Below are 144,179 nucleotides of genomic sequence, written 5' to 3'. Positions count from 1 at the left end.
ATAAAAAAATGTAAATTCTTTACTGACAGTCTACACACATAATCCACATCCTCACTTTGCAGCACCTTCTCTAACTCTTGCAGTCTGACTTTTGTCTCCATTGCTACATGAAATCTATGTTTTCCATGACCAGACTTTTTTCTAATTAACAAATCAAATATTTTCCCTTTAATCATCCTTCAACTTGATTTATTTATATGAATTACAAATATTTACAGTCCCTTGCTTGTTAATCTTAGAGCTAGAGTAATGGTGTGTTTTCAAATTGTGGCTGTGCCCACCTACTTGCTATGTGAGCTCGACCAAGTTACATAATTGCGCTCTGCCAAAGTGTGTGTGTGAGTTTTAAATTGAGAATAATAACAATAATAATAACAACAGATATTTATTCAGTGCTTATTATTTCCAGGCCTTGAGCTAAGCCTTAAATGCATTAACTCTTTTAATCTCTATAGCTCTACAAAATACACAATAGTCCTATTCAAACTTTGTTGATTAGAACAATTACCATTAAAGAAATTAGATCTCTTACTCACACCACACAGAGAATAAGTGGCACAGCCAGAACTTCAACCCGGGGTGTACGACACCTAAGCCCTTGCTCTCAATATATGCACTCATAGAGTTAATTCTTGGAATAATGAGACCATGTCTAAAACACCAGTTACTGTGGTTATTATTTAGTAGATGGTATTGCTACTGCTGCTAGCACTACCATTGCTGTGGCTATCATTATGATCGTCTGTAAAGAAAAGTGAAGGAAACAGAAAAAGACAGGAAAACCCACTAACTCCTGCACAAGTACCCTAGTTTCAAACTTAGTATTCATGTACTAAAGCACCAAAGACAATGACTATGAAGAACATTTCTATTTGCCTCTAAAAGGTAGAGTGTGATTTAGAATTTTTTGGCATAGATTAAATTTCAAGCACCACATATGGGTGAAAACACCCAAGATCCTAAAGTCCTCATGGAGATGAGTCCTGAGGATACTGATCAGTTAGCACTGCTTCTAAGGACCCTCCCCTGACATCCAAAGAACAGAATGAGCCCTAGCTCTGAGTTGCATTCCCCTCCCCAGACTCAGGACTGCAGCTGTGTTGGCAAACTCTTAACAAGTGCCTGCAGGAGTGGGAGAGCTCAGCTCTCCTCAGAGTCCAGCATATTTAAATGTTGTTTTTTATACTTTTTGGTTTTGTTAAATGTCTGCTTATGTTTCTTATAGAAATAGAAAAGAATAATAAAGATTCTTTTTATGAACCTGATACTAATTCAGTAAGGCCTCTTGAACCTGAAAACAGTATTTAAATGGAAATATTCATTTTTTGTATGCATCCTCTTACTACATTAATCTTAACTAAGCTAGGGTCTGCCCTAATAAACTTCTAAAATAGCCACTGATTTGATTAACAGATAATTACAATTACGACTCAAGTCACAAAGAATCTTTTGTCTTAGATTTTAACAAATAGTAAATACTTTGGAAAAAGTCATCTAGACCATGTAAAAGGACACAAATAACTCTGTGTACACATGTGCCTTGTTTCTCCTACTTCCTATACTTAGTTTGTCTTCAAACAATATTCATAATTATTTTTAAACCTCTACAATAAGTGTCTTTCCCATTCTAACTGTCCCATTTTTTTTTGTTTTCCACAATGTAGATGGTATCCATCATTCTTCAGGAAATCTGCCTGCCTGAGTCTAGGCCAAAAAATATATTGCTTTTTGCCTTACTATGTTCACCTAAAAAAAGTGGACAACATTCTCCCTTATAGGGATGCCATAATTATCAAATAAGATAACATGTAAAAGGCTCTGGTACTGTCCCTTTTACTTAGTGGCAAGTCTATAAATACATGTTCTCTTATTCTCTTACACGTGATATTTTTGAACACTTCTTATCGGTGCACAACACTTCAGAGTTTACAAATAATTGTATTCATATGATTTAATTTAATTTTGTACAACACTGGAAGCCAAGTGATATTATTTCCATTTTCAAAATTTAAAATTGCAGTAAGAGAATACCCAGTATCACACATGAAAGAGCTAAAATTCCCCTTACTCTTTTGATCCCAAATTATGCAACACCATTGTCCCTGCTCAACTGTACACATTTATATTCTTAATATTAAGACTTAGTCATTTTTCTGATTCTTCTTTTATTTAATAAGGTATTATCCCCAGGTGTTCTCTTATTATTTAATGAGAATAGTTTATCTCTTCCCTATTAAGCTGATAGAAGTCATTTCTAACTTCTGAGCTACAATGTTAAATTAAATCAATTTAATAAGCTTTAGTTTAGAAAGCATAAAACTAATGGCCTATTTCTGTTTAAAAGAGTTATTTAAAATGGAATTAATAATATTCTCTGTCTTGAGCAGTAATATGTCAAATGCAGGGCTAAAGAGCAGGACATTGAACAGTTCCTACAGATGCCATTCTTCCTTTACTGGGCAAAAAACAGCTTGGCACAGCAATAGGAAAGTATACTGTGAGAGCAGGGAAATCTTCTTTTGCCCAATTCAGATCACACGGAAATGTGAAAAAATTATAAACCTTTATTCATTATATTCATAATTGAGCTTTTACAGAATAGACTCTTCCTCTCTCAACCTGGTGGACCTTAACTCTCTGAAGTAATCTTGGTTCGAACAAATATCTGGATGATCTTCCTTCGTATCTCCTTGGTCTTCACAGTATAGACTATGGGGTTCAGCACAGGGGGTATAAGAAGGTAGGCATTAGCCATGAGGACATGAGTCAGTGGTGAAAGGTGCTTTCCAAAACGATGGATGACAGACACCCCGATGAGTGGCACATAGAAGATGAGTACAGCACAGATGTGTGAAACACAGGTGTTGAGTGCCTTCAGCCGGCCCTCCCTTGAGGCCATGGCCATTACTGTTCGGAGTATGAAGACATAGGAGAGGAGGATGCAGAGGGAGTCAGAGCCCTTGGTGAAGATTACAGCAATGAGGCCATAGAGACTGTTAACACGGGTACTGGCACAGGCAAGGCGCATCACATCTTGGTGGAGGCAGAAGGAGTGGGACAGGACATTGGATCGGTAGAAGGGGAGCCGTTTGATGAGAAAAGGCACAGGGAAGACCACACAGACTGCCCTTGTCAAGATGACTGCCCCTGTTCTGAAGACTACACCATTGGTTAAAATGGTGCTATACCTGAGGGGGGTCCAGATTGCCACCACCCGATCAAAGGCCATGGCCACCAGCACGCCAGACTCAATGGCCGAAAAGGTGTGGATGAAGTACATCTGAACAAGGCAGGCATCAAAGGCAATGGATTTGTAGTTAAACCAGAATATGCCTAGCATAGAGGGCAAAGTACAGAGGGCAAGTCCCATGTCTGCCAGAGCCAGCATACACAGAAAGTAGTACATGGGGATATGCAGGGACGATTCAGACTTGATGGTAGAGATGATGACACTATTCCCAAAGAGGGCAATAACATAGATAGCACCCAGTGGGAATGCCATCCAGTAGTACATTTGTTCAAGCCCTGGAATCCCAGTTAAGACAAAGTAAAGGTGTTGGAAGTGGGAGTAGTTATTATTTGCCATGATGTCTGTATGAGATAGGCATGAGGAAAGAGCTTGATCTTGATGGATGGCTTCCTGAAAATACAGTCACAGAGATTAACAAGATATTAGGATCTAACTTCCTTGGGAGTAGAACCATTATATTTTCACATGGGTGGGGGAGGGTGTAAGAGAAGACTAAGTCCCTGAAATTACTACTCCAAAGTGTTTTCTGTTGAGAAAGCTTCTACTGGCCAAGGGAAAAAGATCCACCCACGTTCAAATAAGTCATATTAAATTTAAAGCACACACTGTAGTGTTAGGTAAAAATTCTGCCTCTCTTGACCTTTCCTTCCTTTTTTTAATCAAGAACTATTAAACTATTGAATCAGAGGCTGAGGACAGAATAACTAAGACAAAATCAATATAAAATATTAATTATATGTTTTCCTGAAACGATGTCATTCCCACCCACCACTCTCCTTATGCCTAGAACTCCTGTGAACACAATGAATCATGTATGTAAGGCAGGGATGGAAATGCCCAGGGCACATGCCTGTGCTTCCATTAAAGCTTGACCCCCTTTCATTTACCCTGAGCCTGGATATGGCCTCAGAGTCATTCTCAACCCAAGAACTTCAGACAGCAAGTTCTAGTTAAATGAAGTAAAATGTATTTGTCAACTTTACTCTAGTGAAGTCTTAGTAGAAAGGGAGCAAATTATACTTAGGAAAACAATAACAGCAATTCTTTTTATAGGTTAACTTTACCTGAATTTGTTGTTGTTGTTGTTGTTGTTACGATCAGGATGGTCTGGCAGTTCTATTGCTAAGGCACAGTGACCATTCATAATGGCATGTTATACTCTGATTGAGAGTCAGTATAGAGGCATTAGTAGGGATCTGGAAGACATGCTCATGTCACCAGAATCACTAAATATATTTGCTCCAAAAGGCCCCCTAATGGGGCCAGTCAACTTTAAATATGAATGCCAGTCAGAGATAGAGTTGACTCTCTTTGAGAAGTGTTTGGCTTTCAGAAACACATCAGTTGCCTTCAACAATTGATTAGAATCAAGTTGACTAAGAAACAATGTGGTGTTAAGAATGTGGACTATAGATCCACATATCTTGTGATCAGATTCTAGTTCATCCTGTTCCTCAGTAGAGCCCTATACATGGAATATGTGGACAACAATAATACCTCGCAGAGGCCATGTGAGGATGCAAAAGCCTTAGAAAATAAAATAGGTGCTTTTTACTATGATTATTTGGAATAAAAAGTTTCCTTCATATGTGCTCACTGCTACTGTTGGGGGTTTTGTTTCTTTCTTTCTTATATTTTGTTTTGTTTGTCTGTTTTGAATTTTTTGGTCAGAGTTCTTTGCAATTGGTAGAAGTGAAAACTGATAGATTCTATTCTAGCAAGAATAATAAAGTTGAATTCTGTGGCTCTTTTAACTATTTAATAATCTATCTTCTGTTCTACCAATATTGAGTGTCTCAACCCCAGGTTATGTTTGCACTTCTGGATGACCCCTGCCCATGATGCATCAAAAAAACATATTATGACTGTTTTTGAAATTTTCCAAAAAGTGCTTTTTGAAAGATTTCTGATTCAGATTTCACCAGTCTTAACCATTTTTCAGTCTAAGTATATTTTTCCTTTTTCTGTAAAATATGCATTTATTTCCATTGCTCTTAGGAAAGACAGTGAGGTGTTAGTACGAATATCTGGACTATTAAATTGTCAGCATACATTTTCTGTTCTTCCACTAAACTGTTGCTTTAGTTTTTGTGTATTTTGGTAGTTTTTGAGAGAAAAGAATATTTACATTTTTCTAATAATTGTAGGAAAGAGCAGAAACAAGAGAAAAGTTTAAGAGGTAAACAAATAAGAGAGGAAAGGAGAAAATAGGATGAGGGGAAGGAAGGAGAGAAAAGGAATAAAATAAGAAAAACAGAAATCCAACAGATAGCAGGAGTAAAAATTGATTTCACAGTTTACTAATAAAGACATTGAAGCCTAGGTAAAGAGAATAACTTTCCCTGAGTCAAACACCTCGTTAGTAGCAAAACAGATGAGAAGATGGGAGGGAGGGGTACATGTGAGGCAGAGCCTTGTTGAGAAAAATTAAATTAAGTGCAATGGGGCTTGAGGATTCAGTTAGAGAAAACCAAGTCAAAACTGCATCTCTGAGCAAGTTTCTGACTCCTTGATATAGGTCTTTACATTATGTTCTTTATTTATGTTACTCAGGATCTAGAAAACAGGTAGAGTTCAAGTCTGTCCCCTGAAGAGTAAGTTCTTAGATCCTGAGTTCTCCCATTGAAAGTTTCATGTAGCACAGATCATCTGCTGTTCATATTGCCACATTTATGAACAAAAATAGACCGTGTGTTTTTTATCTGTTCTCTAGGCTACCACAAGCTACATGACTTTATTTTAGATCTTAGGTTGAAGAAGAAGGTAAACAATAACATAAAATTACAAATTTCCTTACTGCATAAATAGCAACAAACAAATAAGCACAATTTCATTTGCTGTAAGTACTAGAGAAACTTTCAGGTTTCCAGGCATTTGAGGGTACTCACGGATGGTAGAAAAAGGGACTGGCCTTAAAAGAAGTTTACTGATTAGTGTTTTATTATACCAAGATGTATATATAATAGGCAGGGAGGACTTCAGGAAACAGGAAAAAAGAAACCCTCCTGATTTGGAGATTAATTGTACTCACTCCTCACCTGATGGCAGAGGCAGTTTCCTTCCTTACCAGAAAATTCTTAAACTCCAATCATTCTAGGGTTCTAGACAAAAGGAATTTTTAAAAGTCCAATGTCTAACCAATATAGAAACACTCATTCAGTATTCTATAGATGAAATTTACCTTCTGCCTACGTTAGTTAGTTCAAGTGACTGGGAGTTCCTTACTTTCTAAAACAATGCTTTCACTATAGAAAATCAGATATCTATCCATCACTATGAAAAAGATGACCTATTCATCACGAGGTTGAAAAAGCTGTCTTCACATCTGCCCCTTAAAGCAGGTGTGAATGAGCAAGAAGGCAAGGACACAAGGACATGGAGTGTTTGGACTAGAGAATGAAGGTGAAAGGAGGGATAAGGGGACACGGAAAGAAGTGGTTGGGGTGCAACTGCAAATTTCAGTGATGATATCTTACAGTATTCTGTTGATAAACCAACTTTAACCTCTGATTTTGCCCTAAAGCTTACCTGGTTGCTAAGAGTGTCCCCAGATGGGAGAGGATTCTTAAGCAATTTGAGGCTCTCTTGGCAAAACCATTGCCACCACCTATGTGAGAAGTTTTATTTCCTGAGCTGCTCCAAAACCCCTCCCCATACCATGCCGTGGAGAGTTTCACAGATCTACCCAAACAAGGGTATTCCCTGAGGCTCCAAGATTGAGGAGGAATCTCTCCAGGGCTGTAAAATCACCTCCTAGATTCTCGTGTCTACGAAATGAGATAGTATTGAGACAGCTACAAAAAACAGGAGGGGTGTGTGTGTGTGTCTGGGTGTCTGGGGGAGTTCCAAAAACTGCTTAGTGCTCAATCACAGTGTCTCAGGGCCATCTTAGCCACTTCACTATTTCCATGCCCTAAAATAAATAATAGTTGCCTTTATTTGTCCCAAAACACAGCAAAACAAATGAACAAAAATACCCCAAGGAAAAGTGACTATTATTTCCCATTCCATTTTCCTATGAATTCAAAAGTTAAAATGACTCCCTAATGAATATTTTTTCCTGATGTCTCTCCTGCATTTTTCAGTTTTCATTATTAACCTGATCAGTACTATCATGCTTGATGCAAAAGAAAAGCAGGTGGCCCTGAGTAAGTCATTAATCAGTACCGCAACCAGTCAAGAGACAATGAATATGCCAGAACACCCAATCATTTTCAGGTACTATCACTATCCCTACCTGCCCTCTGAATAACAAAATATCAACAGCAGCCCTAATAATAACAATAACAATATCTAATGTTAAGTCTGAGTTCTATCAGTTCTGTAATTTATCACATTTGCTTCATCATTTCATCACATAATCCTCATAAATAATCATTACTCCAGTCCTCCTGTGGAGTGCATAAGCTGAATATTACTCTCACTGACACTGGGCCTAGATTCTTGATGTAATTGTAAGAATTTGGTTATAGAAATTATATTCAGCATAGAAATAACAAGATAGGGGATTCTCACTGTTTCAGGTGTGTTTTGGACTTCCTGGATACTGAAGGTTACCATGACCAGGTAAAGAAAAAATGCTCATATAAACTGAGGCTCATATACTAAACTCTCTTACTCACCATTTAGCTATGTAATAGTCCTAGAGTAATTTAATATTAATGTACATTACTCTTTCAAAACCATAGACTCTCAAAGTACTTAGTTTTTAAATTTAAATAAAAATTATCTCTACCTCATATGTAAAATCATTCTTTTAATTCTGTTTGAAGTAATTAAAATGTGAAATTGCTTTACTTGCTATATTTTAACCTCTAAATTTCACTGCTCATTATATGTGTCATCTTATGATGCTTAACTCATACTGTTACTCATATTTGTCTTCTGTGTTGACAAATAAGGTTTGGAGTAACTGAATCACTGTAAGTTTATTCCAATTTCTCAGCCAACATTGTTTTTTGTTTCTGTTCTTATTTTTTCCTTTTACAGGTTGATCATTTGTATCTCATTCAGACTCTGATTTCTTTTAACTTTCTGTCATATACTACCAGCACAAATATAGGACTAAACAAATGTTACAATCTCTCTTTTATTATGTTAACATCTTCAAAGTTGAAAATGAATACAGACTGATTATGCAATGGATCAGATTGCATGATCCTGTATATTTAGAGAATCTATCTTTAGTTAATTATTCGAATTCTTCTTGATAGGATATTAATCTCATTTCTATCAAAAACAATTTTGGTGGGGAGGGTCTGGGTGGAGGTGGAAAAGGGTATAAGAGGGATAAATGGTAATAGAAAAAATACAGTAAAATTTTTTACAAAAGCAATGTCAAATATTCACCACATTTATAACCCCCCCATTCAATCTTACTCCCATCATGTTTTACAGTGAATCTTTCCCTTACTCATTCAGAAAATTGTGATACTTTGATCCAATCTTTCTCAATATCCACCTCTCCCAGTTCCTTCTTGAAATACATTGACACCCACTTTTACCTTCCCAGAATTAAGTAAATTGCTTCTTCTCAGGTTCAATAGTAACCCCACTCCATTCCTCATGTCTTTGACTCCATCTTCTACTTAGTCAGTTGCTTTTCTCCTTCACCTTCTTCCTTGGCAATTGAATTTACATATATTCAAGAATTTGTTCACATTATAAATATGGAGATTACACACACACACACATATATTTATTCAACTACATATATAAGCAAATCTATATCTCTGATACTGACTCTTGTGTTAAGTTTCAGATATATATGCATACACACACACACATGCATACATATACATATCCTGGTGGCCGTCATCATCTTTACCTCAGTATCACATATATTTATCAAAATCAACAAATCCATAACTTTAAAAACAATGTTTATACAAGTTTCTGCTTTCTCTTCTATACCTTTTTGTATATGTCAGTTGGTAATTCAATCAATCTAGTCATGTAAAATAGGAAAATAAATATATCATCAAATAAATAATAAGTCCTAATAATTTACCCCTTAAATATTTCTCATACTGTCTTTTTCTTTCTGTTTCTAACAATGCTATACAAATTCAGACCTTCTATTTCTCCTATGTGGACTTTTTCAATAATATCCTCCTTATTCACATAAAATAAATTTCTTTGCTTATGCTTGTTTCTTCCTATTTCTTCTTTCTCTTGTCAATTTCTTTAGAAAATATTACTCTAATAACATTTGAAGCTAGCCAAATTTGAATTTGATAGATGTCATATTATATCTAGTTAAATAATTTCATTGCCACCTAAATTTGATTTTGTATGAAAGCCTCATTAAAGAACATAATCATGACAAGTTGAAAACATAGTTGCAAATAATTTGTAAGACTGTGCAATATAACTTGTCTATCTTTAAGCAGTTTTTGTAAAATCAAGATAAATTTTAGCATTAATGAAAGAGCATATTTTCCCTCAAAACATATTCTTTCATATGTATTCGTTCTTAATATATTTCTGCGGCATTTGAAAAACTGGATTACTAGAACTTGTCACAGATGCTTCAATCCAAATGGCAGGAATAAAGGAAAGAAGGGGAAAAAAAGGAAAGGAGCAGGAAACAAGTAAGGAATATATAATGAGAAAATGGAAGAGAGAGGAAAAATGTAAAAAAAAAAAGATGGATGAGCTTGAAAGGTAAATTTTTTTTATTTTTTTATTTTATTTTAATCATTGCTCAAGTACAGTTTTCTCCCTTTTACTCCCATTCCAGCCCACCCACCCAACCCTCCCCACTGTCCTCCCATTACCACCCTCCCCCTAGCTTTTGTCTATGTGTCCTTTAAATTTGTTCCTGTGAACCCTTCCCATTCTCTCCTGAAATTCCCTCTTATCTCTCCTCTGAAAGGTAAATTTTTAAATTAAATTGGCAAATGCTCTCGTGAGAGTTTATTTTTTTAATGCTTTTTAAATTTATATCCACTGAAATTCACTTTTTGTAGAACAATTCCATGAGTTTAAAATGCAGAGTCAAATACCCACCACTCTAATCCAGATATGGAAGAGTTCCATCAATCCCAAAACATTCCCTCATGCTCCCCTTTTACAGTCACCCTTTCCACCCACCACAAGCCCTTTGCAGCTGCTGACCTATTGTCTGACCTTAGAACTTTAGTTCATTATACGAATGTAATCTTTCAACCCTGACTTCTTCCACTTAATGCATTTGAGATTTATCCATGCTATTGTTAAACAGTATATTGTATGGATAACCATTATATGGATATAAATGGTATTCCATTTATTAATTTGGCTGTTGAAGGAACTTCAGTTATAAAGCTGCTGTAAGCATTATGTAGAGGTTTGTATATGTATATAAGTTTTTATTTGTCATGAATAATACCTAAAAGTGGAATGCCCAGTCATATGCTAAGCTGTTTAACTCTATAAGAAAATATCAAATTGTTTTTCAGGATGGTTATGCCATTGCATGGATATCTCTTTGCATTGTACAGGAGTCCTAGGGGCTTTGCATTCCAAACAGCACCTTCAATGATCTCCCCCTATCCCCACCTTTTTTTGTTTGTTGTTTTTCTAATATATAGTGACATCTCATCATGGTCATTTTAATTCATATTTCTTCCTTAAGATTTTATTTTATTTTTAGAGAGAGGGGAAGGGAGGGAGAAAGAGAGGGAGAGAAAAATCAATGTGTGGTTGCCTTTCATATGCCCCCCACCAGGGACCTGGCCAGGCCCACAACCCAGGCATGTGTCCTGACTGGGGATCAAACTGTCAACCCTTCAGTTCACAGGCCAACACTCAATCCACTGAGCCACACCAGCCAGGGTTAATTCATATTTCTTTAATGACTAATAATGTGGAGCCTCTTTTTTGTGTGTTTATTTGCCATATATTTTCTTTGGTGAACTGTCTAAATATTTTTCCCATTGTTTTTATTGGGTTCTTTAATGTATATTTTGCATAAAAAGCATTTGTTTTTTAGGTGATTTGTGAATTTTGACTCCTAGCCTGGGACTTACTTTTTCATTAAGCATTTTTGTAAAACTTGTATTAAATATAATGTAATTTTTTCTGCTGTTTTAAGTTATGCTTTCAATTGTTTCAGAAACAAGAGAGTGAGATCCAATTGCTTTGGCAATGCCATCTTTCCTGTTTGTTTCCATTTCCACCAACTTCTTCCTTCCTCTTCTGTGGCTGTTCTTCCTCTCTCATTGCTGTCTCTGAGGACTTCAACACAGCACACTTCCTAATTTGGTGATGATGCTTAAGGAGCAAAAACTCTGAGCAAGTTCCCAGCAATGGCCATTGTAATTTTTCTTTCCTTTCTTTTTGAGTTTGGCCTTTGTTACTTTTCTTGATGGCCTTTCATTCCAGGCATACATGAGATACAAGTTTTATTTGTTATCAGCCTCTGAATGTTTCAACCATTTTATCCTGCATGTGAGCATTTGAAAGCAAGCTGTGTCACCATGACATCTGTTTAGATTCAACCTTCCCTTTCTGACCCTGTGAGAGGGCCATTGGTCCTGATGTCAGTGGGACATCACTTGCTCTGCTGCTCAATACCTCCCAGAGAAAAAGGAACCAGAGTGACCTACATGGAAGGTAGAAGTGTACTTTATGTTTTTTCTTCTGCATTTTCATCTGGTAATATTTAACTACCTTGCCAAATTTCATTATTGAATTGTACTTTGCTATTAGTAAAGGAGATATTTTGCAGTTAAAAGGAACATAAATTCCCAAAAGCTATTTGATCTTATATGAATACTTCTTTGTTATTACATTGGATTGATTTGATTTTGTTTAAAATGTTTGAATAGTAAATTTTTGATATGTACTACTATGTCTTTCTAGCAATGATTTATTAGCTCCATTGCATAATCAGGTCTACATGTTAAAATAGAGTGAAAAATAAAATATTAAATTTGTAAATAATTATTAATATCTTTAGTCTTCGTCTCATTACACTGAGCAATTAAAAGTAATAATTCTATGTATGAATATACTATACTATGTTTTTTCTTCCCTTAATTCTAACACCACTGTGTATGTATCAATGAAACAAGAATAGAGCTTTGTGTCTTTTGCAATGCATCACATGCTCTTCTTTATGTGTAGTTTGCTTTTTTTAATTTTGTTTAATTTTTTATTGTTTTTCAAATACAGTTATCACCATTTTCCCCTACCACTCCCCACTCCAGCCATTCCCCACTTCCCACCCTCAATCCTACCCCTCTTTGGTTTTGTCCATGTGTCCTTTATACATGTTCCTGAAAACCTCTCCCTTTTCCCCCCATGATTCCCTTCCTCCTCCCCTCTGGTTACTGTCAGTTTGTTCATAATTTCACTGTCTCTGGTTATATTTTGCTTGTTTGTTTATTTTGTGACTAGGTTCCACTTATAGGTGAGATCATATGGTATTTGTCTTTCATATCCTGGCTTATTTCACTTAGCATAATGCTCTCCAGTTCCATCCATGTTGTTGCAAAGGGTAGGAGTTCCTTCTTTTTTCTCTGCTGCATAGTATTCTATTGTGTAAATATACCACAATTTTTTGATCCATTCATTTATTGATGGGCACTTAGGTTGCTTCTAGCACTTGACTATTGTAAATTGTGCTGCTGTGAACATTGGAGTGCATAGGTTCTTTTGAAGTGATGTAGTTCGCTTTTAATTTTACAGATATGGACATTTTTTTAAAAACTATATTTTACTTGATTAAAACAAAATAACCTTGAGCTGGACTTTGTTTTCAAAAGCTGTTTATATAACTATGAATTACAAAACCTTTCATCTATCAAATTGTTTATTAAGACTTTTTAAAAATACATGTATACATAGAAAAAACTGATCAAGAATAACTACTTATCTCCTTAAAGGTGAAAACTTCATCTTTGAGTCTTTATATGAAATATGTCATAAATTTTTTCTTGAATTAGTGGATGAAGTCCAAATATCCATTTTAATATTATTTGGATAATATCAAGTATCATCAGAGAGAATTTGTAAGTTTACAACTGGGAACAGAAAGAGGAAGTAGTTTATTATATTTTTAATAAGAGAGCATCACTAAAACACAGTTTGTACTTGTCAAAAAATAAGAATGATACCCTTTTAAAACTGTAAGATTCATTTACATGACGTCTCTAAGCAGTGAAATTCATGGAAACAGGAATATAACAGTGGTTATTGGGGGCTGCGGGGAGAAGAAAAGGGGGCGTTGTCACTGAACAGGTGCAGACTTTCAGATCGGCAGGATGAGATGTTTCTAGCGATCTTTTCCACAGCACTGTGAGCATACTTAACACTACTGGACTGTACACTTAATAATGATTAACATGATAATTGTATGTGTTTTTCATAATAAAAACACTATGCAAAATTTGGAAAAGAAACAAAGCAAATATTAAAATAACTACAAGTAAAGTTAAATGTGTTATGGGCTGTAGTGACCAAGGTGAGGTACTTAAAATTAAGAGGGTCATTGTTAGTTGGTAGAGAGCAAGAAAGACTGAGGAAACTTAATGAATAAAGAGAGATTTAAACTAGGTCTTAGGGAATCATTAGGGTTTTATCTTGTGGAGCTATTAGGGAGACTATTCCAGACAGAGGGCAGAGGATGTGGTAAAAGCAAGTCGGTGAAAAGGTTCCAGGCCTTTTCATCAGACAATATAGTAGCCCCAGAGGATGAGGGGAGGAGAGTGGTAAGAGTGGAAAATATTAGAAATGGAGTATTACCTACCTTGAATGCCTTAAGAATTTGAATTTTATCCAAGGGACAGAGAATAAACAAGGGAAAAATTCTGTGGAAGAAAATGACATGATCAGTTACACTCTTTAGAAGGGGCAGGGACAATGGACAACAGGAGACAAAAGGAAAGTCAGCATTAATGAGAGTTGGACAACAGGGCAGAACAAACTACAATATGAATAACATCACAGACACTCAGCAAAATTTGGTAAATATTCAGGCAACAGGAATACAATTTTGTAATTTCTCTCCTGAGCAAATAAAAGACTTTTAACCACCTGGAAGTATATGCAAATGCAGGAACACAGTTGTTTTGAGAAGCATAATGAGTCACTTTTCCTCTTACCTGCTTTGAAATATTCCCTCAAAACATCTTTCTAATTCCATTTTTGCCTGTTGAAGTCCATTCTTGCTCTACATGGTGGGTAAAAGTAGCTTTTTAAAATCACCAATCACATTTTTATACTTCTCTGCTTTTAAAATATTCTAGGGTCTTTCTTTGTACTTAGAATAAAAAAATCCTAACCATAACTGGTTTGACAATATAAGGTATAAACCTGTAAGTATCCCCGATCTCTTATTATTTCAGTCTCTTCCTCCTTCTTTCTACTCCAAGTGCATTGACCACATTTCCATTCCTCAGCAATGCCTCAGTTGGACTTACCTTACCACCCAAAACTTGCCTGGACCATATTTCAACCATATTGCCACATGGCTAGTCATTCTTAGTATTTAGGTCTCAGTTTAAACATCACCTTCAGAAATGTCAACTTTTCTATAGCATTTAGTCAGTCTCCACTTATCCCATGACCCTTCTCTGTTTGTCTCATAGAATGTATATAGAGCCATCTGGAATTGTCACAATTGTTTACTCATGTATTGCCCATCACCCCCTACTGGAAGGTAAGATCCATAAAGAAGGGATCTTACCTCCCTTGTTTACTACTGTAGCCTATAATAATACCTGGAATGTATCAGGTGCTCAAAAATTATCCAATGGGAGAAAGTCACTTTAGGCAACAAAGAGGGGCGCGTGCAGTAAATAATAGGAGTTAGGCATTGTCCTGGACACTTCACTAACATTACATGCCAACTCTTTTTACTGATGAGGAAATGAAGCTTAGAGATGAGAAGTAGCTTGGTTAGAAAGTAGCAAAGTGAAAATCTACACCTTGATTATCTGAAAGCCATTGCACCATACTGTGAGCTCCTGAAATGTAACATCAAATGACACACATGTTGATCTGAGAAAAGGAAGAACCCAGGGATGGTTTATTCTGTCCCTTCTTCCAACTAATTAGGCCAAATTCATTTATCACATTAATAATGGCTATCTTGAACATCGAAGAGAGGAGATAGATAGTGGGCCCTTTCTATAGTTTAGACATCAGAGGAAAGACAGTCCTGGATCCTAGGTTGATGAAGATATAGGGAGGGATACAATGAACAGGGAGCCTGACACAGCATCTGGATATGGGGTTATAGGTGTTTTGAGGAGCCAAACTAATTTAGTCAATGGTATCAGCTCCATTGACCATGGTGTTAAACTTGAGCAAAAGAATTTGAGGGTGGCTCCCAGGTCCAATAGATCACACCTGTTGGAGTTATCTGAAAGGAAATGAGAGGAGAAATCAAGACACCTGAGTCTAGGAGAAATTTAGCTGTATCCTGGGCACAGAGAGATTAATGCACCGTCTCCTGAAAAGGAGCACAAGTGACAGGGATGAGCCAGGATAAGCCCATGAGCTGGGATCTGGTTACCCAGGTTTGTTGCAGGGATTACAGCAACAAAAGGACCCTTGAAAGGTGTCAAGGAGGGGAGGAGCTGTGGATGGCCTGGCACACAATGAGTGCCCAGGTTAATTAAGTCCAGCATATGAAGGAAAAGCCACAGACTGGTGTGGGGAGTGGGGCTAATGATACTTGATCCATCAGAAAACATGGCACCTATAAATAACAAGAAATGTTATGAAGAATAAGAAAGTGCAAAGTACAGGGAAGATAAAGAAAAACAGTGAGCCAAAATAACAGGAAAGCAAGGGGTTCCAGTCAAGCTCACTGTTGTGTTTCAGACAGATTTGATTTTATTACAGCAGTGTACAAGTACCAGGGATGGGGATCAAACCCTAGCAGGAGAAGAGGTCATTTTATACCCCAGGTAGGTTTTGAATTAATTCAGGCCTTAGCCTGGGGATGCAAAGCAAAGTGACTAAGTGGTCTCTACAGAGATGGAATCTGTGACCTTAGCTATTAGCACCATGTGGTACTCCACTGTGTTAATGACAATTAGTGAAAACAAAAACAAGCAACAAAACCAGAAGGTGTCCCTGTGGATTGAGCTTGGGGCACCGTTTGGGACTCATGATCTGCTCTCTGAAAAAAAAAGGCTAGGGGAAGGCTGCAGTAATTGCCAAAGGGCAGACAGGCCCAGGCAAGAGAGGAAGACCCTCAGGACCTATGGGGCCTGCAAACTCAAGATTAGAGTGGAGTGGAAGGGGACCTGCTTCAAGAACTAAGAGAGCAGAGCTGGATGCTGGGGATAGAAGGATGCATCCATTCCTGCTGCAGTCCAAAGGTTATCGTGGTGCTTCCTCTGGGCAGAATAGCAGGCCCTTAACTAACCACAGCATTCTCACTGAGGCTCCCTCCCCATGGAGCTCTGGCAACAAGAGGCTGGACACCTGTGCCTGTGCTCACCTTTCCTGTATCCCACACCCCACCCACTCCCCCCAGATGGGATACAACAAGGGTAGTATAAAGAATACACCTGAGACAGTCTGCTGAAACACCCAAGTGTGTGAGGGTCACAAGAAGAACAGAATGTGGTGAGTGAACTGCACAAAGGGAGAAGCAGCGGTGGGAAAGGGCACTCAGACTCCAGGTGAGAAGGATAAAAATCACGGGGAGCCAGTAGTGTATGGGAAGAGGAAACAAGACACGGGAAAGAACAGGGAGAAATTAGTGTAGAAGTTATTTCTGAGCTTGGAAGGACAGAGAGGAAATTGGGCAAATAATTTGATCATTCTTAGAAAGTTACTGTATTAAAAAAAAAAAGGGTGGGAAAGTAGACTGGGCTGAGGAATTGGGATGGAGCAGTTGGAGAGACCAGAAATTCACAGTGCCCTTTGCAGAAGGCAAGGAGCTCTGGGGCTCAGAAACTGGGCAGTTAAGAAACATCTTTGTATAAGCAGACTCCTTCCCCACCCCCCCCCCGAAAAGCTAAGTCAACTAACAAACAAATCAGACTCATAGATGCAGAAAACTGATAGTTGGCAGAGGGTTGAGTGGGGTGGGGTGTGGTCAAAAAGGTAAAGAAGATTAAAAGGTACAAACACATAAATAAGTCACATAAGTCACAGGGCAGGGATGTAAAGCACAGCATAGGGATTGCAGTCAGTAATATCATAATGACTTTGTACAGTGACAGATGGTTCCTAGGCTTCTCATGGTGGTCACTTCATAAGGCATATAAATGTCAAATCATTAGGTTATACACATGAAACTAATATAACATTCTGTCAACTATACTTTAATGAAAAGGAGCTTTACATTCCAGAATGAAAGTTTAAAAAAATAAGTGGATTCTTTAAAATAGCTCATGAAATTCAACAAACTTATTTCATGTATAGTGAAAAGATGTTGTTGTTACAGGAATAAAAATATAAAATATAATGTCTGTCTTCAAATAGCTCATAGACTAGTAGAAAGGCATGGGAAGAGGTATAAATGTGCAAGTTTATGCTAGAGCAATGAATAGAGGTAGGAGAAAAGGAGTGATCATTTGGAAGGAGTGATACATTAGAAGGCCTATAGGAGCTGGCAACATCTGAGGTGTGGTAAAGATAAATTTTTTCCTGAAAGGGAAAACAGAGAGAAGACAGAGACAACTTCAGGCACAAAGGCAAGGATTGTGACCAAGCCTGCAGTATTGGAAATTGAGCCTCAGCATTTGAAGGTCAAATATATGATAGCAGAAGAAGATTTGACTTTGGGTGATGAACACAATGCAACTGCAGATGATGTGTTATAAAACTGTATACTTGAAATCTATATAATTTTATCAACCAGTGTCACCCCAATAATTTGAATTAAAAAATATGCATTAGAAAGTCACATGGGACAGACTTTGCTAACAAATATATCACTAAGGAATGTGTTAAAATTGTATAATGCAGTTCTAAGTTTACTGGAGACCAAGATAGCAGAACTTGGGGAACCTTGAAAACTCAGTGGTGGGATCTTCTATACCCTATGTACAGACTGGCTTTCTGCTTACTCTAGCCCACATATCATCTGCTGGGGCCTTTGTCCCCAGGTTTTTCAAGCAAGGCTAAATCCCATAGGCATCCCCAGTATACTCCCAGCATAAGAAATAATTTGAACACAGGGAGCAAGAAAACTGATCATTAGCTTATATTCCAACTACCCAAAGCTTTGAGACTAAGAATAGGGGAGGTTATTTTCTAAATTTGGATGCTGTGACTTACCTAATCATTTCTCTTCCCTAGGTTGTTTTATTTCTCCACCCGACATACTCTGCTCTTTTTTAATGCTCCTTGAATAAATAGGCCTCTTACCACAACCATTTTTCTAATGTACCAGATTTGATCTTGTATTTTGTTAGGTGGTTATATCTGTGGGTCACACCACCTGTTTCCAGCAGATTACTTGTTGCTTGCACTGAAGGCATCTCTTTTAGTACAGTCAGGATCAGTGTGGAAACAAATGAGGGTCTCTCACAATGTGCAATGGCAATCACTGTCTTGGAGATAAGTTGACTGTTTTGACCATTTCTTCCTACTTTGGTTTATCTTCTATTGCTCAGTTCCTTGGAGGTTGATGTTGTAAGTTCTCTCACATTGGCTGCTTTTTGAAGCCCTTTTAATTCTGCAACATTCATCTGCCACCCAAGACCTAGTTTGACACACTTTTCTATGCTGGTTTAGTAAGTATCAAGGAAGATTATGGTGAGGGTCCAAACAGCCAGGCTAAATCTAGACTCAAATGTAAGGTGAGTAAATTTATTCATAACACTCTGCCATCTCTATGTGTATGCAAGATACCTCCATTACAGATCACCCCTATAATCAAATATCCTATATTTCCATCATTTTAGTAACCTTTGCCATTTGTCTCTCAGATGGCAGGGAACTAATGTAGCAATGAATGAAACTTTTCTCCTCTCCTACAAAATATTATTCAGTATGTATAAATGTATTTTGTTCAGAATGTCCTAACTTTGCTTTTGTCATGCAATGAAATCTATAGAAAGCAAGATTTCAGTTAGAGAAAAAGGAAGCTTACTTATCTTTGTAGAAACTTACCAGGTATTTGAAGAAAAACAAAAGTGGCCTGAGTGATGTGAGATGAGATTGTAAGATGTATATTTAAGGTCCCCTGCATTTCTGACATACATAGGTGTATGCACATGTACTGACCATTGAAGGGATGTTTGTGAACATTTGATGAATATTAGTGTGTATGTGAGGGGACAAGAGTTATTCATTGGATGCATATGTGCATTTCAGAACAATTATTGAGAATCTTTTTTAAAATAATTTTATTTTAATTATTGTTCAAGTACAATTTTCTACTTTTTCTATCTTTTACTCCCATTCCAGGCCACCCACCCAGCCCTCCCCTCCTCCCTCCCATTTCCACCCACCCCTTGTTTTTGTCCATGTGTCCTTTATACTTGTTCCTGTAAACCCTTCCCCTTTTCCCCTGAAATTCCCTTAAAATTCCCTCCCCTCTCCCCTCTGAACACTGTCAGCTTGTTCTCTATTTCAGTGTTTTGGTTATATTTTGCTTGTTTGTTTGTTTTGTTTCCTAGGTTCCTGTTAAAGATGAGGTCATATGGTATTTGTCTTTTAACTTGGCTTATTTTGCTTAGCATAATGCTTTCCAGTTCTGTCCATGCTGTCGCAAAAGGTACAACCACTATGGAAAACAGTATAGAATTTCCTCAGAAAACTGAAAATAGATCTGCCTTTTGACTCAACAATTCCACTGCTAGAATTATATCCTAAGAACCTTGAAACACCAATCCAAAAGAACCTATGCACCCCAATGTTCACAGCAGCACAATTTACAATAGCCAAGTGTTGGAAGCAACCTAGGTGCCCATCAGTAAATGAATGGATCAAAATTATTGAATCTTTAGATTTACATGACTGTCATTGTGTGAGGTGGCAAAGATTAGTTAACAGCACTTGCCTTTCATGATTTGTGGAGATAAGTGTATGGTACATATAGTAACAATGTATGTGCATGTGCGGGTGCTTTTGTTTCCATGCGCTTCTGCATGTGAGTACATGCATGCATGTCAGTACATATTCAGAGGTGCTTCTGTCTTATGGAATGAGCATTTGTGTATTCCTGTATCCTTGAATGCATGTATGAGCATGAATTTCATTTTTGTTTGAATACCTATTAGTCTGATATGCATCTGCCTCAAAAATATTTTTGTCCATGAATATAATCCTTTTTACACAAGTGTGAATGCTTCTGTGTATCAATATAGATTAGTGTGTGTTTGTGTGAGTGTATGTATGTGTATGTGTATATATGTATATATATATATACACACTATATATATATATATATAATGTGTGGACATGCACCTTGATTACAAAATATAAGTATCTTTCTATGTGTAAATAGTGTAAATGGCAGAAAATATAAGTACTTTTTGGTATGCCAGTTAGGTATATATGAGAAGGCTTTTGAAATTCTGGGAAGGATTGAACCTGTTATATGGGAAGGTTCCTGTGTGGTGGCTTAAATATCCCCACAAAAGCCTCACAGTCTTTGTACAACAGACACTTACCCCAAACTTCTTTCTGCTTTGCCTTCTATCAAGCATACGTCCCACCTGACTTGTTTTTAATGAGCAGGAATGTTCTGTGAAATGTATGGTATACATGAGAAACCTCCGTTCTCCGGACTGTAAGCCCAGGCACTCAAAATCAGCTCCATCCCGGGGACACTTCAGGCAGGGAAGCAGTGACTCCAAGAGCCAGAGGAGGACTAAAAATAAGTTGGAGAAAAAGGACTCCACTGAAGGAAAGAATAACATTTTGGAGAAACTCATATGAGGTGTGCATGACAGGAAATGGGAAGCTTTCTGAAAAAGGTGATAGTTATGGAATAATAAAATTAAGTGGGCATTTCAGAAAGAGGGAGAAAATTTAGAGAAAGAGTTGCAAAAGCACAAAATAGAAGTGTAAAAGGCTTATGAAGCACATTTATTTCAAATTTTATATAAACCAGGAACTGGATCTGCAACAATAAATAAAATAAAGAAACATCTCTTGAGGAGGTTAACAGTTCATTGAGGAGGAAACAAAGAAAGAAATATTGATAATCAGGAATGACAGGGACTGTATCAGAGAATGTGCCCTCATGTGACAAGAGCAGGTGGACAGTCCATTCCAGGGCCTGTTGGAGGAGAGGTGGTCACGGGGGTTCAGGGAAGGGAGGAATAGCGTCCAAGTGGGAACTTCACAGTATATGAGGTGTGATGATACAGAGAGGGAGAAGGAAATTCCACTTATAATATGTGTTTTTTTGAAGGTATAAAAAGCAATGACACATCTGAGGAGTCACACTAGTTCTGGAAGGCTAAGATGCATGCACAAATAGACAGGAAATGGGTTTAAGAAGTAAGGTTGCCTGGGGCCAGATGGTGCAGGGGTTCTATGACAAATAAAGGTGCAGCGTTTATTTTTAAAGCAGTGGAAAATCAGATGGCATTATGGAAAGATGCCACAGTCACATTATCAGATTGAAAATTAGAAATAACACCATGGAACTTATATGGAGGAAGGATTGGAAGGCTGAACCAGCAGCAGGGAATCCAATCAGGATCATGCAAACAAAGGCCACAGAAAAAAAACAAAGCACAGTAAATAAGGAAAGAATTGGACACTGAAGAAAAATTTGAGATGAGACAGTGAAGTTGACTGAATAATTGACAGTTACTCATTTGCTGCAAGAATATATCTTTCCAAGAAAAAAAATGTAGTATTATAGTTAATGCCAAAGTCATCTTTGGCTCCTATCCTCAATTCAGTATTATCCTTAATTCAGTAACTATCCTCAAGTCATCTTTGGCTCTATCCTTAAATCAGTATTTTCCCCCAGACTTTACTACTTTAATCAAATCAATTAATGCAAATCTTTCCAGGACTGTTTCTAGACATGTACAAATATAGTTATCTGGAAGACAGATGCTTTAGAGCCTTTTAAGACCATTTATTATGGGGTAGGGCTGGAATGGGAGTAAAAGGCAGAAAACTGTACTTGAACAACAATTAAAATAATAAAAAAGAAAAGATAAAAAATAAAACATATTATGCCACAATGCATAAATCACTATGCATCTTTTTTAAACTTATTCTTAGCTGTTGAAACTATTAATATACATCATGACCATCTCTCTGATACTTAGTCATCTGATTAATATGTGAATTATGAGGAATCTACTTTTTCCTATGACTGACAAAAATATTTAATGCTTCTTTTTGCATAGAAGAGTCCTTTCTTTCTCTGATAGATATATCAAGAACTAAAATTGGCAGATCAAGTAAAGGTCTTATTTTAATGAGATGTACCAAATTGCTCCCAAAGCACTACACACTTTATAATAGTGACAGTCTTGATTAAAAGTAGCATTTATAGTATCTCTTCCCAACTGTAATTTTATTAATTTCATGATATAATCCCCTACAATGGGTAGGAAATGATTTATTATTTTGAAATACATATGCATTCTTTAGCATCTGCTGAGATGGATTTTTTACACATTTGTTTGGCACTTGTGGCTTATTCCTTATGTAATCACTGTTCATATTTTGTCAGATTTATATTAGATTGGTTCATCTTTTTCTTTTTATTTCTAGTTATTTAAATATTCCAAATTTAAATTTTTCTCAGTAACAAAAGTTGGAAAATATTTGCTTCCTTCTGGTAACTCTGTCCATTCCTTCCCTTATTTTTTAATCTACATATGTTATCATTGCTATATGATAGTATTTTTGCTGTGAACTTTTTTATATTTGTAACAATATTGAACATAGCTCTACCTCCTGAAACAAATTTTGAACTTACTAACTACAAGCACAATGTTTTACAAAAGATCTCTAGAACCTATTCATTTATATAACAAACTTTATACTCATTAAAGAGTAATTCCCTGTTTTTCCTTCCCCACACCCCGGCAACCACCATTCCTCTCTCTGTTTCTATAAGTTGATTATTTATGTACCTCATATAAGTGAAATAGTGCAGTATTTGTCTTTCTGTGACTAGCTTACTTTACTTAGCATACTGGCCTCCAGGTCAATCATGTTGTAGCATTTGGCAAGATTACCTTTATTTTTAAGGCTGAATAACCATTCGTTGTATATATATTTACCATATTCTCTTATTCATTCATCCATTGATAGAAATTTAGTTGTTTCTATATTGTGACTATTGTGAAAAATGCTTGCAATATACATAGGAGTGAAAGATATTTTTTGAAATCTTGACTTCAATTACAGTATTTTATGTATATACCCAGAAGTAGGATTGCTAGATTCATATAATTCTATTTTTTAATTTTGGAAGAACCATCATACTGTTACCCCCAATGGCTGCACCATTTCACACATTCCCAAAAGTATAGGAGAGGTTTTGTTTGAAAGGGGCTTTTAAAAATAATAGCCATTCTAAACAGACATGAGGTGATACCTAATGATTTTGATTTGCATTTCCTTGATCATTTGTGATGTTGAGCATCTTTTTATGTACCCGTTGGACATTTATATATCTTCCTTGGGAAATGTATATTCAGTTTCGTTTCTTTTTAAAATTGAGCTATTTGGTCTCTTTGCCATTGAATTATAAGAGATCCTTCTATATTTTGGATATTAATCCCCTATCAGTTGTAGTTCACAAATTTTTCTCCTATTCTTAGTTTTCCTTTTACTCTATTTATTTTTTCTTTCCCATGCAGAAGTTTTATGATTAATATATTTCTATTTGTTAATATTGCTTTTGTTACTTTGTTTTGATGTCAAAAAAGAAATCATTGCCAATTCCAGTGTCATGAAGCTTCCCCCTGTATTTTATCCTATAGCTTCAGGTCTTGTATAAATATTTAATTCATGTTAAGTTGAATTTTGTGTATGGTATAATATTTATAATTTAATATTTTACATTAGGATATCTAGTTTTCCCAATTCCACTTGTTAAAGAGACTTTCCTTTTCCCCTTGTATATTCTTGGCTCTCTTGTTGATGATCAGTTGACCATATATGACTGAGGATTTTTATTCTATTTCATTAGTCTATGTTGTTTTTGTACCATGTCTTGACTGGTGTTGTTTTATAGTAAGCCTTGAAGTTGAGTAGTATAATTTCTCAACTTTGTTTTACCTTTTCCAAAATAATTTGGCTCTTCTACTTCCATAGAATTTCTGTATAAATTTTAGGATAATCTTATCCTACAAAAGGCCTCTGGTCCTTTGTTAGAGATAATGTTGAAACTATAGATAAATTTGGAGATGATAGATATTTAAATATTTTATATTTATATATTTATATATACTATATATATATACACACATATATATAGACTATGTCAATCTTCCAATCTATAAATGTGGAATATCTCTCCATTTACTTAGATTTTTTAATTTTTTCTCAGCATTGTTTTACATTTTTTATCTATAAATAGAATATTTTCTGTTAAATTTATTTTTTATTTGTATTTGTATTTGTTTATCACTTTTTATTATTGTTGCTCAGTTACAGTTGTCCCACCTTTTTCTCCATTGTTCTCCCCTGCTTCGCTCCCCCGACCCCAGCTCGCACAGTCAATCCCCACCCCATTGTCCATGCCCATGGGTCCTCTATTCATGTTCCTTGACTTGCCTCTTCCCCTTTTTTTCCCCGTTATCCCCCTACATGTCCCCTCTTATCACTGCCAATTTGTTCTTTATTTCCATGTTCCTGGTTCTATTTTGCTCATTTGTTTGTCTCATTGATTAGGTTCCAATCATAGGTGAGATTATATGGTATCTGTCTTTCACCACCTAGCTTATTTCACTTAGCATAATGATTTCCATTTCCATCCATGTTGTCATGAAAGGTAGGAGTCCCTTCTTTCTTTTCTGCTGTATAGATTCTATTGTGTAAATGTACCCACAGTTTTTTGATCCATTCATTTATCGATGGGCACTTAGGTTGCTTCCGTCACTTGCTATTGTAAATTGTGCTGCTATGAACATTGGGGAGCATAGGTTCTTTGAATTGGTGTTTTAGTAGTTTTAAAAATTTTGATGTTATTGTGATTAAGTAGTTTCTTAATTTTGTTTTCAGATTTTTTACTGCTATTATGTAGACATACAATTGAAGTTTATACTTTAACTTTGTATCCAGTGGTCTCATGAAACCTGTTGATTAATTTTAGTCATTCTTGAATGTATCCTTAATTTTTTACAAATAGCTTCATGTCATCTATGAATAAAGATCATTTTATGACTTTTTAACTAAACTGGACATTTTAATGTTTTTCTAATGCATTTTCTAGAATCTACAGTGCAATGTTGAATAGAATTGGCAAAAACAGATAGTTTTTCTCATTCTAAATCTCAATCAAGTATGATGTTAGGTTTACTCATAGATAACATTTATCAGGTTGTGGAATTTCTATTGATGCTTTGTGGAAAGTTTTTATCATGAGGGTTTTATTTTTGGAAATTGGTAAGTACTACTAACTTAGGGAACCAAGACATTTTCCCCACTTTGGTCAGTTTTGTAATTTTCCCACCACTGTCCCCTAACAGAGAAAGCTGAAAGAGGTTTTAAGATACATCTGTTAAGATTTAGGGGAGATTATTTTATCTAAAATACATGGAATATCTATGTACTGATTTCCATGGTGAGATGAATACAGAATAATCTGGGGTATATATTCATGATTCATCAATTTATAGAGTTTAGTTAAAGTCACAAAAGTAGATAAGACCACTAAAGAAAAAGGAGAGAGCCAGGTAAAGATCTCTCAAAAATATCAATGTATGAATTGGATCAGACACAGGAAAATGAATTAAGATAGAAAAATTCTGAGAGGTGGGATTAAAGAAAAATGCAAAGTAGATTCATAAGAGCAAAAGCTCACTGAGAATAAGTCAGCTTAGGAAAGGAGTACTTCTTGATTTAGTAATTAAATGGTAATTTTGGACTTAATAAGAACTATAAAGTGAACTGAAATGTGAGTTTGTTAAGGCAGCACAGAGTCAGATGGCCTGGGGTTGGGAGAAGTAGAAAAAGTATTCATAGGAGCATAACCCTCTCCCAAAGGTTTGCTATTTGGGGAGGAAAATAAGTTAGTAAAAAAGCAACAAGACAGGAAGGGTTAAATGAAAATGTTTGAAAACATTAAAAAAAAACAACTTACAGAGATAAACAGAATTTTGAGGGCAGCTACAGGGAAAAAAACCTCTAAGGCAAATGATACTATGGCCTAGATACTAGATAATGTATTGTGGGGGAAGAAAATGTATATGTGTATGGAGGTGGGGACAGAGGTAGAAAAAGGCAGGCTCTTTAGAAAGCATCCATGCAATATGTCATAGAATTAAATAAATCTTTCTAATCAGTTTTCAGGTTCCAGGATTTAAAGTGGGATCCTGAACTATGTCAACATTCCTCACCCAGGCAGCCCCCAATAGCAGTACTTCAATGGCCCCAACCTTCCTGCTAGTGGGCATGCCAGGCCTATCAGTGGTACCTTCCTGGTGGACAATACCCCTCATCACCGTTTACCTTCTTTCTGTTCTGGGAAACGGTACTATTCTCTGGATCATTGCCATGGAGCCCACCTTGCACTACCCAATGGTACTTCCTTCTTCCCTCTGTCCTGCTTGGTGTGTCTGATGTTGGTGTGGCCACAGCCTTGATGCCCACCCTGCTGGGTCTTGCCCTTGCTAACGCTCATGTTGTCCCTGCCTCAGCCTGCCTCCTGCAGATGTTCTTTGTCCATGTCTTCTCCATCATGGAATCCTCTGTCTTGCTCACCATGGCCTTAGATAGGGGCACTGGCCATCTATCTACCTCCCTCCTCCACTACCCAACACTTCTCACCAATGATGTCATTAGAAAAATCAGCCTTGCCATTGTTTTCAGATGTCTGGGTCTCCATTTGCCCCTGCCATTCCTCCTGGCCTACATGCCCTACTGCCACCCACAGGTCCTGACCCATTCTTATTGCTTGCACCCAGATATGGCCCGACTGGGCCTGCCCAGGAGCATGGGTGCAGTCTACAGCTCTTCGTGGTCCTATCAGCCATGGGATTGGTCCATTGCTTATTTTCTTCTCCTAACTGGCCTAATTGGCAGGGTATTGCAAGGTTTGGGATCCAATGAGAATCGCTGGAAGGCTGGCCAACCTGTGCTGCCCACCTCTGTGCTGTGCTCCTCTTCTATGTTCCCATGATCCTCCTGGCACTCATTGACCGTCTTAGGGTGCCATTCCCTCGACCTGCCCATACTCTGCTCTCCTATGTCCACTTCCTGCTTCCTCCATTGATAAACCCTATTCTCTATAGTGTCAAGATGAAGGAGATTAGAGAGAGAATATTCAAAAGGTTACAGCCCAGGAAGATAGGTTGCACTCAGTGAAGAGGATGGCCCACCACATTTGACAACTCAAGGCTACCTGATCCAAAGGTTTGCATGACTGAGAACTCAGTTCACCCATGCAATTAAATGGTCTTTCTACTGAGCATAATGCACATGCACAATGGATGGTAGTATGCCTGTTCCTAGACATGTGCCTGTGTATATTGATGAAAGCTTATGAATCTCAGAGAATGGCAGTGGCCCACCCACTGTTACACTACAGATCAATGGCACTGAAAGAGCCAGAATCTAGGTCTTGTCACAACCATCCAGTATGTCTTTTTTGTTAATTTCCACACTACATCCAATATCCAAATAGCTGATGAAATTGGAGAGTTAAGCATTACACAGAAAAGAAAAGAAGATAGAACCATTCTACTCAACTGCATAGAGGACCTTCAACTAGTGTGTGGAACCTTTATGAAAAGTAGAGGTTCTACCTTATCCATAACAATCGGATGAAGGAGGAGGACACAAGTAAATATCTCATTTAGGCTTTTCATACCAAGAGATATACTATATAACTCTGGTTAAACCAGGAAAAAGGAAGAGGTAAACTTTTTATCAGCCTTTACTTAGTTCAAAATGTTAATATAGCCCTGGCCAGGTAGCTTAGTTGGTTGAGAGTCATCCCCTACACCAAAAAGTTTCAGGTTTGGTATCCAGTTAAGACACATACCCAGGTTGCAGGTTCAATCACTGGTCAGGGTGCATACAGGAGGCAACTGGTTGATGTTTCTCTCTCACATCAATGTATCTCTCTCTCTCTCCCCTTTCCTTCACTGTCTAAAATCAATAAACATGTCCTCTGGTCTGGATTAAAACAATGTTAGTATAATTGTTGAAGGTATATGCATATTTATAATTAAAATTTCAAATAATTCAGAAATAATACAAAAAGTAAATTTTACTTTAAGTATGGCATCCAATGTAATAATTACCTTTTTAGGTGAACACTAATAAAAGTTGTTTGTTTTTACTTTTTTTATTGTTCAGTTATAGTTGTCCTACCTTTTTGCCCGTTGCTCTCCCCTTCCCTATCCCCTCACCCTGTTCTCACAGTCAATCCCCACCCCATTGTCCATGCCCATGAATCCTCTATTGATATTCCTTGACTTGTCCCTTCCCCTTCTTTTCTCCTGTTATTTCCCTCTCTCCTCCTCACTGGTCACTGTCAGTTTGTTCTTTATTTCCATGTCTCTGGTTCTATTTTGCTCATTTGTTTGTTTTGTTATTAGGTTCCACTTATAGGTGAGATCATATGGTATTTGTCTTTTGTCACCTGGTTTATTTCACATAGCATGACAAAAATTTCATATAAATGGAATCTTACACATAGTAGATAAAATTGTTGGTCTTAATTTTTAGCAGTAGTATTATATATCCATATCCACACCCACATTATGGGGTCAGAGTGGGCAGATTGTACTCACTTTCATATTCACTTTGAGCTTGGAGACATGACTTGCTCTGGTGAACATAGTCCATATGACTTGTTTTGGTCACTAGGATGTTAATGGCTGTGTTAAGAGCAGAGGCCCAAGCAGTGTTTCTCCCTTTGCTGTGAGTAATGTTTAGCTAAGGTAGGTACTGCCCCTTCTGCCTGGTCCTAAAATGAGCTACATGGCACAAACCAATAGCCTGAAGTGAATTTTAGCTAACTGACTGGATATCTGAAACAGAGCCATCACCTCAAAACGGCCTAGATCAAGAGGATTTCTGTCAACCTGATGGTCAGCAAGAATTACAATAAATTCTGTAGCTCTAAGCAACTAAGATTGGAGGTTATATGCAGAAAAAACAAACTAACAGTATAATTACAGTTTTATTCTATAAATATGGTTAATTTCCTAATGATCTTTTCTTTATGTTCTTACAATTATTAATATACACATTAGGGGCTTGCTTTGTTTTTAGCACAAAAGTTGAGTAACATTCTACATGCTTTTCTATATCTTGTTTTTCTTGTGGTAGAAATCCCTCAAAGTAAATAAGCATGGATTCATTCAAAGACTACCTAATGTCCATGATATGGATGGACTGCAATGAACTCAGCTGTTTCCTAGAAATGGGTATTGGAGTAGTCTTCAGTATTATGCCACTCTAAATACTGTAATAGACATATTGATACAGCTGTCCATGTTTACTTATGATTTTATTCCTATAAGACTGATCTCTGTGTCATCACTGCTTTTTTCAAAGAGCTGTTCATTTTTTATTTCAATATGTATTGGTAGATTCCTTTCCCCAAAGGCTATAGTAGTTTATATGTCTACCCTTTGTAGGAGTGTGCTTTTTTCTTGCATATCCACCAAAATTCACTATTATTACTATTCTTAAATTTTTATCAATTTTATAATTATCACATTTACCTTTATGTTGAATTCTCCCAATAGTAAGAATGAATGTCCTTCTTGTGTCTATTGATTTTTTGTCACCTCTATGAATATCTTCTTCAAATAACCTTCATTCATTTTTCTATTGTTATTGTTTATGTTTCAAATATATCTTTGTAAGAGATGCTAGTTTTATGCCCTTACCAATATAGTGCTTGTTTTTGACCTTTTTTTAAGCAACTAAGTTTCAAATAAATATAGTTTTATGTAATCACTCCCACTTTTATTTTACTTTATAGTTTTGTTTTATATGTTGCTTTAAAAGTGTATCTTTGACTCCTTTGCTTTACATGGTCTCTTATACTTTTTTCTAGAGTTATAATAGTTTTAATTTTAAGTTTTTCTGTATCAGAAATCTAAACTTATATTTATCAAAGTCAATGTGTACTTGTGATAAAAATAATCTATTAAATGCATTCTCTTTTTCTCACTGAAATAAAATACTATGTCTGAAGGTCATCTTTTAAAATAATATTATATATAAAATATATGTTTGTGTGTGTTGCTTTACAGATCTTTTAATGACTTTGGTATATATGTGTCATATACATAGTCATACTACTGATCTATTCGAGTAGCTTCATAGTGTGATTTTGTCAATATGTGGTATAGTTACCCCCCTCTCACAAAACAAACAAGAGCTTTGGAATTCTAAGACAAGCTACATTGTTTTTATAGACTGAATATAAGAGAATTAACATTTAATAATAAGTTTTTACATCTTATAATATCTAATAAATGTTTCACTTAGTAACATCTTTTGTACATTTTTAAATAAAATTATGTTTTAATTAACATTATGTCCATGTAGTTTTTAAGTGTATGATTTTGTTACTATTATAACTAAAATACTTCCCCATTTCTATTTCTACATGCATTGTTTGCTAGAGAAAAATTTTTATTGATATATACTTTATCAATTATCATATGCATTATAGTAGGGTTTTTTCTTTTGGATTTTATTTTTATACAGCACATTTAAGTAAAACTACATGATTGGTAACTTTTCTCCAATATTAATGTATATTATTTCAATTTATTTTATTGAATTCACTAGGTCTCCAACCCATGAAAAAATTAAGAGTAAAAGTGAATATTCAAATCTTGTTTCTCACTTTAACAGAAATGCAATTAGTGTTTCACATGTTAGAACAATGGTTGGCTCCTAGATCTTTGGGTAAATTTTATAACATTGAAATAGTTCATTTATATTTCATTTTAACTTTTAAATAAGTGTACTTAATGACTCCTGCCAAATGTTTTTCAGCATCCACTAACATAATTATAATTGCCTGCTTAAAAAGTGTTAAAAATTTTTCTGATATTGAAACAGCATTGTTCTCTTGTGTTTATAAAAGAACTCATATTAAATGAAAAGTAGCAAATTGAGTTCACTTAGTCACAAAACAAGAACACACAATATGTAAGTATGCATTCCAGGAATGCAGAAATAGTTATTTCCTTATAATCAAGTTTCTCTGCAAGGCATATTATATATTCTCATATTAAACTAATTAAATAAGTTAGTTTCTCTATTTCAAAGAGGAGATTACTGACACAAGAATTAAAGAATACCTCAAGTTTATAAAATTAGATCTGTAGCATTTATTTTAAGATTCGCCTTAATCCCAAACAAATCTTTAAAAATCGTTGAACAGAGAAACAGCCTGGTCTTAAGGCAATTTTTTTAATCAGTGATAAGGTCTCTGAGGAACCCTGCTTTCCCAAAGTCTACCCTTTCCTTCTGCCTGATGCGCCCACCTCCAGCTTCCCATGTACTTATTGAGAGTACAATGATGTGGACAGAGTTTAGTGTCCCTCAGGACAGGGTTTGAATTCTCAGTCTATCACTTCCTGCATTATTTGGCATAAATTGTTCCCATATTTGTAAAACAGGTATAGTGAGAATTATATGAATCAAGTCCCTGTATCACAGCATTGATTTGGAATTAAAAATAAAATTAAAATAACTATATTTAAACTTTGTATGCATATTAAATGTCAATTAAAACTTTACAGCAGGAAGATTTTTTAAACTTCTACCATTTCATTTTATGGGCAGAAAACTGCAACTAGGGACCTGATAAGCATTTTGAATGGACCTTTGTAAATCAGTAGTAGATGAACTAAACCTGGCCCTGCTGGCTGCCTTTATACACTTATCTAAGTCACTAAGTAGGGGGAGCAAAGCACTCCCTTTCACTGAACACATCCACATCCATCCTGTCAAAGCCTCTGTGTTTGGTTGGCTGCTATTATCACTGCTGGCCCAGCAAAGTGACAACTGTTTCAACGTTTTCACTGTTTCTTCTCTCTCTCTCCCTCTCTGCTCTCTCACTCTCTCTCTCTCTCCTCATCTCTCCTCCTCCCTCCTCTCTCTCTCTCTCTCTCTCCTCGGTCCTCCTCTCTCTCCTCTCTCTCTCTCTCCCTCTCTCTCTCTCTCGTCTCTCTCTCTCCTCTCTCTCTCTCTCTCGCATTGCTCCACATCCACCTGACTGAGAGACTTGAGGAAAAACATTCTTTCTCCTCTAACAGCATACAGTGGGTACAAGTATTAGCAAGAACATTTCCAATTGTAAATAAAATGCAAGTGATAGGGGGAAGTTGAATGAAACTGCAGACCATAAATATTCTGCAAAATCCATTTCTCCAGTTGGTCCTATTGCTAAAGAAAACCCTCTGTGTGTGTGTGTATGTATGTGTGTGTGAGAGAGAGACAGAGATAAATACATAGATGATTGATAGATAGATGACAGATAGATAGATAGATGACTGATGATAGATAGATAGATAGATAGATAAGAGATTTACATGTTCCTAACAGGGATCATAAATTCAAGCACCTAGAGGAACCAGGTGATAAGAGAAATGACTTGAAGTACACACTCAGACTGAGTTATGAGGACTTAAGGAGGTAGCTATTTCTCAGTGGGTTCTGAGTGAGCGTAGGCTTAGTATTGCCATATTTTCCCACATTTAAGATAATTCACAAATCTATATTTTATATGAAGTCATCTAACCACTATTTTATCCAGACAATCCTGTCTGAAGACCAGATATTTGTATTTTGTACCCTTTATTTTTCAACTAATATTAACTCATGCAATGAAGAAGAAGGAAGTTTTCTTACATTTCAAAGTATATATGAAATATAATACACAATACATAGAAAGTAAATTTTCCAAAACCACACAGCCAGGACACGGCAGAGCTGAGATCAGAAGACTTGTTTCCTGGCTGGATTCCTAGCTGGTCTACTCGTCTTGCCTCCTCCCCTGCAAGAAAAGCTAAGTTATCACAGCAGGTAGTTTAAAGGGCATGTACTCCCTGATTTACTCTATTTCTATGGGTAGCCTTCTAAATCCGCATAGTTCACTGTTTAGCAGTAATCCTGGATGCTGACCTAAACAAGGATGGCATAGTTCTAGTGACTTTCTCATTAGAAAGTTCATGGAACACATCAGTCTGGCTCTGCTGAAGTGCCAGGAAGTAACAGGTAGGACCAGGAGATTTCAAGTATTAAAGTTGCTTGACTGTCAAGTATGCATGACACATAAGCATGAGCATATGTGTCAGAGAGACAGTTTGTGGCTAAAAAAAACTGAAATATTTGATTTCTGGCCATTTACAAAAAAAAGTTTGTTGACTCCTGGAGTAGAAAATTATGCATACAAGTGCACATACACACACAATTAGGGTAGAATGAGTAGGGTGGGAATGGAGTATAAGTAAAACAGAATTTCAAATTTAAGAGTAATGTTTTAATTTTTCATTAACTAGAAATAATACTACATAAAACAAATACATAAATGTTTAAATTTATCCATCAGAGTCATGAAAATAGGTGTTACTCTCTGCACTTTGCTATAGTCTTTTAATTCTTTCCCCTCCTAATTGTCTTACACAGCATTACTCCCAGAACATAAACCCCAAAACTCAGAGAGATTTCCAAAGCCAAATACCACTTGCCAGAACTTGACAGTAGTCTGGGGGAGGGCAATATAGGTGAGCATAGCACTTCAGGGGGCAGGGGAGGAAGGACTTCTCTAACACCAATTGTCATGACCTAGGCCAGTGATTTCCAACCTGTGGGCCACAAGAATTTTTAAAACATGCAATACCTGACTATTTAATCAGGAGCCCTTAGACTGTCAAATAAAAAAGTGACAACAGCCAACACAATAGCCATCCAGTGTGAGTATACCAAAATTAAACCTATTTTTGTCAGATTGGCAAAAAATACAATATATTTTTTTTTTGGTGTGCAGTAGACTTTTAGTAATTAGTTTCTACATGCCATGAGATGAAAAGGTTAACTATCACTGCCCTAAGGGATTAGCCACCAGCTGGAAGATCACAGCAGGTGGTGAGGAGGCCCAGGCCAGGCACAAGCATTTGTCCTTCCACAGGGAATTTATGAGCATTTCTTGGCAAAGGTAGAGAGAGGAAATGTTACATCCAGAGAGAAGAAACTACATGGTGAAGGGTGGAAGTAGAAAGCAGTGAAGTACCTGAGAAGAGTTACTAGATTTTCTCTCTGCAGCCCGAATTTTAAAGGACCTTTACATCAAGTTGACTCAAGGTAGAGACTATGAAAGAGGTTTAGTGGTACGTTTGGTGCATCATAGGGAGAAGGGAAGTGGTGAGGCTGGATAAGGAGAACATACTTTCTAGTCACCACACCAAGTGTCCATTTTGCCTCATCTTTTCAAATGTGGTTAATGTTCTCCTGATCTGCAGCACACATCCCAGTTGTCATTTGCAGGTGCTTAAAGACTCACACCATTTCCCTGCAATTGCTACTGGCCCTGCTCAGAATGGCCACAGCCCTTGCCCCTCTCTCCCTGTTCATATATCCCTTTCCCATTGCTCTTGGCTTCTCTGTCTGCCTGTTAGATTGGTAACCAGTTCAGATTCACTCTGGTATTTAGACCCATTCCTGCTCACACTCTTGGTGTTAGGTCAATGACACCTCAGGTAATACTCCTTTTAACAGCTCTAGACCAGAAAACCTCAATCACATAGCTCCCAGTGTGCCTTGGTCAGGTGAGTGGGATTCAGGCAGAGGGAGAAAATGATAACACAATATCCATTCTTATTCAGTGGGTTCCCTCAAAATAGGTCATTTCTAAGATTCCAGGTCTGAGGTCTTTCTTGATGAGCTTCTGCATAATTCAAATAACTGAAGAAATGACTTAATATTGTTTTTTCCAACTATGTTCATTATGCAAACACAAAGATGTACCCCAGCCTACATATGGATGCAAATCTTTTCAACTGTTAATTGTGTCTCAAAATGTAGCTTGTCCCCTTAGGCTGTACAACCCATTAAGAATTTTTGTCTCCAGCCCTCTGAAAGGCATAGGGTTGGTCTCTATAAATTACAGAATTTTCATTGGGAAACATAAAATCCTCTTAAACGTATTCAGTTTGAGCATCTAGAACACCTATTCAATCCCTGGTTGCCTTATTTTAGAGCCAGATGGAAAGGTTTCAGATGATTCAGGTTCTGCAGCTTCTCTGTTTCAACACCCTGTTGGGGATCCATATTCTTGTTTATATTCTCATACTCGTCTAGGTACATCCACCCAAGAATTAACAGACACCTTGTAGCCTGCAAACAATGATTCCACTTGCTTCATCACTGTCAACAAGCAGTTCTGCCGTGGAAATGCAGAGAACAGGTTCTGACTCAGTCACAGAACTTAACTCTCATGAGCCTGTTCCCACACCAGGTAGAGGCTTTGGGGAGAGCCAGTCTCCAACATCGGTAAGGCCGCCTATATCCATCTGTGGCTCAAATTAAGTGGTTGCCATAGTAGACACAATCTAAGACTATCACAGACTTTATGGAGAATTTTGCCCATGGATATGTTCTGTCTGGTAATCACAATGTCCAATTTGATTATTAATGTAAATGGATTTAGGTCACAAGCTCTCAAATTTATGATAAACTCCTTCTTCACATTAATTGACCACCAAGGGCATTTAATCTCACACAAGAGAAAGGAAAGCCCAGGGTCATGAGCATTGATGGTATTTCAGACCCTCAAGTTCAGAATAGAATATTAATTTTTATTCATCCCCCAAATTTAAATATTGGAAATAAATAAAAGCTATAATTCTGGTGGCATGTTGCAGGAGCACATATTATTTTCAGACAGAGAATGTCTGAAACATCTTAGGCCTGAAACAAAGTAAGAACAGAGAAGTGAATCAATGTTGATAAGCCAACAGTAATATCTGTGTTTTCAGGTTAACACAGAAGGGGATGTGCCTGAGGTCAGAGCTATCACAAACAATTAGGTCAGGCAGAAATTGGAGAAAAGAGGCCCAAACATGTTTTAATTTGATCTTTCATGCTCAAAATATAGGATATAATTTTTTACTGATAACAGGCAACCAAACATACCATTATACTGTTTTTTGGTTAAAGTAAGAGATTATAGAGGCGAGATGATTAATGGAATTCTAGATAACATTTATCTCAACTTTTAATGTTCATCTAACAGCAACAGTAACTAATTCTGAGTATCTCATATGGTATTTAGTATTTATATTGGATATAACCCTGCAAATAATAAAGAGCAAAATAACTTTATCTATATAACATCCATAGTTGAATTACATAGATGTATATTTCATTTTATTTTATTTTGACAGCTTTTTACTGAATTTATTGGGGTGACATTGGTTCACAAGACCATACAGTTTTCAAGTGTACAAGTCAACAAAACATCTCTTGTATGCATACTGCATTGTGGACCTGCTGCCCCAGTCAAAGTCTCTTTCCCTCCCCATCCTCCCAGCTTTGCCCACCACTGCCTATTCCCCCTTTCCCTCTGGCTATCACCACACTGTTGTCTGTGTTTATGGGAGATAGATAGATATATATATATATATCATATACATGTGTACATATATACATGTGTTTCTATATAAATAATATGCATGTATGTTTCTATAAATCATATGCATGTGTTTGTATATAAATCACATACATATGTGCATAAATATACATGTGTGTGTTTTATATGTATATGATTTTTTTGCTTAATTTCTTTACCTCCTTCCACCTGGCCCCCTACCCCACTTCACTCTGACAGCTGTTAGTCTGTTCCGTGTATCCATGCCACTGTTTCTATTTTTCTCAACTGTTTATTTTATTAATTAGATTCCACATATGAGTGAGATCATATGGCATTTGTCTTCTCTGTCTGACTTATTTCACTGAGCATAATAATCTTCAGGCCCATCTATGCTTTCACAAAAGGTAAGATTTTCTTTTTCTTTTTTTTCTTATTCTTCTTTTTTAGCCAAATAGTACCCCATTGTGTAAGTGTACCACAGCTACTTTATCCACTCATTTACTTATGGGCACTAGGCCTGATTCCAGATCTTGGTAACTGTGAATAATGCTGCAATGAACATAGGAGTGCATATATTCTTTCAAATTGGTGTTTTGGGTTTCTTCAGATATATTCCCAGAAGTTGAATTACTGGGAATATAAAGCAGTTCCATTTTTAACTTTTTGAGGAAAGTCCATACTGTTCCACCTGGCTGCCCCAACAACAGTGCACTAGGGTTCTATTTTCTCCACATCCTCACCAGCACTTGTTGTTTGTTGATTTACTATGGTAGCCCTTCTGACAGGTAGCCCTTCTGACAGGATTGAGGTGATATCGCATTGTAGTTTTAATTTGTAACTCTCAAATGATTAGTGACCTTAAGTATTTTTTCATGTGTCTATTGCCATGTGTATGTCTTCTTTGGAGACATGCCTGTATAGGCCCTTTGTCCATTTTTTAAATTGGATTGTTTGTCTTCCTGGTGTTGAGAACTTATGGAAACATAAGTTCTTTAATATGTTCTTTATATATTCTGTACATATAAAATTCTTTATATATTTTGCATAAGTTCTTTATATATTTTGGAAATTAACCCTTTATCAGATGTGTCATTGGCAAATATGTTCACCCACTCAGTGGATTCCTTTTTCATTTTGTTGATGGTTTCTACTACTGTGCAAAACCCTTTTTAGTTTGATGTAGCCCAATTTGTTATTTTTTCCCTTTGTTTCCTTTACCTGAGGAGATATTTCTGTAAAAATATTGCTATGAGAAATGTCAGAAATTTTACTGCCCATATTTTCTTCTATGATTTTTATAGTTTCATGGCTTATATTTAAGTCTCTAATCTATTTTGTGTTTATTCTAGTATATGGTGTAAGGAGGTGGTCTAGTTTCATTTTTTTGGATATATCTGTCCAATTTTCCCAACACCATTTATTGAAGAGACTGCCTTTACTCCACTGTATGTTCTTGCCTCCTTTTTCAAATATTAATTGACCATAAATGCATGGGTTTATTGATGTGTATTTTAAGATTCACTCTATAGTGTAGATATTTTGGTAGCATGCAGAGAACCAAGAGTTTTAAGGAAAAAATCCAATTAATTGAAGTGCTTTTTATATGTCATTCAGGAAAGAATTACTGGCTTATAAATAAAATTTCAAACATTAAATCTGGACTTTTTAGAATTATATGCAGAATCTGAATTGAATATTTTCTGGGATCATACTACTTAGAATATGAATAGTTGTTTATATACATTATCTCACTTTATCTTGAAAACAAAATAACAATTTATGTTTTATTAATATGTACTTAATGGAAGAAAATCAAGCAAATGTATAACCAATAAGTTGCAGAGTCTGGAATATTGGAGACATATCTAGGCATTTTGGAGACAATTGCTATAATCTATCAAAGCACTCATACATAAACAGTTTTATCCCTACTCTAAATCAACTAATGATTAGATTCGGAGCTGTTTCTGAATTAAGACCTTGACAATAACCTGTCGAATCTTCTGAGTCTTCACACTGTAGATGATAGGGTTGAGCACAGGTGGGATGAGCAGGAAGACATTCGCCATGATGGTGTGGACAAATGGAGGTGCTGAATGGCCATAGCGATGAATAAGAGACAAGCTGATGAGTGGGATGTAGAAGATGGCAACAGCACTGATGTGGGATATGCAGGTGCTGAAGGCCTTCTGCCGCCCCTCTGAGGAAGCAATGTTGAGGACAGATCGGATGATCAGGACATAGGAGAGCAAAATGCAAGGGCAGTCAAATCCTGTCGTGGAGAAGAGTGCAAACAGGCCAAGGATGCTATTGACTCTGTTGTCTGTGCATGAGAGCTGAATGAGATCAACATGGTAGCAGTAAGAATGTGAAAGGACCATGGAACTGCAAAAGGACAGCTTCTTGACAAAAAGCACAACGGGCAACATGACAGCAACATTCCTTATCAACACGATCACCCCAATCTGAACAATCCTGGCATTGGTGAGAATGGTTTGGTATCTTAGTGGGTCACAGATGGCCACAAAACGATCAAGGGCCATGGCTAGCAGGACCCCAGACTCCATGAAAGTAAACGAATGGAGAAAGAACATCTGGGCAATGCAGGCATTTAAGTTGATCTCTCGAGCTTCAAACCAAAAGACACCAAGGGTGGTAGAAAGTGTGCAGAGGGACAAGCTCAGGTCTGTGGCTGACAGCATAGAGAGGAAATAATACATGGGCTCATGGAGGCTCTGTTCATGAAGGACCACAAACAGGATCATGCTGTTCCCAGACAGGGCGATGACATACAGGAGACAAAAAGGGATGGAGATCCAGTTCTGGGCTGCTCTCAAGCCTGGGATACCCGTCAAGAGGAAGGTGAAAGGCTGAGTATTGGTATTGTTGAGAGCCAACATAATGAGGGACTGAGAAGACAGGGGTGTTTGAATAATTGAACATTATACATAATGAATATATAGATTATCACTTAGAACATCTTTGTGGCACTCTGAGACTCACTGAATTACCACTGCTGATAGTAAGTTTCCTTCCTAGGCTCTTAGTATTTCTCATTTGTTGAGATGGAAGAATAACCTGAATTATACCACATGAAAGTTTCATAAGTCTGTAATTCTCTTTTGTGGAAACAAACATCACAATAAAATTATACCTGACTATAAAAGTTCCTAGTAGACTACGTAAATAATATGATGACAAATCTGGTTTCCAGTATTTTTAAAAATAAACTTAATCTTATAATAAAGCACCAAAAAAATCAAGTCACATTTGAAATGTAGATATTATTAAGTTTTCTTGGGTTATGTCCAGGAGAATGCTAAAGACATCCCCAAGACACACATATTTATATATGTAATAACAGAGTAATCCAAAGAGCTACCCTAAGAATAAATATAGCTCCCATGTATTGAGAGTTCCCTGTGTTATTGACATTTATATGCATTATAAAATGTTACTTATATACCAGCTCCAGGAGGTAGGAAGTAGTGTATGTGTTTTGCATATGAAGAAACTAAGACTAAACAATTATATAATCCCCCAAGTTTAACTCTGTAAAGCACTGCCTAATGGTTGAGAGAAACTGCATATTTAACAAAAATGGTGAAAAGAAAAAAGAAAAGAGTGGAAGGAAAGAAGGGAAAAAGAAAGGAAAGGAGAAATTGAGGCAGAAAGGTAAATCTTGCCATTATTTTAATATGTATGACCTCAATGTCTTCATTCAATAAGGCTGAGGAATGCATAGGAGGAATCTCAATACCAGTCTGTCAAATATCCCTAACAGACAGAGTCAAGATGTATCTTTTAGAGGCACATTGTATTCAGTGGGGCATCTTTTGAGTCAAGTACTAAATTTCAGGTGTTAATTCTACATATATTGTACAAATATGAGGAAGCTCTTTAGGCTTTTCAGGAGAAAAATCTCACTGATAGTCTCTGTGCAAAGGACCCAGGGAATCAGGCCACACCCAACTATGGAAAGCAACACCAACCTAGAACTCCCAAGCTCAGGTGACCCATTTATCCAACACTTACACTAATTGTGATACTGATGATATTTTCTTTCTAAAAATTTTCTCTTCCAAAGTATTGTATGGCACTGTCTCTACTATTTTTATCCCACCATCCATCAGTTTATTTTTATGGCTTAATTTTGTCCCCAAGAACCTTAAATATGAAATTCTTTAAGGATCTGCCCTTTATCCATTCTTAAGACATTTAAATAATTATCTAGACAATTTTCATGGTTTTATCTTTCACCTATTTAATGACAAAATCCAAAAAAATATCTAAAACCCACCTCTGGTTTCCAGGTTCCTGAAGTCAGACCTTCTTTCTTAGATTTCTCATAGATAAATCAAATTCAATGTTGTTCAAAACCAAACTGATCATTTCCCCTTTTATTTGTCCTTATTACTATATATTCTATATAAAGCTTATAATTTTCAAAAATATTAACCAATTATCTAAGTGAAAGCCCTAGAAAGTTTGTTTTTATGTTTTTAAAGGCCACCATTCCCAATCAATTACTACATCATTTCTATTCAGCTTCTAATATCTCTCTTTCTTATTCTACCTTTTCTTATTTAAACAAAAAACAAATCTCTTTCAGATGTCTACACTGAATAACCGGAACTATTAAATTAACCTACATATAATAATAATTTATTATAAATATAACAATGGCTACAAAGCAATAATAACAACATCCATTTATTAAACAACTTCTCTATGTCAGAAAATATCAGGGAGAAAAACAACCTATTAAACTAAATAAAAATGATGAAATCACATATCCAAACTTGTGGGGCAGGACACTGAAGTGTAATGTATAGCCTGAAGAATAGGCATTTATTAGAAACCAAGGATTTGAAATATTACTTTTTTTAAGTTTCTAATATACAATGCTATAAAATATTTAAATAAATGTCAAAAGAGACAATTAACAAAAAAAGCAAAAATAAATTAGTTAACAGTAAAACTAAAGATTATTTGTAAGAAAATATGTGAACTTTTTTCAAAAGTGATCAAGAAAACTTTAAAAGAAGTATGATTAATTGCATAATAATTTTTAAGCTGAGAAATAAAACTTTAAATATAATGAAATGGATGCATAAATATAACATTATATTTGATAATAGATATAAAATAGATAAGGTTATAGGAAAATCTCAATCCCCAAACTAGCCCAAGAAATTAAATTCAGCAGAGAAAAAATGACAATGACAGAAAAGATTTCACCGACAACCAAACCTGAAGAATAAAAATATACAGTATTTCTTCTATCTTTTACAAATTATAGTATAGCAGAAAGAGAGAAAATCCCTCCACCACACAAGGCAATACCTGAAGAGTTTATGTTGTCACAACTCAGGAGGAAACCCTACTGGCATCTACTGTATGGACACCAGGAATGCTTACATCCTACAATGCACAAAACAACCGAAAATAATTCAGCCTAAAGTGTCAATAGGGCTGAAGTTGAGAAATGCTATTTTAGAGCATATAAAAACATAAAAAGATGAGAAGTAATTCATCTAATTAGTTATTGATAGCATATGCAAACATTACAAATAACATTTTAGCAAGTCAGATGTAACTGTGCTCTTAAAGAACATTGCACTTTGACACAGTAGACTTTATCTTATGAATGAAAAAATATTCAACTTAGGAAATCTATCAATGGTATGACTATGTTACTAGATTTAAAAAGATGTGTTTTAACAGGAGAAATAAAAAGTCAGAAAATGTAATGGTGATTCATAGTCAAATTTTTAATATTTAGAAAGAAAATTAGTTCCTAAATAAAAGCTATCTTCCAAAAATGTGGAGCAAACACATTTACTGGTGACCTATTAAAAGAATCTCTATTAAAATCAGTGACAAGATAAGAATACCTACTATTGCAACTATTAGTCAACAATTTATGGAACAGTCTCAGTAGATGCAAAAAGAAAGCCAAATAAAAGGAGTTAGTGTTACTTTTATAAAAATGTTTTTTAGACTTTAATTGATTTTTACCTGAAAAATCCAAGAGAATAGATTGCAAACTCTTAAAATAGACTCTACAAAAGTGACTAGATAGACAATCTGTATCCCAAATTAGTAACTACTCCTGTTCACAGAAATTAGCCACTGAGGAAACTTTATAAAAATAAACTTTATAAAAATAAACATTTATTTCAATAGCCCACAAAATTATAAAAAAGGGATTGGTATAACAAAAGTTTGTGTTTGCAACCCAGGGGATGAACAACAATAGGGGCATTGGCTTGGGATGGGACTAGGTAGAGGTGGGGAAAGGCAGAAAAACTGGGAACAGCTATAACAGCATAAACAATAAAAATAAAACTAAAAAATAAAAAGTTTGTGTTTGGCAGGGGGAAGGGAGGTCTATAAAAATTTACTGCTGAGCATAAAGTCCTTTATTCCTTTTGTGAAAATAAGAACGTTCAACAATGCAAAATGTAAATTTTCCCATTAGCACTCACATAAATTTAAAGCATTATCAACCAATAACACAAAAGAGTTTTTAATGAATAGTGACAGCTAGATCTTAAAATCTATTAAAATGTGCAAATATATTCAGTATAATACTGAAAACAATAGGTTATGTCTTTTGATAATAAACTGTAGTATAAAGCTATTATAATTAATAAAATATAATAGTCAAAGGTTTAAAAAATATATCCCCAGAAAAGAGCAGTTTCCCAAAAGCAAATGTGTAAAAGTAAGTGAGGATAAAGAATGTGATCATATGACATCTTACATTACAAAAAGAAACTGGTATGTCATAAGTGATATTTTGTTAATTGGCTAACAATTTACAAAAATACAAAAAGGTCCTTACTTTCCACATTTCTGCATTGATTAAAAATTTCAAGGCAAAAAAAAATTCTGTAATAATATTAAAGTGAAAGAAAATGCATTTGTGTCATGTGTAGGATATTCCTTCTTAAGATGAAATTATTAAACAAAATATTAATACATTAGATTGCACATATAAGTAAAATCAGATGGTACTTGTCTTTCTCTGACTGGCTTATTTCACTTAGCATAATACTTTTCAGGTCTATCCATACTGTTACAAAAGGTAAGATTTCCTTCTTTTTTATAACCATGTAGTATTCCACTGTGTAAGTATATCACAGCTTTTTTTATTCACTCATCTACTGATGAGCACTTGGGCTGCTTCCAAATCTTGGCTATTGTAAACAATGCTGCAATGAACATAGGGATGCACATATTCTTTTCAATTAGTGTTTAAGGTTTCTTTGGATATATTCCCAGAAGTGGAATTCCTGATTCATAAGGCAGTTCCACTTTGAGTTTTTTGAGATAACTCCATATGATTTCACTTATATGGGAATCTAATGAACAAAATAAACTAACAAAGTAGAGACAGACTCATGGATACAGAGAACAGGCAGATGGCTGTCAGAAGGAAGGGTTTGGGGACTTGATGAAAAGAGTGAAGGGATTTAGCAAAGAAAAAAAAGAGAGATTCATGGACACAGACAACAGTATGGTGATTACCAGAGGGAAGGAGGGGTAAGGAAAAGTGGAAGAGAGTTAAAGGGGGTAAATGTGATGGAAGGAGACTTGACTTGGGGTGGTGAATACATAATATAATATACACATCATATGTTATAGAATTGTACACCTGAAACCTATATGATTTTATTAACCAAAGTCACCCCAATAAATCCAATTAAAAGAAACAAATTCAGTATTTACTAATTATGCAATTTTGGGAAAATGATTTAATTTTTTATGGCCTCAGTTTCTTCATTCAAAAAATGCTGATGCTAACTTGCAGAATGGTTGTAAAGAACAGATGAAATAAAAATTATAAAGTGTCTGGAGCCCCCCAAAAATAATGATGCAGAACACTATATCAATCTTAACTATTTACTGAGTGCAAAAGTTATCTGTAATGAAATCAGAAGTGCAGCATGCTGTACACACGTTAGAAGGCCAAGACTCAAAAAACAGTGCTGCTGCCTTAGCATTAAACAAGATCGTGTGTCTGTTTTTGCCTGATGATAGTCTGTGGTTTGACAGACTCCTTGACAGTCTGTGAAGGAGCTGAGAACAGGAAACAACAACACTAAATAGATTTCTGTGTGCAGAGGTTTCAGTCATGAAGGAAACGGTGGACATTGGGATGTATTATTCTAGCTTGTCAACGAAGGTAAAAGACCTGACTACAAACATTGACAGGAGACAGGACCTTGTATACCCATTCCCACTTAAGATTCCTCATCTGTAAACCTTGGACTTTAAAAATATATCTGATCTACCTATTTGTAGTTGTTTCAATGGTCAAATGTGAAGAGGTATTTGAAGTCCTTCTTTCTAAATATAAATGGGTTCTATTAAGAAAGCTATTAGAAAGCTCAGACTATGAGGATCTTGTAAACAGATTTATCTGATGCCAAGTGAAAAAACTCAAGAAGCTTGTTTTCCAGAAAATAGGGTTATAGAAACCTGCCAAATTTAAAAGCTCAGTGAAAAAATAAAATACATAATAAATGTCAAATTTGGGTAACACAGAATCACAACAATATACTTGCCTTTCTTGATTTAACTGGCTTTGACCTTTTCTCCTGGAAAGAAATGTTTGTTTGCAAACTGCTTACTGATCTCCAGCTAATTCTCATAACCTTCAGCTTGAGCTTTTTACTCTGAATCTCTCTTCTCAATATCTCTACTCTTCTTTCTCTGATTTACAGTCTTTTGCCTCTAAGTACCTGCTCCCCACTCCCCATCCCTGCCTCTGGTCTATCTTTTGCCCTCCGGGTTAGCTCTCACCCATTCCTTCTTGGTCTGCTATTTCTGGCCCTAGCATCCTACCTGACTCCCAACAAAGAGAGAGCGGTCTGTCCACTCTCTGCCCAGCCAAGGACATATGTAGGTGGCTCTTGACCCTCTTCTTCTGCAAGGAGCCCAGAATTAACCTGCTGCCAAGAAACCCCTGGGGCTTGGAGATATTATAATCAGATGAGCAGCATGATCCTAGGTGTGAGAACTAGAATTGCCCAGGAGGTTCACCACACCAGACTAAATCAGGTCTAAATAACATGTTTACCGTCTCACTTTTAGTTATTTTATTATTTTTGTATTACTTTTAATGAATAAAAAGATCCTTTTATTCCATTAACTTCATATTTTTATTTACTGCTATGTTGCGTGCAGGCAAAAAATGTCCTTACACTCAATTCCTCTCCTCTTCTTCCTTCTCAAATTTAGTCACCTAGGTTTTCCTGGATAAGATATATAAATTTATATACAGCCTTGGCACTATGATTAAATATTGTCTATTTGTGTTTCAATTGTTCAAACTTTAAATCAAATAAATTTCTATTGAAATAGGATTAAATGAACATTACACAATGCAAAATTTAGAATACACGGTGTGAGTAAAAAAGAATGGTATATCATCCTAAAATGCTAACCACATATAGCTATTAAAAGAAGCATGTATTCATCAAAGTAAAATTTATTCTTTCCTTGTACATTGATTCAATTATGTCAAATATATATTTAATTTACATTGGTTCTTGCTTTTTAAAGACTATTTTCTGTTTTCTATGGAATTCAAATTATCCTCCATTTTGCCTGGTAGGTGGATAAAACAGGCTTTCTTCAGCATTTTCCTAATAAGTTACTGCTACTCACTCAAAATAGTAATTCATGATTACTATTCATACAAATCTTCTCAACACCTTGTTAAAATGAAAATGCTAATTCATTATGTCTGGGATGGAGCCTGAGTTCTGAATTTCTGACACTACTTCTGCTCTGAAGCCATATTTTGTGCAAAGCTTTAACACGTTCTGCATTTTCAAAGCATATGAGGGAGCATCCCAAAAAAACAGAATTTATTTATTAAAAATTGGGTATTCATTCTTACATGTTTAAACTCCAGTCACCTTTAAAGCATTCCATTTGATGCAATACATCTATCAAGACTTTTTTTCCACAGCTCAAAACACTTTCTGTACTCATTGATTTGGTGCATTTTAGTGCTTCTGCCATTTTTTGTTTCACCTCTTCCACATCAGCAAAACATTCCCCTTTAAGGATTTTTTTTCACCCTGAGAAACAACAACCACCACCAAAAATAGTTGCTGGTTAGAGATTGGGTAAATAGGGAGGGCTGGGCACGTCATGCCATTTTTTGGTCAAAAACTGCTGAACCATCAGTGCTATTTGGGCAGGTGTACTTGTAAATCATCCATCATGAAATGGGCAGACTTGTTTAGTCTTCAAAAAAATTCACTGAAGCCGAAGACAGCCTCTCACAACATCAGCAACTGGTGCACTGGTACAGATGGGTTCCTAGAACACTCACCTAGTGGGGGAAGCCTGTCCTACAAGGGCCCACACTCCAGAAGACAATTCCAGTTTTGGGGGGCTCCCCTCATATTTAATTGGTGTTTTCCTGGCATTACTTTACATGGCACCCCTAAGTAATTTCCACTCATACTTAGTTAGCAATAGCTGAACTTTATTGAATATCTGTTTCATTTTGCTGAAACACATACTCCAGTTTTATTTTTAAAAAATGAATGTAGAAAATGACAAATTTTCTGTGTTCCTGTCTAAAATATATATATATATATATATATATGCACTTATAATTTATTGATACATTGGCTTTATATAGAATTTTTAGGCTTAAATGATTTTGCTGAACATTTTAACATTCAGTTTACAATGGTAAGACTAGAGATAAAATTCTGGGTCTGTATATCTTCACTGTAAAAACTTAACCTCTCTGTGCCTTAGTTTCTCTACATGAAATGAGGATGCTAACATTTATATTATGAAGTTGTAGAGAATGAGTAATTATGTAATTTTAAAACCTTTAGAATACAATCTAGCATGTAGAAACTATTAAACAATCTCACCTAGTCATAGCTAGGCCTACGAGAAAAACTAAAGTTACTGCCTTTCCTTTGTAGGTCATCTCCCTATTTTAAAGCATTAAGCTCTACTCTCATGGTTGGTGCTTTGAAATTCTACAATACTATTTCTATATAGACATTGCCGTTAATACTTTCTTCTTTTTTCTTATTTACTTAGTATTCTATTGACTAAATGTAGCAATATGTGTTTAACTAACTGATTTGCAGATATTTCAGTTGTTTCCACATTTTACCTGTTATGAATATAACTATGGTAAGCATTCTTTAACATTTTTAGTGTACATATAAACCTTTCTTTAAGGTATGCAACTCGAAGTAAAATTCCTTGGTCAAAAATATGTTTAACTCTAACAAGGTTAATTGCCAGAAATATTCCTGGTGTGGCTATGCTCAGTGCACGGTACTCTCATTGCCTCCCATTTTTGCCAATACTTAGTGTTGTCCTTGTATTTAATTTTATTATTCTAATGAGTTTGTATTGGTTCTCATGATAGTTTGATTTTTTCATTTCCCTGTGATAATAATGTTGAATACCTTTTCTCATATATATTACCCATTCATTTACCTCCCTTGGGAAGTACCTTTTTAAATCTCTTGCTTACAATTTTAATGAGTTGCTACTAATTGATTGTGAGACTTTATTTTTTAGCTATAAGCATTGTAAATATTTTCTCTATCTGTGGCTTACCTTTTCACATTTATTATGGTATCATTTGAAGTGGATTTTTTAAAGTGAAGTTTAATGTTGAATTTCTTTCCTTTACAGTTAATGCTTTTTGTATCCTGTCTTTTTTCAAGTTCATGACATTATTTTTTTTCTTTGAGACTTTTATAGTGTTAACTTTTAAATTTAGGTGTATATTACATTTTAAATAAAGATTTTGTTACATCAAAGTAGGAGCTGAGGTTCATCTGATTTTCATGTAGACATCCAATTGTTCCAGTACCACAGAGACATTTTCTGTCACTGAATTGCACTGATATCTCTGTTGAATATTAGTTAATTATGTTTGGAGCTCTTTCTGTTTTCCTTACCATTTTTTCAATAATGAATTGATCTATTCCTACATAAATGAAGGCCACATGATATATCAACATACTTTCGCATTGCACAAAAAACTCTTCAATTGTAAACATAAATACTCTGTATATTTAGCAAAAATTATATTCATACAAGTAAGCTCACATGAATGTAATCTCAACAATACACCCTTTGACACATGCATTCAAACCCCCTGCTTTTGTACTTGTGTACACAGAAGAGAGAGGAAAGTTAGGGGTTAATGCTTCCAGCTTTGGTCTCTAGTCTCAGAGGAAGCCACTGTGTGAGGCAACGGGGTATAGGAGGAGCAGGAGAACTAATGCTTGGCAAAGAGAAAAGCCAGAGGTTTACAGACCTTTAAATTGGCTCTAATCTGAGGTCTCTATTAAGGGCTGAATCCCAGGAGCCAGTTAGAACTGCTTATGGTCATGCAAGATTTGGTCAGAGCTCAAGGTGAGTGGTTCTCTGTGCCCCACTCATCTCTGCCCTTCCCAGAGAGCAGTAGGACTCACAGAGTTTCAAGGGAGCTGCAAGGCAAGGCATGAACTGTGCAGAAAACCTGATTCACTGGGGGCTCCTGGTCGAGATCCATAGCTGCTGACCTTCCTTCTGAGAAGGGGAGAAAGAGTCACTGCTTGCACTGTCTTTCAGGGAAACTCGAGAAAAATGGAAAGAGTACCTCATATGCAACTCCTCCACAAAGGAGGTTATATCTGAACCTCACCCTGCTGTAGCATTATAGCTCCATGCTGTAGTTTTAGATGCCCCAAAGTGAGAAAATAAAATCTAAATATGCCTGAAACTATTTCCTAGCAAGATCTCAGCCCATTTTATCTTTCATCCTCTTAAGTTTGAACAACACAATTGAACTAATGAACATAACTATTTCTATATAATTAGTGGAGTAATTGAGTCCCCACAGAGCCAGGGGGTAGCACAGCTAGATTAAGCCCATATTCACAGATGAAAGCAGAGCTCCATTATTGTGAGAATATAGTTCTCATAACCATATTTGCTGAACCAAAAGCTATGCCAGGTTCTCACAAGTTAGATTGTACTTGGGGGAAAAGAAAAATTGAACCTGAAATCCAATGTGTGATCGCCCTAGCTATAATGCTTGAAAAAGATGACTGGATTTCACCTTCAATATGTATTATACTCACAAGCATTCTAGCCCATGGAAGGTGGGAAAGGAGAACATATTTAAAATCAAGGAAGAGAGGAAAGAATGTGGTGCAAAAAGGGAGAGGATAATACTCTTCCTTTCCCTACACTTTATGGAATGAACATTTTCATCCCTTAACCCAGATGCAAGCTGATAACCTGTGCTTCCCCTCAAAAACATTACTGAAAACCTCACGCACTGCACAAAAATTACCAAGGATTAACTCCCTTTCCACTCTCCATGACTTATAGCCTGAACTCTGCATGCACTAAGTGTGTAAGTTCGAGAGAAAAAAAAAAAAGATTAACTGAATTGCTGATAATGAGGGCACTAGATTCAATGGGACAGCAGCAGAAAATGCAGAGAGAAAAGAGGTCCTGTCAAGGGCATCCATATCCTACATTAGACTTGGGTCCCAGGTCAGTTTTACCCCTTCATTGTACACCCAAGAAAGAAAACCTTAGAGCAGAAAATCAGAGGCAATGAAATGAGGAAGCTAAGAAGTATCTCTTATGGAAGAGAGCTCTGGTCTATGAGAAGGCCATTTGAGAGCCTGGGATATAAATGAAGCAGAGGAGAGAAACTAGCTTTCAAAAGGGATTGCACACTGTGGATAGCTGAGCCCTGGCTGAGGAGAGTCACTACAACCCCTGCAAAAAGTATGTAGAACAGGTGAGTTCTCCATTAAAGTTCATATAGGCAGAAACTAATGAAGATGCCATCTTACAGAAAGCAGCCCATACAAAAACGACCAACCTGGAGCATATTCTAGAGCCACTCCAGTGAAGTGGCAGAGATTTTGGGTTCAAATGCAGATGTGTCTATAATATTTGTATATAATTTTTTTGTGTGTGTCTTTCATATCCACTTTTGTCATGATAAGGCAATGATTTCTGCTTTACTCCTCAAGGGCGAGTGTCCCAATCAATCATTGTCTAGCAGAGGCAGTGGTGTGCATGACCAAAGCACAGGGTGTGAAGTCATGGACTTGGCTCTAAATTATTGTATTTCCCAACTGGCTTCCTCCCTGAAAGTTGTCTAAGTGGTCTACACAGAGGGATAACAAAGGCCTAGGGCAAAGTTTAAACAAATCAGTAGTTAGTTCTAAAGAATAAAACGGTGAGAATTACTATGACATTATATGCCAAGATAGTTTTCCCTTAGCAGATTCTACTTTCAAGAAAAATTTGATTCTTATTTTAAAAAATCACACTTATAGCTGGTATGTTCTGACCCCATTTTGAATAGCATAAATATGAATAATCCAGGGTAGCGTCATTCTATGTTGCAAAATTTTATTTATTAAAGTAGTTGAAATTATTCCACTTTATCATTAAACCCAATTGTCCTATTATTCAACTGCTCCTTCCAAAATATTATGAATAATACTTTTTTTTTATTTGATTGTTATCACTTGCACAGAGTACATTCCCTTCCCAATGAAGAACAATTCAGCCATCCTGTGATGTTGGCTTCAGGGAACAGCTCTTCTCATCCTGTGTCCTTCATCCTGCTTGGGATCCCAGGACTTGAGAATTCCCAGTTTTGGATCGCCTTTCCATTTTGTGCTATGTATATTGTGGCTATAGTTGGCAATATTACTATACTTCACATAATTCGAACTGACCACACCCTGCATGAACCCATGTACCTCTTTCTGGCCATGCTGGCTATCACTGACCTGGTCCTCTCTTCCTCCACCCAACCTAAAATTCTGGCTATTCTCTGGTTCCATGCTCATGACATTGAATATCATGCCTGCCTCACCCAGGTGTTCTTTATCCATGCCTTTTCTTCTGTGGAGTCTGGGGTGCTCATGGCTATGGCCTTGGATCGTTATGTGGCTATCTGCTTCCCACTTCATCACTCTAGTATCCTGACCCCATCTGTGGTAGGTAAACTGGGGGCAGCTGTGATGATGAGAGGGCTGTTGTGGGTGAGCCCCTTCTGCTTTATGGTCTCTAGCCTGCCCTTCTGCCCCAACCAGGTCATTCCTCAGTCATACTGTGAGCACATGGCTGTGCTGAAGTTGGTGTGTGCTGATACCAGAATAAATCGTGCATATGGGCTCTTTGTGGCCTTCTCAGTGGTTGGCTTCGATATGCTTGTCATCAGTATATCCTATGTGATGATCTTGAGGACTGTGCTGGGGTTGCCCTCTAGGGAAGCCCGAATGAAGGCTTTTGGCACATGTGCCTCCCATATCTGTGTCATCTTGGCTTTTTACATCCCAGCCCTCTTTACTTTTCTCACCCACCGCTTCGGTCATCATGTGCCCAGAGTGGTACACATCATGTTGGCTGATCTCTATCTACTGGTCCCCCCCATGCTCAACCCCATCATCTATGGAGTTAGAACCAAGCAAATCAGGGACAGGGTTAATCAAGGATGTTGTGGAAAAGACCCATGAGCCCAGGAACACAGCATCACAACCAACCCAACTGCCCTACTGATCTGGGGAGAGAAATGCAGGAAGTTTGCCTGGCCATCACATATCATCAGTAAGTTATTTCTGTGAACAACTGGCTCAGAGGTTGGCAAGCTTCAAAAGCAAAAAGAAACCATTTTCAGGATGTCCAGAATGAGAGTTCTCTATGAGATGCAGCTGATAAGTGCTTAGTTGACCTTTGTTCACCATCACAAGAAAACAGTAAAAAAAGTTTACTTCTAAAATTAGTGAATATTTCAAAAGAATATCACTTTACACAGACCACTAAGGTGAAAATTGTTTTTAAATTGTTTATAGAAGGATAAGTTGGTATACTTTCTTAAAAAGGAGTATAGAAATTTCCATCAAAATGGTTAAAAATGTATATATTTTCCCTATACTGGAATCTTGCTATAGAAATAAAGTTTTAGAAAAAAGTACAAAGACATGTGTAGATTTATTATTTATAAAAACCAAAACAGAAGAGCATTCAAATATTAATCTATAAGAAACCAGATGAAGCAATGAGCAATTGAATGTCATGTATCATTTAACTACTACATTTGTAAAGAGTGTCTAAGGATATTAAAATGGTCAAGGTATAATATTAAAAGAAAAAAAATTTCCATAAGACCAATGCCAATTCTAAAAAGGAATAGATATACACAGAAGAAGATTCAGAAAATACACTCAAACGCTAATAACAGTTACTCAGAGTAATGAGATTTGTGGTATTTTAATTATTTTTGCACCTTTATTTATTGTTTCAAAATGATCAATTGAGGGACTTTAATTTTAATTTGAAAACAAGTAATTGAAACAAAAAAAAGTGTACAGAAGAGGTTAATTAAGTGCCAAAGTCTAGGAGAATGCAGTGGGCAATCTACGAGGATGAGTGGCTATAGAATAGATTAAGTTCCTGAAAACTTAAACATATAGATGTAAAATTTTCAGAATCTTAACTAATTGAGAATGCTAACAATTAGGATTAGGTATTCTGAGTTGATCTCTCTTTACAAAATTTGCTGATTTCCCAGTGACAATGGATTTCAGAATGAAAAAGTTTGGGAAAAGAATGAGGAAGGAGATTCTTCTGAAGATAACTATACTGTATGGTTAAAGGTAGTGAAAAACTAGAAATTATAATAATATTTGTTACTATTAAATTACCTTTTAAATTAAAACTTTAAGCTCTTTTACAAAGCTGTTTGCTTTTTCATGTTTTCAACTTATTAAGATATACTTTATATGAACAAAGTAGCACATATTTAATATGTGCATACATTTTGATAAGTTTGGATATCTGCATACAACCATAATAACATCACCTTAAAAAAGTAATAAGTATACTAATTACCATCCTTACATTTGTTTTTTATCTTTGTTCACCACTCTCCTATCAAAGACAATAATAAAGAAGGTTCTAGAATTTAGACTTTAACGTTGCTAAAACCAACATCAGATAAAGATGCTTTAAGAGGAATCAGCAATGTGCTTCTTCTCCCAAAAGAAGTAGCTCTTGGAACCTAAAATTTTCCCCAGAAGTTAATCAGTATTCTGCAGGATCATTTTCATAATTCCCAAATTTTATAGTTGTAAGGGATCTTGGTTCCCTTACCAACAAATCAGTCAATGATTGTGAGTCTCCCTGTTTTTTTTTTTCTTTTTCAAACTAACTTCATTATTGTATAACTTGTGATAATAAAATGCAAATATTGTAATACAGTTTGATGAATTCTGACACACATAAATATCTGTATAGCTACCAGCCTAGTTAAACTATAGAACATTTCCATCATTTCATAAAGATTTCTCCTACTTCTTCAGAGTCAATCACTTCCTTCCACCCCAAACAGGTAGATGCTGACATGATCTCTTTCATTATAAATTAGTCTTTCTCTCTCTAAAACTTTTTATAAAATAAAGGACTAAATGATGCATTTTTATTAGTGTGGTGCTTTCTGTTCAGTATAAAGATTTTTCAGATTGACCCATACTCTTACATGTAGGAGTAGTTCATTTCCTATTATTGCTGAATAGCGTATTATATTTTTTCAACACACTTCAATTGGTATATCATTACTTTTTTGCTTTGCTTCAGGCCTTCTAGTCTTCTTTATTTCCAAACACATCAACCACTTATTTATCATAGTGTTCTGCTCTTAATTACCCACTTTGCCCCACAGTTCTTTTCTAGGGCATTCTATCTCCTTCTAATCATCCTTTAGGTCTCAACTAATACCACCTCATTAGCAACATATTTCTTAACTTATGTATCTCAATTAGATCCTGCCACCTATAATTTTCTTTCAACACAAATATTTTATTTCCTCCTTATATTAGCACAGTATATAATTATTTAAAGTACTTATTTATCATCTGTTCCTCTTACTTGAAAATAAATTGTAAAAACACTGCACACATGCTCACTATTCTAGTCCCAAACCTAGCTCACAGCAAAAAACACTAGCAACATGAATGAATGATTTAATCACATGTGCCTAATATCATTGTACCAACAATTCCACTGCTGACCACAGGATGGTACTTACAAGTTTATTTTTGCCTTATTTCTACAGAACTGGATACCAGACCTCTCAGTCCTAAGAGCTCCTTTAATTATTCCCATGGAAATGTGAAGGATGCTATTAGTCAAATAAGATAAATCTGTTATGTAAATAAAATTTTCCTTCATTCACTTATTTTTGTTAAGAAATCTAAAAATTTGGAACACATATAATTTATTTATTGAGCAATTATTCTGCACCAAAGCACTCTGTAAGAGGATGGGAATAGAGTGGAGGACAAGAGAAATTGGCGATCAGAGCATCTGATTAGCTCACCAAAATAAGCATACTGAATACCTACAATTCCAGCTTCGATATAAAAAACAGTAATTACTGAAGTTGTGCAGGCCTGCCATAAAGAGAAGCAAGCTTAAGTATTATAAATCAGTGAAAATAGTTGATTGCCTTCAATACAACCCAAAGAACCAGTGGGTCCAGGGCATCAGATTTGTAACTAACCTCAAGCTTCTTTGTAATCATTTGCAAAACTTACCAAGTGAGCACTTTGAATGAGGAGCTCAATTTCCCATTTTTGAGAGGGAGAACATCATTACCATGCCTCTCTTCTCTCAAGTAACACACATCTGTAATGAGATATAGTGAGTAAGACCAGACAGAACTTAACAAAAGCAGTCCTCGGCAGGTCAGCTTCTCCTACTCTAAACATTACTCAGAGCTGAGCCATGCTTGTAGGGCTTTTTTCTAAAGTAACTTTAAAAGAGAAATGTTTCATCTGTGTTGACTACTCCACGCAGAGCTAAACACAGTATTATTTATCAGTATCATGACATTTCACCCTTAAATTCACCAAACGTTTCTTCTTCCATTTAATGTGTGACAATACTGTGCTTGGTGCTGGGGTTGTGGAGATTAAACTTTTATTTTTCATCCTATAAACTTCTCTTCTATGTTCTCACAACACCTGGTACAATCTGCTGTCATCACATTCATTCCTTTACACCCTAATGATTTGATGGTGGGTTTTACTGTTTATTCTCAGTCTGCTAAACCTGAAGTCTTTGACTCATGCTGCCCTATCTCCTGAGCCTGGAACTCCCAGTGCCTGAGGAGGGACAGAAAGGCCCAAGGAGGTACGATGCCTGACTGCAAATCACATCTTTCACCCCAGCCCTATCCCTGACAAACCTGTAGTCTCAGTCTTTGGACCCTGATTCTCAATTGTCTATCTTAAGTATAGACCATCATGGAAAAGACTGGGGATTCTCTAACATCTGGACCCCAACAGACAGTTACCATCCCCAACATTTCTTACAGGCCTTACCTCATAACATCCATGGGTGTATCCCCCCCCCCAACAGAATGTACAGCAGAGTCAGAAAGTGGGGAAAAAAACAAATAAATAAATTAATGATATATAAATAAAAACAAGCAAACAAAAAATTCCAGACCCCTAGGTAAGAAGAAATCAGCTTTAAGTCTTAGGGAGGCTTCTAAATAAAGAGTTCTGGATTGTTTAAATCTGAAAAGACATCCATATGGTATTCCATATTAATGCTCTCCCTGGAGTTGTACAAAAATGCACCTTAAGAAGAGACTGAAAAAGAAATTTGTGAAATATCAGGGGGATCGCTTTGTAAATACAGTATTTTTCAGACTATAGGATGCATTCCCCCCAACCCAAATTTGGGAGGAATGATGGTTGTTAATGCTGTTGTTGAGTTATGTTTACATTTACATTGGTAAAATATTGTTATTTATATTATTAAGTATTTTACCACAATTTTTGCTTCAAATTTTTTTTCCTATTTTCCTCCTCTAAAACCTAGGTGTGTCTTATGGTCCAAAATATGATTGTCTAACCATTATGCTGAAACAAATACACAATAATATTGAATGTAAACTATAATTGAAAAATAAATTAATAATAATATTAAAATAGAGATTTGTGCAAATTCATTTCTTAAATGTGACAGCCCCATTTTTAACTTCATGTTTTAAAAGAGGATCGAGGCCAGTGGGGAGGGGATTGAGACAGGCCTCCACATAATTGTTTTCCAGTAGAAAAGGCAGTAGAAAGGCTCAGTGGATGTTGTAAACCAGATCTGCAACAAAAGTTCTCTTACCACCAGAAACAGCAGTAATTATGTGCATGGTCACTGCAGCAGGAAGGTGTAAGCAAGATGTCAGGAGGGGAAGAGTTGTTGCAGAAGAGTTAATGTTGTTCTGGAAAAGAAAGAGAGAAGTCCGTAATGTCTTGGTATAGACTCTACCAATTGGGATGATGTCTTGAATTACCAATAAAACTTATTTTTGAAGCTGGTGTCTTTGAATCCACATGGGAGAGGGTCATGCCTTCATTTAGTAATTTTTGCCAATAGTTATACTTTTATGTGTATTTTTGTCTTACTAATCCTCAACAGCCATGTTTTTTAATGTCTTTCTACTGGTAGAGAATTTTTTAAGGCAGCCACCAAATCATTCTTATTGCTGCATATCCAATACTTAGCAGCCTGGAATAGAGTAAGTACTTAAATATTTGTTATATGAACAAATAGGTGAATGAGGGATACTATATTCTAAAAAGGTCTTGTGTAGGATTTTAAAAAGATAATAAATTGTTTTTTGATTTCTCAAACACTCTAATTTTCACAAGGCAAAAGAGTACATGAAACTGACCTGCATTATTGAGTTATTGACTCATTGGCAATAGCAATGCTTTAAATAGCAGCTACTGAAGAAATAGTCATGAGACCCAAAATGGCAGAGGAGCAAGTGGAAGCTACACTAACCTCTTCTTAGGATGTAACTGGGAATTACAACTAAATTAAAGAAACGTCATCCTGAATAAGCATGAAATCTATCTGGAGAGAAGCCTTATAACCAAGGGCTTATAGAGGAAACCACTTCATCAAAATGAAACTGGTAGGAGTACAGAAGAGGCCAAGAGGGCTGACTGGTTTTGCACTGGTGGCAGCTGAAGTGCTGGAATTTCAGTGGCTAGAGAGGGGAATCCTCCTGAGAAGTGTGGGATATAAACCCCAAGGTGGGCTCCCCAGCATAGACCACTAGAATCAGGAAAGGAACCCAAATAACACCTGGTTGTGAAAAACAGTAGGGTTTCTGTCTGCCAGGGAGGGACAGCTAGAGATGCAGAGAGCCTCTCAATGGGCCAACACAAAGAAATTTAATTTGCAACCACTTTCCCTGGATTCCAGCAGAAGGAGGATAGAGCAGATTAGAGTCACATAAGGAGAGTCTAGGTTTGGTGATACAGGGAAGAGAGCTGAAGCATCAGCCACCAGGATCCCTGTGCTAAGTCATTCCCTATACTTCAGGGAAAGGTGGAGAAAGCCACCTTTCTCTGGCAGAGCACTCCCCTCCAAGTAGCATTAGCCTGACAGAAAGCAATAGCCCCACCCACAGGAATCCCACTAGCCCCACCCAGTGGAGTATAAGCCAGGCTGCTGAGTACAGCTGGAGTCTACATCAGTGATTAAGCCTAAAAGCTAAGAAAGACCTCTGGGAGTTCTGAGACTTTAGCTGACCTTCTATTGGGCCCAGTACTGGTAAAAGCCAGCCTTGGTGCACAGCATGGTCATTTCTGCAAATACCCAGGCCCAGCAGAGGAATCCACAAGCTGTAGATCTCTGATAACTCCAAACAGGATGTCCAGGGCCAGTCACAGGCAGCATCTGATGTAGATTTCAATCAGAGCCTTTATAGATCTACCTAATACATAGAAACAAATCAAAGAGGTGGCCAAAATGGGAAGACAAAGAAAGAGGACCCAGATGAAAGAACAAAAAAATTATACAGAAGAACTAAATGAAAAGGAGGCAAGCAATTTATCAGACATAGAGTTTAGAGCAATGATTATAAAGATGCTCAACAGCATGATAAAAGATACAGAAACCATAAAAATGCAATATCTGAAATAAATAATACACTGGAAGGAATAACAGGTTAGATGAAACAGAACATCAAACCAGAAATTTGGAAGACAAGGTAGAAAAAAACACCCAAGCAAGCAGCAAAAAGAAAAAATAATTTTAAAAAATAAGGACAGCTTAAGAAACCTTTGGGACAACAGAAGCATAATATCTGCATCATGAGAATATCAAAAGGAGAAGAGAGGGAACAAAGGATCAAGAACTGATTTAAAGAAATGATGACCAAAAACTCCCCTAATCTGGTGGAGGAAAAGACACTGAAATCTAGGAAGTACAGAGCCCCAAAAGAGATGGACCCGAAGAAGCCTACATGAAGACACATCATAATTAAAATGGCAAAGCTTAAAGACAAGGAGATAATCCCAAAAGTCACAACAGAAAAACAGTTAATTACCTACAAGGGAGGTAATCTATCATCTGGTTTCTCAACAGAAACATTTCAAGCCAGAAGGGATTGGCATGAAATATTCAAGGTGACAAAAGCAAGGACCTACAACCCAGGCTACTTTACCCAACAAGGCTATCATTTAAAATTAAAGGAGAAATAAAGAGCTTCCTAGAAAGGAAAAGACCAAAGGAGTTTCTTAACACCAAACCAACACTGCAACAAATGTTAAAGGACTTGCTTTAAGAAAAAGGAAAATATAGGAAAATGATGCATGGGTCACCGGTCAGCAGTGATCATGGAATGCTGTGGATGGCTCGTCGAAACATGAGAAAAAACATGCACAGAGACAGACTAGTTTCTGTGGAGAAGTAGGGACGGAATGGCCACTCCCTCTAGTGGGGAGCGCACTGATTTACCGTCCAAACCTGCTTTTATTGGGCTCGTTTTGCATAATAATTCAGGTAAAGTACATTACTCATTATGAGGAAGTAAGGAACAATAGATAACAAGGAACTCTGCGGGTCTATTTTGAGTCAGGGTGAAAGAGCTGTAAAACTTTGGGGAACAAACTAACTTCCTCCCTGGATCCTTCTCATTTAACTGAGAGCATTCTAAACAAAGAAGGTTTCACAGTAATTTACATGTTCTTTCTTAGGCCTGCTCACCCAGGGAATCCACCCTTTTCAGCACAGAGCCACACCACCCTGTCATTGTTTCAGGCTTAGGTGGAGCAAGGGAACTAAGGCAACCAAGAGATTAGGAGATTTTTCTCCCAGACATTGAGGACTCAGGCTATGTCAAAGCCGAGGAGCAAGGGTCCATCACCCCCTTTTGCTGTAGCCCCCAAAGTCCTTCTTTTGGGGGCCTCCCACATGATCGTGCCTGTCTTAGGTCGTTCCCCCCTTGGGGAATCTTACCCATCTTTGGCTAACCGGCCAAGCTTTAGGGTTCAGTTATGAATGAAGCAGCAAAAGCAGCACTCCTGCCAGGGAGATAAGCTTTTGTCTCCTTGCTGGCTTCCAGTTCCAAGGGCATTCCCTTAGCCTTACCCTAGGTGGGGGTTACAGCTTCTGATACCAGGCAGGGCAGTTCTGAACAGGAAAATAGTTAAAAAATACAATGGCAATAAATATGTGTATATCGATAATCACTTTAAATGTAAATGGCTTAAATGCTACAACCAAAAGACACAGAGTATATGAACAGATAAGAAAACAAAACCCATATATATGCTATCTCCAAGATGCTTCAGATTGAAAGACACACACAGACTAAAAGTAAAGGGATAGAAAAAGATACTTTATGCAAACGGAAAAGAAAAAAACTGGGGTAGCAATACGTATATCTGACAAAATAGACTTTAAAACAAAGGTTATAGTAAGACACAAAGGAAGACACTAGATAACAATAAAGGGAACAATCCAAAAAGAGGATATAACCCTAGTAAACATTTATGCACCCAACATAGGAACACCTATGTATGTAAAGCAAACACTGATTGACATAAAGGGAGAGGTTGACAGAAATACAATCATACTGTTACAGGGTGCAGCCAAGAGGGGGGCCCCAAATAGGCATTTGAAATGGGGTCCAGAACTTAAGGTGTCCAGGAGATTTTAAGATGTCTCCATCCCCCACCCCAGGGTGTGGGTTGGGAGAAGGGACAAATGAAGCAGGGCCATTGAGAGCTGTTTTGCATAGCAACAGCCTTGCAGCTAACCTCTGGGTTGGTCATTTAACATATCTATAGCCTTTGGCTGGTTGCATAGATATGTTAAGTAGCTGTGATCAGCTCTAAGACAGGGGAACAGAAGTAACTTCCCCACTCAGAAGTAACTTCCCCACCTAGATGTAACTGGGGGGGGGGGGGGGAGGTCCCCTGAGTTATAGCACCTGCGTGGGAGCTCAGAGAGGATTGGCTCCAGGACATGGGGCCACGCCTGCCCAGACTCATGATGGCAGCCCAATAAAGCTGGAAGGATACGAGTTCCAGCATGTGAAGCCGAGTGTGGGAGGAGTCAGAAATGAAGCTGCAGAGGAAGATTGGCCACAGGGATTTAAAAACCCAGATTTGGCGGCCATTTAGGAGGAGAGCCATGCGCAGCCCTGAGGAGGTGAACCATGTGCAGCCCTGAGGAGGAGAACCATGATGCTTTAGAAGGGAGAGCCATGTGCTGCCCTGAGAAGAAGAACCATGTGCAGCCATTGGAGGAGAACCATGCTGCTTTAGAAAGGAGAACTATGCTGCATTGAGAGGGAGAAGCACGCGGACTTGACGGAGTGTAGACTCCTGCAGCACTGAGAAGAGAACCACGCGGCAGCCCTGAGAAGAGAACCACGCGGCCTGGCAGAGTGGGGATCCCCGCAGCTTTAGAAGGGGGAACCACCGCCTGGTTTTAGCAGAGATCCCGGTGACTCGGCAGAGGGTGCCAGGAACCCAGGGAGGTCTCCCAGTCGAGAGGGAGTTCTAACTGGGAAGAACCAGAAGACTGCCTGAGCCTTGGACTTCTATTTCCTTTCCTGAGATACGGTACTCTGGACTGGGCAAAGGGGGAAGGAAGGAAGGACTGTGTCTGTTTGTGGGTGTTTTTTAGGGACTTTGGGATTTTGATAAAGACATTAGGTCACTACTTTAAGTTTGTATAGCATTAAATAAACGTTTCCTTTCCTTTTCACGAATCTCTGGCATTGAGAGACGTCTTTGCTCTGGCGGCGGACATAACGGACCCAGGGCCTTCTTTCAATAATAGTATATTGTCCCAGGCCCCCCTTGTTGTGTTCTGTAACAATACTGGGGTATTTTAACACCCCATTGACTTCAATAGATAGACCTTCCAGACAGGAAATCAACAAGGAGACAGTGGCTTTAAATGACACACTAGATCAAATGCATGTAATTGATATCTTCAGAACATTTCATCTCAGAGAAACAGCATATACATACTTTTCAAGTGCACATGGACAGTTTTCTAAGAAAGAACAAATCTTAGGCTACAAAACAAGTCTCAATAAATTTAAGAAGATTGAAATTGTATCAAGTATCTTCTCAAACCACAATGCTATGAAACTAGAAAACAATCACAAGAAGAAAACTGAAAAACACATAAAGACATGGAAACTAAATAACATGTTAATAAATGATGAATAGGTCAAGAATGAGATTAAGGGAGAAATCAAAAGACACCTTAAAACAAAGGAAAATGAGAACACAACAACCCCAGATCTTTTGGACACAAGGAAAGTAATTCTAAGAGGGAAATTCATTGCATTACAGGCTTACCTCAAGAAATAAGAAAAAGATCAAATAAAGAATTTAACTTTACACTTAAAGAAACTTGAAAAAGAAAAATAAATAAAGCACAAAATAAATAGAAGGAAGGAAGTAATAAAGAACAGGGCAAAAAGATGAAAAGGAATCTTTAAAAATGATACAAAAGATCAATGAATCCAAGGGCTGGTTCTTTGAAAAAATAAACAAGATTGACAAACCTTTAACCAGACTCATCAAGAAAAAAAGAGAGGAAACCCAAATAAGGAAAAATCAGGAATGAAAGAGGAGAACTAACAACTGACACCAAAAAAATTCAGAGGAGTGTAAGAAAATATTATGAACAACTATATGCCAACAAATTGGACAACCTGACTTGGATAAATTCATAGAAACATAAAATCTCCCAAAACTAAATATGAAAGACTCAGAGAATCTGAATAAACAGATTTTACCTAGTGAAACTGAAGCCAACCAGAGAAAGGCAAATACCACATGATTTCACTATGTGGAATCTAATGAACCAACTGAACTAACAAGCAAAATAGAGACAGATTCATAGATAAGAGGGGGAAGGTAGGGTACAGAGGGATTGAGGAAAAAGGATTCATGGACATGGACAACAGTGTGGTGACTGTGGGGAAAAGGGAGTATATGGAAGATAAATAGTAATGGAAAAATATAATTAAAAATGACACAAATTAATCTCTGAACAACTTTATGCTATCATGTCCAATTAAAATTTAATTATTTTGGTATTTAATTACAAAACAGTTTAAAAAAACATTTGCAAAGACAATGAACCATGAAAGATCCAGGAGGGACAGCAAAGGGGTGATGGAGAGAAATGTGGTTGCCTGGCAAAATATAGGCTTGCTCTTTCCTAGGATCTTGGGTTTTAACTTGTTGCACAGGGAGGATCCACTGAGTGATTGAACCAAAGAACCCCAGGCAAATTCAGACTGGGGACTTGCCCTGCTGAGACTCAGAGAGAATCTGGGTCCCAAGGAAAAATCTGAAACCGTGACAGGTAGAGTTGGCCCTAGATGAAGGAGGCAAATCATGGGAACATCTTCTCTCACCCGATTTTCTTGATTTTTCCCATTTATTTTAATTTGATGTATATAAAAGAAAGAGAATTTTGAGATACATACACAAGCATGATAAAACTTTTTAGACACAATTGACTTACATGTAGGGGAAAAAGTACAACAGTTAATGTAGCATTTACTATGACTCATTTTCATTTGGATATTTAATGTTTGAAATATTTATTCTTTAGTCCATAAATTTGGGCTGTGATCTATAAGCACTACCATCAGGAGAAACTGGATATAACCCAATTTGTAAGGTTTAAGTTTAAAAATGTGTGTATTTATTAACATATGATAAGTGGTTTTCTGTTCAGGAAATTTTCTAATCATCCAGATCTCATAATTGCCACCTTCTGGGAATGATTTGGTTGAAGCAGAAGGGCAAGGAGGACGTGAAGCAAAGGAGCTCACTGACAGCCCATGCTATGTTATCACGGCTGTTCCCAGTTGGCTGCTACTCATTGAAACAAAATAATATGGTGGGATAGAAAGCAGATGGACACATCTAATACCCAGATGGCATGTGACCGCCCTGACTGAAAAAAGAGAAAGTATGGGTGAAGCAGAGCTGGCATAGCCGAGTTACTTATAGTAGTTGATTTTATGGGCTTAGAACCAGTGTGATAGAAAACATCTCAGGTTACATGGAACTAGGAGGATCTCCACCATGAAAGCTTACAGGGCCAGGAAGAAATACGTGGTTCAAAGGAGTAATCACTGCAGGCCACATCCAAGAGAGGGGCTGCTACTCACAACCACCACAATATGGCTGATATGGAACAGGAAACAGATCTAGAATCGGAATCGTCCCCACCTTGGAAAGACACAAGGGGAGGCTAGCCCCCAATGATGGCATCAGAGGATGACTACTATTGGAGGAGGAACCTAGCATATAAACTCTATTCTGAATCCAAGCAGCATTTTAGCAGAGTTAAAACTTAACTATTAGTTTCTTCTAGAAATACCTATTTTAAGGCCTCATTTGAAGATCAGTCTTTACAGCGGTAATTGATTTAAAATGAGGTCATTAGGCTGAGCCCTTATCCAATATGACTGGTATCCTTTTAAAAAGGGGGAATGTGGAGACAGAGGCAAGCACACAGGGAGAACAAGTGAACACAAAGGCAGAGATTGATGAATCTACTGAGGAGGTGGAGAGAAAAAAATGCTTCCTAATGGGAGGCCACAAACTCTTTAAACATTATTGACAAACAAGAAAAGTTAAAATCAAATTTATCATCAACATACTGGCAAAAATACCAAACAAATATTATCAAAAATAACCCAGTGAGAATATTTAACAACCATTTAATATATTTTACAACATTAATAGGCCAAAGAGAAAAATTACATGTTTTTTCAATAAATACAAAAAAAATGTTTATTTTGATAGATATTCGTGTTAACACAATAAACTGAATCAGAAACTTACTCATCCAAAATCATGATTAATGTTGAAATGCTAAAAATATTTCTTCTGTTTGGGCACCAGATGGTAGTACCTTCTTCTTAACTTCTACTTAACTTTGAATCAGAGACCTTAAGAAGTATAATGATGAAAAAAAAAAAAAGTACAAGACTGCAGCATTGTAAAGAAGATAAGGTAAAGCAAATTGTTCACAGATGACATGCTCATTCATTTACATAATCAGAAAGAAAAAACCACACACATTAGATAAAGTGATATGAATAAGTGATTATTAGTAATTAGTATCATTATGCAAGATAACTGAATACAAAACAATCTTAAAATAGCAATTATGTTTCTACAAATCAACAGTTAATAAGAAACTAAAATTCTAATATTGTGTCATATAAAATATCATGAGAAATTATATAACTTAAAAAAATCAAATGCATGTAAAATCTAACAATAGAAAAACCTATTAAGCATTAGTAAGATAAATTAAAGATGTATAAATGCTCAGACTTCTCATGTTCATGAATTATAAGGTTCTATATTTTAAATAGATTAGTTCTTCCAGAAATGATCAATAGAGCTATTCAATCCCAATCAACGTCTCAGAAGATTTTCTTGCAGAAGTTCTTCTAAAATTTATATAGAAAGGTGAAGAATCCAGAATTGTCAGTGCTGTTACACAAGAATAAAACTGAAGGACTTACACTGCCAGGCACCAAAGCACAATAGAAAGGCAGTGAAGTATCAGTGCAAGGAGAGACCAACACATAAGTAGAACACAACAGAAAATCTAGAAACAAACCCACATAGAGTTATTTCACATACAGCAAAAGTGATTCCACAGTGTAGTAACAAAAAAAATGTTTACTTCAATAATTGGTCCCACTTCTATCAGATAGCCTTATGTAAAGGAAAGGCACGAATAAGTGATGAGGAGGTAAAGGAACACAGCTCAACAGGAAATAGGCAAAAGATTTGGGAAGGTCAGGCTTTGTGTGATAGCCACTGAAATAAGACCTTCTGTTGTTAAAATCAGTTATAGTCAGCATTCTCCCTGTTTTTGTCACCATTTTAATTGTGTCATTTCTATTATATTTTTTCTAGAAAATGAATCTAACTTCCCTTACAAAAAAACTTGGAAAAGCATTCTTTAAAAGAAAATATTCAAACAACATAAAATATGTCAAAAGCTGTTCCCCCTTGATTAATCATAATGAAAATGAAAATTATAACCTTGGTGAAGTACCAGGAAACACCCAGAAAGGCAAAGAAAACAAATAAAACAACAGTGGTGAAATTTTTCATTCTTTCACACTAATAAAATTTTGCACAGTAATTTGCTCACACTTCATTTTGGTTGAAGTATCAGTTCAGACACTTGATAGGGGTTGCAGGTAAAATTATGGTGTTTGGAGTTAAACAACCCTCACACACTGCTGTTAAAGAGTTCTGAAACAAGAATGTGTAAAATAACAGCCAAATAGAGATTTTTAAATATCTCTATTTAAATGAGAAACATATTACTGGTCTTATTGATATCTAGGCAAATTTGGGGCTTCTCTACAAAGGAGAAAAATAATGGTTGGTGTTGGTCTTTCCCTCACGTATGAATCTAGAATTGCTAGGCCTATAAAGTAATCTGCATCCCTACTCAACTGCCCACATTGACAAAAATGGACAAATTCTCCCAATAGTCTAGGTCCTTCGACTTATTACCACAGAAAAACAGCAAGTGCCAGAGTAAGAATACATTTACATGAGAACTCATTGTTCACACACAGTGACCCCAGCCACTAGCAAAATGGGACCCAATTTATGTATCAGGAGCCACCCCATTTCTTGGGTAAAAGCCAGTGAGTGGCTGGACACAGATGGATTCACGAGTAAATATACCATTCTCCCTATGGATCAATACAGTCATAAAGAAACAGGGCCTTAGAGACTGGTTTGCATCTTTTTATTCCCCAGTGACTGAGCAATGTCTAAATAACCACTTACGTGGATGATTTGGTTTATTTGCATTTAAGGGTCTCATGGAACACTTGTCACTTGAGTTAGTTGCTAAAACCCTTTTGAAACTACACAGCAAAGTCCTGTATTAATAGATGGAGAGAATTCTGCCTGTGACCCCAGGGAGAGTCTCATTTTGCCAATGGTCCCACAGCTCAATCCCACTTGACTATAAAGTCCTTGTTTCCAGAACTGTAACTTGTTTCCTCTCTGCTACTGAAGACAAAAAAGGCTCCCCTTTCCACACTAAGCTGGTAAGAAAGTAGAGAAGGGTGTTCATTGTGTAAACTTTGTGTTTTGACGGTTACCTACTCACAAATACTCATGTGAGCTTGTAGAAAAGTCTGGTAATGTTACGGTCACCCCTATCCTCAGGGATCTGCATAACACACAAACTTCTGAACCCTATTAGACTACGGTTAACTATTGTAATGGTTTTTCTCAGATTGAATGAAAACCTTAGGAACTTGAGAGTAAAAACCAACTGTAATGAAGTTAAAATTAAAATTAAATAGTTCATACCATATTATTTCATAACTAACAATTCCCATACCACTATACCATAAAACCTGTAAGTTCCTGAAGCATAAAAAAAGCATAACCTTGTCCATTTTTTATATCTCACTTGTGTCTGGCACAGAATATATAGTCAATAAATAATATGTATTAAACTAAAAAAAAGTAACTGTAGAAACTTGCATAAAGGGGATGGTAACATGTATACTTATTACAGGGTATTTAGTCTCAGGAAGTAAACTTCTCCTAGAATTTTTAAATGTTTAACTGAAAAATATTAATATAATAATATTTAATATTGCGATTATTTGATTTTGTCTTCCTAAAATTGATTTTAACAATGTAAATGTGTTCATTTAAATATTATTTTTAAAATTTTAATTTAACAAGAATTTATAGAATTTTAACATTCTGTGTGTATTTAGCATTCTGTGTGTATCCCACTGCCTCTCCTTTTCTCTGCAATATCTACTGAGAACCTCTACCTGCTCTTCAAACTAGCATCCATCACTTCATGCTCCTGAAACAGCAGTGAATACCATTTTAATAACTCATGCAGAGCAAAAAATAAATGGGCACTGGTTAAAAAGGAAGGAAATTCTCACACATTCTACAGCATGAATGAACCATGAGGGCATTATGGTAAGGAAAATAAGCTATCACCAGAAAAACAAATACTGCATGACTACAATTGTATGAGATATTTAGAATAGTCAAAACTATTGCATTTGTCATCTATTTGAGGGCTAATTGCTGTCATGCTCTAAATCAAACACCTGTTACTTCCTTAAGGAATTTTCTATACCAATGAATCCCTATCATTGTACATTTTCAAGCTCTCATTATTTACTATGCTTTTAACCTCAGGTTATAAACACAGAAATTTATCTAAGTCTTTATAATCTTGCAAAAATTCTCCATCCACCTTAGAGGTTTTTTCAGTCATGGTCTTTCTCCTTGCCTTCACTGACAAGTCTCTAGAAATATAAACACTGTGCCTCCACTATTTGTTTTTCCATTTATTCCTCATGCTACTGTAGCAGGTTCTCAGCTTCATTATGGACCTTAATTGCTTTTCTTCAAGGTCATTAATGCACCTATTACATGGGCTCTCATTTAAAAATTTTAGCCTTTAGTAGACCTGACCACATAAGCAATTCCTCATTATTGTTCCTGTAACACTGAGTCACCACCATGCTTTCTTCAGTTTTACAGTTCTTGTAAAGTGCCTAGACTCTGCAGGACTGTATCCTCATTGGTTTTCACTTGTAAGTCCATTTTCTGAGGTTGTTCACCCACACTCTTAGGTTAAAATGATTTACAACTTCCAAATATCTAAGGAGCAAAAATCTGAGTTTTTTTTGTCTCCAGCATAAATCTGGAGATTTTTGCCTGGATCTTCACACCAACATGGGCACTGCAGACACAAGGATATATTTAGGTGGATATCCCTTAGTAACTTCATACAGGATATTTAAAACTAAATATACTTACATTTTTTAACAAAGTATTCATAGAATCTTATAATCTAATGGAGCTTTATTATGTTAATAGAGAAAATAACTACCAATAAAATATTTAAAGTTATACAGACATACTTTCCTTGAATTGAAGATTTAAAATGTTTATGTATATAGCCAAATATACCTGATATGAATGCAGAATGTCAATGAACTTCAATTTAGAGTTTTTTCAATTAAAGTTATTTATGAACTTAGAAACCTCTCCTAACCCAAAGAAAATTTACCTAGATATTTTGTGTAACCATGTAATTTCTTATTTCTACAGGATGAGAGCACTGTAAGAAAGAACAAAGGCTACAAATCTACAAAACATGGAGATCTTAAGTAACTTGACATCTACATTTCCAAATTTCTTGTTGGCCGGCATTCCTGGCCTGGAGTCTGCCCACACCTGGATCTCCATTCCCTTCGGCTGTCTTTATGCCATTGCCCTCTCTGGGAACAGCATGATCCTGTTTGTCATCATTACCCACCAGAGTCTCCATGAGCCCATGTACTATTTCCTCTCCATGTTGTCAGCTACTGACCTGGGCTTGACTGTGTCTACAATGTCTACAACATTAGCTATACTTTGGTTTAATGCAAGAGAAATTAGTCTAGATAGCTGTATTATCCAAATGTTTTTTCTTCATGGGTTTACTGTCATGGAATCTGGGGTGCTAGTGGCTATGGCCTTTGACCGCTATGTGGCAATCTGTGACCCTCTAAGGTACACTACTATTCTCACTAATTCCAGGGTTATTCAGATGGGCACCTTAATGATTATACGTAGTGTGGTATTAATAGCACCACTACTCTTGCTCCTTAAGCCCCTGTATTTCTGTAGAGCAAATATCCTTTCCCTTTCTTACTGTTACTATCTAGATGTGATTAAATTAGCATGTTCAGATACTCGGGCCAACAGCATCTGTGGATTAATCGGTCTCATCCTGACCACAGGGGTGGATACACCATGCATTGTCCTCTCTTATATCTTGATCATTCGCTCTGTGCTGAGTATGGCCTCTCCCAAAGAACAACACAAGGTCTTCAGTACTTGTATGTCCCACATTGGAGCAGTAGCCATTTTCTACATCCCCATGATGAGCTTGTCCTTGGTGCATCGCTATGGCCAATCAGCCCCCAAAGTGGTCCATTCAATGATGGCCAATATATACCTGCTTTTGCCCCCTGTGCTCAACCCCATCATCTATAGTGTAAAAACAAAACAGATTCGCAAGGCTATCCTCAGTCTTCTCCTTGCAACTAAGCAGAGGTGATTAATTTTGAGAAAAACTTGATAAAACTTACTTTCACTCTAGAAAAACAACTGTGGTAGGTGACTCACTATTAGATAATTTTTCTCATTTTGTTCAACAAACATTTATTTAGTAAGAATGTTTTGTGTTTTCTATTGTGAAATATATGTATGACATACCACACGAACTTTGTAGTCCAACAGGAATAAAAGCAAAAACTGTAATAATGAAATAACAAAAATAATATTCATAGTAATTAGCATTTATTGATTGTTTATTTTATATTAGGTATCCTACTGTTTCTGAGCTTTATTCAATTTATTCTTCAAAACAACTCAGTGGAACTATTAAATGTCTTAGGCTTGAAGACACTAAAGCTTAGAGACCTATTTACTCATCAAAGGCCAGATATTTAACAGAGCAGTGTTCATTTGAAACTAGGCTTTCTGTATCTTAGACACTGTACTCTTTACTAATGTATTTCATACTCCACCAAAGGCATCTAGAAAACACGTTGTGTAGTCAAAAATAAAGACTAAATTTTCATTTCCGTATGTTGTGGTTTTAAACAGTCATAATGGCTTCCTTAGAGTAGACTTTTGTTTGCTTTCTTATTTATTAATATTACAAAAAGTAGATATGGATATGCCAAAGAGTAAACCATAGATCTGTATGTAGTACTTGATAGTCAATAGTTAAAGCTACAAGGAATATGGATATTTGATAATTCACCACAGGATATGGGGACTCTGTAGGATGAAAAAGAATCATGTAGTAATAGAATATAAGGAAGTCAGGGGCAGAGACTCATAACCATTTTCTTCACAATGGTCCTTGGAATTTAATAAAGTTCATTAACCCTTCTCCACAAGAAAATTACATATAAACACATTCATTTATTTTCCATAAATATCAGAGATGCCATGAAGAGCCTGCATGGCTCTCTTAAGCAATCAAAGAACCAAAGTAAAGAATTCATGGTGTTCAGCCAATAAACAGTTATACATAGCTAGACATAAGCCATTAGACTCCTGGAAAGAGCCTACTGTACTCACAGTAGTACAGTAACTGTATGATACTCACAGTAACTGTATCAATTTGAGAAGGAGGCAGAAACTTAAAACTCAGCTCAGTAAAACTGTAGAAAAACTCAGAGAAAAATGGAAATAGAAACTTAGTGGAAGTCACATCAATTTTTTTGGAGTTGGAAAATTAATCAATAGGAGGGATGCTTCATATATCTCACAAACACTGGGGCAGCAGAGTGGTGGCGCTCACTCCAGCTTGCAAGAATCCATGGTGTGTATTTTCATCTCAGCTCTGTGTTCAGTGATGCCATATTGACAGCTGAAATTGTCCTTATACATACCATGAGAATTGATAAACATTGTGAAGAGGACACTTGTGTTTTTTTTGTTTGCTATCAGAGATACGGTTTTTCAGCACACCAGTGACTGGGGGTCTATCTTATGTTTAGCCTTGTGAAAAGCAATAGAAAAATGAAAGTAAAAATGTATTCCTTGCACTCAAGAAGCTTAAAGGCAAATGTGTGAAGGAGCGACATAAACACATTATAAAATCATACACTAGACTTTGTGGTAGCTTATAATACAAAATTATACCCCTTGTTTGAATAACTATCTGAGTTGAAGTGATTCCAAAGGGAAATGCAGAGTAATAGTATTGGAAGTAACTCTGTGGAAGAATGTAAGAAACACTGAGTCATCATTTTATTTTCATGGGAGAATATTCTCCTGAGTTTTAAATTTATAGGTCCTATCTGGACATAGCATTGAAAAATATGAAAACAAAATCTTTTGTGACATTTTTTTGTTTTCTCTATCAGATTTTTCTTAGCGAATTTAGATAAAAATATGTATATTAGTTGCTTAAGGAACATCTTTTGCTTGAACAATACTATTTTATAGTGGAACTGATTAGATTTGGCTTATAAATTTAGTTCTGCTTCCTGAATATTATATGTCTCCCACATATAATTCTGGTAGCTCTACCTGTCTCTTAGCTGCTTAGAGCTTCAGGAAGCTAAAACATGTAAAATATTAAAGTGGTGGGACTTTTACTTTGAGATGCTTAAAGAGCTACAGCATTGCAAAGTGTGCTCCTAGCAGAATCTCTAAAAACAAACAAAAACACATTAGGTATGTATGGAGACCTCTAGCTAGAAGTGAGGAAGAGAACAAGATGTTGGCAAAGGAGCAATATTCTTCATTATATTTGGAGATTCTCATAAAGTGCAAGCAAAAACTTGGATCATTTTATTTAGCTTGAAATATATTGGTGTTCTACAAAATTCCCAAGATACTATGTAGACATGTTACTTTGTATAATTCTTTCTTGCTTGCTTTTTAAATATTTTCATTATTGTTCAGTTACAGTTGCTCCCAATTTTTCCCCCATTGCTCTCTGCTGCCCTGCCCACTCCCTCTCTCCCACAGGAGTAAAGTAGTGCTTGGCTTAATATGTAGAACAAGCTTGAGGTGAAATTATTTAATTAGCATTCTAATAAATCTCAGTAGCCCAAGAAAGTACCATTAGAAGGATTCTAATAGGAGAGTCTTAAGGATCTGACTAGCTCATTCTATTAGTCACAGGTAGAAATAAAAGAGAGTGATGAAAAAGAAAGCTGTGTGTATGTGAAGGCATACCATTGTGTGCATTGTATTTTTTCCACACACTATGCGATTCCTGATTCTATCATTATGTGCATCTGTCATATTCTCTGACTGTTCTCTTTGTTTGGTCCATCTAGTATATTGCCATTTGGTCTATATATGGAAAAAATGAATTAAAATATTTCCTTTAGAAGACTGGACCTAATGAAATCTCCCAGCCTTGAGGTAAATTACTTTCTCATTTTCTTCATTACTCAGGTTTGCATCCAAGGCTTGTGTTCTCACCACTCCTCTCAAACAACCATTATCTACAAGATGAATCATGCTGTTTTCCACTCTGAAATACCACATGCCTTCCCCTTTTGCTTTTAGTCTGCACTGTATTCATAGTTCCACTCCTTTTATGAATCATTCTTCTACCAACAGAATAAAGCCTCTGAGGAAAATGAGCATGGGGAATAGATAAATTATATAAAGCCAAAAGACCTACCTAAAGGTGTGTTCCATGAGAGGCCCACACCATTCACCAAGGCCATTAGGAATGGGCTGTACAAATCATAACAAGCATCACTAAGGAGTTGAGAAGTGGTTCTTCTCTGCTAACCAGGAACAACAGTAAGAGATGCAGTCATAGAGTCAGGCTCATGAATATCCATGCATATGAGGAAGCCTTGACATAATAGAAGTAAAATAGTGGTGATTAATTACTAAAATCATAAGAACCAACAAAGTCTAAAGGGCAAGCAAGAGATCTTAGTGTGCAAGTAGTTTTGCATGTGGTGAATAGAGCATGACATCCCTGGGGCAAAATAGACAACTGGCCAACAAGGGACTATGTAACATTTGCTACAAGAAGAAAACAAAAATGGACAAGAAGGAGGCTGGATGAGCTGTCATACATTGATGTAAACTTCACCTTGAATTAAGTAGAGAAAGCAAAAACTGGCTTTGGTGGAAAATTATCATCCCACTCTATAATGCAATTCTTCACAGGTTACCAAAGGCCACTGGGGTAACCTCAAGTCAGAGTCACCTGTCAGATGAGACGTGTGCCCTCCTGAAATGCACCTGCCTTAGTTTTCCTGCATTACTCACTCATTGTCTGGAGAAGCTCATGGGAAATGTGACCTCCTTCAAATGTAATGATGGGCTTATGAGCTCAGCAGCTAGCACTGTTTTCCTTCACAGCCTATGGTGTGAAGATCACATTTTAATAACCAGCACATCTCAAAAGAAAGAAAAATTCTTTCAATACAAGGAGAAGCCAAACAATTGAACCTTCAGACAGAGAAGGCAGAGTGGCCAGGCTGCCATGAAGAAGTTTAAGAGTATGTCATTTCCTCCTCCTGTGGTCCCTTGAAGTGTCAGATGCTCAGGAAATGAAGTACCAGGGTGAAGGACATATGAGTATTCCTTTTCAGCCTTTTTTTTAACTCAGAAATTATTTTGAAATATAATGTTAAAAACGCTCATGAGACAGCAACTGATTGGCCTGGCTTGCATCAGGTGGCTAAGCCTCCAGCACTAACCAATCAGGTTCACATGTGCAGGCCTGGTATATTGAGCCCCCTTTTTAGTTTGGGCCTTATGTTTAACCACTATGCTGTATACCTGAAACTGATATAATATTGAATGTCAGCTGTAATTGAAAAATTAAAACAATGTTTTTAAAGAAAAAAAAGTAGAAATATGTTTTGCCACAGAACTACCCAACACCAGTCTAATAGATACTGTTTATTCACCAACAGAGTGCATTCAGAACTTTTGATTTGTGATAAACATTTTTCAGGCAATAGTCACGATCCCAGGGATTAAATAATTGACCAAACAGAAGAATATCTTCAACTTTAAGTTTCTCTTTTGGCACAACTGCTCGAGGCAAATGTACCAAGGATTACAAAGTCCCTGATTACATGAGCAACAGAATAGTTCTATAAAATTATGAAGTGTAAACACATGCATTAACATGTCATATCTCTCCTGTAGGCCTGCAAAAGCAGATTCATATAATTTTGAAGCAAAGATTAAAAAGTAATAAGGATAAAAAACTTTATAAGACATAAAAATTATGAAATGTGCCTCATGTAGAATTTAAATTCTTCTTAAAAATTTCCTGTTCATTATACTAAGTAATTACTTATTCTGACAATCACTGTTTTAGAAATTTAATTTACTATTAATACTTTGCTACTAAGAACAGATAGTGTTATATATCATTAAAATTTTAAAAGTGAATAATTGTTAATCTGAGGCAATTTATGACAATTAAAAAATATGCAAAACCAATTACATGATATATATAGTAATTTAAATATATGTTTCCACCCTGGCTGGTGTGTCTCAGTGGATTGGATGCTGGCTTGTGAACCAAAGGGTCACAGGTTCGATTCCCAGTAAGGACACATGCCTGGGTTGCAGGCCAGGTCCCCAGTTGGGGGCATGTGAGAAGCAACCACATATTGATGTTTTTCTCCCTCTCTTTCTCCCTCCCTTCTCTTCTCTCTAAAAATAAATAAATAAAATCTTTCAAAATAAATATTTTTCTGTACTCATTGCCCTACAGTGCATTAGACAGAAAAGAAATACATTCTTCAAAACTAATTTTACAAATTTATACATTTATATTTCATTATTTATTCATTCAATTCATTCAGTGATTATTTATCAACTACTATGTGTAAAAATAAATAAAACATGCTCTTGGAGGACATGTACTCTGATGAAGTATTTCTACCTGTACCTTTCTACCAAAATAATCCATATACCCCATCAGTACCTCAAAGTCAACAAGTCCAAAATCAAATATATTTTGTCTTATTTACAAACAATCTAATTTGTCTATTAATGAATGAAGTTATTTTTGATAATGAAAGTTTTAAGGTAATTAAAAGATTTCCTTCTTTGAAAAAACTTAACTAAGTGCTCCCCTCACCCAGCAACATGTTTTTCTGTTTAAATTTTATGTGATCAAAACTACATTTTTTTTATCTCCCTTGTGATGGCACCCTTTTTTTCAACCTACCAAAACTGATTTATTGATGTCATCTTTGGCCGTTCTCCTTATCTTTAACATCAAAACTGTTACCATATATTATAAATATAACATCTTTGATGCTGCACTTAATAAAGTTTCACTTAATAAAGTTTCTCATTTCCAACTCCACAATGCTGTGCCTTCAGAATCTCTCTTTGCTTAGGCACATTGTACCAGGTAGCCCTGACCCCATTTTCTCCTTATTGCAATTTATCTTCTATGCAAATGTCAGGTTAATCTTATAGAATCACAAAATTTCTTAAATTAACCTTCAGTAGCTTCTCATGCTCTCCAAATTGTAAACAAATCCCATCAGCCAAGAAAATACAAAATCCTAATCCTGTGTACTTTTCCTTAACATTTTAGGAGATTATCTAGCTCATCACTGTATTCTGCAGATTAAAAAAACTGATGCACTTAGCTATGATGTCTTCTCTTTGAGCTACACAGCTAGCAGAGTACTTTTCTGGTTAGGTAACACTGGAGTCTTAGAACTCTACTATGCAGCTTCTCCAAATGATGGAAATGCTAAAACTATTTGCTGCCATCCTCATTGAGTCTCTTGCCTCCTCTTTTTCCACTTACATAAAAATGTATCCCAACTTATAAGCATGAAGACTTATTTGCAGTAAACCTGGGAATGCAGACATCTCTTAGAGATGTTTATTTCAATTTTTTGAGTAAATTCTCACAGGTGAAATCACTGGATCACTTGGTAATTCTATTTTTAAATTTTATCTGGCCTTTGATAAAGAAATAAATGTCTATAGGCTTAAATTTCTTCATATCTAAAATAATTAATAGTTTCATTGAGTTGTTTTGAAGAATAAATAGAATATACCTCAGAAACAGTTAATAGGATACCTAATATAAAATAAACAATCAATAAATATTAATTACTATGAACATTATTTTTGTTATTTCATTATTACAGTTTTTGCTTTTATTCTTGTTGGACTACAAAGTTCGTGTGGTATGTCATACATATATTTCACAATAGAAAACACAAAACATTCTTACTAAATAAATGTTTGTTGAACAAAATGAGAAAAATTATCTAATAGTGAGTCACCTACCACAGTTGTTTTTCTAGAGTGAAAGTAAGTTTTATCAAGTTTTTCTCAAAATTAATCACCTCTGCTTAGTTGCAAGGAGAAGACTGAGGATAGCCTTGCGAATCTGTTTTGTTTTTACACTATAGATGATGGGGTTGAGCACAGGGGGCAAAAGCAGGTATATATTGGCCATCATTGAATGGACCACTTTGGGGGCTGATTGGCCATAGCGATGCACCAAGGACAAGCTCATCATGGGGATGTAGAAAATGGCTACTGCTCCAATGTGGGACATACAAGTACTGAAGACCTTGTGTTGTTCTTTGGGAGAGGCCATACTCAGCACAGAGCGAATGATCAAGATATAAGAGAGGACAATGCATGGTGTATCCACCCCTGTGGTCAGGATGAGATCGATTAATCCACAGATGCTGTTGGCCCGAGTATCTGAACATGCTAATTTAATCACATCTGGATGGTAACAGTAAGAATGGGAAAGGATATTTGCTCTACAGAAATACAGGGGCTTAAGGAGCAAGAGTAGTGGTGCTATTAATACCACACTACGTATAATCATTAAGGTGCCCATCTGAATAACCCTGGAATTAGTGAGAATAGTAGTGTACCTTAGAGGGTCACAGATTGCCACATAGCGGTCAAAGGCCATAGCCACTAGCACCCCAGATTCCATGACAGTAAACCCATGAAGAAAAAACATTTGGATAATACAGCTATCTAGACTAATTTCTCTTGCATTAAACCAAAGTATAGCTAATGTTGTAGACATTGTAGACACAGTCAAGCCCAGGTCAGTAGCTGACAACATGGAGAGGAAATAGTACATGGGCTCATGGAGACTCTGGTGGGTAATGATGACAAACAGGATCATGCTGTTCCCAGAGAGGGCAATGGCATAAAGACAGCCGAAGGGAATGGAGATCCAGGTGTGGGCAGACTCCAGGCCAGGAATGCCGGCCAACAAGAAATTTGGAAATGTAGATGTCAAGTTACTTAAGATCTCCATGTTTTGTAGATTTGTAGCCTTTGTTCTTACAATGCTCTCATCCTGTAGAAATAAGAAATTACATGATTACACAAATATGTTATAAATTTTCTCTAGGTTAAGAAATTTTTCTAAAAATATAGATAAGTACTTTATCATTGAGAATGCTCTGAATCAAACTGTATTTTATTACATATATGTGTGTGTGTTTTATACAAATGTGTATGTATGTGTGAATGTGCATTTGTGTGTGTTTATTTTTAAGTCCAATGTAAATATGCCAATACAATGTTATAAATATAATTATTTTCTATATTGACAGAATTTAAAGTTCCTTTAAATCACAAGATTAAATCACAAGGCATATGAATAATACCAATGCATTTATTTTGAATGACTTGCATATGCAATGACTAATAGAATTCCACTTAAAGATATCTATCTATGTGTTTGCAGCACTCATGTGGGTATTTATCTGACAGCATTTCCATATTTTTGTTGGTAATGTACATTTGGAATTTGTCATTATATAAGTACAATTTTAATCCAAGAGTGGATGTGAACAACCTCAGAAATTAGATTTATAAGAGTAAACTGGTGAAGATGGAATTTTGTAGAAATTATTGGAAAGGTCTATATAGGATAAACCAAGATAAATCTAGGCAACCCTGTAGGAACCTTAAAATCAAGAGAGCATGGTGTCAGGACAGGGAATTACATGAACAACTGTGCTGAATTGCCTGAGTGGTCAAGTCTTCTAAGATTAAAATTTTCAAATGCTTCTGAGAACACACAAGTGGCCCTAAAAATAGTTGAAATCCAGCATTGAGAGAAGATAACCTGTTACAGTGGCTTTAGGAATGAACAGAAAATAAGTAAATGAGGTATAGTGGCTAATATTTTTGAAAATTTATCAGGGAAGGCAAGGAGAAATATAAGCCATGACCTACTAAGACTGTAAGGTGAATTTGAGGTTTTTCTAAGAATGGAAAAACCTAGACAAATGTACATATTTTCAAACTGATGTTAAAGATTCATACAACACATAAGGAGAGACTAGGAATACAGAATGTTAGTAAATAATGGATGTAGAAAATTCCTTAAGAAAGTAGTGGGTGATTGGATATACAGCATAATAATAATTAGCTCTCAGAAAGATGAGGATCATCATTTCTGCTGACACTAGTAAGTGACAAATGAGTAAGTTGGTGGATGGTTATATAAGGGAAACATCACCCAGTGCTACATTTTTAAAAAATATTTATTGTGGTCAAATACACCAAACATAGAATTTTCCAGCAACCACTTTGAGGTGTGCAGTTCAGTGATATTAAATACATTTGTAATATTGGGCAACCATTGCCACCATCCATCTTATATACATCTTTTCACCTTATAAAAGCGAAACTCTGTGCCCATAAAACTGTATCTTTTTATTTTCCCCCTTCGCAGCCCCTGGCAACCATCACTACATCTTCTCTCTCTGTGATTCTGACTACACTAAGTAACTCATATAAGTGTAGTCATAAAGTATTTGATCTTTTGTGGTGGCTTATTTCACTTATCTTAATGTCTTGAAGAGTCATTAAGGTTATACCATACGTTAGAATGGTCTTCTTTTTTAACCAGTTCCTATTTTTCCTGTGAATTTTTAGGGCAAAATTTACTACTGTTCGAGGAATATGAAGTGATGGACACAGGTTTAAAGATAAAGTACAGGTTTTCAGTAGACATTGCAGACAGTAGAAGAGGCAGTTGAATTAATGCACACAGAAATGTTACAAAGTTTTGTTCAATAAAAAATTTAAAAATAATATTTAAAATACATTTACATTTTTAAAAGCAATTTTAGGAAGACAAAAATCAAATAATAGTGTTATTACTTATTATAATATTAATATTTTTCAATTAACATATTTAAACTACTAGGTAAAGTTAACTACCTGAGAGTAAATAAGTAATAAGACCTGTAATAAGTTTACATGTTACCATTCCCTTTATGAAAGTGTCTACAGTTTCTTTTTAGTACACAGTTCCCAGAGTTTTAATTTAAGTGGAGAAAAATTATTACAATACTCTACGTTAAACTAGTAGTATTCAGACACCTACATGTTATGTGGATCCCTGAGTATAAGGAGGACCCTGGCATTACCTGACTTTTCTGTAAGCCCATATGAATACTTGTGAGTAGATAACAAAGCAGAACATCAACACAATTAACACCTCTCTCTACATCCTCACCATCTTCATATGGAGCCTTTGCTGTCTTCATTACCAGAGTAAGAACAAGTTACAGCTTTAGAGCCATGACTTTATAATAAAGTAGTATATGAGCTGTGGAGCTATGAGTAAAATTTAAATATCCCTAGAGCCATAAAAAGAGAAAAACTTTTCATCTGTAAATATAAGACAACGTTGTGTAATCTCAGAAGGGTTTTAGCTACTAGCTCAAGTGGCAAGTGGTCCACAGGGACCTTAAATGCCAAGCACATAAACCAAATTATCATATAAGTGAATGTTTAGACATTGTTCTGTCACTGGGGAATAGAGAGGTGCATGTCATTGTCTCTGTATTATCAGCATGCTGGGGAGACAGGAAAGCAAACAAGTGTTCACTGGAATAATTATGGTGACAATGAAAGTAGAAGGAACACACACCTCACTCTGCAAAACCTTATTTTTTCCTTACTGCAAAGACCCATAGGGAGGATGACATCCACTCTCGAATCCAACTCTATTCAGTAACTCACTAGCTTTCCCCCAAGAAATGGGTCAGTTTCATATCTATTAAATTCGTCCCATTTTTCTCATGGCTTACCTCACTGTCAATGAATAATGAGTTCTCACATGCGTGTGTTCTTGCTCACATACTTGTAGTTTTCCTGTGGTATCAAGTTTAATATCCTGGACTCATGAAGGGTTTTGTCCAAAAGGTTGGGTATTTATCTTGGGTAGTTGAATAAAAGGCAGATTACTTTATAAGCCCAGCAATGCTACATTCATAGAAAAATTCAAGATACACAGTGAAATATTGTGTTTTCCTTTATATAGAAGCCTCATACTGACAGAGAGCCTCTGTTTGTCTGGATATCAATAAAACCAGTAAATTGTTTCTGGTTTAGTTACTTTTCCTTAATTTGTATTTATCCTTTTACCCACATACTTCCTTGTATGAGAACTCTTAATGGCAGAGTGTTCAATTCTAGTCTGATGAAAATGTCTGGAACCCCTATCAAATGTGTGCACTGATACTTCAACAACAAGGGTAAACTATGAACAAATCATTGTGTAAAATGTTACCTGTCAGTGTCAAAGAATGAAAGTTTCACTGCTATTGCCTAATAGAGTTAATACTGTAGTATACACTTAAATTTGCTAGAAAGATAAATATTATGTTGTGTTCTTACCACAAAAAATTAAATAATAATAGCAGGGATAGGAGGAAACTGGGGAATGATGCATATGATTACGGCCTTGATGGTTTCATGGTTGTACACTTATCCCCAAATTCATCAAGCTGTACACACTATATACACAGTTTTTATGTGTCAATCATACTGCAACAAAGTAGTTAAAAAGATTTCTATGCCAGTTCCACTGAATAAGTTTGCTAAACTAACTACCAATATTTATTCCTCCTATAAAACCTACTGACTGATGCTAGCAGCCACTTGAATACTCATAGCTCATTGTCCAATTCACAAGTCCTCAATGCCCCCAATAAATGAATTGTACCCTACTTGCTTTTTCTCAGTCATTATATCATTGTAATAGAAACTGTATACAGTGTATTAGATATGGTTTATAAATGGAAGTAATATGACATTTTAATTTGCAGACCTACATTAAAAGGCCCTAATTCAACATCAAATGATGACAAATAAATCACATATATAAGTTTTAGGTTCAAAGAAAATGTTCAATGTAGATTAAAATTATTTTTATGTCTAATATATGTAACCAACTTCATTAACTAGTTGACTTAATCCATCAGCCAAATGGAGTTGAATAAAATGACTCCTGTTTTGCTTGTTTATATGATTCTCTTTTCCAAACTGTGAAATAGATCTTTAAGTGTAAGGGATAAACTAAGTAAATAAACAGTGTTAATCACTGACTTTGTGTAAAACACTTGGTCTATAAATGAATGTCAGGTAATAAAACATGTTTGTTTTAGTCTGAACAACCAAGATTAAATAAGATAATGCATTTGAAATTACTTTATAAATATTAATCACTATACAGGTGTTAATATAAACCCTGAGAACCAACTTATTTTTTTTCCTAAAAGTTGCTTCCACTTGACCCACATGTTGCAACAGAGGGGATCTGGCCAGACTGGTGAGCAGAGGAGAGGGACCCACAGACCTGCCCCAGGCTGCCATGGATGAGAATAAGTCTACTAAGACATGATGAGCTTAGGGAGGAGAGGTTGATCAGTCTCTCAGAGGAGAAAAGCCTTAAGCCTCTTTCTCAGTGGGCATTTATTGGGTTTAGTTTGCATAGGAATACAGGGTATATATGTAAAGCTTATCAATCATCATCTGGCAGTAATGATCAAGGAATTGATCATTACATCCAAAGTACTATAAGGGTTTATTCTGAGTCAGGGTCAGATAGATAGATTGAGGCCAAAAGGCCATAAAACTTTAGAAAACACACTCATTTTATGCTTGGACCCTTATCATTTAAATTGAGGGCATTCAGGTTAGCAAAACAGGTTTCACAGGATTTTATGTATTCTCTCTTAGGCCTGATCACCCCAGAGAACCTCCCTTTCCAGCACAGGGCTGCACCTGCCTTCAGCATTGTTTCAGACCTGAATCAGGTGGGGGATGCAGGCAGCCAAGAAATTAGGAGATTTCTTACAGATAGAATGAGGACTCAGTCTATAACAAAGCCAAGGGGTAAAGGTCCATCACCCCTTTTCTATAGTCCCCTAAATCCTTCCCTGATGGCCCCTACATGACTGTGCCTGTCTTAGATTGTTCCTTCCTTGAGGAATCTTACCTGTCATTGACTATCCAGCTATTCTCCAGGGGCCAAGCAGGGTGAAGTAAAAGGAAGAAGAGGTTGCACCCCTGCCAGGAGGATAAGTTTTATCTCCTTAGTGGTTTATGGTCCCAAAGTCTTTTTATTCAGCCTTAGCCATATGGGGTTACAGCTTCTGAAACCAGGCAGGGCAGTTCCCAACAACCCCTGAGTAGGGGTCTGGAAGTACCATAGGCAGCAGGATTAAAATGTGACAGACTCCCATACCCTTGGGGAAGGGTAAACAACTATCATGTCTCATGACACAGCCAGAGGAAGCTTTCACAGAGTATGCCAAGGCTGAAAAGGTCACAACACATGTGTATCATGGAGATGAACATGGTGACAGCTTCACGCCACGCAGAGATCCTGTGTTGGCTAACAAGTATGGTGGACATTGGCCTGGATTGTCTGGCAAGCTAAGCACTTTCCCAGTGCATGGAATTTGGGGGCAGAAGATTTAAATGGAGGGCATGTTGACACTCACCCTTTTTATTCCTTCCCTTCCTAGCCCAGCTGGGAGTCGGAAGTCTGAGTGTTCTCAGACCAGTGGGTCCTGGAAGCCACAAGGCCATCCAACAAGTCCCATGCTCCTCCTCACATGAGAAGCAACAGTGGTCCAGGCGACTGGAGCTGCACTGAGCAGTACTGCCCAGCCAGGTACGTGCACACTGTGGTGAGCCAACAACTGGAGGGACATGGTGTAGGCACTAGGCCAGTGGGCAGCAGCCGGGGAAAAGGGCAGCACTCTGCAAGTAGGACTCCAGCACACACTGCCTGGATAATCATGCTGCACCCATCTGTGTTCCCCAAAGGACAGTATTTTTTAATGGATGAAGGAACTCTGGGTGCAGCCTAGATCTGGTCTGGCCTGGCAGAGGATGTAGTGGTATTTGTCCTTGAGGATTTTAGAGGGAATAGGCATTGAGGCAGAAGCCCATTATTCTTCCAAAATGGTATAGCTTTCAAATAAATGACTCCTTTCCTTTCTCACCAAATCTCTGCCTCTGGAATGTATGAGCAGCTGGCAACAGAACCCCAAGTGCTGCCGAGTAACAATGTTGTGAAATATATCTCCTTCTATTAAAAGGGAACCTTTATGGAGCCCCTTGACTTTGTAATTATATTTTACCACTTGCTTCTGATTTATAGAAATCCATTTGCTCATTTTAACATTTAATGCATATGTACTATACACCTGAAATTATGCCATTCTCTGGATATACTTTCATAGCATCTGTCATCCCACATAGCTGTACACAACAATCTGCTTAATAGATTATTTATAAGAAACACACAGCAGAATAAAATTCAGAAATAAATTCAAAAATAAATTCTGTAACCATGTTCAAAGTAATGATTCAATTTTATTTTCAGTTAAAACACATAAGCACAAAGTTACTGTGTCACTATGCTGATTGCTCTTTGTCTGGCTCTTTTCCACTTATCTGAGCACCCACATTTCCTGGTGCCGGCAAACTCACCCAGGGGGCAGACAGATGGAGCACAACAGAACAGCATGGGAATCCCCTGAGGATGTATTTATCTCAGTTGGGTAAATGGTTACACCTTCACAGACCTTTATAAAAATATTCCATTCATAGAGGTAAATGGGAGATCCTCATTTAACCTTCGCTAAATAAGGGTAAGAGAAATCCCTCCTCCTTGTCTAAGGCCAAGGCAAGTAGCTACTCTCAGATCAGAAATAGTTCTTGTTTGTGTCTAGAATAAAATGCTGCTGGTTACTTTAAGCTGCATCGCAAGTAATTTTGCTTAAATAAATAGGAGGAAGAATTTTTTGGAAGCGAAGTTAATGACAATAATTCACTGTGTCTTCTGGAATTGCTCCTTTAATATCTATATTTGTATCCATTCTAATTTTCCACATCTTGAAAAGTAAAACCCTTTTCTCTCTTTCCCCTATTCTCGATCTCCAAACCCTCCAAGCTTCTGATTATACTTAGTTCCCACTGTTTTGCTCACTTCCATGGACCTGATAACCTATTAAGAAATTCTAAATCCTTAAAAACTACAAACTGGCAGTCACAAAATAGTTCCAGGGATATAAGGGACAGCATAGGGAATATAGTCAATAGTATTGTTAATAACTGTGTATGCTGCCAGGTGGGTAGTGGAAATATTGGGGGTACCACTTTGTAAAGTATATGATTGTCTAACCACTATGGTGTACACCTGAAACTAATACAATATAATATTGGATATAAACTGTAATTGAAAAATAAAATTTAACAAAAGAAATTCCAAATCTCATATAAATGTTTTGTTCTCATCTGTTTAGCGAATCATAGCAAAAATTGTGCTACTTATATATTTCCTGACACATATAATACCCAAACCCCAAAATACAATCACTGACATTTCCTCACTGTTGTTTAACTTATATTTCTAAGTGGTTTACACTTACTGCAGTGCATTTATTCCATTCAGTCTTTTTGGTCTGCAGGAATTGGCTTTATTCCCTTTTAATTTTGTCTGAACACCAGTAGCACAGCGCACAGCAAAGTGATAATACTTTGGTCAGAAAACCCTGGATACATACTCTGGCTTCATTATATCCATCAATGGGAACCTTCAGTAAGTTCGTCCCTCTGAACGTAGGTCCTCTTACCTGAAAACTAAGAATGTTAGTCAAAGCCTACTAATGGTGTTGCTAAATTAAAGTAACAACGAGTAAAGATATCTAACAGAGAACCTGACTAAATGTTACCTTCTCTTTTCAATAAAAATATTAAAACTATCCTCCCATTTACCATCCAACCTCATACCTAGTTTCTCTTGAGTCCAGGCCCCAGATGTTGAGGCTGCAGTGCCTCACATTCAAAGCACATTCAAAGGATACAGTCACAGCTGCACCTCCACGTCGGTGATTTACTTGTGTGTCATCCCACAAACACTGTTTCTAAATTTAGGAAAACATAATGGAGGACTTGCTCAAATAGTTCTCTGGGAATAGATGAATCATTAAGCAAATGCATTTAAATACTTGAATTCACAGCATTTTTCCATCATAGGGAAACCATTATGTCATTCCAGAGATTGTGTTGGTTTCTGTCGTTTGGACGAATCATCATGTGACAGTAACTGATTTTTCTCTGCAGCAGGATATTTCTCCAGACCTTCCTTTACTTTTTTTCATTCAGTAAATATTTATTTTAATTAACATCTTTTAAATTGGGGCTATAATACATTCACATGTTCAGAAATTTTTTTAATTTCTTTTATTTTTTTACTGTTGTTCAAGTACAGTTGTCTCCATGTTCTCCCCACCACTCCCTCCTACTCTGCCCATCCCCACCTCCCACCCTCGATCCTACCCCCCTTTGGCTTTGTCCAGGGGTCCTTCACACATGTTCCTTGATGACCATTCCCTCCCCACTCCCCTCTGGTTACTGTCAGTTTGTTCTTAATTTCAGTGTCTCTGGCTATATTTTGCTTGCTTGTTTCTTTTGTTGATTAAGTTCCACTTATAGATGAGGCCATAGGGTATTTGTCTTTCATGTCCTGGCTTATTTCTGTTAGCATGTATGAGACATGTCTAGTAATCTAGAAAGCCAGACTTCATATTCTTATTTCTAAAAGATTAGAGGTGTTTTACCCTTTTTTGGATTATTCATGCTTCTAAGAAACTAAATGAGAATGAAACTACTTGCCTTCTTTTTCTAAAACCTCAGGTACATATTCCAACTTATGTCCAATTACACACCCTAGCATTTTACTGATAGAGATTGAGTCTAGTAGAGTGAGGTTGACTGGGAGGTAGAGGTCACAAAACAGAGGTTAATTCCTGACTACCTGGTCCTGCCTGACTCCAAGCACTTGCTAGCCCCTCAGTTTCTGAACGCTGACTCTTTGTCCACTCTAGATAACATAGTGATGCTAAAGAACAAATCCTGGGTGAGCCGGTGAAGTTGTACATGTGTTTCTGTCAGAGTAGAAGTCTTACTATTTTTTTAGAGATGCCTGAGAGTACTCTTGAATTAAATGAAGAAACAAAATAGCAGAATAAAATGTATCTTTCTAACTCATTCAAAAATGTTAAAGAAACTAATAAATTGAAAACATAGATGGTATTTATCTCTCAGTAAACAACAGCTCTTGATTTTTTAGTATAATAAGGAATGAGGCCAGTGTCAAATATAAGGACTTTAGCAGAATCTCATATATAGTGTATTAATCTGTCTATAAATATCTATGACATTGAAAATAAAAGGTTTTTGAGAGCTAAGTACATAAAATAAACACTTAGTACCATATTATTAAAATAATTATTGATATATATGCACACTGGCCAAGGTGGCTGTTGTTATCACTATTGGTAATTTCTGAGGAATTAAGTTGTTAATTCAAAGGAAATTAAGTCTATAATTTTTGAACAAATAATGACAAGTGGACCTTTTATCTGATCTCTCTCCACCATGTAAGAGTGAAGTTTTCTTTTAGCTCAACAATTTTTACTAAGCTTTATAATTGAATTGGTTAAAAACAATTGTTTTAATTAGCATTCCTTTGTCTGATGGTAAAATCAAATACTGTTCCTGTATTACTAGTAGTTCTTCTTTGGGAAATTCCATTTTAACATCTTTTGCTCATTTTTTTATTGTCTATACTGTTGAACAGTAAGCACATTACTCAGCTGAATGTTGTATATGCTTCAAATATGTCCCCCAATTTGTAAATATCCCTTTAATAAAGGGTTTTTTAACCATAGAGCAATTCTTTGTATTTTGTCAAATTGAATATATATTAATCTTTATCTCTATGGTTTATATATTTTGGAAATATATATTTCTTTTATTAATATTAGAAAATTCTTTCTTGCTCAAGGATTGTATACTTTCCTGAGTTTAATTCACATTATATGTGATTTATTTATAAGTAAATAATCATCAGGAAATAATTTATATATTGTGGTATATGTTTTTTTTTTTCAAATACAGTTTTACCAACTCCACTTATTCAATAACTTACTCTATTACTTCTGGTTTAAGAAGTTTCCTTTATATTTAATTAAATGTTCATCTAGGCCTCTCACTGTACTTTTAGTTCTGTCCTAGGGTTTTATTTGTTCCCAAAACATGCTAAATTATTGTAATGATATCTGTAGTGGATTTCCTGAAAAGAGGTGGTTGCCCGCTAAGTTAAAATGAATTTTCACTTAGAATCTGAGTGTACTAGTTCTGAATTTCCAAGGCATAATTAGTCAATTATTTTTAGACCAAGTCCTACTCCTAGTTAAATAGAAAATTTCAAAAGTGGAAAATAAGATATAAATTAATTAGGAAAAACATATTCAATATCTACTATGCAAAAAAATTCTACTAAACAATTAGCCATAAATAACTCCTTATTCCCATGAGAACATATTAATAAGTATAAATTTATAATTCACTTGAAGGCTAAAAATATAACAAAAATATTGATAAGAGTACAAGATAGTAAATTATAAACACCAAATAAATTTAACTAAGTAAATTGAACTTAATTGAATGTCTTATTTCAATAATGAATCCTACAGATATACTAATGAGTGAAAGAAGCAAAATTCAATAATTCATACTGCATGATTTTATTTATATCAAGGTCAAGAACAGAGAAAGGTAATTAAGGTAACATAAGTCACAAGAATGTTTACAACAGAAGGGGATATTGATAAGTATAAATCATTAGGAAGTCTCCTGAGTTGGTGGTAACGTTTTATCGGTTAATCTTGGAAGTTGTTACATGAGTGCATATAGATATCAAACTTCATTGAGCTGTACTCAAAAGTTTTTTTAACTAAATGTAAACCAAACTTTAACTAAAAATAAATTTTAAATTCTAAATTTAGAAAGTCAAGATCTTGCAAGAGAATTCAGCTCCTTCAGACCATAATGTTAACCTACTATAACTCCACATTCCCTACCTTCTTCTTGACTGGGGTCCCTGGACTTGAATGGGCCCATGTCTGGATCTCCATCCCCTTCTGCTGCCTCTATTTAACTGCCCTCTCTGGGAATACCTTGATCCTGTTCATAGTCCTCACTGAGCAAAGTCTCCATGAGCCCATGTACTATTTCCTCTCCATGTTGTCCACCACTGACATTGGTTTATGCCTATCTACACTGGGAACGGTACTGGGAATATTCTGGGTCAATACACGGGAAATCAGCTTCAATGCCTGCTTATCGCAGATGTTCTTCATTCACCTCTTCACATTCATGGAATCCTCAGTGCTCCTGGCTATGGCCTTTGATCGTTTTGTGGCCATTTCTAACCCCTTGAGATATGCTACCATTCTAACTCATGCAAGGATTGCTCAAATTGGTTTGGCAGTCATTACCAGGGGGACTGTCATTCTGACACCACTAGTCCTACTTCTTAAGCGCCTATCATTCTGCCACAGCCACGTGCTCCATCACTCCTATTGCTTCCACCCTGATGTGATGAAGCTCTCGTGTTCAGATACAAAGATCAATAGTGCTTTTGGACTAGCTGCAATAATCTCTACTGCTGGGGTAGACTCTATCTTTATCCTGCTTTCCTATGTCTTGATCATCCGCTCAGTTCTCAACATTGCATCCCCAGAGGAGAGGAAAAAGGCTTTCAGCACCTGCATTTCTCATATCACTGCTGTGGCCATATTCTACATCCCTTTGATCAGCCTATCTTTTGTTCACAGATTTGGAAAACATGCTCCACCCTATGTGCCCACACTAATTGCTAATGTATACTTGCTCATTCCCCCTGTGATGAATCCCATCATCTATAGTGTGAAAACAAAGCAGATTCAAAAAGCTATGTTCAAACTTTTATGTTCCAAGAGAACTCATATTTAACAATTATTATTCTCATTAAAACTCATCTCAAAGGAAATGAAAACTTGTCAGAATTTAGAGGTATAAACTCATACAATTTTAGAGTTAGATGGAATTAGATATTATTTAAATTCAAATGTCTCTACAATATAGCTAATCTTACCTAAGGTAATCTTATATATTCTATACTAAAATACTAATTCAGATTCTCACTACTACTCAGTTACCCTATTCCTATAAATGATTAACTGATCTCCCATCTCTGCTGTTTCTGTCTCAAACTTCTGTCATTCACTTTTAAATAACTTTCTAAATATCTAGCTCAAATAAAATTTATGAACAAACCAATAAGCATCTCTTCCATGTTTATTTTTCACCCAACAATGAAATGAAACAAGACTGCCTGTCTATGGTAAAGTCTTCCAATATTTGGGTTCACCTTTCATTTAAATTTTAATCTGCCTCTTTCTGTTTTTAGACACTCTGCAGTCTAAGCAAGCCAGTCGGCTAACTGCTCCATCATGCAGCTTTCCTAAAAGCGGGCTTCACTGTCCCCTCATTCCAACCTTGACACCCACTCCTCCACCTTGAAATTCTATTTATATGTCAAAGCTTATCCCTAAATATCTTCTTCATTAAATTTTATGATTGCTGCAATGATATCTGATCTTTTCTTTTCATAATTGGCCTTTTATAGTGACCTTGCTCTACTTTTTCATTTATGTGTTTTTGACACTATGTTTTATATAAATAGTGGTAGTAGTAGTACTTCCATAAGGCTTTAAATTTCTTAAATTAAAAAAATGTCCTGTGGTCCATTAATAATTGAAAAAGAGGGCAGAAGCATAAAATGGAGTAAAAATAACCTCTTAATAAATGGTGTTGGGAGATCTGGACAGCAGCATGTGAAAAAATGAAACTAGACCACTAACTAACATCACACACAAAAATAAATTCAAGATAGATCAAATACTTAAATATAAAACATGACACCATGAAAGTCCTAGAGAAGAGCATAGGCAGGAAAATTTCAGATATCCCACCCAACAATATTTCACTGATATGTCCCCTAGGGTAAGGGATATAAAGGAAAAAAATCAAAAAGGTGTTTTCTTTAGCCCTACATTCCTACAGAGCTAAAGAAAACATCAGAAAAATGAAAAGAGAACCAACTGTATAGGAAAATATATTGGCCAATAATACCTTGGACAAGGGTTTGATCTCCAAAATACATAAAGAACTCACATGACTCCACAACAGGAAGACAAACAATCCAATTAAAAAAAAAATGGGCAAAGGACCTAAAGAGACAATTCTCTAAGAAGGACATACAGAGGGCCCAGAGATATATGAAAGAATTCCTAACATCACTAGCCATCAGAGAGATGCAAATTAAAACCACAGTGAAATACATTTTCATACCAGTCCAAATGGCCATCATTAACAAATCAACAAACAAGTGCTGGCGAGGTTGTGGAGAAAAGGGAACCCTAGTACATTGCTGGTGGGAATGCAGCCACTGTGGAAAACAGTATGGAATTTCCTCAGAAAACTAAAAATGGAACTGCCTTTTGACTTGGCAATACCACTGCTGGGATTATGCCCAAAGAATCCTGAAACACCTGTTCAAAAGAACCTCTGCACCTCTATGCTCATAGCAGCATTATTTATAATAACCAAGTGCTAGAAACAGTCTAAGTGCCCATCAATCAATGAATGGATCAAAAAACAGTGGTACATTTACACAATGGAATACTACACAGCAGAAAGAAAGAATGAATCCTTACCCTTCGTGATAAAATGGATGGAAATGGAGAATATTATGCTAAGTGAAATAAGCCAGGGGGTGAAAGACAAACACCATATGATCTCACATAAGTGGAACCTATCAACAAAACAAACAAGTAAAAATGAACTAGAGACATGAAAATAAAGAACAAACTGACAGGGACCAGAGGCAGGGGAGAGAGGAGTAATGGGGGAAAGATAGGGAAGTCAAGGAAAGTGTACAAAGGACTCATGGACGGGGGCAATGGGGTAGGGATTGCCTTTGCAAGCAGAGGTTGGCAGGGTCGGGGAGGGCAACAGGGAGAAAAATGGAGACAAATGTAACTGAAAAACAATTACAAAAATAGACAAAAATAAAACGTATGTTTATGTAAAACAAATACAAAAACAGAAAAAAGAGAATGTATGTTTATGTAAAGCAATTACAAAAACAGAAAAAAGAAAATGTATGTTTATGTAAAACTAAATGCCTTTATTTTCTTTGGTGCTGCTACAATACCTAAAAAAAATACTTTTAGCATAACAGATACTCAATGATAGCTGTCAAATTGAACTGAACATATACACTATTAAATAGTTCATCCAAATAATTTCAGTGATAAGTCATTCATTTCAATGTTTGGCATGTACAATGTAAGAAATTTGTCTTATAACTGATGTCAGCTTTTCTATCTCTATTATACAACAATCATGGCTCTGACTTTCCAAAAATATATAGGCAAAAGGCAAATTTGAAGCCTGTGGTCTCAGTCTCCAGAACTTATCCCAGTTTGCATTGGGCCCAATTTGACTAAGAATAATTCAAGTCATTTTTTCATGAATAAGAGATTTTCCAGAACTAATTGCTGTTATGTAATTTCTAAAAAATTCCCAGGTGCCAAACACAAAAAGTAATACTCACTCACCTGTTGTTCCTACATCCAATTGATCTGTACCATGTTTCATTTCCATTCTAACATGGAAATATTTCTTCATCTCTACTGTTAGACTCAGTCTAGGACACTAAAACCTTTAAATGAAACTGAGTTTTCTTATAGGTTTCTAGGTCTGAAATCCCATCCCCTTTCTTCCTTTTGTTTTTCATAAACTAATCAGAAAAAAAGATTTTAATTTAAATTTTAGTTACATGAAAAATAATAAATATGCCATCATTAATAAAAGATTTTGTAGAAAGTGCCAAAGTCCTCATTGATATATTCCCTTGAGTTCAGTTTCACTAACTTCTCCATAGCAAACCTCTATAAGTGTGATATTTGTGCTATGCTTTATGCATTTACATCCACAGATATAGAGAATATAAAATTTAATGCAAAATTTATCAAATGTATTATAGACAGTAAAAAAATTTTAGGGATATTTTGCCTATTATTTTAAGAACTACAAGTTCTGTCCAGAAGGTATTCATCCATGTAATATGAAAAATAGAGACATTTATTAAAGAAGATGCAAGATACAAGAAACATTGTACATAGGACAATGATACCTCAGTCCCCTTCAAAGTAGGCACCTTGGGACCTCACACAGTTCTCCCAATCACCATCAGCTACCCCATTGTATTTTTCTGAATTTCATTGATAGTCTGAAATCTCTTTCCTTTCAAAGGTGATTTTAGTTTGGTGAAAAGCCAGAGGCCACAGGGCACCCACCCAATCTGGGCTGTAGGGTGGCTAAGTGACCTGGGTGATTTGTTTCACCAAACGACTCTACACAAGATGTGATGCATGAGTGGGCACATTGTTGTGATGAAGCTGCCAATCACCAGCTGTCCAAAGCTGACCTTCTGAACTATCCAAATAGTTTCTGTGGGGGAATGTTCAAGTTTAATGCAAAATTTGATGCAGATTCATTGCTCTGCTCCTTCAGTCATTTTGAATGTGACAGCCACACAGAACACATGTTCACTCAATGGCATCTACTGACCCACTGACTAATACAGTGAAGTCGTCATTGTTCACATAAACACATTCCAGTCCATTTCTCCTCGGCTGCCAGGTTACAGGAATGTTGCCCGAACTGTTCTCATTATAGTAACAACAACTGGACTCTTTCTGGATAGACCTTGTACATTATTAAAACCAACAAGAAATACTTACTCACTACCTAGAATTCTTGCCTATATCACTTTTCTTCCTTCATAAATTCTACTCAACACTTTCCTAGATATTAGTCCCATGGGGTTCCAAACCCCATTGGCTAGTTCTCTTTAAATGTATAGTACATATTTCATAAGCTACTTCTGGAATATTTTCTATATATAGACATAGAAATGATATGGAATAATATCTCTAAGAATTACTTCCCAGGCTCATCACACATCAGCTATAGTCACTGAAGACTCTACCACAATTTAGCTCATTGCCCACCCAATGCTCCAGATATTGGTAGTCTGATAGCCCCACACTACTTCACACACTCACTTTTTTACAGAGAATGATAAGGCAGCAGCACACTTTACCACACAAGGCAACACCAGCACAGGGCTTTGTGGCCATAAAACTGGAACTAATGAAGCCAAAGATATAATCTCACATTATATTCTTCTTCATCTTCTGACACAACATATATTGAGCATCTACTATAAACCAGGTAATAGGACAGATACAGAGACCAAAAGCATTAATAAGAATAGTTTCTGCCTTTAAGTTAGCTTATTGAAGAATATAATTTGCCAAGTTGTAGTGTCATTAAAGTGTTTATTACAGATATGCACTCTTTCAAGAAAACTGAGTAAAAGACACATACATTGAATAATTCAAATCACAGAAATCTTTAAATAGTAATTCTACTTTACTACAAACATGGTATAAAATTATAAACCATCTGATATGATAGTAGATAGGAAGAAGCAAAATGAAAATGAAAGAAGCCCCTCAAAAGTGATCATTGAAAATGTGGTACATATATTATTGGAATTAATAATGCAAGTCAATAGGAATGTAGTATTCACTATATAAAATTTTAGTGTCCATTCAAAGTCTTTTTATCTATAGAATAACCAGATCTAAAATCCCAGGAGAGATCAGATGATTTCAATGGTCTCCTTCCTAAAATAGTTATAAAAACTATATTCACTCACTTTTTTACATGTGTTCAATATTTGTATGTTTCTGGCATATATTTCAATATTAATCACAGTAAGTCAAAAGAAAAACATCAGCAATTACAGTACATAAAACCTGTTGGAGAGAAAATAGTTAGGCAGGCAAAGTGACTCTGAAGCACAAAGGCAAAAGAAGCAAACGCAATTAGCCAGAAAGACCCCTTAGGAATAGGATTTCATGATAGGTAAATGACTCTCCTGAGAATGGATCCATCATAGATATCCTCCACTATGGAGCTGAATTGGACCTCAGAGCCCTGTCTCTTCCTCATCATCTTCACTTGATATAAGTACATGGATATCAGAGAGACAGTGACCATGCATTAATGTCAGAAGGTTTATGTGGGATCATTTTGCAGCAAAAGATTTGGCCTTATTAGAGAAAGCATTTCTATGAGAAAATTTTAAAATAACAACTATGCAGACACAAGATGCTGTGGAATTGCCTTTGATTTAAGAATTTACAAAAGGAAAGATGTGGTATTTTATTATTGTTTCAGCACAGCTTAGAAAGAAAGAATAGAGATTCTTTCCAATGTACTGAACTTCCATTCTGAAAAAAATCATAAATAATTCTGAAGATTAAAACATCCAGGGTATGTGGTCCATTTGAAATCTAGCTGATATTCCTTAGATCAGATAATAGGTCTAAAATTTACTATCCATGGTGCTAGACATAGAGATTCCAAATAATTTAAAAACTTAATTTGAGTTTTCAGTATAGAATTCTGCCATATAAAGCAAGGACAACAGGATTTCTGTAAGTGAAAACATACACTATGGGATGTCTGGGGTAGATGCTCAAATCCCAGGATTGAGCTTCAAAGAGATAAATAATGTCCAAAATTAATAATAATCTATTAGTAGCAGGGCATGAGATTTTATTTCCTTTTCTTCTAGTGGGAATAATGTTGCTCCATTCAGAATAATAGACCATAATACTCTTTTTCTTTTTCTTAAAGATTTTGTTTATTTATTTTTTTTAGAGAGAGAGAGGGAGAAAGAATGAGAGGGAGAGGAACATCAGTGTGTGGTTGCTCTCATGCACCCCCAACTGGGGACCTGGCCTGCAACCCAGGCATGTACCCTGAGAATCAAACCTGTGACCCTTTGGATCACAGGCTGGCACTCAATCCACTGAGCCACATCAGCCAGGGATAGACTGTAATAGTCTTAAAGATATTAAGACATTCCTGTCAGGATAACAAAGAGATGAATTTGACATCGGTTAACTTATATTAAATATGTCAGCAGTGGTTATAAAAATGAGTAGATCTAATTGAAGCATCTGCAGCTCAAATCTATGATTCCAGTAGGTCTAATATATAACATACACCATTAACTTTACTAGTAGCCTTAATAATTTAACATGTAAGAAAATAATTGCTTGCTATCTCCCTTGAATATTAACAAGGAAATAAGATTTAAATAGAGCAAAAAAATTAGAAAGTGAAAAACAAATCTATCAAACATCAAGTGTTTGAAACCCTAATACCTATGTATTTTTGTGTCTACTTAGAGATAACGAACAATGAGAGTATATGGCTATTGAAAGGAAAAAGTAATATGAATTCTTAAAATTTCAGTAATTTATATGTATAGGTAACACAAAAATTTTAATGTTATTCTACCAGGATTACCACCATGGAGAAGCATTGACATGGAGCATGGTGGAACTATCACAAATTTTGAGTTTACAAAAATGAAATTTAAAGCCTAACTTTTTGGGGGTACTGAATATTACAAATTGTTTATCTGTCTAACTGGAATTTTATAAGCAATATGATTCTTTAATTAAATGAGCTAATTCATGTGAAGCATATAGTGCTAGGCCTGACTCTTTGTGAGATTCTAAAAATGACAGGTATCATGACCTCACAAAATTACTGTAACTATTATCACCTCCAATTTACCAATGATAAAATAACAACAAACATATTCTGTTAAGTCCTCTAATTGTTGCTACTATTATGCTTTTTCTCTTCTCACACTATATTAGTCAGGGTTCTTCAGAAATACAGAAATGCAGTAGGAGATAGATGACATGTAGATAAGTAAATTAGATAGATAAATGATAGATGATAAAGATAAGGAGATTTTTATGAGAAATTCACATTATTATGGAGACAGAAATCCCACGACATGCCATCTGCAAGCTGAAAACCCAGAAAAGCTAGTGGTATAGTTCCAGTCCAACTCTGAAGGCCTAAGAACCAGGGGAATTGATGGTGTGAGTTCCAGTTCAAGTACAAAGGCAGGAGAATCAGGAGCACTGATGGTACAAGTTTCAGTTCAAGGACAGAGGAAGACTGATGTCCCAGTTCAGCCTTGAGGTGGAAACGGAGAATTCTCTCTTCTCCTGCCTTTTCATTCTATTAAGGACTTTACTAATTGAATGAAGGCCACCCACATAGGAGAAGGTAATCTGCTTTACTAAGTGTACTGATTCAAATGCTAATGTCTTCCAGAAATACCCTCACAGACACACCCAGAAACAATGTTTTACCCCATAGTTGGGCATTCTATGGCCTAGTCAAGCTGGCACATAAAATTAACTATCACATACACATACACACATGTGCACACAAATCCATTCCTTGACAACTCAGAATTCAGGTTTCAATCTAGTCATCATAAATTAGGAAAAGCAAGTTGTTATCCTCTACAAACAGCTTATTGTTATCCTTATACATTCTAGATTTACTCTTTACCCTCTCTAATTCTGTCTTAATTTGTCTGTATTCTCTAGTTGACTAGTTATATTTAGAGCCAGGCACATTGTTGTGTTTAACATTTAATTTTCTAGCCCTGATCTACAGTAGATGTGCGACATATGTTTACTGAAAGACTAAATGAATGCATCCATCCCATTTTCAGCAGTTCTGTTTAGACAAAGTGACCATTGTATCATGTAGTATTGGAAGGTCACTACTGCACTGCTCCTGGCTCATTCCACACATGAGAGCACTCCTTAACATCTCACTAGCTCCTTTCTGCTGGTTCTAGGTTTACCCTATGTACAGCACACAGGTCAAATGGAATTCTTCTCCAATGTAATACTTCAGTCATTCAAACACAACCATCTATTTGTGCTTGGTTTTCTCCTCCTGGCTGATTATAAACTTTATAATTTCCATGTGTTCTTTTTTTATATATACGTTCATCATTATTCCTTCAATTCACCTTGACAGTAGTAAGGCTAATAAAATTAATTAATTTTTTTAGGAAAATGGGAAATGATTTGATAAAGTTAATGTAATTTTATGGAAGGAATTAAAATATTTCCAAGGTAATTTCTTTTTTTTTTATTTTAATCATTGTTCAAGTACAGTTTTCTCCCCCCTACTCCCATTCCAGCCCACACACCCAACCCTCCCCCCTTCCCCCCATTACCCCCCACCCCTAGTTTTTGTCCATGTGTCCTCCAAATTTGCTCCTGTAATGCCTACCCATTCCCCCCTGGAATTCCCTCTTCTCTCCCCTCTGGCCACTGTCAGGCTATCCCCTATTTCAGTGTCTTTGGTTATATTTTGCTAGTTTTTTGTTTTGTTTTGTTTTGTTGTTTAGATTCCTGTTAAAGGTGATATCATGTGGTATTTGTCTTTCACTGCCTGGCTTGTTTCACTTAGCATAATGCTTTCCAGCTCCATCCATGCTGTTGCAAAGGGTATGAGCGCCCTCTCTCTTTCTGCTGCATAGAATTCCATTGTGTAAATGTACCATAGTTTTTTGATCCATTCATTTACTGATGGGCATCTAGGTTGCTTCTAGCACCTAGCTATTGTAAATTGTGCTGCTATGAACATCGGGGTGCAAAGGTTCTTTTGTATTGGTGTTTTAGTGTTCTTAGGATAGAGTCCCAGAAATGGAATTGCTGGGTCATAAGGCAGATCCATTTTTAGTTTTCTGAGGAAGTTCCAAACTGCTTTCCATAGTGGTTGTACCAGTCTGCAGTCCCACCAACAGTGCACTAGGGACCCCCTTTCTCCACATCCTCTCCAACACTTGTTGTTTGTTGCTTTGTTTATGATGGCCATTCTGACTGGTGTGAAGTGGTATCTCATTGTGGTTTTAATCTGCATCTCTCTGATGGCTAGCGATATTGAGAATCGCTTCATGTGTCTTTGGATTTTCTGTATGTCCTCCTTGGAGAAGTGTCTGTTCAAGTCCTTTGCCCATTTTTTAATTGGGTTACTTGTCTTCTTAGACTAGAGTCGTGTAAGTTCTTTATATAATTTGGAGATTAAACCCTTGTCTGAGGTATCATTGGCAAATATGTTTTCCCATACAGTTGGTTCTCTTTTTATTTTGATACTGTTTTCCTTAGCTGTGCAAAAGCTTTTAATTTTGATGAGGTCCCATTTGTTTATTCTTTCCTTTATGTCCCTTGCTCTAGGAGACAAGTCAGTGAAAAAGTTTCTGCGTAAAATATCTGAGATTTTCCTACCTACGTTCTCTTCTAGGACTTTAATGGTGTCACGTTTTACATTTAAGTCTTTTATCCACCTTGAATCTATTTTTGTATAAGGTGTAAGTTGGTGCTCCAGTTTCATTTTTTTGCACGTAGCTGTCCAGTTCTCCCAACACCATTTGTTGAAGAGGCTATTTTTATTCCATTTTATGTTGCTGCTTCCTTTGTCAAATATTAATTGACCGTAGAGGCTTGGGTTTATTTCTGGGCTCTCTGTTCTGTTCCATTAGTCTATGTGCCTGTTTTTATGCCAGTACCAGGCTGTTTTGATTACAGTGGCCTTGTAGTATAGTTTAGTGTCAGGTATTGTGATTCCTCCTACTTTACTCTTCTTTCTCAAAATTGCAGCAGCTATTCAGGGTCGTTTATGGTTCCATATAAATTGTTGAAGTGTTTGTTCTATGTCTGTGAAATATGCCATTGGTACTTTAATAGGTATTGCATTGAATGTGTAAATTGCGTTGGGTAGTATGGACATTTTAATGATATTAATTCTTCCAATCCATGAACACGGTATATGTTTCCATTTGTTTGTGTCTTCCTTGATTTCTTTCCTCAGTGTTATGTAGTTTTCTGAATAAAGGTCTTTTACCTCTTTGGTTAGGTTTATTCCTAGGTATTTTATTTTTCTTTTTGCTATTTCAAATGGAATTTTTTTCTTGATTTCTGCTTCTGCTGTTTCATTGTTGGTGTACAGAAATGCCTTTGATTTCTGGATATTGACTTTGTATCCCTCTGTTTTACCAAATTCATTTATTAGGTCAAGCAGTTTTTTGGTGGAGTCTATAGGATTTTCTGTGTACACTATCATGTCATCTGCAAACAGTGACAGTTTTGTTTCCTCCTTTCCGATTTGGATTCCTTTTATTTCTTTTTCTTGTCTGATTGCTGTGGCTAGAACTTCCAGTACTGTATTGAATAGATGTGGTGAAAGTGGACATCCTCGTCTTGTTCCTGTTCTTAGTGGAAAAGATTTTAATTTTCGCCCATTGAGTATAATGTTGGCTGTAGGTTTCTCATATATGGCCTTTATTATGTTGAGGAATGCTCCCTCTATTCCCACTTTACTGAGTGTTTTTATCATAAATGGGTGCTGTACCTTATCAAATGCTTTTTCTGCATCTATTGATATGATCATGTGGTTTTTGTCTTTGCTTTTGTTTATGTGATGTATTACATTTACTGATTTGCGAATATTGTACCATCCTTGCATCCCTGGAATGAATCCCACTTGGTCATGGTGTATGATCTTCTTAATGTACTGTTGGATGCGGTTTGCCAGTATCTTGTTGAGGATCTTAGCGTCAATGTTCATCAGCGATATTGGCCTGTAGTTTTCTTTCTTTGTTGTGTCTTTATCTGGTTTTGGAATTAAGATGATGTTGGCCTCATAAAAAGAGTTTGGGAGTCTTCCATCTTTTTGGATTTTTTGAAATAGTCTGTGAAGGATAGGTGTTAGTTCTTCCTTAAATGCTTTGTAGAATTCTCCTGTGAAACCATCTGGTCCAGGGCTTTTGTGTGTTGGGAGTTTTTTGATTACTGCTTCAATTTCTTTTGCTGTTATTGGATTGTTCAGGCTTTCTGCTTCCATTTTGTTGAGTTTTGGGAGGTTACATTTTTCTAGAAATTTGTCCATTTCATCTAGGTTTTCAAATTTCTTGGCATACAGCTCTTTGTAGTAATTTGTTACAATCCTTTGTATTTCTGTGGTATCTGTTGTAATCTCTCCTCTTTCATTTCTGATTGTGTTTATTTGGGTTTTCTCTCTTTTTTTCTTGATGAGTCTGCTTAAAGGCTTGTCTATTTTGTTTATCTTTTCAAAGAACCAACTCTTGGATTCATTGATCTTTAGAATTGTGCTTTTAGTCTCTATGTCATTTAATTCTGCTCTGATCTTGGTTATTTCCTTCTTTCTGCTTGCTCTGGGCTGTCTTTATTGTTGTTCCTTGAGTTCTTGTAGACGTAGGGTTAGGTTGTTTGTTTGAAATGTTTCTAACTTTTTTAGGTGGGCCTGTATGGCTATGATCTTCCCTCTCAGGACTCCCTTGGCTGTGTTCCATAAGTTTTGGGTTGTTGTGAGTTCGTTTTCATTTGTTTCCAAAAACCGTTTGATTTCTTCCCTAATATCATTCTTGACCCATTCATTGTTTAATAGCATGCTGTTTAATCTCCATGAATTTGAGTGTTTTGGGTTTTTTTCCTTGGGGTTGGTTTCTAGTTTCAGTCCCTTGTGATCCGAGAAATTGCTTGGTATGATTTCAATTTTTTTGAAATTGTTGAGGCTTGTTTTGTGTCCTATCATGTGGTCCATCTTTGAAAATGTTCCATGTACATTTGAAAAAAATGTGTATTTAGCTTCTTTGGGATGGAGGGTTCTGTAAATATCAGTAAAGCCCAGTTCGTCTAGTGTATTGTTCAATGCCTCAATATCTTTGTTGATATTTTGTTTGGAAGATCTGTCCATTTTTGATAGAGGGGTGTTAAAATCCCCCACAATAATTGTGTTGCTGTCCATATCTTTCTTGAAGTCCTCTAAGATTTTCTTTATGTATTTGGGTGCTCCTATGTTGGGTGCATATACATTTACAATATTTATGTCTTCTTGGTGAATTCTTCCCTTGAGTATTATGAAATGACCTTCTGGGTCTCTCTTTATGGACCCTCTTTGGAAGTCTATTTTGTCAGACATGAGTATTGCTACCCCGGCTTTTTTTTCCTGTCCATTTGCTTGGAAAATTTGTTTCCAGCCCTTCACTTTCAACCTGTGCAGATCTTTTATCCTGAGGTGGGTCTCTTTTAGACAGCATATGTGTGGGTCATGTTTTCTTATCCAATCAGCTATTCTATGTCTTTTGATTGGAGCGTTTAATCCATTTACGTTTAAGGTTATCATTGATAGGTACTTATTCATTGCCTTTTATGTACGTGTGATCCTCTCTGACTCTCTCTTTTCCTTTCTTTCCTTAAAGCAGTCCCTTCAGCATCTCTTGCAGAGCTGGTTTAGTGGAGGTGTATTCTTTTAGACTTCTTTTGTCTGAGAAGCTTCTTATTTGGCCTTCTATCTTAATTGAGAGCCTTGCTGGGTAAAGTAGTCATGGTTGCAGGCCTCTGGTTCTCATTACTTGGATTATTTCTTGCCATTCTCTTCTGGCTTGGAGTGTTTCCATTGAGAAGTCAGGTGTTAGCCTTATTGGGGCCCCCTTGTATGTTACTTCCTTTTTCTCCCTTGCTGCCTTTAAGATTCTCTCTTTGTCTTGAAATTTTGCCATTTTAATTATGATGTGTCTTGAGGTGGGCCTCTTTGGGTTCCTCTTGATTGGGACTCTCTGTGTTTCCTGTATTTGTGTTACTTTTTGTCTCATCAAATTAGGGAAGTTTTCCATCATCACTTGTTCAACTAGGTTTTCTATCCCTTGTTCTTCTTCTTCTCCTTCTGGTATCCCTATTATGCGGATATTATTACGTTTCATATTGTCTTGCATTTCTCTTAATCCCTCTTCATTTTTTCTGAGCCTCTTTTCCTTTTCTTGCTCTTTCTGGGTGTTTTCTTCTATTTTGTCCTCTAGCTCGCTGATCCGATCTTCTGCTTCATCAATCCTGCTTTTCATTCTTTCTACTGTGTTCTTCAGTTCAGAAATTGTATTCTTCATTTCCTCTTGGCCCTTGTTGAGAGTTTCTATTTCCTTTTTTATGCTGATGTCGTTTTCGTTGAGTTCATTGTAGCTTCCCTGTAGACTCTCGTAGCTCATTGTGAGCTCATTGAGCTTCCTGACAATCACTGCTTTGAATTCAATATCTGATAGTTGAATTGCCTCTGTTTCATTCAGCATTCTTTTTGAGGCTTCCTCCTTTCCTTTCATTTGGGGATTATTTCTTTGTCTTCCCATTGTTTGTGGGACTCTTCTTGTTCGCCTCAGCTTCTTATATTGATCTGTTCTGGCTCGCTGGGTTTATGATGTGAACTTCTTTAGTAGAGTAGCAGTGAGTTTCAGTGGTGCTGTTTCCTTGACCCCCACGCTCGCTGGTCTTGGGCTGTCGTTTAAGTTGGCTTTGTGTTTGCCTTTGGGTTTTGATTGTTGTTGAGTCTTTCTTTGGTGGTTCCTTCCCGCCAGGTGGTTAAATGTGGGTCACTCTGTCCACCACCTTCTGTATTTTGCTGTGCTGGTGAGGGCAGGTTGTGTTGAAGCTGGATCTTTTGTGTGTACAAGGTTTAAAGAAATCTTGTTCAGTTGTTTGTATTGGGTACTGTCTCTACTGTTTAGTTGTATTTCCAGATAAGTCCTGGCTTGAGGTTTGTTTGGTAACTACTCCCTCCTTCACCTTCTTCTGCTGCTATCTGTTAGTGGTTCCTTTGTTGTTGGGCTTCCTCTTCCAGTGGGTATCCTGGTGTTCACCTCCCCCACCTATTCTTTTTTGTCATCAGTTGGAGGGGGGAGGCAAAATGGTTTAAGGCAGCAACAGAGAATTCTATGATAGTAGTAGCAAGTAGGGAAGAGATAGGAGATCCTTTGACTATGTATAGTGTTAACCGTGATCTTCCACTCAGCTAGCTGATTTTTAGAAAGGATGGAAAGAAGATAAGACTCTTGTTGGGGGAGGAAGGATTGTGAGTTAGATCTATAAAGCAGAGAGGTTGTGGGCGGTCAGATTCTGGGGTAAGGTGAGAGTAAAGGATAGTAAATAGGTGTAGTGTGTGAGAGAATAGAGTTAACCACTACAGTAATAGCGTTCAGGAAACTTTGAAATGGGCTAAGATCTGGGGGGGAGGGTGTTGTGAAGTAATTACAATTGTATGGAACAGCAGTTATTTACAATAATATTATGGCAACATTCGTATGGCAGAGTCTATGAGATCTAGATAACATGGATAGGGAGTACAGTACATCTAGTAGTGTGCTGATGTGCCACAGGTGAGTTAATGGACAGTAGATTAGTAATACAGTATAGAAAGAGATATCAGGGGAAAGCTGTCAGGTCATACAATAAAACCAGCCTAGCAAAGCAGGCTATACAAAAATAAGAGGGATATACAAATACTGTTAAAAAAAAAAAAAAGAAAAAGAAAAAAAGATGTAGGAACACTGGAAAAATAATAATAATACAAATATGCAATAACTTGCAGGTTCTCTGTAATAGCAGAGTGACATTTATCTCACTGTCCCAGCTGTTGTGATGCCCCTTCTTTGGGTTCAACTTTGGTCTTTTCACCAATCCAGGATTTTGTCACACTTTTAGGTATTTAGGAAAAAATTTAAGAAAGTAAAAAATAGAAAAGGCAGACGAAGGCAGGAAGAAGAGATAAAATTGGAGGACAGGAAGGAGGAAGGAATAAAGCAAGAAATCAGGTAAGAGAGGAAAAAGAAATCAAAAGAGAATAAAAACAATAAAACTTAAAAAATTAAAAATTGTTAAAAAAAATAGAATCAAATTAAAAAGTCTCTTGGTTTCAAAGTGGCCAAACCGGTTTTTCTGCTCTTGCTGGATGAGGCAGACTGAAGGATGATTTGTTTGGCTTTTCTTCCTTGGCCCGTGGAGTTCGCACTGGCTCCTCAGCTTTGGGCCCTGGGTGTGGGAATCAGGTCTTTCCCCAGGGTTATTGCTGTGGGTTGCTGTGCGGGGATGCTCTCCTTGCAGGCACCTTGCAGGCACCTCCCCTTCGCCGGTGCTCCCGCAAGCGGGCGCGGCCCGAAGGCTGTGGGCACGGCCGTCCGCGGCCCGGCCGACCGTCCGCCGCCGGCCGCGCCCCCGTGAGCGGGCACCTGCGCTCTCACAGCTGGGAAGCAGACAGGCTAGAGCCACTAATCACTTTAGGAGAATTCCCCAAACAATGTCTGTGTCTATTCACTCCTTCCTCTTGAGAAATTCCTCCCGATCAAGCCCGCCGCTCCCCACAGTGGCCTGGCTTCTCTCACCACCAAAGCTCCAGCCAGACCGGTGACCGCGGGAGTCCGGGTCCACTGCGCGACTCAGCTCTGGTGTCCACCGCCTCTAGGGCACCGTCTCTGCTGCTAACCACCCCGGTGTGTTTGCCAGCACCTGGATTCCTCCCAGAACTGCTCAGACCTTGCTCGGCTGGGGAGGGAGCAGTTAATCTGGCTCTCTCCCACTAACCCTATGGTAAACACAGCCGCGGGCCCCCAGGCCTGGGGCTGCAGCCCCAGGACCACACGCTTGTCCTGGGACCTTACCTTGTTGTAGCACTCCCCTTAGGATCTGTTCTTTGTTCTTTCGGTTCTGCCACAATCCTTGGTCCTCTGTTTTGAAAAATGCTGAAATATGTTGGTTGCTTGCCTTTCTACTCCATAGATTGGTCAGGATTTTCTCCCCTGAGCAGAGGAAAGCCAAATCTGCTCCTTCCTACTCCGACGCCATCTTAGATCCCCCTCCAAGGTACTTTCTAATTTTAAAATTCTAGGATTCTGCATTACACAAAAATGTTGTAAATGAAGACATTTAAAGCCAATGTCTTAGATCACCTTAAAGGAAGCTTTCAAAACCAAAATTGGTGTTTTTTTTAATGTTTTATTTATTTCTTTTTAGACAGAAGGGAAGGGAGAGAGTAAGAGAGAGACAGAAACATCAATGTGTGGTTGTTTCTCAAGTGCCACCTACTGGAGACTTGGCCTACAACCCAGGCATGTGCCCTCACTGGGAATTGAACCTGTGACCCTTTGATTCATAGGCCAGCACTCGGTCCACTGAGCCACATCACCCATGATCCCAAATTGTATTTCTTCCTGAACACTACTGCTGTTATTTTCCTGTCTGTGGACACTGGCTTTAAATATTGACTTTCTTGTTAATTTATTTTATTTAAATAAAACCTGCTTAAATTTAGATTGATTGTTTTAACCTCAAAGTCATTATTTTTCTATGACCTTCCCCCATTTATCTATATATATGACCTTTAAAATGTTTTCCTAAAATTTTCTAGTAAGAGATTTTTAATTTCCCATATTAAGTTTTACATGATGCTAGAAAATTGAGTCAAAAATTGATGTTTTCCACTTAACAATTTTCAGTCAAATAATTATGAAGTTAATAAGTATTAACTTCATGAATCAGCTTATAAACAGCATAGTAACTACATCATAATCTCTATAATGTACATTTATTATTTTCAGCATAGGGCCATTTCTCTATTTCTTACATAGTTAGGATATTGAGTAATGCCTACAAGCTTATTTCTATGATGTCTTTTTAAACTGTAATTGCATACAATAAGAAAACAATAATGGATATTGTGAAATTCAATCATCTTTAATGTTAACATTAGATAACACCAAAGGCAGGAGACTCTTTTGTGATGAACCCAAACTGAGCAGCCTCAGATGTGAGATATGGTAGGATCTCAGTAGCCTGTGAGTGCAGGTATAAAATTTGAGACTAGAAAGCAATGGTAGCTGAAGATTCAATAAAAAGCAAACACTAAAATAAGTAGAAGAGCTGTCACAGACTACAGTTTAGAGGCAAATGTTTCAATAACTAAGAAGGTAAAACTGGGTAAGTATAACAAAGCTACAGAAGTATAAGGGGGACCAAAGAAACCCAGGGTTACCTTCAGGAAGGTGGGCCCCTTACAGTACAGGCTTCCCCTACTAAGTGAGTGTTCTAGGAACCAACCTGTACCAGTGAATAAGCTGGCATCATTGTGAGTGGCTGTGTTCAGCTTCAGTGAGTTTTTTTAAAGACTCTCAACACGTTTGCACATTTCATGACAGGTGATTTACGAGAGCACCTGCCCACGCGGCACTGAGTGTTTAGCAGTTTTTGAATGAAGGCAGTGTGACCCCCATGTCCTATTCTCCCTATTCACCTGATCTCCTCCCAAGCAACCTTTTTCTGTTTCCCTGCATGAAAAAGGTCCTCAAAGGGAAACATTTTGCTGATGTGGAAGAGGTGAAACAAAAAACAACAGAAGCACTAAACAATGTCACAATTGACAAATTCAAAAACAGTTCTGAGCAGTGGAAAAAAAGTCTTGTTAGGTGTATTGCATCAAATGGAGAGTACTTTGAAGTTGACTGAAGTTTCAACATGTGAGAATAAATACACAATTTTTTATAAATAAGTTCAGGGGTTTGGGGGGTCCCTCCTCATGTGTTCTCCAAATCAAGTGGTAAGTGGCATAATTCTGAATGTTCATGAAGGACCAATTGGGTGCCAGCCAATGACTGAGGCTATGAGAAAACAAATAGTCTTGAGACTCAAAAAGAAGAAATTTTAGAGTATTCAGAGCACCACCACATTGGTTTAGTGAAGAGTTTAGCAAGATTTCCAGAACATAAGGGGACTAGATCACAAGAATTAAGTCAACATGGGAAAGGAGAAAGGAAGAAGAAAGCTGACCCAGGACCTCACCTACACAATGTCTTATTCCAGATACAATCTAATGTTAGAGTGAAAGCTCAAATGTGTTATTTACCTTAATGAAGACATGCTCTGTAAGTGTATTGTTCTGAGACTATATATGAATAAAGGGTAGCAATGATTGCAAAAACACTAGGCTGGAGGGGGAGGTATCTAATACCAGGCCTCTGCACAGCCAGTTCACCCTTAGCCCTGAAATTTAATACAATTGACTCTGGAAGGACAAACTGTCAAAGGTAATATTATAGAGAATGTTCTTTACTAGTTATGTATCAACACAACTACAGAGAGACAATAGATAAGAAAATTAAAAAATTAAGATCAGAAATGTAACCCTACACTAAAGACAGCCATAGCGAAAGAGAAGTAAGATCCATTAACCAAGAAATAATAAATAGGATATTTTTGACTTGTGTAAAATTATTTTCTTAAATAAATTTATTTTCTGAAAGGCTATATAGCTTTAAAATGTATGAGTTCCCTGGCTGGCGTAGCTCAGTGGATTGAGTGCGGGCTGCGAACCAAAGTGTCGCAGGTTCAATTCCCAGTCAGGGTACATGCTTAGGTTGCAGGCCATAACCCCCAGCAACCACACATTGATGTTTCTCTCTCTCTCTCTCTCTCTCTCTCTCTCTCTCTCTCTCTGTCTCCCTCCCTTCCTTCTCTAAAAGTGAATAAACAAAAAATCTTTAAAAAAAAAAATGTATGAGTTCCATGGTAATGTACTATTAACACAAATATTTCAAAATCCATATTTTTGTTAAATAATAATTCTTACTTCTTAAAACTAATATTACTTTGAGATCTTTATCATATTTGTGGTATTTTCAGATTATCTTGATCCAATTCTCCTCCATATGGGGAGTACAATAGAAGGGGAAAAGAAAATGCTTAAGGTCAAAGTAAAAGATAACAAAAAGTACCTCTGAGATTTAAAAACAAAAAGACTCTCTATTGTGAATTGGTAAACAAGAATCATGGAGAAAAAGATCAATAGAGCAAGAAGAAAAGAAATAAAAACTAAAGAGCAAAGAGAAAAAAATAATCTCCAATTTGATTTATGTAGCTACAGTTAATGTAAGTCATAACAAAATGCTGAATTGTGTTTTCATTTCTCATTCTAGGACAGTTTATTTCAACAGAATTATTATTCTGTAGTAATCATGTCATCTTTTCCTAACATCACTTCCTCTTCTCTGATCTTTTTCCTGACGGGAGTTCCAGGACTAGAAGCCACCCAGGCCTGGATTTCCATCCCCTTCTGCTGTTGCTACATAACTGCCCTCTCTGGGAATGGTGTAATCCTTTTTGTCATTATCACTGAGTCAAGCCTCCATGAACCTATGTACTATTTCCTCACTATGCTCTCAACCACTGACCTGGGCTTGTGTATTTCAACACTAGTCACTATGCTGGGCATCTTCTGGTTCAATGCAAGACAGATCACTTTCTATGCCTGTGTTGTCCAGACTTTCTTCATTCAACTCTTTACTGTCATGGAGTCTTCCGTGCTCCTAGCAATGGCTTTTGACCGCTTCATTGCCATTTGTAACCCGCTGAGATACAATACCATCTTGACTGAGTCCAGAATCATCAAAGTGTGGTTTGCCATTCTTGTCAGAGGGACAGTGATCCTAATGCCCCTGGTTCTGCTTCTTAAAAAACTATCCTTCTGCCAAAGCTATGTACTCCATCATTCTTACTGTTTCCACCCTGATATAATCCAGCTCTCATGTTCTGACAATAAGATCAACAGTATTTTAGGACTTTTTGCCCTCATAGTCACTGCAGGAGTGGACTCCATCTTTATCCTTCTCTCCTATATCCTGATTATCAAGACCATTTTAAGCATTGCTCCCCCAGAAGAGCGGCACAAAGCCTTTAGCACTTGTATCTCCCATATAGGTGCTGTTGCCATCTTCTACATCCCTCTTATTAGCCTGTGCTTTGTCCATAGGTTTGGGAAAAAAGCACCTCCTTATGTACACAATCTTATGGCCAATGTGTATTTGCTTATTCCACCAGTGATGAATCCCATTATTTATAGTGTGAAAACCAAGCAGATCTGTAGAGCCATTAAAAAAGTCCTCTTTCCCAGGGCTTCTGAGGTCTGAATCTAACACCTCTACAATAAGATCTACTTCTTAGTTATCACTTCCCAGACCTAGTGTTTAATCAAGAATATCTTTTCTAGCCCTGGCTGGTGTAGCTCAGTAGATTGAGTGCGGGCTGGGAACCAAAGTGTACCAGGTTCGATTCCCAGCCAGGGTACATTCCTGGGTTGCAGGCCATAAACCCCAGCACCCACACATTGATGTGTGTGTCTCTCTCTATCTCCCTCCCTTCCCTCCTTAAAAATAAATAAATAAAATCTTTAAAAAAAAGAATATCTTTTCTATCAGTGACCCAAAATCTGAAAAATTAGATAAGGTGGGGTGGGCTGGGTGGGGGATGCCATTTGGCAGAAACATATTTTTTATTTTCAATAGGACTATTACTAATCTACAAGTACTCCTTGGGAATGCTCAATGAAACACCCTAGTACTATGAAAATGTTAATAAAGTTTTGAAAGCATGAATGGCAATGGCTAAAATGAACACTTTGACGACTAGACCAAGCTTCTAAAACTATACTTAACTCATATCTTTCTGTCCTGTTTTGTTTTCTTAAAGTATACATAATAAAGAGTTAAGTTTTTTTTAATCTTAGATTAAATTAGATCCTGACTTAGAATTCTTATTCATAATTTAATTACCATCAATTCATTTTTTAATTTACTGAGAGTCTACTATTTCTGAACATTGTACAATATGGTGTCAGAGACAAACATGATATTGTCACAATTAGTGAAATATGTATACAAGAAAAGCAATCAACATCTGAAGTATTTGGGTGATGTGCACAATTTATACATATAAGCAGGAGTAATAAGAATATATAAAAGGAATGTGTAATCCAACCTGGGACAATCAGGAAACAATGACAATGTGTTGTTTGAACTATAAAGTCAAGAACTAGAGAGATAAACATCCAGAATGGCAACAAGAGGAGATCTTGGAACTCAGTCTGCAGGGAAACTATTATAAATTGCAAAAGTTATATATAGATACAGGTACATGTATTTAAATTCTCTGGAAATTGTCCTAAGTGCATGCTGTAAATGAAAGACTATTTCTTTAAGAAAACCTGTTAAATCACATTGAGAACAGTGAGAGTCACTGTTCACTTGAATCAGCCAGCTTTTGCCTCTTCCTTTCCCCACAGCTCGGTCTATTGATAGCTCCCCTCCAAGAAGGTGTAGCCAAGAACACAGGGCTTCCTTCCCCACTTCTCCATCCCACTCCCATCCCTACCAGCTCTCAGTGTATGGACATAGTATCTCTGAGGAAGGGCAGGCCACAATATTTCTCATTCCCCATATCCCAGTTCCAATTATGGAAGCTAAATTTTCAGTGAGTGTAGTCAAGAAGTCAGCAGCTCTCTTTATTCGCTCAGCTCCACTTATATATATAGCAGAGATTCAATTCTAGATATGACAGTCAGAGAACACTGGAGTGCCAATCACTATCATAAGCTCTATCATAAGGCTTTTCCCAGCTCTGTCATAAGGCAGAGCTGCAACCTGAAAGGCTGAAAAGACTGTGTGTTATCCTGTCTGGTGCCTTGCATGTAAAGCGAGGGTGTAGCTCCAAGAGAAGTGAGTCAAGATGAAATTAAATTATAAATAAAAAACAAAAATTTAGAAATTCACACATATTTGAAAATTAAACAATACATTCATAAATAATCAATGGTCCAAAAAGAAAATTACAAAGGGAATTAGAAAATAGTTTGAGATGAATAAAAATGTAAGGTGAAACAAAAGAGTGCTTATAAAAAAATGTATAGCCATAGATGCCTCTATTAAAAAAGGAAATATCTAAAATCAATTACATAAGCTTCCACTTTAAGATACTGGAGAGAAAAAAGGAAAATGAAACTTAAGTAAAGAAAAAGGAAAAATTAACAATGACTGTATTGGTGGAAATTAATAAAATAGAGAATTGAATAAATAATAGATCATGTCAACAAACCAAAAGTTGGTCCTTTGATGACACTGAATTATTAATTTTACCAGTTATTTCCAAAGAAGAAACACACAGGTCTAAATGAATTTGCTAAATCTAGATCTAGATGCATGGATTCACCAGATTTAAATGGATGAATTGACTAAATACCTAAAAAATATCAATTTTTTTACAAATTTTCTAAAGAAAAAAAGAGGAAAGAACACACTCCATCTCCTTCTATGAAGCCATTTTACCTAGGAGAGAATATTAGATGCCTGTATATTTTATGAGTACAGATGTAAATCTCCTCAATGAAATAAATACTAGCAAAAAAAATCCAGCAACATATAAACAGGGTTATTTATCATGACCAAGTGGGATTCATTCCAAAACTACAAGGTTGATTTAACATTGGGGGAAATGATAGAATGGAGGACAAAAGCCACATGATAATCCCAATAGGTGAATAGATGCAGAAAAAGCTTTGGACAGAATTAAACATCAATTTATAATAAAAACATTTAATAATTAGGTAGAAAAAGGAATTTCCTCACCTGATAATAGATGTCTATGCAAAACGCATAAATAACAGTATACTAAATGGTAAACACTGAATGCTTTCCCCTAATATGATAAACAAAGCAAGGATGTCCATTATTACCAATTTATTCCACATTATATACATTCTAGCTAGTCAATTAGAAAAAGCAATGAAATAAAATCTATACAGATTGTAAATAGGAAGTAAAATTATTTCTATAAGCATATGATCTGATTTTTTGCAAAGAACATTCTAAGAAATGGACTAAAAGATTAAAATTAATAAATGACTTAAAGTTCAGAACAGCAATATATTAAAAAATTAATTATATTTCTATACACTAGCAATGAACAAATCAAAAACCAAAATTAAGAAAAACAATTATTTACCATAGCATCAAAATAATAAAAATACTTGGAAATAAATTTAGCCAAGGAGGCACAACATTTTCATACCAAGAACAATACACACACACACACACACACAAAACTGCTTCAAAGAAATTTTAAAATTCCTAAGTAAATTAAAGATATGCCATATTTATAAATTTGAAGACTTAATATTGTTAACACAGCTATACTCACCAAACTGATTTACAGATGTAATGCAATCCCTATCAGAATTTAAGTTTGTTTCTTTGCTGGTCCCAAAATACACTAGGAATTTTAAGACACCTAGAACAGCTAAAATTATCATGGAATAAAGAGAGCAAAGTTGGAGGATTTGCACTTAAAAATTTAAAATTTTACCACAAATCTAGTCATCCAGACAATGTGGTCCTTCATAGGATAGACATAGAGATCAATGGAACAGAATTGAGAGTACAAAAATAAACTCTCACACTTGCTAATTGATTTTTGACACAGGTGCCAAGACATTTCAATAAGGAAAAAATAGTGTTTTTAACAAATGGTGCTGCCACTCAAATGTTCATTAACTAAAAATTAGCTACATACAACATGATAAATTCATACGGTGGAATATCTGCCAATAAAAAGGATGATGTACTTGTACTTACCATAAAATGGATGACCCCTGAAAATATTATGCTAATTGAAAAAGCCAGTAATGAGAGACTACATTTTATATGAGTCAATTTATATAAAATGTCTGAAATAGGAAAATTTATGGAGACAAAAAGTAGCTTAGTAGATGCCTAAGGCTGGATGTGATGGAAGGTAATGAGATATAACAGCTCATGGGTATAAAGCTCTATTTGTGGATTATAAAAATAATCTAAAATTTACTGTGTCAATAGTTGCACAACCATACTATAAAATATTAAACTTTTGCATATTAACTGAGTGAATTACATATGTGAATTAAATTACAACATAATAAAACTGTAATATTTTGTTAAAAATGAAGAAGATTGGAGATTACCTAAGACAGGTGGAGAGAGTACACATGTCCAAACTACTCTTACCTTAAAAAAAGAAAAAAAAATACATTTGGGAAAAGATAATTTAATATTGACACCAGAATATAAGTACAAATATAATCAGTAATATGTAAATTTGGGGAACCCATGAAATATAGAAAGATCAAATATCATTGACAGACAAAACTGTAGTCCAAAATAAGTACAGGAGAATATTGAAGGGAAAGTGGAGGCTACTCTAAGGGATGTCCAAAGTTCTGAGGTTTTGGATTAGAAAACTCTAGTAAAATATCCAATCATTTTACTTCTGTTTCTCTAACTCTAATTTAGCCCTATTTTTGCCACATTTTAGGCCACAGGTAAACTTGCCTACCTGAAGAAAATAGTGATAGAGAATTTCAAACCTAAATTTATTTTTGTAGACCAGTCAGTCTTCTTACTGAAAGTGATCTTTTAGAATGCTTTTATCCCAAGCCTGAGACTCAACATTTTAACTGCTGTAAGTGGCATTTTACTCATCTATGCAATAACCAAAAATAGGAAATTTAAAAACCCATCTAGTTCTTTGCTGCCACGAGGTGGAGAACTTTCAGCACAGCCCTGCGTATTTGTTTGGTCTTCACACTGTAGATGATGGGGTTCATCACTGGGGGGATCAACAGGTAGGCATTGGCAATCAGAGTGTGTACATAGGGTGGGGCTTGTTTTCCAAACCTGTGAACAAAGGACAGACTGATCAATGGGATATAGAAAACAGCAACGGCCCCGATATGGGAGATGCATGTACTGAAGGCTTTCTTCCTCTCTTCTGGGGATGCAATGCTGAGGACAGTCTTAATGATCAAAATATAAGAAAGGATGATAAAGACCGAGTCTACCCCAGCAGTGGTAATCAGGGCTGTCAACCCAACTGCACTATTAATCCTGGTGTCCGTGCAGGAGAGTTTCATCACATCCGGGTGGAAGCAGTAGGAGTGGTGCAGCACATGGCTGTGGCAGTAGGACAGTCTTTTAAGAAGCAGCACCATAGGAGTCAATATCAGTGTCCCTCTGGTGATGATTGCTACTCCAATCTGTGCTATTTTAAGATCAGTTAAGATAGAGGCATATCTAAGAGGATTAGAAATGGCCACAAAACGATCAAAGGCCATGGCCAACAGCACTGAAGATTCCATGACAGTGAAGAGTTGAATGAAAAACATCTGTGACAAGCAGGCATTAAAGCTGATCTTCCTGGCATTGAACCAGAATATACCCAACATGGTGACTAGGGTGGATATGGACAAGCCGAGGTCAGTGGTGGACAGCATGGAGAGGAAATAGTACATGGGTTCATGGAGGCTGGGCTGAGTGACAATGGCAAAGAGAATCAGGCTGTTTCCTGAGAGGGCAGTTAGATAGAGGAAGCAGAAGGGAATGGAGATCCAGGTGTGGAAGGCTTCCAGCCCAGGAACGCCAGTTAGCAGGAAAATGATGGAAGAGGATGTGGTATTTTGGAAAGTTGACATGTTGAATTCAAACTGCAGAATCTTAAACTGAGTATCCTGCAATGATAAATTATCTATTTATAATACAGTACATGAAATTAATTATTTCTTAGGTAAACATTCATAAACTATAATATCTATGTTATATATAAAGCTTGTAAAGAGTGATTGAAAAAAGAAAACTAAGACCACATCTAATTAAGGAGCAGAAAATAGGAAATGAACAATTATATGAGGATACAGTATTTGTACACAAACAGATCTAACAGTGGCCAATTTTTATTTAAATTCACATGTCAATTCAGGGAGATTACAGCCATCACTTCCTTACTTCACTTGGCAGACAGTCGATGAATGTTGTTGAAATATGTCTATAGGGTAGTATGACATTTTAGATGAACAGCAAACATGCTGTAATTCAACATAGGCAATAAAGTAAGTTAATTTCTGGTGACCCAAAAAGAAATATTTTCTTCATCACTGGGATTTTCTGTCAATCCAGTTGATTATATCTAATCATAATGAAGAGATAACATTTGTTGAGCCCCTAGTAGCTGTTGGTGGTTGTGATTATGTCCTGTGTGAACATACATCCGATTTGTAATATCATAACTTGAATTGTACCTAATTAACTTTCATGCCACACAAGTCTAAACAATCAAGACTATTACATACAGAACTATTTGAGTACAGAGGGTCTCAAATGTCAGTTATTAGAATATTCTGATATTATGAATTTGTATTTGGCATCCCAAATCAATTTTTTTAGGATTACATATTCTAAACTCTTATGGGTTCAAGTATGAAGTGATATATTTATTGGCTGAGTAATCCAAATGATAAATAACTAAACTGTGCATTCCTGAAATTCTCCATCTCTAAAGTATTAATACTTTACATACCCCACAGAATTATTGTGAGGATTACATTAGTTAATGTATGTGAAAAACTTGGCTATCGCACTGTGATGTGAAAAGTCACCAAATATTAGCTATTGTCACTTTAAAAAATTAAAGTTAAAACATTATACAATCATTTTTACAGTTCCTTTTATACTTCTGTTTGCACACCCCTTACACTTATCTATGTGTTTTATCACCTGATAGTTGAAAGAAAAGATGGGAATATTCTTTCTCTGACTTAGGCAGTGCCCCCTGATTAATTCTTCTTCATTTGGCTTCTTCTTCCTCCACAGCTATGAGTTTCTCAACCTTTCTTAATTCTTCTCTTATTCAGAAGAAGAACTCCTGCTCCTTTCCAAAGATAACACTACCACCTGGCTTCTCCATTAATTTCGGAATTAGTTCAGTGTTTTGGAACATTAAATTATTCAGTGTAACCAAGACAATAGGGGTGCAGTATCAAATTAGGCATGGCACCTGCCCTGGAGGATACTTATCAAAGGATAAGATAGTGAAGAAAACAAACATGTAAACAAACAAATAAAATGCTGTGTAATAGACACAATAAAGGGCTTGTGTTTAAAATACAGAGGCTGTATATATTAGAAAGTTGTGTGGGGAAAGGTCAAGAAAGGCTTCCTTGAGAACATGAAGATTACTTGTGCAGGGAATGATAGGTAAAAATCACCATGAAGATATTCTAGGCATGTCCAAGTGGTGTAGATTTAGTCAATCCAGAATGCCACTATAGTGTGAGATACAAAGAGTTAAAAGATCACTTTTGAAGGCAACTGGGATCCAGTATAGAATTATCATTAAGAGGGTAGGGAATGTGGAAATTCTCTAAACACTGACAAAAGAATGAATGAATACCTAGATCTCTTTCTACTTCAGGAAATAACGCTAACATTTTTTTCTTTTTTCTTCAGTTTGTAATCCCTTTCATTGGTAACAAAAGCATAGTCTGTGAATATGCCAACTTCTTTTTCAACCAAAACATAACGTAAAACAAAAAACAAACACAAATAAACAAAAAAATCCTCTCTTATGAACCATGGTTCCTCGCAGCATGAATGTACTTCTTAACCAACAATTTATTGAATTTTTGTTTATCTTCATTTCCCTCTTTAATCATTCACACCTTCAGTTGAAATCTGGTTCTTTTTAGACTGAAACCTACTCTATTTAATTAGTTCTCTGTTGCTACATAAAAACTAGCACAAATACATGACTTAAAACAAGACTCATTCATTATCTCATGTTTCAGTAAGTCAGACATCTGAACAGAAGATAAATAGAATTTTGTTCAGGACTTCACAAACCTAAAAATCAAGGTTTCAGGCAGGACTGTGTTCCCAGCTGGAGCTCAGGTCCTATCCAGATTCATTCACGCTGTTGGCAGAATTGAGCCCCTTGTGGTATAAGACTGAGGTCTCTGTTTTCTTGTTGGTGTGGTCCAAGGGTTGCTCCCAACCACGTGGACCTGTCACAACAAGACATTTTGCATCTTCTGATTTGGTAGAGGATTCTCTACACTGCTTCTTGTCTCTTTTAAAGACTCAAATGATTAGGTCAGTCTAACCCAGTATAATGTCCTTTCAATTGACTCAAAGTCAAATAATCAGGGACCTCATTTCTATCTGTGAACTGCCATACAACATAACAATCATAGATGTGATACCCTATCACATTCATAGGTCCACTCACACTCAAGGGGTGGATTTACGATGGACAACTACATAGGGGCAGGAGCCTTGAGGGCCCTTTTCAAATTCTGCCTACACAACTGTCTAGGTCATCCAACTCCAAACTTACCTAAGTTCAAATCTTACATGGCCTTTGATTGGCCATCTTTATCCTCCAGTTCCATCACCTCCATTTTAAAATAAAACTCTCATTAGTCTTCATGGGAACTACAGCAATATTCTCATCAATAATTTCCCTGTCCTGACTTGCAAATGTTTCCAAATTCTCCATATTGATGGAAGTGTGATATCAAAGATAATCTTCATATCACTCCTCATACAGAGTTCCTCATTGCCTCCAGCATGAAGTTGAATCTCTGTCTCTTTACCACAGCAGTCAAGGGGATTGCCACTATCAACTAAACCTACTCCCAACCCCATTCAATCAACCTGTGCTTTTTCCTACTTCACCAAACTACCAAATGTAGCAGTTTCTTTCACACTGCTGTACTTTGCTTCATTCACATATATTTCCCACTTTTCTTTGAATGAGCCTAAATTCCAAATTCTAAAGATTCATTGTTTTCTCCTTTGTTTATTTTTAAATTCAACATTAATTTATTTACTTTTGGAAGCATTTTGTGGCATCACCTTTTCTAGATCAAATCAGAAAGAAATGCTTCTTCCTCTGAACTCACCTTCATTTTTATTATACATCTGGATTAGTGAATTATTCCACTGTGTGACCATAGATTTCTCAAAAATATGTCTCTTCAACTAAAATAAGCTATGGTGGAGTGGAGAGTAGATAATTACTTATCTACCCTTATATTCCTAAAATTTTGCATTGTATTGTGCACTGTGAGAAGATAATAGATACTTTTTGATACAATTTAAGTCCAAGAGTTATAAACTGACCAAGGATTCTGGAAATACATCAGGATCTCCATACATTCCAGTGTTGACAATTCATGCCACATAGCCTGAAATTACTCATCTGACCATTGGCAGAATCTCACTGAACTTTCTTTTATTCTCAAAAAATGAGAGTACTCTGTGTGTGTGTTGGGGGGTTTTATGGAAGAATCTGTCTTAGCATTTTAGATAAACTTTTATGAGCTTCCTTCCATTTTTTATCATTATTCTCTCCTTATATAAACATAATATTCCAGCCCCACTATAGGAGAATGCTGCAGATTCTGTGCAGACTATCTCTCTTGCCTGAACATAGAAAGTCACTAATATGGTTATAGGATCAGGCAAACCTAGACTCAAAGGCTGGCTCTGCCACCAACTAGTTGAAGTTCTCCAAATAAGCACTTTACATTAGATTCCATTTCTGTGAAACTAGTAGCTTACCAAAAGCATTAATGTGTGAGGATTAAATGAGATAGTATTTACAAAACATTTAATCTGCTAACTAGTACATGGGAGGCATTTAATAATGGTAAATGTGGATGAGGATGAGGATGATGTTGGTAATGGACAGGGGCAGTGGTGCCAACGCCCTGATGGTAGTGTTGAAATATGACACAACCAACTGGAAAACTCACCAATGCAAAGGCAGGCTAACAATTCGTTGTAAGCATCAAGACATATGATCCACAGACCAAGGAAACCCAATCAGTTAGAGTATGGTGTCCCCAAATACAGATTTCAGGGGAAAACTTTCCACAGTTTTCTGTAGGCACCATGAGTGCTCATTGCAGTTAATAAATCTCCCTCATTCTTAAAGGAAAATAGTATGTGCAAAGTCTTATTTTTCCCTGAATGCAGTAGTTTTACTTACAAGGTATGGAGATGTGGTCTTTCCTACCGTTTGTCAGGAAGGGCCTCAGCAGCAGGGAACGTGTTATATTCAGGGATAGATGGTATATATAAGGAGCCATGACTCACGCTGCCTGAAACCTTTTAATCAGAAAACTCCTGGGAACTAGTAGGACTATCTTGTACAGGGATCTCCATTAGCAGATCTTGGGAGCAGGAATTGCTCTCCTTTTATTTTTTTCTTTTCCTTTTCACATCACCCTGTTCTCTTTCTTTTGCCAAATGTGTATTTCTTCTCATATTGCCTGAGAATGCTGCTTAAGATTTTTCTTTGATTGGTGAAAATATTTATGTAGAGGATTATAAAACAAAATTGAAAAACTTTAAAGTATATTAAAATTAATAATATCAATTTTACTTATAGGAATAATTAAAATGAAAAATGTTAAATATCCCATTATTTAATTTTATTGTTGTTGTTTAAGATTTTATTTTAGAGCAGTTTTTTTATTGTTGTTCAAGTATAATTGTCTCCATTTTACCCCAGCCACTCCCCCCACCCCACCCATCTTCACCTCCCACCCTTGATCCTACCCCCCTTTGGTTTTGTCCATGTGTCCTTTATACATGTTCCTGAAAGCCCTCCCCTGTTATTCCCCCTGTTATCCCCTCCCACCTCCCCTCTGGTTACTGTCAATTTGTTCTTAATTTCAATGTTTGTGGTTTTAGAGCTGTTTTAAGTTCACAGCAAAATTGAGAGGAAAATACAGGGAGTTCCTAAATATACCCTACCTCCACACATACATAGCTTTCCCCATCAGCACCATCCCCCACCAAACAGTGCATTTGTTACAACTGATGAACCTATATTGATTCATCATTATCACCCAAAGTCCACAGGTCACCTGAAAACTCCCTTTTCTTAAACTCTGTGATTCTTAAATCATCCTTGAGTTTCTCTGCACTGAATCTACAGAGCCAATATAAATAAGTATTTTTGGAAATAACTCTTTCCCCCTCTGAGAATTATTTTCCATAACCAGACCACCAGGACCATAAAAATAGATAGCTCCCAGTACAAAGCTTCACTTCCATTGCTATCACAACAACATGCATTGGTCTCATTAGTTCTTTTTTAAGGTAGAAGAACTAAGGCAAAGCTTAGAAAACAGGCTCAGAGGAATCAAGTTCTCACATTCGCCCAATAAGCCAATGGCAGATTCAGGAATTGAACTTTTTTCTTTCTGACTCCAAATGCCATGTTTTTGTCAATCCTTAATTTAAAAGAACTTACTTGTTTTAAATTGTGAGACAAATGAACACATGTTTATGACTGTATATTTGTAATCACTATTTTAAACATTACGGCAATTATTTTAAAATTGACATAGCAAATGTGTATATTGAATATATGGTATAGTACCAAGTTTACCAATTTCTGAACTGTTGTTTTTATAAACTGTCTGAAGATTATACAGCCCCTGGCATATTCAGAAAAGATTTCAATGCACTAAGCACTGACCTCATGCAAAAAAAATTGTGGGTCTGGAAGAGGAGGTCATTTAATTTTATCCTGTTCTCATTGAAGAGTCATTCCAGGAAGCCATATTTATTTATTTGTTTATTTGTTTGTTTGTTTTTGGATAAATGTGATGTGTAACTCTGTGTAAGTTTAAGGTGTACAGTGTTACTTTGATTAGTTTGATACATTTATATATTATAATATGATTTCTGATATACCAGTATTTATTATATTAGTAATTATAGTATAATATTGTCTGTGGTCATTATACTGTGTATTAGAACTCTATGGCTTTTTTACTACTCATTACAAGTTGGTACACTTAGACATCATCACTGTTACCCACCTCTTACTCCTTGGGAATCACCATTTTATTCTGTTTATTACAAGTTTAGCTTTTCTAGATTCCACATGTAAGTGATATCATACAGTACTTGTCTTTCTTTGTCTGATTTATCTTACTTAGCATAATGTATTCAGGATCCACTCATGTTGTTACAAATGGGCAAATATATTATTCTCTCATGGGTGCACAATATTCCATTGGGTATATGTACTACATTTTTTATCCATTCATCTATGAATGGGGGTTTGTATTATTTTCATATTTTGGCCAGTGTGAATAATGCTGCAATAAACATGAGAGTGCATACATCTCTTCCAAATCCTGTTTCATTTCTTTTGGGTATATACCTAGAGGTGGAATTGCTGGATTATATGATAGATCTATTTTTATTCTTTTGAGGAGCCCCTTTATTTTCTATAGTGGTGGGACCAATTTATACTTCCATAAACAATATATAAGGGTTCCCTTTACACTACATCCGTGCCAGACCCTGCTGTTTCTTGCGAGAGAGAGAGAGAGAGAGAGATTATCTCAACCTCACAACCTTAAAAAAGGGGGGGCCTGACACTAAGATCAGAAAAAACAGAGTCCTTGATCAATATCGTCCTCTTAAACCATCTCCAGAGAGGTTCTCTTTTGCCAGGAGACACAGGGAGTTCTCAGGAAGACAGAATGACAGAGCTATCAGATTTGACAAAGAGAGCTTTAATAAAGAGCCCAGAGCTGTCTGGTAAGAGACCTTTTCCCAGCAAAAACACAAATTCCTAGGAGAGAACTCTATACAGCTGTGTCCTGCTAACCTTTTGTGCCCCAGATGACAGAGTATAAAGGGCAATTTATTTTCAGTCTAGCTCACTCTTACTTCCCCAAATATAGTCCTGGGGAAGAATTTCAATTCAAGTTCAACAGCAATTCGACCCTGAAGAGCTGCAAGTCAAAACTTCCACAGAGCAAAAGTAAGGAACAGATGGTGTTGATGAATTACCCATGGGTTTGCTCACAAGTGGTTTGCAAGTATCAGAGCAATCATAACATATAGAACCCAGGTAGGAAAGAAGTTGCTCAACATTTCTTTTATGATTATGAAAGTATCCTAAAACTTTTTGTGATGATAGTTGCACAACTCTGTGAATACAACAAAAACCATTAAATTTTGTACCTTCAATGGATGAATTGTGTTGTATGTTAATTATCTAACAATAACAATACTGTTACATGAAAAACAAAGATGAATTCAAGATTATAAGGAAAGTGGAGAGAATACACATGCCCAAACTACTCTCACCCTAGAATAGGGAGAATATGTGTTTGAAATAAAGATTAAATCAATAGCATATAATAAATCAAGAGTATAATTAATGATCTATAAATTTGGAAAATTCATGAATGATAGAATAAATTATTTACCAGGCCTCTTTTTGAACTGAAACATACATTGTTGCATTATTTGCTATTGCTGCATAAAAACTAGCACAAATTAATGGCCTAACACAAGACATTCATTATCTCACATCTCAGTAAGTGCACAACATGAACAGAATCTCTGTCCAGGATTTCATCAGCCTAAAATCAAAGCTTCATGCAGGACTGTGTTCTCACCTGGAGTTCAGGGTCCTCATCCAGACTCCTTCACATAGTTGGCAGAATTGAGCTCCTTGTGGTATAGGACTGAGGTCTCTGTCTTCTTGCTGATGTGAGCTGAGGGTTAGTATTAGCTTCCAGCTGTTTGGACCTGTCTGCAAAAGGACATTTTGCATCTTCTAATCCAGCAGAGGAATCATCTGTTGTTTCTTATCTTTTTTAAATGCTCAAATAATTAGCAAATTCTCCCTTGTGATGAACTCAGAAGCAAATAATCAGGGTACCTCATTTACATCTGTAAACTCCCTTTGCTGGACAACGTAACATAATCACAGATGCAATACCCCATGATATTCATAGGTCCACTCACATTCCAAGGGGTGAACTAGCATTTGGGAGTCAGGAACCTTGAGTGATCTCTTAGAATTCTCCTCACACAACCATCTAGATCATTCAGTTTCCAAAGTTACACAAGTTCACGTCTTACCTGGCCTTTGATTGACTTTTCTTATTCTCCAGTTCCATCACCTCCATTTTAAAATAAAACTCCCATTGTTTTTTTAAGAAACTACAATATTCTCATAAGTAATTTCCCTGTCCTTAGTTGCAAGTGTTTCCAAATTCTCCAAATTGATGCAAATGTGATCTCAAAAATACATCTTCACATCAGTTCTCACACAGAACCAGCTCTTTGTTGCCTTTAGCACGAAGTTGAAACTCTATCTTTTCACCACAGCAGTCAAGGATCTTCCCAATATCAGCAAAACATACTCTTGCTGCTACCTAACCTCTTCCCAACCCCAGAAACATTTTTATACAGTCAACCTGGGTTTTTCCTATTCATTAAACTACCAAATGCAGCAGGTTCTCTCTCATTGCTATGCTTTCCTTAATTCATGTACTTCCCTCTCTTTTTTGAATGAGCTAAATTCTTCAGGCTCATTGTTTGCTCCATTGACCCATTTATAAATTTAACATTAATTTAGTTACTTTAGGAAAATTTTGTGATATCACTTTCTCCACGTCAAGTCTGAAGAATTTCCTACTTCTTCTGGAGAAACATCTGTTTGTATTTGTACATTGGAATAGTTGTTATTTCATTCTATAATCATAAGTTCTTTGAAAAAAAGCCTTTCTAACTAAAATAAGCTATGGGCAGGTGGATCATTGCTCATTCATCATTATACTTCAAATACCTTGCATTCTTTTCTGTATAATGCAGGATAACAATATATACTTGATGTAAATTAAATTAAAGAGTTGTGAATCAAGGATTCTGAAAATATATCAGGACCTAAACACATTCTTGTTTTGCCTATTTCAATTATGCTATGTTTCCTGAAATCACACATGTAGTTATTGGCCTTATCTTACTGAGCTCTACCTCCTTCCCACAGCATAATTTGTATTTGTGCTTCTGTGTGTATATATGGTTCTTTTGTTGTTTTTCGATGGAAGACTCTGTTCTTTTATTGTAAATGTTTATGTTTTCCCTCCCCCATTTATTGATAGTAAGTCTCTCCTTTTGTAAATTAACACTCCAAACCCACTGTAAAAGCATGCTGCTAGATCTATGGAGAGCTACCGTGAGTTATCTCCCTCCGGGATTACAGAGTCAGCTATATATTGATAGGGTCAGGCAAGCCTAAATTCAAATGCTGAAACTGTCACCAACTAGCTGAGGTTCTCCGAATAACAACTTCACATCAGATTCCACTTCTGTGAAATTAGTAGCTCATTTGTAAAGCATCTAATATACTATCACATTTAATAGTAGGAAGCATTTAATAATAGGAAGTGATAATGAGGATAAGGATGGTGATGGTGGTGGTGGTGGTGGTGGTTGGTAGCAATACAAATAGCTGGCCTTAGGGGACAGTTTTGAAATGTAACTCAACCCAAAACTCTCATTTCACCAATTTTATGGGCACTAACAACCTGCTCCAAGCAGCAAAACATATGCCCCATGGGTTAACTGAACCCCATGAGTTAGAAGAAAATGTACCCACAAATGCAGATTGTAGGAAAGAGCTTTTTGCAATTAATAAATCTCCCTCATTCTTATAGAAATCCAGTGTATGCCATCTGATTTTTTCCTGAGTGTGGTATTTTTATTTATAAAGTGTGGAGATGTGGTATTCCTAGCCTCATTTCCAGGAAAGAGCTTGAGGAGCCAGGGAGGTGTTTTACTCACCAATAGATGACATATATAAGGAGCCATGACTCGGGCTGCATGAAATCTGTTAATCAGAAAACTCCTAGTGTTCGTCTTTGTGACCCCCGAGTGTGAAGCTTCCCAAGGTTTCATTCTCCCTCACAACTTCCTTCCATTCTGTTCATTACACTTACTCTTGCAGGGACTGATGTTATAGTTCCTTGATTGTAAGTCTTGATAAGATTTTGTTAAAAGTAAGTTTGTGAGGATAAAATTTGAAACAAGAACACCTGCTCTGTGCACGGGCTCACTCCTGATCCCCACGCTACTTCCCCACCCAGCTGATAAATGTATCCTCTAACATCACATGGATGAATTTTGTACTCTCTTTAGAAAACTTTTCATTGCTGCCAAGAACAAATAAATAAATAAAAGCTTCATTAATTCTCTCACAAACACTTTATCTACCACATTCCAGAGTTTTTCACTGGTGATACAGAGAATAGAACAAAGTTGCTTTTCCTTAAATGTTCAAAACCCAGTAAAGAAACAGACATAAAACTCAGTGATTACAACAGGGCATGTTTATGATGAGCACAATAAAGCATGTTTTCATCCTGCAGGAAGATCAGCCCAGGTCTGTCAGGAGACAAAGGTGCATAAAGCATAGAAAGAACAGAGGTGACTAATAACATGTTCTGAACACCTGGAACCCTGGGTTGAAGCCAGGAGCAAGTGAGGAAGCTAAACTGGGAGGCAGGACCCACATCATGGCGATCCTGGCATTCTGAAGCATTTGAATCTAAATAACATAATAGAAATAGCTTAGCTAAGAGTTTAATCTTTCTCCTCTCTTAGAAAAACAGATTTCTACAGCTTCTTTTGAAATAACTGTGGAAGTCAAATACCTTATTTGAGGCTCCAAAATATATTGCAGTTCCCTGCTTAATGTCAATATCAACCTGAATGGTGAGACTATCAAAATTTTCCTCTAAGCCACAGTACATCCATTATGCAGAACTATCAATTTAGGAAACATTTGCAAACAATTTCAATGTTCTCAAAACATTTTAGCAGACTCTTCGTCACTTACTCTTCCAAATTTTATATCAGATTAACCAGATTTATTATCAGCATTCACTCCAACAGCCTTGAGTGAGCATTGTTACAACAGGTCTATTAAAGCAAAATTTATGAAAACCTATAGACCTCTGACAGTTGGCTCTTCTTTTTTTAATGCAAGTGCCTGAGAAATGGCTATTTGAGGAAAACACACACACACACACACACACACACACACACACACAATTGCCAGCCACAAGACTAGATGATAGATAAAGAGCCAAGTTGTCCCCTAAAGAGACCTAATGGACTCTTTTTGGATTAGAAAGTAACTTTTCTACTCACATTTTTTCTTGTTTATTATACTTACTCATGTTCTTCAGCCATGGATAATCTGTTTTGGAGAAATAGTAATCATTACCAATTAACTGTTAAGAATTACTGAAACCTAGACTTTCCTACTGATCTAAATTATATCAGATATCCCTTGAATAGCTACATACTCTAGAGGTGATGAGAGTCTCTAGACCCCAAAGCATGACTTCATCCACCCAGGTTTGTAAATGTATTTTAGCCATGAGCCTATTCTGTGCCCAGTGAAGTATCTGTGGAAGCACCAGAAGTCCACAAGACCCAGTCCTTGCTCTCAGTGGATTTACTGTGTAAGTAGTAGGTTACTAGTTCATCAGAATAGAGTGAAAGTATGCATAAACATGCTTTTTCAAGGTATAGTTGTAACTTACACTGGTGGATAATAAAATATGAGTTAGAGGAGACTTTGTAAAGATATAGTATCCTAAAAATTTCCTAAATTAGTTTAGAGAGAAATATTCTGAGCACAACCTTGCGAATTTGCTTGGTCTTTACACTGTAGATTATGGGATTCATTACAGGAGGGATAAGCAGATAAACATTGGCAATGAGAGTATGCACAATGGGAGGGGCATGCTTCCCAAATCTATGCACCAGTGACAAGCTGATCATGGGAATGTAGAAAATGGCAACAGCACTTATGTGTGAGATGCAGGTTCCAAAAGCCTTTTTCCGCTCCTCTGGGGAGGCAATGCTGAGCACAGAGTGGATAATTAGAATGTAAGAGAGAAGGATCAGGACAGAGTCCAAGCCAGCAGTAGAGATGACGATAGCCAGGCCAAATGCACTGTTGATCTTGGTGTCTGTGCATGAAAGCTTCATCACATCTGGGTGGAAACAATATGAATGGTGCAGGACATGACTACGGCAGAAGGACAGCCGTTTAAGGAGCAGAAGTAAAGGCACTAGAGCTGTCGTTCCCCTAATAACTATTACAAAGCCCATTTTGATGATCCTTGAATTGGTTAAGATTGTGGCATATCTCAGTGGGTTAGAGATGGCAGTGAAGCGGTCAAAGGCCATTGCCAGGAGTACTGAGGACTCCATGAATGTAAAACCATGGATAAAGAACATTTGGCCAATGCAGGCATTAAAGCTGATTTCTTGAGCATTAAACCAGAAAATACCCAGCACGGTGACCAGTGTGGAAAGGCACAGTCCCAGGTCCGTGAAGGATAGCATGGAGAGGAAATAGTACATGGGTTCATGAAGGTTTTCCTCAGTGATGATGACAAATAATATCATGCTATTCCCAGAGATGGCAATTGCATAGAGACAACAGAATGGGATGGAGATCCAAGCATGGTAAGTTTCAAAACCAGGAATGCCAGTAAGAAAGAAAACTGCAGGGTGGAAGATGCTCTGATTGAAGGATGGCATGATGAGTGAAAGAAGTAGATTATTCTAGGGGGGAAAAAGGATATCTGTAAAAACAGGGAAGAAAATATTTGCCACTCTCTTCTATATATCAAATAATTTAGGATCACTAATGAACTTCATCCCATTCTTCAATAGAAGTGCATACCCAGTTATTCTTTTCTTAGCTTTGAAGTTGATCTTGGGTGAATTAGAGAAAGGGACAGAGCACTGTAGAAGACATATGGGTTTTTGCAAGACTTCCACATGTAATATGAAGGCTCAGTACATATACATATAAAATAGGAGGTTAGATAGATAATAGCAATATATTTTTTAGTTTTATAATTTTATGATCATGGAGAGATGAGATATTTTCTGGGCAACCATATGACAACACACAATACAATTAATCCTGCTTTTCTTCACTTCTCAGTTTCCAAGGCAAAAACCCTTAAGAGTACATTAAAATTTCTAAGTTCTTTTTTAAGTATATTTTATTGATTATGTTATTACAGTTTTCCCACTTTTCTCCTCTTTATTCCCCTCCATCTTGCATCCCGCTCCCTACAGCATTCACCCTGCTTAGTTCATATCCATGGATCATACATATAAGTTCCTTGACTTCTCATTTTCCTATACTATTCTTAACCTCGCCCTGTCTATTTTGTACCTACCATTTATGCTTCTTACTGCCTGTACCTTTTTCCCCATTCTCTTCCCTCCCCCTCCCCACTGATAACCCTCCATGTGATTTCCATTTCTGTGATTGTATTCCTGTTCTAGTTGTTTGCTTAGTTTGTTTTTGTTTTTGTTTTGATTTTTTAGGTTCAGTTGTTGATAGTTGCAAGTTTGTTGTCATTTTACTACTCATAGTTTTGATCTTCTTTTTCTTAAATAAGTTCCTTTGACATTTCATATAATAAGGGCTTGGTGATAATGAACTCCTTTAACTTGACCTTATCTGGGAAGCACTTTAACTGCTCCTCCATTCTAAATGATAGCTTTGCTGGATATAGTAATCTTGAATGTAGGTCTTTGCTTTTTGTGACTTTGAATACTCCTTTCCATGCTGGAACCCTGTGTTGCACAGTCTGTCTTGCTCCCCAGTTCTTCTTTCCAGTTTATCCACATGCAAATGCAGGACCGCCCAGTCTGCCAGCTGCTACCTCACCTTTCATCTTTGCCCCAACTGCCCATCTCTGCCCCTCCTACCAGCTTGGATGAATATTTCTTCTTAAACACCTTGGTTGTCAGACTTCCATACGGTTTGAGTTTCTGGCAGTTCTGGTTCTTTTTTGTTTTTAAATTTGTCATTGTCTTTCTTTTTGTTGTGCAAGGAGGCAAAGTATATGTACCTATGCTTTTATCTTGGCCAGAAGTCCAAGATATATAAGTTCTTGTGTACCCAATACAGAAAGAAGATAACAAAGATAATATTAAATATTCATCAGAAAATTCAATCAGAAAAACACTTATGATTGAACAAATATGAAATGGCTATTGATAAAATCTAAATATCAGGAAAAAAACAGTTAAAATCATGCAAAAAGACCACAGTGAGTGATAGATATTAAAATGTTTATAAGACAGTAACTTGAACCTAATATTATTTATGAAAAATTCTCCCTAAAGACAGATATCCTAAAGGTAACCTCAACAATAACAATGAAATTCAATGGAAGCTCTCAGACATTAATTGGAGAGGATATCTCAAAAGTTTGAATTTCCATCTTTGCCAAAGGGCATTGAAAATGTATTGGGGCAGTGAGTTCCCTAAGAAACCATCACTGATGCTGGATTCACCTCTATTTAGATGAAGGATGATAAATATGAATCATCTTCTCTGTTTGAGGATATAAGCATGCATTTACCCAGCTCAATAATTCTATAAAATCAAAGAAGTTCCTCTATATTGATTCTTGTACTCATTTTTTCTGAAACTCTACTTTTATCTTCAGAAAGAATGTATGGTTTCTAAGGTCTGGGTTCCTCTTTCAATCACTGATGCATGCATTCTCTCAATAGGTATGTTTATCTCTATGAAATGGCAGTGTGTACAATGGACAGAATTAGAATTTGACCTGGTACTCCAAGAAGATTTGTACGTGACTCTAGCAAAGAAAATATCTGAGTATATAAGTTAACCTGATGAGTCTCATTCCAACCCCCAAATTGAATGAACAGGTAGTGGCTCCAACTTGAATGAGAATAATTGGTTATAGGAGATGTAACCAAGAAGGTTTTTCTCTAGGTATTTGAAAAAGAGAAAAATGTTCAATACAGACAGCCTCTTGAGGATTCACAAAAAAAATAAAATAAAATAATGGCTGGAAAGCTTGACTTGTGACAGTACAAAACAAAAATAAAATCCAGGAGTTTGGAGTGAGCACTTTGACATCAGTTGGAAGACAAGCTTCATTTTTTCACCTGTGACATACTTGCAAGAACCTCTGTGCTGCCCTCCTGATACATCTTCAGAGTTGTCAAACTGCAGTCAGGATTAAAATCACAGAAGTGGTAAAAATATCTTGGAGTAATAAAATCTAAGGGAAAGGAAGTCTGAGGAAACAACCCTGGGAAATTTATCAGTATTTAGGGAAAAGACAAAAGAAATGTCTATTATTAAGGCTGTAGAAGCATAGCCACTAAGGCAAAAAGGACTCCCAAGAAAATGCAAGGACCTCATCAGTTTTGCTCAGGCCTATGACCTCAGGGCCAGGATTAATGCCTGGCACAGTAGCATCTAAGAATATCTGCTGAATATATGAGTGAATTGCATTTAATCATAGTTGTAGACCCGAGACCCTTAATATCAGGCACATATTGTAATCCCAATATATGACCCCCTCAAGTTAGATGTAGAGTCATGTAAACATGTTGGCACATATTAAAAGAAATGACAAACTAGTGGAATTCTTATTAATCTGGTAGTTATTCTTGATATTAGGACTTCATACAAATTTAGACATAGTGATAGAAACTTCTTTTTCTAGATAAAATGTTAACAACTTTAAGACATAGTTTGTAAGCTTAAAGGTGTGGAAGCAGACTCTCAAGTTAAGGCTCTTTTTATGATAACAAATAAATTCAGAGACCCCAGGGGATTATCTAGGTTTCCAAGCTAGCCTTCTCTTTAGCAACAATAGTAATAATGTATTAAATGCTTCCTATGTGCCCCCAAATTTTCTTTATTATATTTTTCTCAGAGTCCTTTCCACTGCCCTGCATGCTTCTCACAATATCCTTTTTCAACTCAATTTATATAATCAAAGGAACATAGAAAGGCTACTCCAATGCGGGGAACTCTATTAGTGGCTAGAATAGCTTTTGTTTTTTATTTTTATTTTTAATTTTATGATTCTTTTTTAAAATTTATTTTCAGAAGTGGGAATGGGAGGGAGAAAGAGAGGGAGAGAAACATCTGACTGGGAATAGAACCAGTGACCCTCTGATTCACAGGCTGGCACTCAGCCCACTGAGCCACACAAGCCAGAGTTTATTTCTATATTTCTTAAGTCACCCTTGAGTGTTCTTACACTAAAACTAATGAGTAAATGTTAAATAACTATTTTTGGAAAGGTATATTTGAATAATTTTTTCTCTCCCAAGGCGAATTCTTCCAGGGCTATGATTTAAATGTGCTTGTAACCAGACCACCAAGAATACAGATAGACTTCCCCAGCTATAAAGCTTCACATTCATCACTATCACAGTAACATGCTTTGGGTATTATTAGCTACTTTTTATAGCTAAGAAAATTGAGGCTAAGAGTAAAAAATCAAGGGTCAGAGGAATCATATTACTTTCTCCTCTCTGATTTTAAATCATATGCTTTGTCACTCCTTATTTAAAAAGAACTTCAACTTTTTAAAATGTGGAATGAATACATGTTCATGACTTTATAACTATATTCTGCATTTTAATGGCTTTTGAACAATACTGAAATTGTTTTCAAATTAATAAAATATATGAATATATATAATATCTGAATGTGTTGAATACATACTAATGAAGTTATCAATTTTCTTTAAAGATGTTCAGAAAATGCTTCAATGTACTAAAATACTGACCTCATACAAAGAAGAATTCCTGGATCTGGAAAGGAAGTTCATTTGATCCTGCACCCTGCTTTTGAAGAGTCCTCTCAGACAATAGTAGAGAGTCTTTTAAAGCCAGAGGGAAAGGTGCTAAGGCTGGGGAAACAGTCTCTCATCAGTCTTGGCCCCTGAAACCATCTCCAAAGATATTCCCTTTTGCCAGGAGAACTCATAGGGAGTTCTCTGGAATGGAGAGCTATCAGATTTGAGAAAGACAGCCTTTATAAAGAGCCCAGAAGCTTCCTGGTGAGAGGCATTTACCCACTAGAAACAAATTCCTAGGAGAGAACTCTAGAACAGGGCTGTGCCCTGCTAATCCTCTGAACAGCTATAAGTCAAAGCTTTGAATAGTGCAAAATAAGAGATAAGTGGCATTAATGAATCTCCCATCATTCATGTGATCATGAGATGGGAATCTCTCATCAAATGATGAGTTTGCTCCCATCATTTGCCATTAGTACAGTGTTCATAAGGCATAGGACCCAGATGACAAAGCAGTTTCTGAGTAACTATATTCACTGAGACTAGTGCAATATTACGTGCTGCAGAGCCCAAGGCCTTTCCTGGGCATTATGGATATCTTGGGGGTTGTTACTAACTATGCACTGACATAACAAAGGTTAACTTAAATGGAAGCAATAAGCATATAAAAACATGTTCCACATTACATGTCATGAGAAAATGCAAATTAAAGCAACAGTGAGATACCACTACAAACCTACTGGAATGGCCAAAATCCAGAGCACTAAGAGTACCAAATGCTGGTGAGGATGGGGAGCAACAGAAACTCTCATTCATTGCTGGTGGAAATGTACAATGGTATAGCCACTTTGGAAGAAAGTTTGGTGGTTCCTTACAAAACTAATCACACTCTGACCACACAGTCCAGCAATTCACTTCTTACTATACACCCACACAAGTTGAAAACTTGTGTCTACACAAAAATTGCACATGGGTGTTTACAGCAGCTTTGTCCATAACTGCCAAAACTTCAAAGCAACCAATTCAGGGTCCGATAGAAATAACACCTGCTTGAGTGAGGTCGGTAGGGTACTAATACAAGGGTAATAATTTATAGTTTTAATTTGAACATCTTTCTTAAAATGCCATAGGGTGATGCTTGATATGATATTGTTATGTTACAGAATTACATACTTAGGATTTTATAATAAAAGATTTTGGAGTAATGAAAGATTTTATAATAAAAAGTTTTCTGATGTTATTGGTGCCAGACCCTATATATTTTTCAGTAGGTTAATGAATAAATAAACTTTTATACATCCAGACAATAAAATGTTTCCTGCACTAAAGAGAAATTAGCCATCAATTACGAAAATACATGAATAATCTTAAATGCATGTTGCTAAGTGAAAGAAGCCATGTAATTCCAACTATATGACATTCTGGAAAATGCAAAACTATGGAGACAGTAAAAAGATCAGCAGTTGCTAGGGGCTGGAGGAAAGTTGGATTTAATAAATGGAGCACTGGGGATTTTTTAGGGCAGGGAGAACAATGTGTATGATACTATAATGGTGGATATATGTCATTGTACATTTGTCTATACCCATGTAATGCACAAGACCAAGAGTGAGCTCTGAAGTAAACTATGGACTTTGAATAATGGTGATGGACCAATGTAGGTTCATCAGTTGTAACATGAACCACGCTGGTGGGCGATATGGACAATGGGGGAGGCTATGTATGTGTGGGGGGCAGGTGATGTATGGTCAATGTACACACTTTTCACTCAATTTTCTGTGAACATAAAACATCTTTAAAGAATAAAGTCTATTTTTAAAGTGATTAAAGAAAACTACAGAACTGTTTCAATCTCTTATGTATCCATCAAAAGTTTACCAAGGCACTAGGCTGTTCTGATAGATGGCCTAACACTAAAACCAGTACATTTACCTCTGTGGTGGAGACAATTAAGCATGTTGAACAGAGTTTATGCCAAAGCAGTGGAAACTCATAAATGGCTTTTAGCCTTTGCCTATTAATATAGCCTTCAAAATTAGTGGTGAACTGAGAATGTTGTTAAGTTTTAAGAATAATAACTAATTAAACATACTTCTTGGCATACAAAGCTGTGCCAAGATTTATGTTGCCTAGCAAGGATCTGCTATATGGAAAGGGGGCAGGGGGTGATGTAATTATTTGCACTAGCATTGCTGTAGAGCAGACACCTTAATTGTTCTGTTTAATTTTTTTCTCCTTTTAAAAGATTCTAAGCCCTGGCTGGCGTAGCTCAGTGGATTGAGCACGGGCTGGGAACCAAAGTGTCCCAGGTTCAATTCCCAGCCAGGGTACATTCCTGGGTTGCAGGCCATAACCCCTAGCAACCGCACATTGATGTCTCTCTCTCTCTCTGTTTCTCCCTCTCTCTCTCTCTCTCCCCCCCTTCCTTCCCTCCCTAAAAATAAATAAATAAAATCTTTAAAAAAAAAAAAAGATTCTAGATCCCTGGGAGAGTCTGGAAAGACACATTCCTTTCCAGAAATTCATCAAGAACCTAACAAAATATACCACTGTTTTTATATAGCTTCTGGATAAATAGAAACAGCCTTTCCCCCAGAAAGCCCTTTTCGGAATGGGGGACACTTTTGCATAGCCTGGAATGACTTTGCCATGAAATGTATGAGACTCAGTGGGAAAAATTGCAATTCATATGGAAGCTCCCAAGATACAAAAGCAAAGGAGATGCCCAGGCTGTTACAGAGATGCAAATGTGAAAATGTTGCTGCTCATGCTGAGGACTCCAGTCTGAATAGGGCTGGTCCCTGAGCAGGGCTGCAGGTAATGGTGCAGTTAGCAGAACCTCAGACTCTTTTCCAGAGCAAACCCAAGGGATTTAAATCATTCACCACTCCAGGCCTAATAGTCAGTGGAAACAGAGACAAGAGGCATAATGAATGGCTAAGTGTTTTCTAGTTGGCTTGTCCCAGGCCCTGAATATTTTGAACATTTTCCGTGCATTCACTCACCCAATTAGAGCTGACATAGCATTGGTTACACTCATAGTATTTGGAACCAGACAGCCAGGGTCCAACTGCTTCGTCACTTAATGTGTGACCTTGTGTTAATTTCTTCACTTTTTACAATGGGAAAATAATTATATCTAGTTCACAGATTTATTTTATATAATAAATAAAATGACCCAATATTAATTTATGGAAAAGTCTTAGCATAGTACATTCTGCACACCTTCAAAATGTATTATTATTTGTCACAACTATTATGGTTTTTCATTAATATAGCAGTTTAATAAACTTTCATTTAGTGCCAAGTAGGTGTCACATACTGCACTCCAGACATGAGATGTAAAGGTGTAGTCTCCACCTTCAAGTTCACACTTCTGATAGATAAGGCAACTGTTACAAGAAGACAGATCTGATTCGGACTTCTCTGTTTCTGATCTTTTGCTTCCTAGTTCCCTGAGGAATCTGGCCTTGCAGCCCCTCTGGCACTATCCTGAGAGCACTGTCTTTCCACCTTCTCTGCTTCAACCCTACTGAACTTACCTTCTGTTCTCTGAATATGGCATGCTTTGCTCACCTCTGAGCTTTGTCTCAATCTGTTCATTGTGGTAGTACTAAGGCGTTTATTGATTCCTTGGTTCTGCCCCAAAGGTAACTCAAAAGACATTTTACTGACATAAAATTTACATTTGTATAACAATTGAAATTGTTTTTTCCTAAGTTTTCTGATTTCAAATTGAAGCTACATTAATGTAAATTGAATATTGTGGGGTTTTTAAATTTTGCTTTTTGTTTTGTTTTTGTGTTTGTTTTCACTTGCCCTGCTCCATGGTTTCCCAATATGGTGCTGAGTTTGCTTATGGGATGAAACACCACAGCGGCTGCCTGTGCCTAAAACATTTTCTTGACCTTCTAACAGTCTGTTCACAGTACCCTCTACTCTCCTCCCCTCCTCCCAGCTTCCCTGGAAATAGTTTCTCACCATTTGTTTCTATATAGCAGATCTTTGCAAGGCAATGTAATTCTTGGCACAGTTCTTTATGCCAAGAAGTATGCTTAATTAGTTGTTATTTTGTATTTACTTAGATCTCCTTTCAGCAACTATATTTCATTAGCTTCCCTTGACCACCTGGGGCTAGGTTATCCCAACACTTATGTGATGATCTATATGAATTCTTCCCAAACATAATTGTCACAAGAGTCCCTTAGGTATCTTTCAAAAATGCAGAATATGATTCAGTACATCTAATATATTGCATTTCCAGCAAGCATTCTAACAAGCACACTTATGCTACTAGTCCTTCAATAGCAAAGATCTCTACTAATTTCCATTTTAGAGTAACTATGACACAGTATTGTAATTTCTCATATACTTAACTATGTCCTCCCCTAGACTTTGTATACCTGGGGCAATGTCTATTGCATTCACTGTTTAAACCTCAGATCTTGTTTAATAACAGATACGTGGTATGCATACAATATTTTTGTAATAATGAATAATGAATAAAGAATGTTGATGGGAGCATTACAAGATGTAGTAGGAGCAGAGAGGAATTAGATAAATAGGAATGATAAGAATAGCCAGAGAAGTTAAATGAAAGAGGTAAGAATGAGCTACATTTCCTTGTCCACTGAAGTTGAATGGTTGGTATTGAATGGCCTGATGTAGGCGATGTTATTAAAAAACAGAACTAGTTATTATTAAAACCAAGTGATCAAAAATTTAAAATTAAGATTGGGTTATATGTAGGATATCAGCTAGTTTGACTCTATTTTAAAAACGTGGAGACAGAGACAGAAGAATGGAAGGGATAAACAGCCTAAAAGGTGTTATCCCCATCACCATTCTAAACTGTTGGTAATCCTGCCAATAGCCTTTCTCTTTTTACTTTATCCATTTCAAAGCAATTAGAATAACACATTATGAACAAAAAATCATGTTGTATGAGAATTAGGTAGTATTTCCTCACTGTAATAATAATTTTAACTAACATTTACCAATTCCTTTGACCAGTAATGGTTCTAAGTGTTTTTTACATCTATTCACACATCTTATACTCAAAGAACATTATACAGTAGCTACTTCTAACATCAATGAGAAAACTGAAACACAAAATGCTAAATAGCATGCTTAAACAGCTGGTAAGCCGCAAAGCCATATTTCACATCCATGCATACTGACTCCAGGGTCCCTCACACTCTTAACTTCGTGGTATATTGCTGCCTATACTGTAAACTACACATATAATTACTATACAATTAATATACATGTATAGCACTAGCAATTATATACATATATAACTAACTATACCTATATATGTATGTGTATATACATAATGATGTATGTATATAATTATACAATTCTTTCCTCTAGAAATTTTCAACCAAATTATGGAGGTTTGAAAAGTCCAAACAAATATTTAAATCTCACAAGTGTATATCTATCTACCTGTTCTCTCCCAACTAACTATATTCTAGAGTATGTCTCAAACCTCCATCAATTTTCTGCCCTAACAGAAACTGAAAAATGACTATAGATTTCAAATGAATTATAATTTGTGTCATTTACTTAGAAATCTTTTCATCTGTGGCATATATTTCATATAACTGCTTAATCCAGCAAGTTATTTTTCAAGTTGGATATATCCATTAAGTCTCAGATTTTTAAAGCACATACTTCAAAGACACATCGGAATCACTCAATGTGGGCCCTATCACTGGTCTTAGATCCAACAAAAAAGTAGAAGCCACATCTACAGGGAACTCATTAAGTGACTATATTACTATTTAATAATAAGGATGGTGTCAAAATTCTCAGTATATACATCAATAATATTTTAGTCTCAATTATCATAATCTTCATCTCCTTGACCTTTGCATGCTGAAATGTGCCAGGATTGTGTTCTCAGACCTGCTAATTTCCTTTGTTGTATTTCCATTTTGGTCATCTCATTTGGCTTTATGGCTTTAAATACCATCTATATGCTGACACATCCCAAGCTAATATTTATACTCCAGATTCATATCTAACTGCCTATGTATCAGTATTTCCACCTGACTGTCCAGTAATCATGTTATATTCATTATGCCCCTGTACTCACATCAAAACAAAAACATAGTCAATCACAGTCTCCCAAAGCTCAGAAAATCTGCTTTTAATTTTCTGAGAGAGAACACTTGGAGCCATGGTGCATGTCTCTCCCATTCCACAGCCAACTTATGGGCAAATGCTGATAACTCTTTCTTCCAGATATTTGAGATATCAGTGCCTGAAATCCAACTTTCTACCACCTCTACTGCTATCCCCATGCTCCAATCCATCGTCATCTTCGAACTGAATATGATACTCTCTTGCGGATCTTCCTTCACCAGGAAACAACACAAACCCACAAGACAAATCGTGTCACTTCCTCTGTTAAACATGTTCCTGTAGCCTCCTGTCTTGCCCAGGGAAAATTCAGACATTATATCTTATACCTGGCTCCTTTCCCCCAACTCAACTTCATCTCCAACTACTCTTCCCTTCATCCACTCTCCTACACCTGCCCACCCTAACCACCGAATATTTCCTTATACTCACCAAGCATGCTTCAACATCAGACTTCACATCTTCTGTTCTTTCTACCTAAAATGTTTCCCCCCAGGCACCCACATGATTTACTATCTCACTTTATGAAGGTTTCTGCTTAAGCATCATCTTATTACAGGGCCCTTGACATTATAAAAAATAGCAACACCTCTCCCCCTCAATTCCTATCTGCATTCACTCTTTTCCCTATCCACCTTGTTTTCAGTTTCTAGCACTTTTAACCCCCAGCATGTTACATATTTGTTTATTTCTCTTCTTGTTTCTCATTACAAGGTAAAATCATTGAGTATAAGTCCTTGGTTTTATTTATTCTGTCTTCTAGATATCAAAACAGGGTTTACATGTAGTAAGAAGAAGAATATCTCTGATGAGCTGGCTCTGTTTCCCTCTCAAGCCTTATTACTTCCCCTCTATGTGGTGCTCCAGACAACTAGCATCTCCTTAACCCTGATCACTCTATCCCACTTTCAAGCCTTTGACAAGCTGTTACTTCCACTTGTAGTACCTTCACTCTCTCCCTTCTTCTGACTTAGAGTTTGAATTTTCTTCAGAGACTTTTCTTCTGACTTCTGAAGTCTGTCTGGTGTCCTTCCCAGGTGCTCCTGCAGCACCTGTGCTTTTTTCTCATTCATGACAGCCCTCTTCAGAACCTACTGTAACCATCTCTCCCCAATAGACTCTGTGCCCACTTCTCAGGACCAGACATATATTTTATTCACTGTTATATATAAGTGAAAAAGTTCAGAAGATGTGGAATTACATGCTGGGTGCCTGTTTCAAGCTCTTTATCCAGCCTTTCATCTCTGCTCTCAGTGGGTAACTTGATATTACCCCTAACTTCATGGAGGAAATGGAGGCCAGCAAGTGTGCCCAAACTATCTGTTGTCTTAACCACTTCCACTCCCATACTCACACCCTGCAAGGGAGACTATTTTATGGCACTTGGAGCCTCTTGTCAATCCCTCTTCATCCTTTTAACCACTTCTTTGTTGGCTGCTTATCACTTAAAGGAAAAAAAATCTAAATACTATAGCATGGAACCTAAGATGATTTAAGATTTTGTTTGTATGTTAAAAAAAGCTTTTTATTTTGATTCCATGTACCTGTTACCCAATTCTCCCAGTGGTCACAGTTTGCAAAGAATATACAAGATCAAAATAAAAATACTGACATTGTTACAGTCAGGATCAGAAAATGTCCATCACCACAATGATCCCTCATGGTGTCCTATTATAGCCACTCCCCATCTCCTCTCTCAACATTTTCTTTATAATCTCTGGCAATCATTAATATGTTCTATATAGCAATCTAATTTTGTCAATTCAAGAACATTATGTAAATGAAATAATATAGTATGTAATCTTTTGAGATTGTTTTTAATTCAGCATATATCTCTGGATATTTATCAAGGTTATTTCATGTAATAATAGTTCATTTTTTTTACAATTCTGAGTAATATTTCAGGGCATGACTATACAACAGTTTGTTTAACCATTTACTTATGGAAGAACATCTGTGTTGTTACCAGTTTTTGGTTATTATGAATAAGGCTGATATAAACAAATACTGTATGTGTAAGTTTTGGTGAACATAACTCTTTATTTCTCTGGTATAAATATCCAGGAGTGCCAATGCTCAATCATATGTTAGTTGATGTTTTGTATTTTCAGAAACTGCAAGTATGTTTTCCAGAGTGGCTGGTTGTACCACTTTACATTTCAACCAGCAATGTATGTGTCAGCTGATTTCCCCACATCCTTGTCAGCATTTGATGTTTTTACTTTCAAAAAAATGTTTAGCCATTCTGATAGATGTATAGTGATAGCCCAATGTGGTTTTAATTTTTATTTCCTGCTAGCTAATAATTTTAATGATCCTTTCATGTATTTAACTGTCGTATGACTATCTTTTTAATGAAATGTCTCTTCACTGTTTTTAACTACTTTTTAAAAAGTTTTATTTTAAACATTGTTCAAGTACAGTTTTCTCCCTTTTACTCCCATTCCAGCCCACCGACCCAACCCTCCCCACTTCCCTCCCATTACCACCCTCCCCCTAGGTTTTGTCCCTGTGTCCTTTAAATTTGTTCCTGTAAACCCTTCCCATTCTCCCCTGAAATTCCCTCTTCTCTCCCCTCTGGTCACTGTCAATCTGTCCCCCATTTCAGTGACTTTGGTTATATTTTGCTTGTTTCTTTGTTTTGTTGTTTAGGTTCCTGTTAAAGGTGAGATCATATGGCATTTGTCTTTCACTGCCTGGCTTGTTTCGCTTAGCATAATGCTTTCCAGCTCCATCCATGCTGTTGCAAAGGGTAGGAGCTCCTTCTTTCTTTCTGCTGCATAGAATTCCATTGTGTAAATGTACCATAGTTTTTTGATCCATTCATTTACTGATGGGCATCTAGGTTGCTTCTAGCACCTAGCTATTGTAAATTGTGCTGCTATGAACATCGGGGTGCAAAGGTTCTTTTGGATTGGTGTTTTAGTATTCTCAGGATAGAGTCCCAGCAGTGGAATTGCAGGGTCAAAAGGCAGATCCATTTTTAGTTTTCTGAGGAAGTTCCATACTGCTTTCCATAGTGGTTGTACCAGTCTGCAGTCCCACCAACAGTGCACTAGGGAGGGTCCCTTTTTCTCCACAACCTCTCCAACACTTGCTGTTTGTTGCTTTGTTTATGATGGCCATTCTGACTGGTGTGAAGTGGTATCTCATTGTGGTTTTAATTTACATCTCTCTGATAGCTAGCGATATTGAACATCGTTTCATGTGTCTTTGGATCTTCTGTATGTCCTCCTTGGAGAAGTGTCTGTTCAAGTCCTTTGCCCATTTTTTAATTGAGTTACTTGTCTTCTTAGAGTGGAGTCATGTAAGTTCTTTATATATTTTGGAGATTAAACCCTTGTCTGAGGTATCATTGGCAAATATGTTTTCCCATACAGTTGGTTCTCTTTTAATTTTGATACTGTTTTCTTTAGCTGTGCAGAAGCTTTTAATTTTGATGAGGTCCCATTTGTTTATTCTTTCCTTTATGTCCCTTGCTCTAGGGGACAAGTCAGTAAAAAAGTTTCTTTGCGAAATATCTGAGATTTTCCTACCTACGTTCTCTTCTAGGACTTTAATGGTGTCACAGTTTATATTTAAGTCTTTTATCCACCTTGAATTTATTTTTGTATATGGTGTAAGTTGGTGCTCCAGTTTCATTTTTTTGCACGTAGCTGTCCAGTTCTCCCAACACCATTTGTTGAAGAGGCTATTTTTACTCCATTTAATGTTGCTGCCTCCTTTGTCAAATATTAATTGACCATAGAGACTTGGGTTTATTTCGGGGCTCTCTGTTCTGTTGCATTGGTCCGTGTGCCTGTTTTTATGCCAGTACCAGGCTGTTTTGACTGCAGTGGCCTTGTAGTATAGTTTAGTGTCAGGTATTGTGATCCCTCCTACTTTACTCTTCTTTCTCAAAATTGCAGCAGTCATTTGGGGTCGTTTATGGTTCCATATAAATTTTTGAAGTGTTTGTTCTATGTCTGTGAAATAAGCCATTGGTACTTTAATAGGTATTGCATTGAACGTATAAATTGCTTTTGGTAGTATGGACATTTTGATGATATTAATTCTTCCAATCCATGAACACGGTATATGTTTCCATTTGTGTCTTCCTTGATTTCTTTCCTGAGTGTTATGTAGTTTTCTAAGTACAGGTCTTTTACCTCTTTGGTTAGGTTTATTCCTAGGTATTTTATTTTTCTTTTTGCTATTTCAAATGGGATTTTTTTTTCTTGATTTCTGCTTCTGCTATTTCATTGTTGGTGTACAGAAATGCCTTTGATTTCTGGATATTGACTTTGTATCCCACTGTTTTGCCAAATTCATTTATTAGGTCAAGCAGTTTTTTGGTGGAGTCTATAGGATTTTCTATGTATACTATCATGTCATCTGCAAACAGTGACAGTTTTGTTTCCTCCTTTCCGATTTGGATGCCTTTTATTTCTTTTTCTTGTCTGATTGCTGTGGCTAAAACTTCCAGTACTATATTGAATAGAAGTGGTGAAAGTGGACAGCCTTGTCTTGTTCCTGATCTTAGTGGGAAAGATTTTAATTTTTGCCCATCGAGTATGATGTTGGCTGTAGGTCTCTCACATATGGCCTTTATTATGTTGAGGAATGCTCCCTCTATTCCCACTTTGCAGAGTGTTTTTATCATGAATGGGTGCTGTACCTTATCAAATGCTTTTTCTGCATCCATTGATATGATCATGTGGTTTTTGTCTTTGCTTTTGTTTACGTGATGTATTACATTTACTGATTTGCGAATATTGTACCATCCTTGCATCCCTGGAATGAATCCCACTTGGTCATGGTGTATGATCTTTTTAATGTACTGTTGGATGCGATTTGCCAGTATTTTGTTGAGGCTTTTAGCGTCAATGTTCATCAGTGATATTGGCCTGAAGTTTTCTTTTTTTGTTGTGTCTTTATCTGGTTTTGGAATTAAGATGATGTTGGCCTCATAAAAAGAGTTTGGGAGTCTTCCATCTTTTTGGATTTTTTGAAATAGTCTGTGAAGGATAGGGGTTAGTCCTTCCTTAAATGCTTTGTAGAATTCTCCTGTGAAACCATCTGGTCCAGGGCTTTTGTGTGTTGGGAGTATTTTTGATTACTGCTTCAATTTCTTTTGTTGTTATTGGTCTGTTCAGGCTTTCTACTTCTTTTCCATTGAGTTTTGGAAGATTATATTTTTCTAGAAATTTGTCCATTTCACCTAGGTTTTCAATTTTTTTTGGCATACAGTTCTTCATAGTAATTTCTTACAATCCTTTGTATTTCTGTGGTATCTGTTGTAATCTCTCCTCTTTCATTTCTGATTGTGTTTATTTGGGTTTTCTCTCTTTTTTTCTTGATGAGTCTGCTTAAAGGCTTGTCGATTTTGTTTATCTTTTCAAAGAACCAGCTCTTGGATTAATTGATGTTTAGAATTGTGCTTTTAGTCTCTATGTCATTTAATTCTGCTCTGATCTTGGTTATTTCCTTCTTTCTGCTTGCTCTGGGCTGTCTTTGTTGTTGTTCCTTGAGTTCTTATAGACGTAGGGTTAGGTTGTTTGTTGGAATGTTTCTAAGTTTTTTAGGTGGGCCTGTATGGCTATTAACTTTCCTCTCAGGACTGCCTTGGCTGTGTTCCATAAGTTTTGGGTTGTTGTGAGTTCATTTTCATTTGTTTCCAGAAACCTTTTGATTTCTTCCCTAATATCATTCTTGACCCATTCCTTGTTTAATAGCATGCTATTTAATCTCCATGATTTTGAGTGTTTGGGGTTTTTTTTCCTTCAGGTTGGTTTCTAGCTTCAGTCCCTTGTGGTCTGAGAAAATGCTTGGTATGATGTCAACTTTCTTGAAATCTTCAGGCTTGTTTTGTGTCCTATCATGTGATCAATCTTTGAAAATGTTCCATGTACATTTGAAAAGAATGTGTATTTAGCTTCTTTGGGATGGAGGGTTCTGTATATATCAGTAAAGCCCATTTCATCAAGGGTATTGTTCAATGCCACAATATCATTTTGATATTTTGTTTGGA

At 36.5% G+C, this 144,179-nt stretch overlaps 10 protein-coding genes across 10 annotated transcripts in view; 5 read left to right on the top strand and 5 right to left on the bottom strand.

Moving 5' to 3' along the window:
- LOC114498881 (olfactory receptor 51H1-like) overlaps nucleotides 1–6,883 on the bottom strand; it is a 7,056-nt gene extending 173 nt beyond the window's left edge. Inside the window, exons 1-2 of the mRNA XM_036028924.1 lie at nucleotides 6,779–6,883; nucleotides 1–3,640 (exon numbers count right to left, since the gene is read on the bottom strand). The exon at nucleotides 1–3,640 is cut by the window's left edge and continues 173 nt beyond it. Coding sequence (XP_035884817.1) covers nucleotides 2,630–3,586 — 957 coding nt within the window. The 5' untranslated portion in view covers nucleotides 3,587–3,640; nucleotides 6,779–6,883 and the 3' untranslated portion in view covers nucleotides 1–2,629. The remainder of the gene's footprint in view (nucleotides 3,641–6,778) is intronic.
- Nucleotides 6,884–26,651: 19,768 nt separating this feature from the next.
- On the top strand, nucleotides 26,652–27,992 carry LOC114501025 (olfactory receptor 51S1). Its single transcript, XM_028517761.2, is given in 5 exon segments — nucleotides 26,652–26,880; nucleotides 26,882–27,278; nucleotides 27,280–27,363; nucleotides 27,366–27,426; nucleotides 27,429–27,992. Coding segments are annotated over 5 exon segments (978 nt in total). The 5' UTR covers nucleotides 26,652–26,680; the 3' UTR covers nucleotides 27,665–27,992.
- Nucleotides 27,993–38,542: 10,550 nt separating this feature from the next.
- LOC114500591 (olfactory receptor 51F2) lies at nucleotides 38,543–40,100 on the bottom strand. Its single transcript, XM_028517317.2, has one exon. The coding sequence runs from the start codon at nucleotides 39,827–39,829 to the stop codon at nucleotides 38,879–38,881; it is 951 nt and encodes a 316-aa protein (XP_028373118.1). The 5' UTR covers nucleotides 39,830–40,100; the 3' UTR covers nucleotides 38,543–38,878.
- An 11,396-nt stretch (nucleotides 40,101–51,496) lies between these two features.
- On the top strand, nucleotides 51,497–52,939 carry LOC114500495 (olfactory receptor 52R1). Its single transcript, XM_028517204.2, has one exon. It carries the CDS (start codon nucleotides 51,536–51,538, stop codon nucleotides 52,478–52,480), a length of 945 nt encoding a protein of 314 aa, XP_028373005.1. The 5' UTR covers nucleotides 51,497–51,535; the 3' UTR covers nucleotides 52,481–52,939.
- A 14,300-nt stretch (nucleotides 52,940–67,239) lies between these two features.
- LOC114498879 (olfactory receptor 51F1) lies at nucleotides 67,240–70,765 on the top strand. The gene is made up of 2 exons (XM_028514891.2): nucleotides 67,240–67,410; nucleotides 69,461–70,765. The coding sequence occupies exon 2, from the start codon at nucleotides 69,507–69,509 to the stop codon at nucleotides 70,452–70,454; it is 948 nt and encodes a 315-aa protein (XP_028370692.1). The 5' UTR covers nucleotides 67,240–67,410; nucleotides 69,461–69,506; the 3' UTR covers nucleotides 70,455–70,765.
- A 6,282-nt stretch (nucleotides 70,766–77,047) lies between these two features.
- Nucleotides 77,048–80,430, bottom strand: LOC114498878 (olfactory receptor 51F1-like). The gene is made up of 2 exons (XM_028514890.2): nucleotides 80,311–80,430; nucleotides 77,048–78,221 (listed from the first exon to the last, which is right to left on the bottom strand). Exons 1-2 carry the CDS (start codon nucleotides 80,428–80,430, stop codon nucleotides 77,232–77,234), a joined length of 1,110 nt encoding a protein of 369 aa, XP_028370691.2. The 3' UTR covers nucleotides 77,048–77,231.
- A 4,444-nt stretch (nucleotides 80,431–84,874) lies between these two features.
- Nucleotides 84,875–90,257, top strand: LOC114500203 (olfactory receptor 51F1-like). Its single transcript, XM_028516816.2, has 2 exons — nucleotides 84,875–85,085; nucleotides 89,038–90,257. The coding sequence occupies exons 1-2, from the start codon at nucleotides 85,003–85,005 to the stop codon at nucleotides 90,023–90,025; spliced, it is 1,071 nt and encodes a 356-aa protein (XP_028372617.2). The 5' UTR covers nucleotides 84,875–85,002; the 3' UTR covers nucleotides 90,026–90,257.
- An 18,606-nt stretch (nucleotides 90,258–108,863) lies between these two features.
- Nucleotides 108,864–109,847, top strand: LOC114500474 (olfactory receptor 51F2-like). Its single transcript, XM_028517176.2, has one exon. It carries the CDS (start codon nucleotides 108,897–108,899, stop codon nucleotides 109,845–109,847), a length of 951 nt encoding a protein of 316 aa, XP_028372977.1. The 5' UTR covers nucleotides 108,864–108,896.
- A 4,415-nt stretch (nucleotides 109,848–114,262) lies between these two features.
- Nucleotides 114,263–115,213, bottom strand: LOC114498877 (olfactory receptor 51F2-like). The gene has a single exon (XM_028514889.1). It carries the CDS (start codon nucleotides 115,211–115,213, stop codon nucleotides 114,263–114,265), a length of 951 nt encoding a protein of 316 aa, XP_028370690.1.
- Nucleotides 115,214–125,774: 10,561 nt separating this feature from the next.
- Nucleotides 125,775–132,216, bottom strand: LOC114500149 (olfactory receptor 51F1-like). Its single transcript, XM_036028923.1, has 2 exons — nucleotides 132,014–132,216; nucleotides 125,775–127,988 (listed from the first exon to the last, which is right to left on the bottom strand). The coding sequence occupies exons 1-2, from the start codon at nucleotides 132,053–132,055 to the stop codon at nucleotides 127,020–127,022; spliced, it is 1,011 nt and encodes a 336-aa protein (XP_035884816.1). The 5' UTR covers nucleotides 132,056–132,216; the 3' UTR covers nucleotides 125,775–127,019.
- Between the last annotated feature and the right edge of the window lie 11,963 nt (nucleotides 132,217–144,179).

Source organism: Phyllostomus discolor, chromosome 6 (genome assembly GCF_004126475.2).
Source record: "Phyllostomus discolor isolate MPI-MPIP mPhyDis1 chromosome 6, mPhyDis1.pri.v3, whole genome shotgun sequence".
In the NCBI taxonomy this organism is placed as follows: domain Eukaryota; kingdom Metazoa; phylum Chordata; class Mammalia; order Chiroptera; family Phyllostomidae; genus Phyllostomus; species Phyllostomus discolor.
Note: the sequence above shows the minus strand (reverse complement) of the source record. Positions and strands in the feature narration are given on the sequence as shown.

What these genes read in the sequence shown, in the direction of transcription:
- LOC114498878 (XM_028514890.2), bottom strand. Translation starts at nt 80,430, where the DNA reads ATGAAGACAGCAAAGGCTCCATATGAAGATGGTGAGGATGTAGAGAGA. An exon ending in TGGGCTTACAGAAAAGTCAG is followed by an intron (nt 78,222 to 80,310) that starts GTAATGCCAGGG and finishes TTATTTCTACAG; the next exon opens with GATGAGAGCATTGTAAGAAC.
- LOC114500203 (XM_028516816.2), top strand. Translation starts at nt 85,003, where the DNA reads ATGACAATAATTCACTGTGTCTTCTGGAATTGCTCCTTTAATATCTAT. An exon ending in AATTTTCCACATCTTGAAAA is followed by an intron (nt 85,086 to 89,037) that starts GTAAAACCCTTT and finishes TTCTAAATTTAG; the next exon opens with AAAGTCAAGATCTTGCAAGA.
- LOC114498877 (XM_028514889.1), bottom strand. Translation starts at nt 115,213, where the DNA reads ATGTCAACTTTCCAAAATACCACATCCTCTTCCATCATTTTCCTGCTA.
- LOC114500474 (XM_028517176.2), top strand. Translation starts at nt 108,897, where the DNA reads ATGTCATCTTTTCCTAACATCACTTCCTCTTCTCTGATCTTTTTCCTG.
- LOC114500495 (XM_028517204.2), top strand. Translation starts at nt 51,536, where the DNA reads ATGTTGGCTTCAGGGAACAGCTCTTCTCATCCTGTGTCCTTCATCCTG.
- LOC114500591 (XM_028517317.2), bottom strand. Translation starts at nt 39,829, where the DNA reads ATGTTGGCTCTCAACAATACCAATACTCAGCCTTTCACCTTCCTCTTG.
- LOC114500149 (XM_036028923.1), bottom strand. Translation starts at nt 132,055, where the DNA reads ATGAACTTCCTTTCCAGATCCAGGAATTCTTCTTTGTATGAG. An exon ending in GGAATTCTTCTTTGTATGAG is followed by an intron (nt 127,989 to 132,013) that starts GTCAGTATTTTA and finishes TTTCCCCCCTAG; the next exon opens with AATAATCTACTTCTTTCACT.
- LOC114498879 (XM_028514891.2), top strand. Translation starts at nt 69,507, where the DNA reads ATGGAGATCTTAAGTAACTTGACATCTACATTTCCAAATTTCTTGTTG.